Source organism: Beta vulgaris, chromosome 7 (assembly GCF_026745355.1).
Source record: "Beta vulgaris subsp. vulgaris cultivar EL10 chromosome 7, EL10.2, whole genome shotgun sequence".
In the NCBI taxonomy this organism is placed as follows: Eukaryota; Viridiplantae; Streptophyta; class Magnoliopsida; order Caryophyllales; family Amaranthaceae; genus Beta; species Beta vulgaris.
The window spans coordinates 55,899,113-56,033,218 of NC_079208.1; the positions used below are offsets into that span (position 1 = coordinate 55,899,113).

The window sequence follows — 134,106 nt, forward strand, 5'->3', positions numbered from 1 at the left end:
CCTACCAGCGGCTAGTCAACAAGATGTTCGAGAAGCAGCTGGGGGACACGATGGAAGTCTATATAGATGACATGCTGGTCAAAACAAAGAAAGCAGAGGATCATGTGGACCACCTGCAAGAAACCTTTGAAGTCTTAAAGAAGTATGGGATGAAGCTCAATCCTAGCAAGTGTTCCTTGGTGTCCCAGCAGGCAAGTTTTTGGGCTACATAGTCACCCAGCGAGGAATAGAAGCCAATCCCAGCCAAGTGCAAGCACTAATCACATCCAGTCACCGCGAAACCTGAAAGAGGTCCAGAAGCTGACAGGAAGGGTAGCTGCACTGAACAGATTCATATCCAGATCATCCGACAAGTGCCACTTGTTTTACAACGTGCTAAAAAAGAATAAAGGATTCAACTGGACAGATGAGCATGAAGCTGCATTGCAGGATCTGAAGGCCTACCTGGCTCAACCTCCCCTATTATCAAAGCCATCCACAGGAGAGACTCTCCAGCTGTATCTAGCTGTTAGCAGCAAAGCGGTAAGTGCGGTACTAGCCAGGGAAGCTGAAAATCAACAACTCCCAGTTTATTACGTTAGCAAATCCTTGCTGGATGCTGAAACCAGGTACACATCACTTGAAAAGTTAGTGTTAGCTTTATATATGGCATCTCGTAAGTTGAGGCACTATTTTGAGTCTCACCCCATTCATGTTATGACTAATTACCCCATCAAAGCAGTATTACGAAAACCTGAGCATTCAGGGAGAATGGCCAAATGGGCCATATCCCTGAGTGCACATGACATTAGGTATCTACCCAGGACAGCTATAAAATCGCAAGCCCTAGCTGACTTTGTGGCAGACTTTAGCCCTGACTTAGCTGCTACCGCTGAGAAGAAGCGCGCCACGTTAACAAAGTAGGTAAATCAGGCTCATGGCAGCTGTATGTAGATGGATCTCAAACTTCAGAGGGCTGGTCTAGGTATAGTGCTAAAGTCGCCACAAGGGGACATGATAGTACGCGCTATCTGCTGCGATTTTAAAGCTACCAACAATGAAGCTGAATATGAGGCCTTAATAGCAGGTATGACACTAGCACATGATTTAAAAGCTAACAGTTTGCGTGTCTTCAGTGATTCGTTGCTAATAGTAAGCCAGGTAAATGGAGAGTACGCAGCTAAAGATTCTAAAATGGCCTCTTACCTAGAGCTAGCCAAAGACAAAGCCAAGTTATTCGAAGAGTTCAGCATAAAGCAGATCCCAAGGGACCAGAATACCAAGGCGAGCCCTAGCTAACCTCGGATCAGCACTCAGAAAATGCGATTTCAAATCAATACCTATAGCCCACCTAGCTGAGCCAGCTATCAGCAAAGAGGTAAACATGGTGCAATCAGATGACAACCAGGCAGGAAGACTAGCTGGACCCAGCCAATCATCGATTTTCTGGAGAGGGGCATCTTGCCAGAAGATAAGCTGGAAGCTAGGAAGCTGCGAATGAAAGCCACAAGATATCATGTTATTTCTGGCACTCTATTCAAAAGAGCTTGCGCCAGCTACGATCTATTACAAAGGTGCTTAGACAAAGACCAATGGGAGCCCACCCTCAAGGAGTTCCATGAAGGTGAATGCGGATCTCATGCAGCTGGAAGAAGCTTATCAAACAAAATCCTAGCATACGGGTATTATTGGCCAACCATGCGTGCTGATGCTAAGAAGTATGTGCAAAAATGCGAAAGCTGCCAAAAACACGCAGGCATGACACATCAGCCAGCTGAGATATTGCACCCCACCTTAACACCCTGGCCTTTCATGAGGTGGGGCATGGACATTGTGGGGAAATTGCCTGTAGCTCCAGGGCAAAAAGTTTTCATGTTAGCACTCACGGACTACTTCTCTAAATGGATCGAAGCTGGGGCATTCCAGCAGGTGAGAGATAAAGAAGTAATATCCTTTTTGCATACTAACATTATCTGCAGATTCGGGTACCCAGCGAAATCATTTGTGATAACGGATCACAATTCATAAGTGACAAGACAAGGCAATTCTGTCACGAATGGAACATCAGCTTGATAACTTCCACACCTAGATATCCGCAAGCTAACGGACAAGCTGAGTCCAGCAATAAAGTAATTATCAATGGCATCAAGAGGCGCCTAAAAGCTAAGAAGGGAAGATGGGTAGAAGAGCTACCTAAGGTGCTGTGGGCAAACAGAACAACACCAAGAGGCGCCACAGGAAGAACTCCTTTTTCACTTGTGTATGGATGCGAGGCGGTGCTACCTGCGGAAGTAGCTGTCCCTACAGCTAGATATGGATTGATGACTCCTGAAGCCAACGACAAAGAGCTTAGCTACGACCTAGATTCCATCGAAGAATTGCGAGATAATGCATTAGTACGAATGGCTGCACAACACAAATAGTGGCTCGTAGCTTCAACAAGAATGTCAAAGCTAAAGTATTCAAGGTAGGAGATTGGGTTCTAAGGAAAGTTTTCCAGAATACCCAAGAGGCCAATGCAGGTAAGTTAGGGATCAGCTGGGAAGGCCCCTATCTAATCGATCAAGTAGTTGGAAAAGGAGCTTATCGTCTAACTACTAAAGATGGAAAAGCATACCTAGAAGCTGGAACGCTTCCACCTTAAGCTATATCATTTCTAACCTGGGGCACCTACCAGGTTACATCAGGCCAAAGACGCCAGAACTTTAAAGGCAACCACTGCTTTGCACAAAGCATTGGTCCACCAGGTAAACGACCACTTAATTTGTCTAACAGCTTAAGTATTTTACGCTCTAGCAGCAAGCCATCTAAAGTCCACTTCATACGCAGGTAAACGCAAGGGGTTGCAACACCCAGGTGGGTAGCTGGAATTTCGAGATCCAGCTACAAGGTCGTAGCACCAGCATCAAGCAGCTAAGGGTTAGTTCACCCAAACTTAGCTGAGTGGTCGTAGCACCAAGGAAACGGGCCCAACCTAAGTTGAACAACCTTACCCCAGGTAAATATGTTGTTCTAATATCTAAGAACAAAAGCATGCATGTAACTTAAGTACTCATCAAAGTATCAATAGCTAAGATCAAAAGGCAAAGACATAAGTTCAAACGATTAAATTGCTGAAAGAAAATATGTTCTTACAAAAACACATTGCCCCATAGGCAATGGTAAAAGTATCCAAGCTAATTAAAACTAAATTGTTCCAAAAGAAAAGCTGATGAAAGTACTGAAGAAATTAAGAGATCACGCTGGCGTCATCGCCAGCAACCTTGTCCTTGTCACCAAGAACAACACCTTCTGGCTGGTTGAGAGAAGGAGGGGATTCAGCTGTAGACTTCTCCGAGTCATTTGTTTTGCCACCTGTAGCTAAAGCTTCCAGGGCGGTCATAGAATCCAGCTTGAGGAATCTGTCAATATAGAAATTGACACCCTTGTCATCTAGCTTCTTGAACTTAATCAGGAAAGCTAGCTTCGCAGTTTCGATAATTTTTGCTTCAGCTTGGATGTCAAAGCCCTCTCCTCAGCTTCTCTTACAGCTGCAGCCAGGCGTGCATTTTCCTCTCCGCCTCAGCTATCTTCTCATCTTTTTCCAGCCTCTCTTTCTCCATTAATTTTTGCTCAGCAGCTAACTTGCTCTCAGCATCCAGCCGAGACTGTTTCTCCCTCTCCAGCTTAGCTTGGTGGCTCAAATTGTCCTTTTGCAGACGAGCCACCTTATCCTAGGATAGCAACAGTCCGCAAGCTGTCCCTGGCAGCTATGCAACTCTGGGAAAGCTGGCGAAGCAATAAAAAATCATAAGTATAAGCGGCATTAATCATTTTCTTATCTTAAAGTAGGTCAAAAGATGTTACTAACCTGTAGGGATAGCTGGACAGCATGGTTCAGGATGACCTCAGGGTCCTGTCCCTTTAACCTCTTTTGTGCAGCTGGGAATACGAGCTTGTCAGCTGCAGGCCAGATCCCACCTTCTAGACCTTCTTCAGCTAGAAAGTCAGCAGGAAAGCTCACAAGGACCTCATCCCTAGGAGAATCAGTCGTGATGTCAATGGTGGTTGGGATGGAGGATGAGCGTAGGTTCTTGCGAGGAACTCTTTCAATCTGAGACTGCCCAGAAGAAGCAGCTGATCTCTTCCTATTCTTGAGCCTGTCCATTGCATCCTCGTCGGACAAGTTACTGGATCTTGCTGGAGCTGCATGAATGAGAAAAATTAGTTGGCCTAATATCTAAGAATTTGAGCAAAGTAAACTTGCACCAAAAATCAAAATTACCTGTCGACATCGAGTTAGTGCGAGAAGATGCTCTGGAATCTAAGGGTAGAACCTCGGTAGGAGCTGCGAAGGTGCGTTCCTCAACAGGAAACTTGAGCAAGTTCAGGTAATCTCTCAGCTTGTTCAGGGATCTGGGAGATAACGGGGCCAAGACCTGCAAGAAAAACAAGGTAAGAACCTAGTTAATTCATTTTTAGGAGCAAAACGCAAATTGAACAGATAAGTACCTTTATTAGACCAACCCCCAACTAGATGGTTCCCAGCTTCGCCCAGCGAATCCTTCACTACGAAGAAATACCTAGTCTTCCATAGAGAGTCAGAAGCGATTGTGCCTTCTATCAAGGGGGGAGGGGAGCCTTGCCCTAAAAGTTATGAAACCCTTGTTTGATTTCTAACACTATAGGCGGTCAAAAGCTCGTTTAAAGAAAAGGGTTGTGCCATGTTTTAGTTAGGTTTCTAAAGTCGAGCAAGTTTTCCAAAAAGCCGGCATCAGCTGGCCAGGGGATAGGTGTAAAACCTCCATAAAGGACCTAGTGAGGGGAGAAAACTCGTAATTATACCCTAGGTAGAAAGGGTGTTCATAATAGCAAATGTAGTCTTCCGGGCAGATTTCGGGTCTGCATGTAGGAGTAGGGAGTATGATCTGAGTACTTTCAGGGAAACCCCCTAAAACTTTGAGCATCTCTATATCTCGCTCAGTAACAGATGAAAGCAAATCATCACTATAGCTCTGCCCATCCAGAAAAAGCGAAAGATTTAAAAGAAAATTCTTGAGGAAATAAACGAAAGAGAGAAGGTTTACCTGAGGAGAAAAGGAATTCGCAGAGAAATAAAGTAAAAGTTCAAGAAGGGCTGAGAGGTCTTTAAATACTGATAGCTCAACGGTAGCCTAAGCTAACGGATAAGTATTTAATGTTGCTTAAAATTTATCTTTCTATTGTTGATAAGTAATCAATTATCTGATAGTTTTATCTTCTCCCAAGAAAATTATCTTTTCAAATGGCTAGATGAGTTTATCTTTTAAAATTTTTATCTACAAACGTTTTTCCTCGAAGAAAAAGATAAAAATCTTCTAAGATAGCACAAATTTATTTTTGAGCTTTTTGCTAACAAGTATTTTGTTTTGGTTGGTAACTTCGATTTTAACTCAGTTGCGCCTAGGTTGGCATCACAAGTTAGGGGCAATTGTTATGTCCTAAAAATTTTGCTAAGCTGAATCTGCAGATATACATCCGTCCTAGCTAGAAGTTATCAGGTAGCAGCTACAGCAAGCAGGAACGAAGGGAGTTGAATAAATTTGATTCAAAGAGCATTGGATACTGATCAAGATCAAGTCAAATAATGCTGTTGCGCCTACAAAATAGGGTTGACAAAGTCATTAAGCAGAAGTGGAGATACTCCTTGATATTAGGAGATCATGGCATCATATTAGGAGATTAGTTATGCAACGTAAACATGTAAAGCAACGTTATAATAAATGTATGGATATAAATAGGAGTGGAAGTATTGGGGAAAAGGTAGTTCATTAACATTGCTTACATTAGAACACTTCCATTTACTTTCACAAATATTTACAAGTGTATTTAGTATAAGCTACAAGCTGCTAGCTGCTAGCTATAAGTTGTAATCTTCCTACATAGTGGATTGGTGGACTCAATTCCACCCGCGGTTTTTACCCTCTTCTTGGGGTTTTCCGCGTCACCATTTCTTGGTGTCTCTGTCTTCTCTTTGCATCCTCTTTTAATTTCGTAGCTAGCATCCCTTGTTATTGCATCTCCATTAGCTGTAGATCCTCAGCTAAGTTCTGCCTGATCAGAATTTGGCATAAACATATATGTATATATATATATATATGTATATATATATATATATATATATATATGTATATATATATATATATATATATATGTGTGTATATATATATATATATGTGTATATATATATATATGTGTGTATATATATATATATATATATATATATATATATATATAATATAAGAATTTAAAATTTATCGAGCAACTCACGAGTTTATCGAGTCGAGTTTAGGGGTCTGTTCTCCCCAACTTATTTTCAGTTCACCTCTTGGCAATACTTTTACTCTCACATATCACTATTCATTTCAGTTCAATTCAATTCAATTCAGTTCAATTCAATTCGGTTCAATTCAATTCAGTCCAGTTCAGTTCGGTTCAGTTCAACTGTTTTATGCCGAACAAAACATGCCCTAAATCAACTCAACTCAACTCAATAATGTATTGAGTTGAGTTCGAACTTAAGTGGAATTCGAGTTATCGTTGAACTCAATTAGCACCTCCAAGAATGACACACCCGGCAAGGAGTAAGGCTAAGTGAAGTGTAGAGACATAGTAGCAAAGTTTGTTGTGTACCCATGCCCTTTCAAAAGGACACATTACTTTGTGAGACCCATCTTACATAAAACTAATCGTAGGTAAACTAGTGGAAAGGTTTCTAATTTCAAAGCATGGTTACATAAAAAAGGTGATAATTTGACTTTACTTATAAGATTAAACATGTCTAACAGGTTAGACGGACGAGTTTCAAATTCGATAAATACGGGTTGAATGCATTTTCGTGTTGGATTATATACATGTCGAGTTATACATGTTGTTGGTCGGGTTAGTTTTATACATGTTGTTTGTCGCGTTAGTTTCAATATACGAGTCAATTATGCCTTTTTATCAACAATTTTTCTCTTCTATTTTTCATATGAATTATAAAACAAGTATTTTTCATTAGTAAAACTATTACTTCATCTTTAGAATGACACTAATATTATTTTAACAAGTTGAGATAAACCAAGAATAAACACAATTAATTCATCTTTAATAAGTTTCCATAAGTTTGATATCATTAAACCTAATTAGTTTAGTCATATTCTCAGTCAAATTAGTCGAGCCGGTTTCAACGTTAACTCAAAATTTAACTTCATTTTATGAGGTGTGCTTAAACTAATTTGAACTCAATCAAACTTATCTAAACTTATTAAATCCTAAAAAAAAATTTAAGCTGAAAAAAATGCACCATATAAGTGATTACATGCTAAAAATATAAAACTTATATTTATATATATATGGTCATTGGCTAAAATTAAAAATATTCTTGAAGAAAATAAAAGGAAAAATGGATCAAAAGACCCCCAACTTTGACTCGTCCACTTTTAATACCCCCAACTATGAGTTATTTTTAAATACCCCCAACTGTTGGGGAGGTCCGCCAAATAACGCACCCAGATGACTTGTAACCTGTTAACATGGTAATTTTTTTATATTTTATTTCTCTTTTATTTTTATTTTCAATTTCTACTACCCACCACTATTTCAGCCACCCTCTCCCCCATCCACCCATCCCCTCCTCCTCCCCTCCATTGCCGTAGCCCTCCTGCTAGCCCAACCCCCTCCCCCTTCCCCACCCCCACCACCGCAACAACCTCCTACTCCAACCATCCCCTAGCAACCCCCACCCCCACCCCACCCCTGCAGCGACCCTCCTCACTTCCACCCCAGCAAACCCCATTCCCCCACCCCCGCAGCAGCAACCCCCTCCTCTAACCCCCGTTGAAATCCCCCCCTCCCCCACGATTTTCGCGGCAAATGCCTCCCTCTCTAATTTCCGCCAGAATTGCTTCTTCTGTCCTTCAATCCCCTCCCCCCTAAACCAGTTGAATTATCTGTCCTCGATGTTAGCATGAAAAATCGTAAGGAATTGCTTCTTTTGTTGTTGCTTCTTCCGCTGGACTTTCGCTTCATTTATCGCAAGGTTTCCGACATCTTCCTTCATCGCCTCGCTGAATTCTCTCTCCTCGATGCTTTTTCAGTGGGGGCTACGGGAAATCGAGGGGGGGGGGTTGCATGTGGGTGGAGGGGGTTTCGAAAGGGGTTAAGGGAGGGGGGAATTCGACGGGGTGGTGGAGGGAGGGGGAAGCTGCTAGGGTGGTTGGGGGGTTGCTTGGGGTTGGGGAGGGGGCTGGGGGTGTGGGAACGGTAATAGTGGGGGTGAGGAAAGGTGACAGTGGGTGGTTGGGTGGTGGTGGTGGGATGAGCAGAGGAGAGAGATAAGCAGAGGAGGGTGGGGGTGGGAGTTTTGATTTTCCAATTCATCCGGTCATAACAGGTAAATAGAATATTTTTGGCGGATCTCCCAATAATTGAAAGTATTTAAAAACAACTCATAATCGGAGGTATTAAAAACGGATGGGCCAAAATTCAGAGTATTCCGATCCATTTTACCAAATTAAAAAGCAAACTCATGCTATACCATTTAAGACTTCCCACGGGCTCTATTCTTTGGGTAGCCCAATATACAAGTTTTTTCACGGGCCTTTATTTCAGAATTCAGAGCTCAATCACAAAACCCGCAACTTTTCCCAATCAAGAAAACCCTAGACTTTATAAAACCCTAATTTCACACAAAACTTCACTTCTTTCATATTAGGCAGCCGCTGGTTACAAATTTTCTCTCGATCTTTCTCTCTTCCCGAAACCCTCGCATCAATCGTCGTCGCCATGGTTTCCTCCAAGAAGACGGTAATTTTCTCTCTCCTCCAATTCTCTACTGTTTATTTGATCTGTAAATCGACGAATAAAAATGGCGTCAAATTGATTGAATCTTTGTTCTGATTTTTCTGTTTTTTTTTGCAGAAGAAGACTCATGAGAGTATCAACAATAGGTTGGCTCTTGTAATGAAGAGTGGAAAGTTCACTCTTGGTTACAAGACTGTCCTCAAAACCCTAAGAACTTCTAAAGGTTAACATTTTATAAACCCTAATTTTTCTTCATTTCCTAGCTATGCATTTTTAAGTTTTATTTACGATTTAGTATTTTTTTTTTGTGTTTTTGTTCTGGTGTAATATATGTGGTAATTTTAAACCTAGGTTTATTAATTAGACATTGGTTTTACTGATAGATTAAATTACTGGATTTGGGATTTAACTGTAGAATGATATTTTGTTTTATTGGTTGAATTGATAGAATTACTGAGTTTGGGATTGATTTGGTGATTAGTAGATATTGTTGGGTAAAAATGATAACTTTGTACTAAGATGATTGGAACGGCTGAAATAGGTGAGATTGATATAGTTGATTTTACATTAGTATTTTAGATTAAATGAATTCTGAGTTTGTATGGAGTTTTGTAACGATGTGATTCATATCAATTCTGAATATTGTTACTCTAGTTTGAGCTCTTCGGTGTGTCGCATTTCATGATTCTTTCGTCTGCGAATTAACCTGTTTTTAGGACTGGTGTTTGTCTGGGTGTTGGTTATGGTAGCATTTTAGTGTTTAAATGTGATTGCGGATTCTGATCACTTTGGCCACAAGGGTTTGATTGTTTGTATTGATATAGATAGTTACTCTCATTTTAGACATGCTATTTGCAATTTTCATCTTGCGTATTCAACTTGTGAAATTTGTTGGAGTACACATTTGTTTTGTGTTTGGTATCACGTGCTTTTCGGTAAAGCTTATTGTCTCATCGTTTTTATTTTGCTTCTTGTGTTGTGTGTTTATTAATGCTAATATATCCACAATTTCTCAATTTCAGCCAAGTTGATCATCATCTCAAACAATTGCCCACCTTTGAGGAAGTCTGAGATTGAGTATTACGCTATGTTGGCCAAGGTTGGAGTTCACCATTACAATGGAAGTAAGTATATCTTGCTAGCCTATGATATCTTTTTGTGTTGATGAACATCATCCATATGCCTAAATCTATTAGATTAAGGTCTGCAATTTTAACAGAAGCTAGCAAATATCTTTTACCAGCTTGCTTTGCGCCTTTTACACTAAAGCTGCCCGAGAAATATTTTGAGAGCCTTCAAACTTACACTTTAGAAAAACATGAAATTACAGAATATGAAGATAGATGATCATGTTTTCGACTTTGAGAGGCTTGACCGACTCTCAGAGTATATTCTACGTGATCTAATTTTGTTGGCGAGTCTTTCTTGATTCACCTCTAGTAAAATCATCTTCGATTGTCAACTATAGTCCACTTTTCTTCATTAAGCTACTTCTAACTGAATAATAATGCAACACCAATAGTACTATTTTCTCAGGCCTTCGTTATGGACACCAAGTCACCAACATCTTTCACGTAGAAGTTAATGTTGCTGGCTCATGTACTTTTTTGCCCTATAAGAGATTCTAATCTAGAAATGGCTACTCAAATTGCTTTGTCTCAGAGTGGTCAAGTATGGCTTAAACAATGGCTTCTGTTTTGAGCCAGCTGTTATTTAAATGTCCCTTAACTCTGCTGTTATATGTTTTTCAGACAATGTTGATCTTGGAACCGCTTGTGGGAAGTACTACAGGGTGTGCTGCCTCAGTATTATTGAACCCGGTGACTCGGACATCATTAAGAGCATGCCTGGAGACCACTAAATTCGCAGTGTTTAGGAGAATTTATTTGGTTTCCTTGCGGAAAGAAGTTTTGAGTGTCATTATTCATAGGATCCTTTTTACTGTTTCAATCTTTTGGACGTGTTTCTTTGTAGACATATTTTGGTGATTTCATCACTTTAATGAGCTTGTGACTTCTATGAATGAATTCTTGTATCTTTTAAAACTTAAGATGCAAATGAATGCCTTTCCTCTTGTGATTTCCGGTTAGTAGTAGTTCATAGTTATGAGCAGTATCAATATCTAATGTAGTGGATTTTCTCTATATTACCACTGCACCAATTTCCCCATTTCAAGATTTCCCACATTTTGCTTGTTCTTTAGAAAGTGGTGGAGAAATGTAGTTATGATGCTAGATCTGACTTGCTCAACATTATGTGGAACTATCCCTTTGATGATGTGAGAGTTGATCATCGCTAACCGAGCTAATGCGTAGATAGTTGATCAGGACTAGCCTGAGCTAATGCGTGCATTGTGATTCCAGTAGCAGATGAGAAATGTGCTCCCATAATATAAAATAAAACATTTACGAATACGAAAAATGAACATTTCATTATTGGAGTGGGATATTACAAAAATTCTTACGAAAACGGATATTTTATTGTTGAAATGAAATATTATCATAATTCATTTACGAAAAAGAACATTTTACTGTTGAAGTGGAACATTAATATTATTCAATTACGAAAATGAACATTTTATTGTTGAAGCGAAACATTACTAGAATTCAATATATTTAAATAGAACATATGCTTATGGAATTAAGAACATAATTTTAGGGAAAATAGAACATTTAAAATAACATTTTTAAAATAGAACATTTGCTTATCGAAAATGGAACAATTTTCACGAAAAATTGAACATAATTTTCTACCGAAAAATAAGCTTAAAACGAACATTTGTTGAAATAGAACATTTGCTTATTGAAGATAGAACAATTTTTACGAAAAATAGAACATATTTTTTTGTTGAAAAATATGCTTAAAATGAACCTTTGTTGAAATAGAAAATGAAACAAATTTACTGGGTGCATGGTGTACCCGTGCTCCTGAGAGCACAATAGAATTTTCATGCGTTAGAGCTGATTATGACTTGTCTGGCTGCGCTTAGCTGATTTGATCTGCGTGTGGGCGTTTCCCGGAGGGTAGGCCAAGTAATTAAGTCTTTGGCCTGAATTGCCATGATTGCGATCCCAATACAGCTCTTGATGCAGCAAAATTCATTTGAAACCATAACTAGTATAGTGTCACTTTAATATTATTTTCGTGCATCTAAAAAAAGTTATGTTGTAGCAAATTATTTTATCTTCACGATCAAAACTATGTTTATAAATACTTTATATTGATTCGAACTATCAAAAAACTTGTAAGTAAAGCTGTTAATTAAGTCGTGTTGTGTCTATTTCGTATTTGGGTCATGTATTAATCGTGTCAAAAAATATCGACACTAATTCAACTTGTTTAATTAATCATATCGAAACTCCTTGACACTAACTCAGTCTGTTTAGTTACGTGGCTCCTTCAAATCAATTATAGTCGCTGCAAAAAAGATAGAATGCGGCTTCAATAATAGAAAGGTTGATAGCCTAATATGTAGGGCTCAGATACCAGAATGATGCAAGAATTATCAAGGAAACAAATAAAAGTGGGAAATGGGAATTGCAATCTTAAAAACAAAACAAAGAAAATTTCAGCACACCTTCATTTGTGTAGCAATAAGCGGAAATTTGCACATTTTTCTGATGAATATTTTTAAAGAATTAGCATGATTCTACTGTTAAGTGCCAACTATAGGCTAAGAGCTAGTGAAGGAAAAGGAGAGACAACGAATATGTGTCGCTCTCTATATATATTAGTTTCTAACTTTCTATACACGCCATGTGTACGTAGATTATTTTGGTGATTATTCTTAAATTTATCTAAATGTAATTTTAAAAGAGGTAATTTATAATCACCATTAGTACTCAATAATTAATTATTATGTTGTATAAATACAAGATATGAAAATTACTTGATGAAGAAGTTTTTTCGATAGGAAAGCAAAGAAAAAAGATTGTCTTTAGTGTTCAGAAATAGAGATGCCGATTTAGGTGTAAAGTTCTATTTGTCAAATCAAAATTTGTAAAAGATTTTTCTATTGTTTGATTGATTATTTTGTTATTTATTTATATCAAAATTTCTTCGAAGTTTTTACGTTAATTTGTTTTGTTGTTGCTTAATTTGTGAGAAATTTTCCGTAACTTATTTTTTGATTGCATATTACTAGACGATGGATTAAAAAAATCACATAGGATAGGATGCAATGGTGTAAGCCGTGTAACTTCCGCTTTCACGGCCTGCCTCTCAGTACATGAAAGAGTGTAACTTCCATATTGAATTGAACAAGTAGCATGTTTAGTTTAAGTAAATCGCTAAACATCGGCCTCCTACTAATATCGTCGATATAATTGGAATTAACTTCTTTTGGGTCAACCCATTTAACTTATTTATTTCAAATCTCTATAACAATAAATTGATTTTTTATGTTTAATATTTATCGATGCATGTTTATCTAGGTAATAACTTGTTAGTATATTAAAAAGATTTAAAGAATTTATTAATGTTATTGCCAACTTATACCCTAAATGGTGCTAAATGATGAATTTTCCTATATGTTTAAGTTAAACTTGTAAAATCATGTTACTTCCGAGTTAAAAATATAACACTAACCCACTCATTTATAAACGGAAAAATACATGTTGACCAGTTTATATCACCAATAACCCATTTTTTCGTATTCAGTTTGTGTCGTGTTATTGTATCATGTCAACTTTTAGTTATTTGCTCTTTTAGGTCTAAGATTAGCAGTAGGAGGGGGAGTGATACTCGATATTTTAATTAATAGTTTATAAAAAAGTAATACAATATTTAAGAAGCATCAAAAGATAATTACTCGTATTAAGTAGAACTAAAGCCACATTCTTTTGGACACTGCGAAACTGAACTGAAACGAAATAAACGGAAAATAAGTCGAAAAGAACGGGGCCTAACACCATCATACACACATTTGATAGCGGCTAAAACAAGGCAAGGAAAGTGAAAGGAAACAGAGGAGAAAAGGAAGAGGATACCTTGATATACCATCACTTATATAAACCATGTGATTCTTCTAGTCCGAACAATATATAGTTCGTGAATTTTACGAACAAATACACACAAAGTTTCACAGTACCAAAAAAATTAAAGATGAAGGATCTTTCTGGACAGTTGCTCGGCGGCCCCATCATGATCATGGTGATGACCATGATCATGGAAAATGAGCGTTAAGAATCCTACCACACAGAGAACAGAACCAACAAGAAGCTTGTCATATCGCTCCACCCAGTGAAACTTCAGCTGACTTGCACCGTAGAAGGATAGAGCTACCAAAGATGTCATCACGGTAATAGTGCTGCATAAAACATGATCAGCAAATAACCACCATCTTCAGATGTATATTCGCGGGAAACAAAGATGGGAAATTAATAGATTGTTTACGTCTTCTTGATACAAGACTCTGACAGTGTATTATAAGCATTTGCAGAGGGAGGAGAGGAGAGGGAGGGAAAGAGAAGGAATAGAGAGAAGAAAATTTGGGTTTTCCACAGATTTATTGACCCGAAACCATATTTAACCTAGCACGTAAACAAGCAGCCCATACAAAACCATCGCAACAAAACATTTCTGACATACACCAAAATAACACATCTAAGCAGAGTACTCCATTTGTTTGGTTTCTTAGGTTTTCCCATTTCAGGGTGCCACAAATTAATCAAGGATAGGCATCGTACCTGAATAACAACACTATGATGGCCAGGACCATCATCGAGGATGAATTGCCGACAGCCAGAAACACTGGAAGTGTCGTTGCACAAGGTGATAGTGCGGGTACTAGGACTAGTCCAGCGACAGCCATTTTCTCCATGGGTTGATGGTGAGAATGGCTATGACCACCCTTTCCACATAGAAATAACAAGATATAACTTCCACCAAGAAACACAAGTAGCAGAGAAGCAAGCTTATGCACAGTTTCTTCCCCGGCAATGGTATTTGCCATGGTTACAGCTGTTATGCCAAGAAGTGCAGTAGATATCACATGCAAACATGCTCCAAAGACAGCTGCGCGAAGAGAAAGTCGACTGTAGTGAGTTTCTAGTTATCAAAGGCACATATAATTTTCTAGAAAGTTAAATCCGACTTGTCTAGATGATAAAGTTGTAGCATATATTAGGATGATAAATAAAATAAGACCCAATTCACAAAAATGAGGTGCATACACCAAAAGTAATGTGCAGTTGTGCTTGTGCACTTCATAAAATGACATCCTTTCAGATGATGCAGCCTTCAGAATAAGATAGGATTTATGGGACATGTCGAATGGAAGCCTAAGCATGATCATTTGAAGAATTGAAGGTCAAAGACTGATAAATCATCTGCAAATCCTCAAACAGCACAGTGAGGGAGAAAATGTCAACTGAGCAGACAATGAAAACTTTCCTCCTGGCAGTACTTTTATTTTTTTCTAATGACATTTCAAGGTCCTTTATCTTTATAAGGGTGTTGTTTATCTGGATTCAAGTGAAAGGTTTTGAGAGGCACTTGACGTTTCTAGATTTCATATAAAAGTTCTCATATGATGGCTCAGTAAAACTAGGAATGCTATCAAAATCATGGAACCAAGTCTTCTTTACGAAGATATAACATGACTAGGAAGGCTTTACTTTTACTTCAATGTTGGATAATGACCTCTTCACTGGCAAAAAAATCCTTTTATCATTAAATGGAACATAACTATTCCTTATATAGTCTAAATCAGAAGACAACCAGCACTCTTCCATTCATCAAATTCGTTTGTATGACAAACTTTCACGTTTGCCATTAAAGATGAAAAAAGCCTTCCTTGTCGTGCTCTAAACAGTAATCTCTGGTGAAGAGGAACCCCACCAATTCCAAAATTCAAGCGAAGGTAACGCATAACTTAGATCCCGATGATTAGCCAAGTGGGCTCTTTGTCCTAGCAACTTTACTCAAATACCCATATTGTCTTTCTGCTCAAGTCTTGACACATTATTGGAAACCCAGATCAAAAGGCCTGTCAAGTCCGATGACATGCCCAGGATAGAATAACTCATTCGTACAACAGCTAACTACTCCTCCATTCCATATTAATCGATACACTTCCTATTTTCACCCGTCGTGCATTAATTGATAAACTTCGTAATTTGGCATGGTTCCACCAATTTAATATTATTTCTCCCTTATGAGAAATTCATCAATAATAATAGAAAACTTCACCCACACTCCTAGAGTCCTACTTCAAAAAGTTGATGCCCCACAATCCAATAACTACAATGAAAAATAAAGAAGTCAAATAAAGTTCCTAAAAGTCAGTGCCGATCAAACTATATCGATTAATATGGGACATAAGGAGTATTTTCTAACAATCATTTGATAGAAGCATCTATTGAAAATCAGTCAACATCAGTAGAAAGTCGTAGCCACAGATTTGCATCATGCCAAATTTCCAATTTCAGTGACAGCAAAAGATAAAAAGCAACCACAAAGGAAGTTTAATACTAAATACCATACTGATATACTAGAGGACCTAGGGTGTGCAGATTTGTTGAAAACGAAAGAATAGGTAAGCAGTTGCCAGAAAAAAAAAGTTCTTTGCTGACTGGATTCTACTTCTGCTCCGTGCCAAGTACACAAACGCCTAGAACTCTCCCTATTTTCTTTCCAAACTTTCTCTGGCAGAGAAGCCTTGACCGTAAGTTCAAAACCTACTTGGGGAGAATATAGACTCATTTCTTTCAGCTAGTGACCCCTGTCCTACAGCAGCAGAAGCATCAAGAGGATACTAAGTCTTCAAGCAATAGTGAAAATTGTAAACTATACATTCATCGTCAAAAGGAATCAGTACTTTGTCGGCAAGGTAGCACAAAGAATAGTTTTGCTCAAAATAACCAAGACGCCAACCACCTACACTGCCTATCCAGCAAATCAGTACCAGCAGCTTCTTCAACAATATATCATGGTTCCAGTCATTTTTAGCCTATAGGTTTCTGTAAAAGTTGTTCAAGTTAGAGGCTCTTGAACAATGATCTCCCTTATAGATCCATCGAATAAGCTTTCTTCATCAGTAGCAGTCATTGCCACTTCAGTATAAAGGGCATGTGCTCTCTTCCAACATTCAACATTTCACATCAGCAATCTTCCACTACTTTGTTCAAACTCATGGTTGATAAAGAAAGGCTCTTGTCAACCTTCTACTTCTCTACTAGAAGCAATGTAGAAGAAAGGTTATTCCTGATAACCCATCGAGCAGCTTGGATACAAGCAAGGTTCTGTGCACAAAGAGAAGAAGAGCAGATACCTCCGCCCGAAAACGGCCATTTTACTCCTGCATAACACCTGACCTTCTTCTAAGCTCCATCATACTAGATAAGCAGATAGGGTCCTACCGATAAAACGGAATCTGGTGAGCCAGCCAAAGGAAACAACGATCAACTTCTTCTCTCATGTCCATATATTTCCAAACTTACATTTTTCAGTCAAGTCATGTTGGCTCATCAACATAACAATCATTTAAAGGATTGCCTCTGGATTCTACTCGTACACTCATTTCTTCCCAACCACGTGCTCCACAAAGTATAAAAGAAGTAATTTTCCTAATAGATCTTGGTTCTTGATAAGCAGGACAACTAAATGCACAAAGTCCTTGAATTCTCCATATCAACATTAGAATCCATTCAAAATCTTAAACTACCAAAAACCCTAATTCTTTGACACATTAAACACTCCCTGAAGTCCGAAAAATAACCCAGGAATCTCCTCTTCATTGAGATAAGGACAACTTTTTTCTGTTGGAAAAACTCTTTGTCAGTTCCAATACTTGCCAATAATCAGGACCTCCTATCCTAAATTTTCCACATAGAATAATTAAGTAGCCAAACCCCTCAAAAAATAGAGCTGAAGATCATCAAAATTAGATAATAGATTCGCAAATACATATACTCATTTTTCCCCACTTCCACCATCATTGATCATGATCATCCTCCCTATAGAAAGGGAGTCATACGCTTTAGGAACATGATCATTAATAACCTCATTCCTCACAAACAACTTCTTCTCCCATTACCTTCCCTAATAGACTTATTTCAGGAATCACTACTCTTAGGAAGATAGGCTTTCCCGCCGTGGAAGCCGTGAGAGAATATTGTCCACAAGTAAATGGAAGTCTTCACTAACATACCAAGATACCTCCTAAAATTATCCAAAATCGGAAATCTAATATAACCCTCATCATTTGTAAAACCCAACCCACTTACTCCCAAATATTGAGAAATGCAACTTCTTAAAGAACTCCCACAATCAAAGCACACATAAATAAGCATTAAGCTTTTATATTACTCCCTCCGTCCAAAAATATAGTTGTCATTTCCATTCTAGGTATCCCAAAATATAGTTCTCGTTTCTATATTTAATTCCACATTTTTTCGTAATTTGTCTAGAAAAACCGTTACCCCATCATTTATTTGCTTTTTGAATTTTGTTTTTTGCTTTGTTTATTCAACCCAAGTGTTACAATTAATGCTCTCTCACTAATTATTCTTCATTCTCTCTCCTAAAATCATCTTTTCCCATACAATATTTATTTAAAAGGATAGGGTTGCATATAAGATATAAATACATTGCTTAAAGTGGAAATGAGTTGTAAATTTATAACAAAAGTTTGCATTAATCTATGTAATAAATGATTAGTTAATGCTTGTTTTTTCTATTTTTAGCTTCTTATATGCCCTTAAGGCTGCATTAAAGTTTTCGTACTAAAATAAACAAAAAAATCTTTACTTCTACTTATCTTAATTCCCGTGAAAAAATAGAATCGAGAACTATATTTTGACGGAGGGAGTACCAAATAAACTCCTAATCCAGTAAAAGTTGCATCAAACGGCATGTCAATGAAACATGGAACAAATCCCAAACTTTCACAATTACCAAATTCAACCATGAGTAACAAGTGTAGATCCACATCAATCAAGCAATTAATACAAAAATTTAAGCCTAAACATGAGAGTAAACAACATTAGATGATCAAATTAGCTGAAAACAAAGAAACCCATTAACCAAAATCACAGATTAATCGCAAAATCAAAGGTGAAAAAGCTTACTAACTAAAAGGGTACGAGAAAGAGTCCACTTTTGGGCACGACCAACAATGGAAAAGGGTAACCAATGAGTTGGAATGAAGGAATGAAGAAGAGAAACAGTGGCGATCCCTCCAATTGTTGATAAATCTTCAGCTCCTATGCCTTCCATTATCATTTTTAAGATCACCCAACAAAATTCTTGCCCTAAAAAATTGAAAAGTTTCAAACTTTCTTTTCACACCCAAAATCTCTCTCTATCTTTAAAGTGTAAAGTGTTGCTCGATGCTCACTGTATCGACATTTTAATGTAATTTGTTCATCTGCTTTAAACCCATTTCATGGTTTTTGATTGCATGATTATAACTTAAGTATGAATTTATGTTTATTGGCTTAAAGTTGCAGTAAAAACAGAAAAAAAAAGTTGTTAATCTACCTGAAAGTGTGTTTCTTTTTGATGATAAATTTTCATAACGAAAATAACAAACCGAACTGGGCCGTAGTGTTTATTTTAGTAGGTTGGGCCTTGTTCCCTTTGTACAAAAATGAAAAATCTTTACTTTTTCCACCCCAAACTTTAACAGGCTGAGAATCTATACAAATATATTAACAGACGTGTGAAAGAAAGTCTATGTATCACGTGACACTCTCTTCAAATTTCTAATGCAAATGCTTTATGTTTATGTATACTCCTCACTTTAAAAAAATGTGTAAGTGCAAGGTATCGAACACGTGACCTTTAAAATGAAAATTAAGAGCTTAACCATCAATACATTATAACTATGTTGTCTAATGTTTTATGATAAAGTCTTGTAATAATTATACATAACTAAAAAGACTTAAACAAGTATATATATTTATAACACAGTTATTCGTAACTTATAAGAGAATATTGATGTCATGTTCTCTTATTACAATTCCTTTTAAGGTATTGTTTTCAAACTCAAGCCATTCAATTTGTTATTTATCACATCATGACGTGAATTTTTCAATTTATTAATTGATCAAAAATACGATAAATAGCAAAATAAATTATGAAATTTAAAAATAATAATGTATTTGTTTATTGTAACTGACCCGAGACATCGTCCTGGAAAGAAAACTAGTTACAAAGAATTTAATGCTAATCAGTATGGAGATAATTAGCGAGTGATTTCATGGTGGAAATGATATTAACTATTAGGCTTTTGATATCTAAAGAGAAATGAGTACTAGTAAGTGTTTTTTTTTTTTTTTTTTTTTTTTTTTTTTTTTTTTGTCGACAAGAACAAACATACATAGAAAATCTTAGGAGAAGCTAAAGGACCCAGACATTTCGCTGACAACAGTTGTCAGTTCATGGGCACCCTTAACCTGACTATCAACATACATCATCTCACGAGCTACATTATTAGAAGCACTGCAAATTTGACAAAGAGAACCAATATTAGCATAGCTATTATCCGATCCAAAACCAGTAATACAGTGGCGCCTTTTGCTTGGAGGGTTGCAGAAACATGAGGAAGGGGGTATCCGATCTTTCCTTTTCCTACCAACGCTTAACCTGCATTCAGAGGAACAATTAGATATTGAATAAGAAATGTCCTTACCCTTTGTGCGTATCTTCCTTAAACCACTTCTCACTGTCTTCATTCTTTTTGTTGTAGGAGAAAACCTTCTCTTCCCACTTGAACCTCGTGACAGACTGGAAAATGATCCAACCTCAGACATGAGTGTGTCCTTATGATACTTGTTATCTTTAACACTTTTTTTAGCTTCATTATCTTCCGCTTCCTCTTTGTACTCATCTCCCTTTTGCGACTCGACGGGAATCTGAGTTACACTCCATGTCGTTTGATCTTCCAACTCCATAATGGTATCTCCTATTACACCAATGCGATTTGGTTGACCAGAATCGGAAGATGCAACCATAATCTCTTCTTGACATACATCCTTTCTCTTTATACCTTCTTTTGTACCCATCACTACTCTTACAATCATCAAATAACCCAGCTTCATGCACTGAATAGATTTTCCCGTAGATAGCAGATTATAATCTTTCTTCGAAATGGACATCAAGGAGCCCGACCTTCGTCGGTTAGCAAACCGATACTTGGGCTCCATCAGATTAGATTTCTTAACTTCATTCTTTCCGTTCACCGTCTTCTTTATCTCGTTTAGAGTCTTTTCACCCTTTAAACTTGAACATCCTTTTGCCTGAGTCCACTATGCTAGCTAGGCCATCATGATTGCGCTTATCAGTCGCACCTGAAGAAGAAACCTTCCTTTGCATATCTTTGTGTTCAATTCCAGCCTCCTGCTTTAGACTCCCTTTTGTATTCTTTCGTGGAGGAGAAAGGCTTGATCCTAAACCTAATGGGACAACACTTTGTGAGCGTTTTATTGATTCTTCCTTGCGCAAAGAGCTTTTAACCTCTTCAAGCTTAGAGGCAACCTCTCGATTGTTAGGGTCAACCTCGACTGCCAATAACAAATCCCAATATGCCCAAATGCTCCTCCCTAACTCTAAAGCAGCCAATGCTCTTATAAATAAAGCTTTTAGGTTACTTGGTTCAAATTCCAATATAATTGAACAAATCCGGCCTACATTCTCAAATTCATTCTTCTTACCAAAACACGCTGCAGAATTTAATAGAACACAAATAGCCAACTCAAAACACGCACCCATGTTTGATTTTTCCACAAATTCATATCGGGCAAGAACTAGTCCTGCATATCCATATTTTTCCAATGCATCCTCAAATTTCCTTTGCTTGTACAATACATTCCCCTCTTCTTTTAAAACTCTTACAAGTTCCAGAACATCTTTTGAATCATTAGAACACGAGATCAAATCAAGCAGAAATTCATCATCATCCATCAGATTTTCCCCTTCAGTGAGGAGGCGATGAATCTCCTCCCTAAGTCTCTTATAATCCTCCATAGAAACCATTGAAAAACCCACCAAAAACTTAGACCACTAAACAGAAGAGATCCACAAACCAAATCAAGAATCCCAACTAGCAATAGCATAAAAGCATCTGACCAAACTAAAGACGAATTATACAGACAACTGAACCGGAAAATTAAAAGCTAACCTAAATTACCGACGGAAATTGAGACCACCTAAGTCGAGAAAACTCGCAAGAAGATCTGTAGATCGTCAATCCTGGCCTCCACCGCCGTAAAAGCGACCGGCTTGAATATAGATTAACTAGCTCCCAATCAGTGAAACAGAGTAGATGTAGTTCTCCTAGCTTGATCAAAATCCAGATATAGAAACTGGAAATAAGACCCAAAACTGTAGTAAAAGAAGAGAAATATAAAAAAGAAAGAAGGAATGGAGTTAATCGGAAGCTCGCCGGCGACCGGATGGGCAGGGCCACCGGCGAGCACTGGCTTTTAGCCGATCAAATTGTTACTTCGAAGGCTGGGTATTTTACTCGAAGAGAGAGAAGGCTGGGTATTTTAATTCATAAAATGACGAATTTGTTTAAATGTACCCTATGACTAATAGAATGAAGTTTTGAATTAAAGGTTAACAAAACTATAACGTTTTGAAATTCATAAAATATGAAAAGGTTATAATAAGACGTTTATATTCAGAAGTCGTGAATTATAGCTTAGACGCTAAGTTGTTAGGTGGAAAGGGCGCCTACGACCTTTTATCAACCACCAAAGACGTTAATATATATAACTCCTAAAATGGACACATGACGGAAATGGATCAGTAAACTCAGAATTCCGAATAAAATATTAATAAATCTTTTATTGATCCGTGAATTGATTATTAGATTAAAAAGGAAGAGATATTACAACGCCTTTCCCTACGATCAAGGTTGTTAAGCAGGATTCCAGGTAACGTCTACTGCTAACACCCGCACTCCCCTTCCAACTATGTTTTATAGTGCTTTTATATAATGTTTTATGATATGTTTTATATGGTGTGCGGGATATGAAATTTTGGCTATGTAAATGATTTGATGACGTAATGCAATGACTTTATTATGATTTCTGAAAATTACTCGAAAGAAACGAAACATGATAAATGAAAGTGAAAGATGGTGAATGGCAGTACTATGTTCTCTGGGCCGTGCACGTGTCATTCTGTTATCTGGCGGCAACGCCACCTTCTGATGGGGGATGAATATCCTCGGTGGCTTTGCCTTCTGTTACGATGTATGGCATTATATGCCACCTTCTGATGGGGATGAATATCCTCGGTGGCTTTGCCTTCTGTAATGATGTCTGGCATTATATGCCACCTTCTGAGGGGATGAATATCCTCGGTGGCTTTGCCTTCTGTAACGATGTCTGGCATTATATGCCACCTTCTGATGGGGGATGAATATCCTCGGTGGCTTTGCCTTCTGTTATGATGTCTGGCATTATATGCCACCTTCTGATAGGGGATGATTATCCTCGGTGGCTTTGCCTTCTGTTATGATCTATGATGTTATATGTCACCTTCTGATGGGGGATGAATATCCTCGGTGGCTATGCCTTCTCTGTACTCGCCAAAGTAACCAAAGAAAGTTTTCTGATAATGAGATGTGATAATGGAGATAATATGAACGAAAATGACTTTTAAATTCCTGATTCGAAGTGTATGTTTACGAAATGATTTTTACTATATTCTCTTCTCCCTGTTTGCAAATAAAATGAATTGAAATGAATTTACTTGTTAGAGTAGTACGTTACTGAGCCTCGGCTCATGACGTTTGTTTTTCTGTTTTAGGTATGCATATGAAGATGGGATGACGTAGCAGTGAGGATTAAATTACGTTAATTCATGCGACTATGACGGTTATGTAATCCAAGTTTATGATCACTAGATTTCGTAACATTAGCTATGCTTAAGCTATCTATATATTTCTAGAATTACTACCACTATTATAGAGGTTTAATTATATGAAAGAATGTTGCCTTGTACTTTCCTGTGTGGAGAGTACGGCAGTGACGCACCGACTAAGCTAAGAAGGTCTTCCGCTGCTAATCCTTGCAATTAATTAACCTAATAGTGATGCTTAAAAGTCGGGGCGTTGCATTGGAACGAAAACAGAGGAGAGAGAAAGTTGCGAAAACAGAGGAATTTGAGGGTGGTTTGGGTGGCGGTTTTCCGACGAAAACTCAAATGGTTTGAGTGAATGGTTTGAGGAGATGAACATGGCTACTTATAGCCATGGTTGAGTTTCAATTTCTGCCCAAATGAATTGATGGAATTGAATTACCAAAAATGGGTTATTGGGTGATTTTGGTTGAGAAATGAATTTATATGAATATGAGTTTGATTGAGCAAGAATAATCTATTTTAGAGTTAGAAATTCATGGGTGGGTTGTTTGAGAAAAGAAAACTGAAATGGGTCGAAGGAGAAGAAAATGTTTTTCTGTTTCTTTCAATTTCTTCTTTTTCTTTTCCTTTTTTTTTTTTCTTTTTTCTTTTCTTTTCTCTTTTTTTTTTCTTTTCCTTTTTATGTCATGAATTTCTTTAGCAATTAATTTGTTATTTATTTGTAACTCTTAACCATACATAATGTATACATATTTTTAACGAACTAATTATCTATTGGACATAAAATAACGAAATTCGATTATAACTAATTATTAAATGAAAAAAATTTAGCCACTAATGATTATTATTTAATTTAAGCAAGTTTAAATTTTTCGGGATATTACATCCTTACCCCCTTAGAAAAAGTTTCGTCCTCGAAACTTGAGAAAAATCGGTACCACGTTTCACGGAAATAGTTTCACATTTTATTTAGATTGTTAACACATAAACGCGTCTTAAAACTATACTTAATAATATCATAATACGTAGCAATAGCGTCATATAATATGAGTTCGTCAATTTGCGCACAATGATTTAAGCATCGGGAGTAGAGAAGGTTTCATTATCGTTATTTTCATGTTTATCAGCTCCAGTTGATTGCATCACGTATACTCTTCCAACTTGCGAAGATCCTCGTGCAGGGTTTCTGTTAACGTTGGTGTTACTTGTGGTGCCCTTATATCCGGAAATTTGTCCGCTTCCTTGAGTTCGTCTAGGATCGTAGTGGTTCGCGCTTTGGTTTCGAGAATCTGGCATGGAACAATCTCTGACCAAGCACTAGTAGAAAAAGAACGATTTGCGTCCCCTGATTTGCGTCGCACAGACACGGAAGTGACGCAAAAAACCTATTTGCGTCGCATGCCAAAGAGCATTTGACGCAAAAACGAGCAATATGCGTCGTATCCTCAGTATGTGCGACGCATATTGTAGTTGTGCGTCGCATTCTGCTTTGGTGCGACGCACATCTTAGTTGGGCCATGCGCGTCTCATTATCTCCCATCTCCCTCTCCTAAAAGTCATTATCTCAAGCCAGCCAGCGCGTATCTCTCTCTCTCCTAAAACTCCCCAACTCCCCAACTCCCCATCTCCCCATCTCCCTCTATCCTAAAACTTCTCTCTGAAGAACGTTGCTTCTCTCTCTCTCTCCCCCCCTCTCTCTCTCTCTCCCTCCCTCTCTCTCTCTCCCTCGAATCGATCTTCGAAAAACCCCTTCTAAGATCTGACGAAAAAAGCTTCGAAAAACTCCTTCTAAGATCTGACGAAAAAAGCTTCGAAAAACCCCTTCGAAGATCTGACGAAAAAAGCTTCGAAAAACCCCTTCGAAGATCTGACGAAAAAAGCTTGGTGAAGATCTGAAATAATTTCACTTTTTTCGACGTTCTCCATCTCTAATTTTTGTCTGATAAGAAACGCAAAATCAGAGAAGCTCTTGAAGGTTTTTTTGTTTGTTTTTTTTAATTTTTTTTTTTTTTTTTTTTGTTTTTCTGGATTGAAATTGATTGACTTATCTTTAATTAATTTAACAGAGGGGAAGCCAATTCCAACGGAGTTGAGAAATGAAGAAGCATCGCTCCGCCATGAAATCGACCTCGACGAAGATTATTTTTCATCTCAGGATCTGAAAGTGACCGAAATTCTTTGGCTTTCTTTGCCATTCTCCATCTCCAACAGGTTCGAATTTTTTAAATTTTTTATATCTGATTTTTTTTGTTTACACTACTAGATCTGAAAGATAATGGCGTTTTTTTATTTTTTATATTTGATTTTTAACAGAAGAGTGCGGCTAGTGCGACTATTGACGATGAAGATTGAAGAATGTTTTTTATTTTTTTGGATCTATGTAAAAGTTGTAATAAATTGTAAAATTAATTTTTTTGGTTTCAAATTATATAATAATAATGTTCCTTAATCGTTCTTCTCTTATTTTTTTTTCTTTTGGCCTATGTTTGGATGTTCAATCTGGAATTTTAGTATCCTAGATCCAAAAATAATTTTTTTTTTATTAAAACAGTAATTTGCGTCGCACATTGCCCTAGGTGCGACGCAAATCATTAATGTGCGTCGCACCCTAGGCAATGTGCGACGCACATTCCCTTTGTGAACCTCTGGTTTTCTCTGAATTGGGCTGGGATAGACATATGCGTCGCACCATATATGAGGTGCGACGCAAATAGGTGAAAATGTGCGTCGGATCTGCATTCGACGCAAACCATTGATAGTCATCTGCGTCGAGGCCTCTGGCGTCGGACCCATGTCCGACGCAAATAGGCGCCTCACATCCGACGCAAATCGCCTATTCTGTACTAGTGAAGTGATCTCGTTTACCGCATCGGAAACATTGACCTGTCCCTTGTCGACAATCTTTTTCCAAATGCCCTTGCTTACCGCACTTATTACATTGGAGAGACGGTCTTTGATAATGATTTTCTCCGAGAATCCCATGTTCAGCCTCTTGTTGGAATCGTTGATGGATCGACCATCCTGGGGTTTTTCCCTCCTTTTACCATTTTCGTATATCTATTTTCGAAGCTTCATTTTCCGCTCGACGTTGATAGCTCTATCATACAATTCTTGGTAGGACTGACTCATGTGTGCAGCAAGCTTTTCTTGAAGTTCTAAGTTCAACCCTCCTTCGAAACGATTCATTCTCTGACGATCGGTGGTTACCAGGTCGGGAGCAAATCGAGCAAGCTCGTTAAACTTCACAGCATATTAGACAGGAGGCATGTTCCTTTGCTTCAGCTGGATGAACTCAGATTCCATCTGGAGCTGCAGAGATTGAGGGTAGAATTGGCTTCTCATAACCTCCTTCAGTTTGTCCCATCCGAACCCAGGCTGACTTTGCAGGCCCTTGGCGGTTTTCCACCAAAGATCAGCTTCCTTTCAAATAAAATACTGCAAAGTTAACTCTCCATTTTTCGGGACACTGAATGACATCGAATAACTTATCCATGTTGTTTAGCCATTCTTCGAATTCGGTAGGGTCTGGCTTGCCGTCATAAGTTGGCGGATTATGCGCAAAGAATCTTTTAAATGTATTCGAGCATTCTTCTTGCTCCGTCTTGGCCCTTTGTCGATTCCCGTGTAGTAGTTCCATCACCACGAGCCTCATCAAATCCATTCGATTATCGTTTGCAACGTCTCCCGTGGCATCTCCGAATACGGGGTCATTTCGTAAAACGTCAAGTCTTGCCCTTATTTCATCTAGTGAAACATCAGGCTCTTGGTTCCCATTTTCGCCATTAGTAGGATCGCTTTCACTTGAAGCCATTTCTAAACATTAATTGTATTAGAATCATCACATATTCATGCACAAACATCGTAGATAAATAGTATAAAATATTGTTCCCGTCCCGTTCCTAGCACTCACGCTCATATCGTTTTTATTTACCATTTTCATAATCATATAGATCTCCTTCTTAAAACCATTTTATAACTTTATAACCTAATTTTTTATTTCTTTTTATATCCTATTTCTCATTTTAACTTTCTTTTCCCTAAAAACTCGTTGGCATGAAAACCCGAGTTTCACTAATGGTCCTCAGAACCTTTGCTCTGATACCACTCTGCAACGCCCCGACTTTTAAGCATCACTATTAGGTTAATTAATTGCAAGGATTAGCAGCGGAAGACCTTCTTAGCTTAGTCGGTGCGTCACTGCCGTACTCTCCACACAGGAAAGTACAAGGCAACATTCTTTCATAAATTAACCTCTATAATAGTGGTAGTAATTCTAGAAATATATAGATAGCTTAAGCATAGCTAATGTTACGAAATCTAGTGATCATAAACTTGGATTACATAACTGTCATAGTCGCATGAATTAACGTAATTTAATCCTCACTGCTACGTCATCCCATCTTCATATGCATACCTAAAACAGAAAAACAAAACGTCATGAGCCGAGGCTCAGTAACGTACTACTCTAACAACGTAAATTCATTTCAATTCATTTTATTTGCAAACAGGGAGAAGAGAATATAGTAAAAATCATTTCGTAAACATACACTTCGAATCACTCTCATTATCAGAAAACTTTCTTTGGTTACTTTGGCGAGTACAGAGAAGGCATAGCCACCGAGGATATTCATCCCCCATCAGAAGGTGGCATATAATGCCAGACATCATTACAGAAGGCAAAGCCACCGAGAATATTCATCCCCCATCAGAAGGTGGCATATAATGCCAGACATCATTACAGAAGGCAAAGCCACCGAGGATATTCATCCCCTATCAGAAGGTGGCGTTGCCGCCAGATAACAGAATGACACGTGCACGGCCCAGAGAACATAGTACTGCCATTCACCATCTTTCACTTTCATTTATCATGTTTCGTTTCTTTCGAGTAATTTTCAGAAATCATAATAAAGTCATTGCATTACGTCATCAAATCATTTACATAGCCAAACATTTCATATCCCGCACACCATATAAAACATATCATAAAACATTATATAAAAGCACTATAAAACATAGTTGGAAGGGAGTGCGGGTGTTAGCAGTAGACGTTACCTGGAATCCTGCTTAACAACCTTGATCGTAGGGAAAGGCGTTGTAATATCTCTTCCTTTTTAATCTAATAATCAATTCACGGATCAATAAAAGATTTATTAATATTTTATTCGGAATTCTGAGTTTACTGATCCATTTCCGTCATGTGTCCATTAGTTAGAGTACTAGTAAGTGTTATTACTACAATATGTAACACTTATTTAATGTTATTGTGCTTGCTGAGTTGTTAGTCGTGTCCAGACTACTTTCAAGGATGGGAAAACATTGCACGACATGACATGACATGACAAGACACGAGTTATAAATTACCAAACACAAAAGCATGATAAAATCACAAGTTTCAAACTTAACATAAGCACGAGATAACCCAACACGATGAGCCCGTGAGTCGTGTCATACTCGAGGTTAATTTAGGTTATACCAAATTAAAATGACACAACCATAATTATGTTATATTTTACTAGAATTATGTGTTGGATAGCACAAACCCGATCCAAATGCCATCTCCATTCCTTTCCTACCACTTCAATAAAAGCCATATAAGCTTCCAAAGGAATTAACAAAACAAAAACCTTCTAAAACGGAAGCACTGCATTTGCTAGCAATATATAGGTATTTGGCGCCAAAAGAAACTTTAAGAATTAGGGAAACAAAGAAAACGCCCTAAAATTAGGGCTTTTTTCCATCACATTTCACTTTTCCTTCACTCCATTTCACTCCTTGTCGCAAATTAGGGTTCCGGTAGCTTCGAAATCGCCTGAAAATGCCGGAATTGAACTGGAAATCCCACACTCTAATTCAGTCTCTACTTTCTCGCGGACCTCTTAAATCAGATGAATTTCACAAAATCTTCGAGGGCGTAACTGGAAGAAAGCCAGGTTTTTTTCTTCTTTCCGTCAATTTTTGCAGTTGTAGTAAATTGCGAACCCTAATTTCTCTGTAATTGTTAGTAATTTCTTACCATTTTACAGGTGTTAACGATAAGTTGTTTAATGATTATCTATTGAAGATAAACAAAGAACTTTCCTTTGTTCAATTTGAGTTGCGAGCTTGTAGAAACCAGTACGATGGTGTCGTTTATTATGGTGTTGTTAACAATGTTGAGGATGAACAATCGAAACTCGGCTCTAAATACTCTGTTCCTCAAATTGCCTTTTACAAGGGAATTGTAAGCGTCATTTCTTCATTTAATTTAGTTCTTTATGCTATTTTATGTATATGAGACTAGTTAAAATTTTGAATTGTTTGAATTTATGTTTTTATTTGGAGGGAGAATAGTTTTGAGGTGGAATTTTGGTGTTGAATTTCTTTCAAGGTAATGCTCAAGTTTTCAGAAAATGTTAGTTATGACATTGCACTGGCTATTTGGATGGAAAGATTGTAACAAATTTTCTCTTAAGTGAAATTATGGAATGACCTAAGTTAGTTGAGTGGTCAGGTCAATGGAGAGAATTGTGAAAGTAGAGTTTCTCAAAAGAAATTTGGTGGTGAGTTTTTATGATTTTCATCAAAGTTATGTATCGAAAGCGTGGGGTGCCTTATATTTGGAAAAGAAGGAGTAGTGGGATGTCAATTTTATGTTATAGCGTGAGTTTTTTTTTATCGGTTTTCTTCTTGTTGAATGTGAAATGTTGCTTTTGAGCTAGAAGTTGTTGATTCCACAACATTATATCGATGGTTTGGTTTGGAATTGGTTGTTAGGTGCCAGAGATTATTTGGGTTGCTTGGTTGTTTTGACTTGTGAGATTTATAATGGAAACTGAGAAATTACTCCAAATCATATGTTCATTGCTGGATATTTTACTTTCAATGTCAAATGACAGATAGAAGCAATTGTACAAGATGCTGCTGGCCAGGGTTTCATCACCAATATTGATGCCCTCCATACAAGATTGGACACTCAGGTTCGTCAACTACTCTGGAATGACTTTGGAATTTTGGGAAATTTAACTACTGATAACTATTAAAGCATCTTGTCATTAATCTTATTACATTTATTTTGTTTTTCTTGATGATTTACTATTGCTTTATAGTCATTTGGTCCCACAATATTCTTTCTCTTTTCTTGGGAGGGAAAAGGTGTCTTTGGGCCTTACGGGGATGAAACTATGAAAGAGATAGAGACAGGTCAAAAGGGCAATGAGATCTGTTCATGGGTCAATTTGTTATATATGGACTTGTTATCAAGAGCATAATGTGATTGCAGAATGCACAGGCTTAACTGCAACTATGTTAGATACCTATGATAGCCTTGCAGTAATCTTGCTCATGGGTCAAATCATTATCTAGTGACATGTAATTCTCCTCTTGCTTGATCAAATAAGTAGGTTTTACTGTGGCTTCTTTCTTATGCTAGTCCACATTCTTAGGCACTTATTCTGGTGGTTGATAGTTGTTATGGCGAAAAAACAGGTTCCAAGTGGTTCACAATCAGAATCACAGTTCCAGGATGTGCCTGCTGCACTGAGGAATTTCTCAATGTCTCAGAAAGAAAAAGCTCTTGAGGAGCTTGTTCGTGATGGATGGCTCTCCAATCTAGATGGTAATATTGGATTTGGTATTAGATCGTTCCTTGATCTTCGAAGTTGGTTCCGCCTTAATGAGATCCCTTCATGTGATGTTTGCAATGAGGCTAGTGTGAAGGTGAGTTGATCTTTTTACTAAAGTTTATTTCATCTCCTTAATCCTCCCCTTTTTCTCTCTAGTTGGAGTGAATTTTCTCCCTTTTAAATTTCTTCTTTAGAACTGACTATATGTTCATGAGAAGCTGTATTATAAAAAAATATTTTTTGCAATTCTGTATTGTGTCTTCTCGCCTTTGTGAATATACTTTTGTTTTAACTGGTGAACTATTATATAGATCAATGGAAATGCAAATGAGTTTCTGCCTTCTCTTAATTTGGTGCTCTAGATTTCATTTGATATTACTATCGCAATATAATTAAGCTATCATCGATTGACTATTTCTTTATGTCAGAACTGAAGAGCTTGCATTTGTTCTACTTCTAGTAGACTGTTTCCCCCTTCAATCTAACATACCTGGCTGCATTGTTGCTAACAGGCAGATTCATGCCCGAATGAAGGTTGTTCCATCCGAATTCACAAGTACTGTCTCATTAAGAAGTTTTCTCAAAGAACGGTAACACATTAGACTTCACGAGGCCTTATTTTCCAGGCAGAGGCTTTTTTTTTTTTTTGTTTAATAAGCTGTTCAAATGTATCATTTTCAGGTCGAAAAAGTTTGTCCTGGTTGTCACAAACCTTGGCCATATACCGTTACCAAAGAAGAATTGGTCGATAACGAGGATGAGTTAAACGAGCAAACAGAGAGCCAACCTTCTAATAGATCTTCTCAGAGGAAGAGAACAAGGAACTGTCAGTCCCAGACTCAGGATCCAGATAATGTAGGATCTGGTTCCTCTCAGAGAACTAGATTGAGGAGATCTGCCCGTATTGGCTGACGTGTTAATGTTAACTGTAAGGAGCTTTTGGATTTGATGTTTTTATGCATAGGTTTATGTCGTAAATATCTAGCTGTGACTTCCGAAGACATTGTCATTGTAAAAACTGAAATGGTGCTGCAAGGTAGCAAACTTAGCTGAAGCTTCTACTATGGGGAATCGGTGGCTTCATCTTGGCAAGAATTTCTAGGATGGTAGTGTATTGTAGTTACTACTTCCATCTATCCAAGCATTTCTATCCTTTTGTACAAATCTTTGACTTGAAAGAGTGTCATGCTTTATCATATTTATCTGCTGGTTATGTCTTCAAATCTTTTTTAAGCTACATCTTTATTTTTACTCTTTTTTTTTTCTTTTATATATTTCTTCTGTTTTTTAGTTGCAACAAATTTCTAGGATAGTGGTATAACTATATGTACTAGTTTGCTACTTCCATGTCCATAGCTTTAACTAATACTGCATACTTTTGAAAGTTGAAGTCATTAAAAGACAGACGAATTCTGCCCTTGCCTACATATGATATAAACGATTGGATTATATTTTATCATCTACTTGCAACAACTTAGAGGAGGTACTCCTATTGTTATATAAGAAGCAACAACGCTGCCCTTTAGATATGCCTTGAATTCTACTATCATTTGAGCATTAAACACCATGAAAATTACATTCCATTTCCACCATGCAGCAGTGAAGATTGACTCGTATATACATACCACTCACAACAATAATTAGCTTGTTTGTAAGGAGAGCAAAATACCAACTTAGGTGTATCAATTGTCATACACCACATACACTTAGTAATATTTTCTTGATTATTAGCTTGTTTTAAGGCTCCAAATCAGTAAGTTCATATTAGTTTGAATAAGCTAAAACAGTTACTCATAGTCTCATACTGTTGATATATGTAGGAGTAACTATAGAAAAATGAGATTAGAGAGAATGACGGAATATATAGATTAAGGATAATTGAGAATGAATTTTGTTTATATATCAATACAACTAATTAACTGTTGCATAAGTTTTCAAACCAGCTGAACAAGACATAAGATTTGTGGCTATCAAAGTCATATATTATAAAGTTGCTTACTTGAAAACATATCTAGGCACAAAACATAACACAAATACAGAATGTTATTGCTTCTTAAAAATTTTGAATGAAACAGAAAACATAAAAAATCTAACGTGCTAAATCAAAAGAATTACGTGAAACTATCAAAATGATATGACTACCAAAATTCCCCTAAAAAAAAAATCACTACGAAATTTCATTCTCCTGCGTGCTGAGTTTGTTGGTATTCTCTGATCAAATCATCTTGCTCTTCCTCAGTGATCAATAATGAATGTACAAATATATCTCCTTCTTTACGTACTTTACGGCATTGAACTTCATAATCAAATAGTTGGTCTATCCTCACGTTACTACTACCATTGACATCTTCCAAGTTATTGTTAAGAATAATAATCTGATCACTTTGACTTTGTTGTTGGTTCTTCCATGATACTTCTTCATCCTCTTGTTCAGCAATAACAACATAATCCGTCATCATATTCAAGTTACAACCATTCACATTGCTGCTACCAACAATAGTACTATCTTCCGAGTTATTAACAATTATATGATCACTTGATTGTTGGTTCTTCCCTGATAATATTTCTTCCTCTTCTTCAGTAGTAAAGATTTTATCTGTTGTTATCATATTCATGTAACTACCATTGACATTATTGCTACCAACAATAGTACTATCATCCGTGTTATTAATAATAATCTGATCACTTGGTTGTTGTTTATTCCATGATGGTTCTTCATCTTGTTGATCAATAAAGACATAATCCGTCATCATATTCATGTCACTACCATTGACGACATTGCTACCAACAATAGTATTATCTTCCAAGTTATTAACAATAATATGATCACTTGATTGTTGGTTCTTCCACGATAGTTCTTCCTCTTGTTGATCAATAAAGACATAATTCGTCATCATATTCATGTCACTACCATTATTGACGACATTGCTACCAACAATAGTACTATCTTCCGAGTGATTAACAATAATCTGATCATGATCACGTCATTATTATTATTACTACTACCATGACAAGAACAAGGTTGTGCTTGTGCACATCTCAAACGAATCAACACTCTATTTTTGTTTTTGACTATGCGATTAGCCTTCACTATCTTGACAATCTTACATACCACTAAATTCTTCTTCTTTTCATCAATATACTCTGGTATAAGCTCTTGTTTTAAAGAATACTCATGCATATTCCATTCCTCCGTCTTATTATCATCCTTTGTTTCTGATACAAACTTGAAATATTTATCATACCCTATAACTTCACCATGATCATCAAGAATTGTCTTGGTATACTCATTATGCCACTTTCCAATTTTTTCAATATTTCTTACGTAGTTTCTTCCATTCTTACTATCTTTGTCACTAACTTTCTTCAATGTAGTGTAAAAATAACGTTCGATTTTATATTCGTCATCGTTGTGTTGCAAGTCTTGAAATAACTCAGATGGATGACAACTATAGATATCAGCTTCACGTATATTATTATTGCTTGCAAGTAGATTTTCTAAATCACCAAAAACTATAGGTTTAAGATGTGTGATAAGAATTATTTGACTTGTGGGTCGGAACTTGTAGCCGGGCGGAACAGTAAAAGTGTTCATCGTTATGTTGTCGGCGCGATGCGGTCGTGGTTAGACTAGTGGTGGTAGTCTTGGTGGTGGTGTTAATGGTGCGTGGTTCTTGAGGTTGTGGTGTAGCGGTGATGCTAGATGAAAGAGAGAGATTAGAGAGTCAAAAACTTTGGACAATAAGCTAATAAAATGTTTAAGGTGTAGCTGGTGCTTTATATAGTGCAACAAAATTAATCCTACAACAATCTGAATAGGAATACTCCAGTTGGCGTAACGGCCAATAGGATTAGATATGTTCAAAGCCAAGATATTAACATTTAACATGATAATTCCATAAATTTGTCTAAACAGCAATCGAATCTTCTAGAGTTCTAAGAGAATTCTACTTGTTGAGTTAGGGCATGTTCTCTAACATAAAACAGCTGAACTGATATTGAATTGAATTGAATTAATTGGAATATAATAAATATATAAATAATATTGAAACAATAATAATATGAATATTAAATAATAATTATAATGATGAGTAATAATAAGGAATAATCAATAATGAATAATAATAATAGTATTTTGGATATTTTTAGATTTAAATGATAGTTATAAATAAATAATATTAGTAATCATAAATTAATAATAATAATAATTAATGATAATAATGATAATCAATAATAATTATTTTATGTTTTTTGTATTAATTATACAACAAATCGGAATAGGAGTAAAACTTTTGGACAATAACTAAGCTAATAAAAAGTTTTAAGGTGTACGTAGCTGGTGCTTTAGATAGTGCAACAATACTCTAACTTGGGCGTAACTGCTAATAGGATAAGATATGTTAAAAGATATATATTATCATGATGATTCAATAATTTTGTCAAAGTCTGAATGTTTTAAGAGAATTCTACTTATAGAATTAGCTTAATCTAACCATCTTGTAGAGTTCTCGTATAACTCTAGAGAATCCGGACTTCCTGCTGCTGGTGGTAATGGAGGTACTTGTTCATCCGAGTTGACAAGTATTGTCTCATTAAGAAGTTGTCTCAAAGAATGGTAACACATTAGACTTCACGAGGCTTTATTTCCCAAGCAGAGGCTTGTATTTCTTTTGTTCAATAAGCAGTTCATATGTATCTTCTATACACTAATTAATTTGCTACTCCTCCTTTTCATTTTAATTGTTACACTTTGATATTTTACAGTATTGACAAATTTCACTTTGACCATCATTTGTGATTTTTATACGCGGATGAAAATATAGTCATGTGAGATCTTGTTAGATTCATCATAATATGTATTTTATTAATATGTATTTTTTATAATTTTTACAAATACAAAAATAAAGATATATGTTCTTAAAGTTTTGTATTGACATGCATGAAAAGTGTAAGTGTGTAGATTAAAATAAAATGAAGAGAGTACTTCTTAACGGAAAATGCATAGTTTTTTTTTTTTTTTTTCTAATGAACAATGATAGAAAATTGTACATTTGAAACTTGGAGTCTTTAAAACAAGACTCAAAACGACATTAATTTGTCTTTGTCTTTGCGTACATGGTATAAATTTAAAACTAGTTATTATGCCCCGGGTAAGAAAAAAAATCATTTATTAATATAATACTTTATGATAATAAAATAAATATAACTTAGCCTAGTGGTTAAGACTGTAGTAGATGTAGCGGTCAAACTGCTCTTCAAATGGTATCATGCATACATAATTAATTTAATGAACATGCAAATTTATTTATTTTTAAGGATGTAAGGGATATGTTTAATAACATTAACTAATTACAACACATATTTTTTAATTTTGTGGAAACATGGATCATTAAGAAATGTTAGATGAGATGGTGATTCTTTGAAAACCTTACGTAAGGTCAGAGGTTCAAGCCCAGGCTTCAGCATATTTATTTTTTAAATAATGACCACTTGACTTTGTTGGTTAACAGGCACATGGCAAAATTCTAGTAGCAGGAGGAGAGTGCCACGTGGCGCATCGACGTTGTTACGCACGCCTTTTAATATATATGTATAGATACGGTTGAGAATTTTTTTATATAAAATGTAACTGATTGGATCATATATTATCATCTATTTGCAACAACTTAAGAGATATTGTTGTATAAGAAGCAACAATGCTACCCTAAAGCCTGCCTTGAATTCTACTATCATTTTAGCATGAAATCACACTCACTATTCATGGCAACGATTAGGGGTGGCAATGAGCCAAGCCTGCTCGCAAACTATTCGAGTTCGACTCGGTCAAAACTCGACTCGAGTTCGGGATCGGCTCAGTATATAAACGAGCCAAACCCAAGCCGTCTATGGCTCGACTTGGAAGCTCGTGAGGATGCTCGAAAACTTCTTACTTACGTAATATTTATGCAAATTATTAAGTGCCCTACATCATTTCAAAGACAAACAACACCCTTATTTTCCCTTACTTATTGTTTGACATGTCTAACTTTTCTTGATGAAGGTTATTTATACTTTGAAAATATTGACAATTTATAGGTTGCACAAATCTTATAAGCTTCTAACATATAACTTAAATACTATCTAATTATTATGTAATATAAAACTATTACGATCCACTAAGGTAGCTGAAAAGTTTGTTTTGGAATGGGTGGTGGGAATATTTTACAAACTGAAGTAGTTCAAATCATTTATGCCAAGGCTTGTAGCTGGATGATTTTGCTTTTTAACTTTCATATGTCCCACATCGAGGGAATAAAAAGTGTGTTGGGAATTCAACACTATAAATATGAGTGTACCTACATATGTTTAGATAGTTTTAGATGTTGGATCTAGCTTAGTTGTTGGGATTGACTCTTCAACATCTAAATCTTTAATGAATAAATATTTGAGTTGACAAGATTAAGTTGGGCTGTAAAATTTCAAAGCCTGATTTTCTAAGTTCAACCAAGTCAGTTTCGAGTCGACCCTTAAACAAGCTCAAGCCAAACCTCACATTCAAAGACACGAGCTCGAGCCGAGCTTCGTTTTTGAGGCTCGACGAGCCACGAGCTTGAGTTGAGCCTTGTTTTCGAAGCTCGAGCTCAATTCAAGCCTAACATTATTCGGGCTCGGCTCATTAAAAGGTTTATATCAAGTGATGATATTACTAACATAACATCATATTTTGTATTTTACTAGGGAGATAAAACCGATATAACGCAATAATATATTTAATTGGTTATGCTATATGCACTTTATAGAGTTGCATATATAATGTAAATACACTACCTTAAATGGAAATAAATGAAGAATTTATGAAAATATTATGCATGCACCGGTGCAATAAATTAAATGATCAATTAATACATATTTTTTTTTCCATTTTAAGTATCTTTAGATACCGTCTTAAGATTACTTTTTTTTTTACAGGATGATACAACCAATAATTACAGCATATTACTAACATCTGCCTTTCTTTTCCTTCATTTGCACTCACATTAATGACACCTAAAGTTAGCCGAAAAAAAAAATTGCTCGAGAATCTCCTACTTGTCTTTTTTTTTTTTTTTTTTTACATGTGAAAGTTTGTGTCATAAACTCGGAAACTGTAAGGCAAAATGCCCCTCATAGGAATTTTTTTTGACATGTTGATGAGGTTGTATGTGTAATTCTCTTATCTTTTCTTCTTTTTTGAAAGATGTAATTCCCTTATTCGTGTGTTAGAGCATGGCCAATGGATGATCCAAATTTGGGATCATCATTACTTTATTAATTTCTCACTCTTCCACCTCATTTATGATCCACAATTGATTTAATGATCTCTTCACCCCTAATGGATGATCTATAATTTTAGATCTTCACCTTCTCTTTCCTACTTTTTACTATACTCCACCATATATTCTTCTCTCTCCTCAATCTCCTTTCCATCCCATCTGCTTTTTTATTTATTATGGATTATTTAAGAATCAATTAATGATTATTGAATGTTAAATAATTTTTATGTTTGTGATTAAAAACTATTAGTAAAAATTAATTTCGTTAATATTGTACATAATTAGATACGGTAATTAACTCAATCAGAAAATATATAATAATAAAATATTGCATTAAACAATAGAAATAACACATACATATAGAATTACATAACATATAATAATAATAAAAACGTAGCAGCTTAATTAACCCCTATGTTGCCCGAATTTTAGCCAATATTTTCTAGGAGATAATTTATTTTTGTGGGGTAGATAAATAAAAAAAGGAAACAAATATGACTTCTAATAACAAATAAGCTCAAAAATAAGATGTGTAAAAATAGTTCAATATTGGTCTCTATTTATAGAACAAAAAAAAAAGTTGTTTAAACTGACAATATGTCCGTTGCAAAAATTTGCAACGTTAACAATTCAAATAATCCTAGCCATTAGATTGGAGAAATGAGGGGCGTTGGATGTCTGCCATGCAGCAGCAGTGAGTGGCCCGCTCCATTTTTTTCTTCCTCTCCCCTGCACCATGTGGCGATGAACTCTTGTTTGCCAAGATCGTTCCAACGATCTGACCATGGCTCTCTTTCCTCCTTTTTTTTTTCTCTCTCCTATCTATTTATTCCTCTTTAATGCCTCTCTCCTCATTGATCAATTTGGGATCAACCATTGACTCTCCTCCTAATGTATATGACGATGTATTCTCCTATCTAAATTTTAATAATTTTGAATTGTTGGAATTTTTGAAATTATCGCTCATCTTTTTAGCTTTAAGTCAATTTATTAATTGATCTCTTCAACTCTTATTTAAACTTATTTATCTTTATCAACCCTAATTGAAACTTATTTTTTCTGAAGTGAATGAAAATGGACCGGGTTGAGAATCAGGCCCGGTCCTGGGGGTTGTTTTGAGAGCAACCGCCCAGGGCCCATCAATATAGGGTCCCAATTTTGATTTAAAGCTTGTAATAAAGGAAAGAAACAACAATTATAATAAACAAAATGAAGTTTGGCTTGGTGGTTTGCTTTACACTTGCTAGTGTAGAAGACATGGGTTCAATCCCATAAGGATAGAAAGTTTGTTTTTCTATTTTTTTGGCAATGGTTTGCTTTTCTATATTCAACTTCTTTTGATATATTTTTTATCTACAATTTTTCTTTTTATACCCTCTATCACACAATACTTTCTACACTTTTTCATTTTTATTAGTCGTACTTACCCTTTGCAATTTTATTTTTTGGATACAACCCATAGTTATTTTAATCTTTTCTTTTTGCTCAACAAACATGAACCACCACTCTCTCTCCTCCAAGTAAAATAACCACTTTATACTCCTCGTGTTATATCTATTTTTTTTTTATAAAATAACAATTGATACTAATCTTTAAAGTATGTATATTAATAGGTGGAAGAAGTGATTTTAGACGAAGGAAGTAATTCATTTTAAAAGTTCCCATTATTCATTTAAACATATTTTCAGTTTGACTTTAATGCTATTTAGATATATACATGACCTTCACTATTTATTTTGATGTGTGTTTAAGAAAAACATAGTGTACTTATTTTGCTATCAAATGAAGTACTAATGAGTGGTGAAAATTTTGTTTTGCCACCATATATAAAGGCCCCTGAGATTTAGTTTCGTCCCGGGCCTATAAAATGTTAGGACGGTCCTGTTGAGAATAACATGGCTAGTCTATATGATAATCATACAATGATACAAATATAACAACTAATGGCGCTTTAATATTATAAGATCACCTCATAAATTAGCAGTAACCTAACAAATTCATCCTAGAGTATGGTTATAAAAGATTGATTCTTATTTCTCAAGTACTTCTAAGTTCTAACACTAAAATATCTAATTGATTCCTCAATCAGAGAAATGTTCCTAAATGACAATTATATAACTCAACTTCTATTTATCGCCCTCAAAATTACTTAAAATCGCCCAAAAATCATTTTTAAGACAAATTTACCCTTCCTTCTTTTTTCACACCACCCACCCACCATTCCCACCACCACCTGCGACCCCCGGCTAGCCCCTGCCATCCCGACCACCCCTGCCATCTCCTACCTCCCCAACACCACCACCTTCACGTCACCCCACCACCAACACATTTTCAGAAAGGGCGAACGTCCGGCCAGGACGTTCCGACCATGGGTGGATCGTCCTGGCCGGACGTTCGCCCTTTCTAAAAAAAATTTCTGTTTTTCGTATTGTTTAACCTCTTCATTGCACCATTGTTTGGTTTTCTTGACAATTCCTTGGTTGTTTGTTGAATTTCCAATTTTGAGGGAACAAATCGGGGGATTTGAGTTTGATTTTGTGATATTTGGGACTAATTCTGTGATTGCATTTTGGTTGAATTTGGCTGTTTTTCTTCATGTTGGGAAGACATCTGCGTGCATTAATTATGAATGTTGCTGGTGTTGTTAAAGATTGGTTATTGATTGCATTTTCTTGGGAGGAGGTGAAGGGTGGTGGTGGTGGTGGTGGTGGTGATTTAGGGAAAAAGGAGATGAGAGAGTGAATGAGTGAGGGAGGAGATGAGAGAGAAGAGGGTAAAAAATCAGAAAATATAAGTAAGGGTATTATGGTATATTCATGTGAGAGTTTGAGCGATTTTAAGTATTTTATGGGCGATGTTTAACAATCCTCTTCTCATGCTTACCATGCTTTATATTAACTAGCTTTATTTTCCTTGGAAATTTAGAAGAAATAGACTATGATTAACCAAGAAGCAAGAAACATAAGTAATTAATTAACTTTAATGATCCATGTGTGATTCCAATATTTTTGTTTATGGATAGCAGTAGCATGTGGATGTAGACTTGCACGTGCCATGGTTCAAGTGATAAGCTCGCACACAATAGTCGATGCACGTGTTTTCGTCACACGTTACAGGATCAATTACACATGTAAATTTGCTCATCACTTGAGTGGGCTTGATAGTGAGGTTGTTCATTGGAGGAATCCAATTATCTTGCTAGTGTACCTGTTTTTGTATAGGATTATATATGAGAAATTGTAAATGTTAAAAATAGAAGGATTACACAGTATAATCGTTTATACATTCGTTGGATCGATATAATTGACGTATATCCTTATTTATATTGTGTTTTTTATAGAATGAAGTAATTTTGATCATAAACATAAAATTAGCGAGATATTAAGTAAAAAATAAGTTTCCCGTCAAAGAAAAGAAAGTAAACCATAAGAATTTTTATAGTGCTATAATTGATAAACAAAAAATCATTAATAATTTTCCTTTAAAGTAATTGTTACTCCCTTCATTTCACAATATAAGGCACGACCAATATTCGAGGTCGAACTTTGACCGTTAATTACTCTCTATTTATGTTGATAGAAATTTTTTAAAAATAATATTATTATATTATTTTCAAGACGAATCCAACTGTATAATTTTTATTTATCGTATTTGAGAGATATATTTGTGGTCAAAGCAAATTTTTCGTAGAGCGTGAATGCCTAATATTTTGAAACGGAGAGTAATAGTCAATGTTGGTTTGGTTGAACATGAAAGTTATAACAAATGCCTTATATATTATGATTTTTATGTAAGGAAAAATATTGTCATGTGGGGTCTTGTTAGATTCATCTCGATATAATTTGAGAATATCAATTTTGTATAATTTTACTAAAAAGTAATTAAAGATATTAATAGTTAAAATAATGCATTGGCAAACGTGAAAACTCAATTGTTCCAGTAAAAAAAGAACGGAGGTTGTATAACATAGTCATAAGCAAAGCCAACAACACCTTAAGACGAACTTTGGAATTCCATATTTTCTCCACACTTTCGATACAATTAAACCGCTAATAACTTATGTATGGGAATTCTTTGAAAAATTAATAAAGTGATGACATGATTTAATATAATATACCAATTTTGGTGTAGCCCCACAAAGCCATCATCTAAGGGTTGAGATGACAAAGGTAAATTAATGATCTCAACTGCTTCAAAAAGGTCTTATCCCATGTAACCATTTAGGGGTCAATTGTCTTAGAAACCCTCTCCACATTACAATCTTCATTTTTTACTCGAAATGGCCTTAAAGTGTTAGACTTCCCATGTTCTTTCTCATAAATTAGTACTATTAGGCAATTTTTACCATATGGGGTACATAAAATTAGCCATGACTAAGAGGTGGTCTCGGGAGATACAAACCTACCATGTGATAGGGATTGCCCTTGACTTTCAACACAACGCCGAAAAAACTGTCTTTTCTGCAACATCATAAAAAATTTTGTTCCAACTGACGGAATAAGTACCATATGGGGTTTAAATACCTTATTCCATATTGCTACCTGAAATTACCACAATTTCGATGATATATTGTATCATACCTTATTCCTCGTTCCATCTAACGTAATGAGTATCATACGGGGTTTCCCACTTTACTTTTTTGCCTAAATACCTTATTCCCCATTGCTACTTGAAATAATCCTTACTTGAAACAATTTTATCTCTATTATATAAGGGAAGGGGGAGCAATGGTGTCCTCTTTTGAAACGCCTATTTTGCCCCCCTTCCCTTTCTAAATTACAAAAGGAATGTAAGTTAAACTAAACAGAGGAAGTATCAAGTAGATACGCTCAAATATATGCCCATCTATTTCTACATTATATGGCGAAGACTTCAGAATAAACCTCTAAGCTATGATAAATCATCTATTAATCTCGCACTACAGTGAGTAAATAAAAAATAAAAGAATGTACATTGTAGGAAGGAAGCAATAAGTAGGGTAAGACCGTAACAGATACGGAAAGGTCCATATGACTTCTTATGCAAATTGAATTTTGGACCCAACTAATTTGCTGAATAAGAGCTTCAAACAAATAGTAATAAGTTCGTATGATACAAAAAGGAAATCATATATCTCTATTATATAAGGGAAGGGGGGAGCAATGGTGTCCTCTTTTGAAACGCCTATTTTGCCCCCCTTCCCTTTCTAAATTACAAAAGGAATGTAAGTTAAACTAAACAGAGGAAGTATCAAGTAGATACGCTCAAATATATGCCCATCTATTTCTACATTATATAGCGAAGACTTCAGTAACCTTCTAAGCTATGATAAATCATCTATTAATCTCGCACTACAGTGAGTAAATAAAAAATAAAAGAATGTACATTGTAGGAAGGAAGCAATAAGTAGGGTAATTGTAGGAAGGAAGCAATAAGTAGGGTAAGACCGTAAGAGATACAAAAAGGTCCATATGACTTCTTATGCAAATTGAATTTTGGACCCAACTAATTTGCTGAATAAGAGCTTCAAACAAATAGTAATAAGTTCGTATGATACAAAAAGGAAATCATATATCTCTATTTGTAACACCCCCACGACTCCTCCTTTTATAAACTAGGAGAAATTGCGGGAGTTGTTATGCCACGCATGATAATACGTAAGGCTAATCAGATAATACAGCGGAAGTCTTTAAAAATAAAATGAAAATACTTTAATACAACGGAAATAAGAAAGTATGTAAATGAATTACAAACTCCGAGACTATCCCATACTAGTCCCATCTTCAAAAGTCAAACCTTGACCCCATTGGTCGAGTAAAGTCAAATATAAATCCAAGATAACTTAAATAAGAAAGTACTCGTGTACTAAAACTCCCATCCGGATGCTTATGATTTCCATGCACATCAAGAACTTGTACCTGCAACTTCTTCTCTAAACTCTGCTCACCAAATGGATCATCACAGGGTTGTTGAGGAAAAACAACAACCAAAAGAAACAAGAAACACATACATCAGCAACGCTGAGTACATAACACAACAAACTAATGCGAATAATAATGCATGCAATCCTCAATCACTTCGGCTTGCTCTTCTTATGACTCTACATGCAACAAGCATATAACTGTACTTACTAAATACTTTCTTTTAATATTATTTGGCAATGAACGGGCACCGTCCTCCTCTTGGAGTCATACGGGCTACTATTTCTTGTGTAAGAGATCCCACACCTCTTACTAAAGTTCCATGAACTTTAAATAACTTGACTCGAGAAATTTAAGCTTGTTAGTAATGAAGGAGGGTGAGAGTGAGCCTCTAGACTCAACATCTCAGAGATAAAGAGTACGAGTGACGCCTAGTCCACTCACAAATCTTGATAATTGGAATTCCATAAACTTGCTTGATAAAATAAAAGCATTAACATCGTCATGCTAAGCTGTATGCAGGAGTATAGTTTCACACTAACTCCCCCCTTATGTTCAATACTCATGGGGGATCCATCCCAAGAGTTTTATTGCCAAAGCCCATTATATGAGACACATTCACAATAATACATCTAGCAAATAAATTAATTTCTTATCTTTCTTTAACAAGTGAATGCAACAAACACCATAGTTAACTCAATTCTAAATTCTTTGAGACCTTGCTCATCTTATTACTTTAATGACTCCATGAGTCCTTTTTCTTACTTTCTTAAGGATCCATGATCCAATCAATTGAGTCCTTGCTCAATGATTAAACTACTTGTGAGACCTTGCTCAATAACTTTAACTTATGAGACCTTGCTCAATAACTTTAACTTATGAGACCTTGCTCAATAACTTGATAACTTGTGAGACCTTGCTCAATAATATATAGACTTCTAATGAGACTGCTAAAAATATATAACTTCAAAGAGACATGCTCAATAAATATATAACCTCAATTGAGACCATGCTCAATAAAATATATACCTCAATGAGACCATGCTCAATAAAATATATAACCTCAATTGAGACCATGCTCAATAAAATATTCTCAGGCAAGCCCTAGCTTCAAGAATAACTTTAATAACTTTAATCGTGCTCAAAAGCAATACTCATCAATCACATGCTTTTCAAATATAGGAATAACTTAAAAGTTCCATTCCTAATCTCCTTTCTAAGTTCTCAACATATGCTCAAACAATTTCAAGGCATAAGCCTCTCCTTACTCCTCATGCTCAATCTATATATAATATATCATATCCTTTGAAACTACTAAAGTCAAGGTCAAAGTGTATGTACCTTGATTACACAAAAATCAACAGTCAAAAGTTTGACTGGCTTTAATTATTCTTGAAACCTACCAACAATAAAGTACTATCAATTAGTACTTTCCAACAACAATTCAAAGCTACTTAATAATTAAAATCGCATTTTAAATATACTAATAAAGCTGATTTTTCTTACAAATGCTTTAAAAACTATTTTTAAAGTCATAACTTGAAAACCTTTACTAGTAGGCAAAACCCACTACAAACTAATACTTAAAACTTCATAAAAATACTAATTTACTTAATAAATTACTGCTGTAAATTATTAAAATAATAATAACAATTTCTTTTTTTTTTTTTCAAGTGGTTCAAAAACCACAAATCTGAAAAACCAAACCACTGGCGCCACCACGAGCACCACACCACCACCAGCTGCGCGCAGTGGCAGGCGGCGCCGTGCCCAGTCGGCTGCACACTGCTGTCCGACAATGGTCTCGTCGGACCTGTCGATCTCGCCGGCGAACCACCCTTGTGGTGGCCGGAAATCGTGAACAAAGAGGAGAGAGAAAATAAGGAAGAAAAACCCAAAATTCAGAAAAATCATTACCTCTTTGCTTCCCTTTGATAATTGCAAGATCTTCCTATAAATTTCAAAAACAAAACTAGATTAGAAGCTAGAATTATTGAAGAGGATTACTTGAAAAACTTACTTGGGAAGAACAAAGGTTTGAGAGGAAAAACCCACTTACTCCTTTTTGAGAAATGGTGGCTAGTGAAGAAGATGGAAAAAGATGGGAAACTTTAGGTTTTCCCCCTTTTTATAGTGGTAGTCATTTTGTGTAAAAGACTAAAATACCCTTACTCATCAAATTGCCAAAATAAATTTGATGATCAATTTTCAAAATAATCTTCCTACTAATATTAATAAAATACTTTCTTGAAAATACTAAAATACTTCTTTGTGGAAATACTCAAATACTATTTTGATAAAATGACCAAAATACCCTTCTGCTCTTAAATACTGAAATTAAATAGCTTTAATAATTAAAAATGATTAAAACTATTTAATTTAATATCTTAAAAATATGGGGGATTACACTATTATATAAGGGAAGGGGGGAGCAATGGTGTCCTCTTTTGAAACGCCTATTTTGCCCCCCTTCCCTTTCTAAATTACAAAAGGAATGTAAGTTAAACTAAACAGAGGAAGTATCAAGTAGATACGCTCAAATATATGCCCATCTATTTCTACATTATATGGCGAAGACTTCAGTAACCTTCTAAGCTATGATAAATCATCTATTAATCTCGCACTACAGTGAGTAAATAAAAAATAAAAGAATGTACATTGTAGGAAGGAAGCAATAAGTAGGGTAAGACCGTAAGAGATACGGAAAGGTCCATATGACTTCTTATGCAAATTGAATTTTGGACCCAACTAATTTGCTGAATAAGAGCTTCAAACAAATAGTAATAAGTTCGTATGATACAAAAAGGAAATCATATATCTCTATTACATAAGGGAAGGGGGAGCAACGGTGTCCTCTTTTGAACTGACTATTTTGCCCCCTTCCCTTTCTAAATTACAAAAGGAATCTCAATACCAAAATGGGGGTCAAACAAAGCCATCAGAAATTAATTTTCAACAATCACTCAGAAATCACTTATATGAGGAAACTTTACAAATCACTAAGAGAATTGATAAAATCACATTGTAAAAATCACGCAAACCATTCAAATGATCAGGAAACTTTACAAAAACTAAAAATTAACTTACAAACTAAACTAATATACTATGACGTCGATACATACAAAAACATTCACAAAATTCATTTATAAATCATTGTTCTTAATAACCATTCACAATTACATACTCACAAAAATTACCTATAAACACACATTTGAGAAAAACATCAGATTTGGACAGTGATATCACACATTCGTCCATCGGCGATTCGCGAACTTTCAAATAGGTACATAATTCTTTTAATCTTCAAAGTTATTTCACATTAGTCGACTGTTATGCAGTTGAAAAATGGAGATAATAGCAATTAGTTGAAAAGGGCTTTTATATAATTAGACTTAAATTTGATTCATTTTCATATAATTAAAATCAGAAAACAAGATGTGTATGAAATTTGATTCATATATGACACTGACGAAAAAGTTACAAATTTAGTTCTTTTTTTTAAATTCCAATATAAAATTTTTGCCCAAAACTTTTGCAGAATATCTATGTTCAAAAATAAATTTTGAAAAACAAAACAATATCAAACCTTTTTGTGAACAACTTTCGCAAAAAAAATCATTTTTAGGAAAAAAAATCATTTTTAGGAAAAAAAATTTACATTAATTTGCGAAAACCATTTCATGCAAAATCAGATTGTGCATGAAAATTTTGAAATTTCATTTCACCTATAATTGAAACTCAAAGTGTTCAAATTTAGAAAAGGAGAAAAATTAAACATGACAATTTCATGCGAAATCAAATTGTGTATGAAAATTTTAAAATTCCTTTCAAATATTATTGAAACTGAAAGTGTGAACATTTAGAAAAGGAGAAAAAATAAAAATGATGAAAATTCTTAAATATCAATTTGTGAAATCAGAATTTAGAAGTAAGACAAGGAAAAAAAACTGAAATTGTATTATACTTTTCGGTTACAATTTTGGGATCATAGAGAAAATACTGAAATCCATATCAAAAACTATTATGAATTACAAAAATGAATAAAACCAAAAAAAAGAACATGGTCATATTTAGTAAAGAACATCATACTTATTATAAAAGAACATGCGCATATAAGACTTGAGAAACAAAAAACTATTCAAAATCACAAAAATGAATAACAACATAAAAAGAACATAGAAGAATTTTATTCACAAAATGGAGGTGAACATAAATACTAACTTACATTTTCAGTTTATTTACTACTTATTATTAGGCCTAAAAATATCATCGCACGCATCGCGTGCACAAAAGACTAGTAATATATTAAGCCACCACAATTTCAATATTAAGAATAATTTAGAATATGATAATTTTGTATAGTAAACAAATATAAATACACAGTACTTGTATAATGTATGTGTGTTTTATGAGTTCTCCATATAATTTACATTTCAATATGATCTTTTACATCAAAGAAAAAAGAATCTGTAAAAACAAAGTGCATAGACAAATTAACAACTTTTCTAATTCGATAACTTCTGATCTTTCAACAACAGTTTTACTCTCTTATAGACCAACTAAAATTGAATACTTATAAATCCCTCTTTTGATATATAAGCTTGATATATAATTAACTCATTTTGTTGATTCACCTTCACAATTAGTGTCTCGAAACTCATTAAAGAAAGCTATATTTTATAATTTAAGCACATGGGCCATGTTTCACTCTCTATGCTAATCTTTTATTTTAGAATTTTTATATAGAATGGGCCAAATTCAAAGTGTACATTTTTCTTTAGAAATTATATTAATATCAAGCGTAAGTTCGTAAGTGGATGTGTTTATATTCTTTGTTTCATTTTAATGTAAGAGTGTGGGAAATTTTTGAATGATCCTAAGGTTAACCCTCTTAGACACAATAAAATAATAATATTAATATGTATATACAATAAATTGGAGAGAGAACAATCATAAAATTAATGTCCGAATGTACTATTGGTCAAGGAAATTTCAATAATTAGAGGGTTGACAACCCGTTGGATCACCTAATCATCTAAATTTTTTCGAATTTATATCGTCATAGTTTTGTCAAAATAAGTTGAAGTGGACCGACCCTTATATGTTGGTTTTCACTTTTTTTACCTTATTTCATTTCTTGTTTCATATATTGTCTTTTGTCTTACTTCTCTCACTTTAAGAGACTGTTCTCCCCAACTTATTTTCAGTTCAGTTCAATTCTTAAATTATTATCATTATTATTAGTTATAATTTAATCCAGTTTAATTGTTTTATGCTAAAGAGAACAGGTCCTAACTCTGTTTTTTTTTTTAAAAAAAAAAATTAGTATGTATTGGTCGTGGATATGATTTGTTATGATGATTCATATTAGCGCGCCTTAGACCACTTTGGGACTAAAGATTGAGTTGTTATTGTTTTTATTGTTTTTGTTATATGTAACCTCTAATAATAGTCATGGTGTGACATATTTTTTTTTTGAACAAAACATCTGTTTATTTCTTATTTGGTAATAAAATAAATTTGCATGACTATTATTATTGCATTTGCATTTCCTCGTGAACGGGCTGGCATCTCATTATATCCATTACCAAAAGTGAATTAAGAAAGAAGAAAATTAATTAGCTGGCTAACATATTATCAAGATATCATATACTACTTCACATTTGCAATTTTTTCATTCAACCCATCAGGCCATCACCCATGAGTTGTTCTATACTTCTTTCGTAAAGTATGATATATAATAGGATGATTATGTCATATATGAACACTGCGAAAAAGGTAAAAGAGTAAACAAAGAAAGGAATGTGTGTATATTCTTTGCACGAATTTATAATACAGTCATTAAATTGTGTGTAACTAAATTTTCTTAAACAATTTCAGTATCATATCTAAAACCATCCTGCAAATATTTTTCAACATCAAAAAGAGTAGCTGAATGGAATATTTGACTGGAAAGTAAAAACCTTGGAAGATTTGCTTAAGTGGAGATTTCCTTCCAGTGAGGAATCTTTCTTTTACGGCCCAAAATCATGGATATATCTTCAACTTAACAAAATTGGATGTTTTCCTAAAGCATTTAATGATTGATTTTTAGAATTTTTGGAAACTAATAATATCATAATCAAACAAAATCATTTTAATGGGATGTGACATGTGGAATCTGTTTCATTGCTCTATGAATGCGGGGTGAATTGTAAGAGCAGAATTTGTATGAGGCTGCCACGTAGGCTAATTTTTTCTTGCTTTAATATCATATATATGATGATTATGACTTATGTATGAATTTATGTTTATTGGCTTGAACTTGCAGTAAAATCAGAAAAAAAAAAGTTGTTAATCTACCTGAAAATGTTTTTCTTTTTGATGAAAAATTTTCATAATGAAAATAACAAACCGAACTGGGCCGTAGTGTTTATTTTAGTAGGTTGGGCCTTGTTCCCTTGTACAAAAATCTTTTAAGTTTTTCCACCACAAATTTGTTTTTCCCTAACACAAACTTTAACAAGCTGAAAATTACAAAGAATCTAGTGCTAAATAATCAATCAGTATACAGATAATTAGGGAGTGATTTCATGGTGAAAATAATATTTGACTGTTTGGTAAAAGAGAATTTTAGAGAGTTTTAGAATGAAAACTCTCAAAATGATTAGGAGCTTTTTCTTTAGAGGATTATGTAGAAATATGTTTAATGACTTTTTTGCCCCTAATAATAATAGTATACATATGTATTCAGATGTCTATAAATGTTATTCTACACAAACAAATGGCAATAAGCTTTTAGTAATTAGTTAATTATGACCAAACACATTTATATAAAAAGTTGTCAAATCAGTAGTCAAATTTGCAGAACAAAAAGTTAAAACTCTAACAACAAACCCTAAACTCTATTTGTCAAACAGGGTCAATTAACTATTAGGCTTTTGATATTTAAAGACAAATTAGTACTAGTAAGTGTTATTACTACAACATGTAACACTTATTTAATGTTATTGTGCTGTTGGGTTGTTCATCGTGTCCAGACTACTCTCTAGGATGGAAAAATATTGCACGACATGACATAACATGACATGACATGACACGAATTATAAATTGCTAAACACAAAAGCATGATAAAATCACGAGTTTCAAACTTAAGAGTGAGCACGAGACAACCCAACACGATGAGCATGTGAGCCGTGTCATACCTGAGCTTTAATTTAAATACCAATTTAAAATGGCAATTTACTCTTTATTTGTCTTCACACGCATTCCAAGCATAGGGACAAAACAAAAACCTTCTAAAACGGAAGCATTGCATTTGCTAGCAATTAGGGATGGCAATGGGGCGGGTCTGGGTCGGGTCCACCTAGACCCAGACTCGTTTATTTTTCACAGACCCAGACCCGCCCCAGATCCGTTGGGTCTAGATTTTTCAGACCCAGACCCAGATCCGCTGGGTCTAGCGGGTCCATGGGTCCTTACTGGGTCCTAAATGGGTCCTTCTTAGTTTTAAGTTTTCATCACATTTTTGAATATATGTAATTAAAAATTTTCACCCTAATATATATATGTTTTTGTATCCATGGTTAAAGCTTCTCTAAATAAAATTTTAAGAACTAACTTATAAAATATTAAAATGTTACAACTTATAAAGTTACATGTCCTAGTACTGGAATTACAACACTAACGAGTTCACAAAATCAAAATTCATAAAATTTTAGAGTTTAGGTAAAAAAAAATTTCTAATATATAAATGGGTCCGTGGGATGGTCTGGGTCTAGCATATGTGGACCCAGACCCAGACCCGATCCATGCTCTTTGGGACCCAGACCCGACCCAGACCCATTGGGTCTAAAATTTCTGGACCCAAACCCTTATAAATGGGTCGGGTCCAAGCGGGTCTGGGTCGGGTCCAGGACCCATTGCCATCCCTACTAGCAATACATAGGTATTTGGCGCCAAAAGAAACTTTAAGAATTAGGGAAAACAAAGAAAAGGCCCTAAAATTAGGGATTTTTCCATCACATTTCACTTTCCCTTCACTCCTTGTCGCAAATTAGGGTTCAGGTAGCTTCAAATTCGCCCTAAAATTAGGGAAATCCCACACTTTAATTCAGTCTCTACTTTCTCGCGGACCTCTTAAATCAGATGAATTTCACAAAATCTTCGAGGGCGTAACTGGAAGAAAACCAGGTTTTTTTTCTTCTTCTTTCCGTCAATTTTTGCAGTTGTAGTAAATTGCGAGCACTAATTTCTCTGTAATTATTAGTAATTTCTTACAATTATACAGGTGTTAACGGTAAGTTGTTTAATGATTATCTATTGAAGATAAACAAAGAACTTTCCTTTGTTCAATTTGAGTTGCGAGCTTGTAGAAACTAGAAACCAGTACGATGGTGTTGTTTATTATGGTGTTGTTAACAATGTTGAGGATGAACAATCGAAACTCGGCTCTAAATACTCTGTTCCTCAAATTGTCTTTTACAAGGGAATTGTAAGCTTCATTTCTTCATTTAATTTAGTTCTTTATGCTATTTTATGTATATGAGACTAGTTTAAATTTTGAATTGTTTGAATTTATATGTTTTTATTTGGAGGGAGAATAGTTTTGAGGTGGAATTTCTTTCAAGGTAATGCTCAAGAATTCAGAAAATGTTAGTTATGACATTGCATTGGCAATTTGGATGGAAAGTTGTAACACATTTTATCTTAAGTGAAATTTTGGAATGACCTAAGTTAGTTGAGTGGTCGCATCAATGGAGAGAATTGTGGAAGTAGGACCTCAAAAGAAATTTGGTGGTGAGTTTTTATGAATTTCATCAAAGATATGTATCGAAATCGTGGGGTGCCTTATATTTGGAAAAGAAGGGGTAGTGGGTATGTGTGAATTTTAGGTTATAACGTGAATTTTTTTGATCGGTTTTCTTCTCGTTGAATGTGAAATGTATGCTTTTGAGCTAAAAGTTGTTGATTCCACAACATTATGTCGATGGTTTGGTTGGGAATTGGTTGTTAGGTGCCAGAGATGATTTGGGTTGCTTGGTTGTTTTGACTTGTGAGATTTATGATGGAAACTGAGAAATTACTCCAAATCATAGTTCATTGCTCGATATTTTACTTTCAATGTCAAATGACAGATAGAAGCAATTGTACAAGATGCTGCTGGCCAGGGTTTCATCACTAATATTGATGCCTTCCATACAAGATTGGACAGTCAGGTTCGTCAATTACTCTGGAATGACTTTAGAATTTTGGAAAATTTAACTACTGATAACTATTAAAGCATCTTGTCATTAATCTTATTACATTTATTTTGTTTTTGTTGATGATTTACTATTGCTTTCCAGTCATTTGGTCCCACAATATTCTTTCTCTTTTCTTGGGAGGGAAAAGGTGTCTTAGGGACTTTCGGGGATGAAACTATGAAAGAGATAGAGACAGGTCAAAAGGGCAATGAGATCTGTTCATGGGTCAATTTGTTATCTATGGACTTGTTATCAAGACTCAAGAGCATAATGTGATTGCAGAATGCAGAGGCTTAATTGCAAACTATGTTAGATACTTGTGATAGCCTTGCAGTAATCTTGCTCATGGGTGAAATTGTTATCTAGTGACTTGTATTTCTCCTTTTGCTTGATCAAATATATAGGTTTTACAGTGGCTTCTTTCTTATGCTAGTCCACATTCTTGGGCACTTATTCTGGTGGTTGATAGTTATTATGGCGAAAAAAACAGGTTCCAAGTGTTTCACAATCAGAATCACAGTTCCAGGATGTGCCTGCTGCATTGAGGAATTTCTCAATGTCTCAGAAGGAAAAAGCTCTTGAGGATCTTGTTCGTGATTGATGGCTCTCCAATCTAGATGGTAATATTGGATTTGGTATTAGATCATTCCTTGATCTTCGAAGTTGGTTCCGCCTTAATGAGATCCCTTCATGTGATGTTTGCAATGAGGCTGGTGTGAAGGTGAGTTGATCTTTTTACTAAAGTTTATTTCATCTCCTTAATCCTCTCCTTTTTCTCTCTAGTTGGAGTAAATTTTCTCCCTTTTAAATTTCTTCTTATAGAACTGACTATATGTTCATGAGAAGCTGTATTATAAAAATGGATAGTTTGCAATTCTGTATTGTGTCTTCTCGCCTTTGTGACTATACTTTTTTTTTTAACAGGTGAACTATTATATAGTTCAATGGAAATGCAAATGATTTCTGCTTTCTCTTAATTTGGTGCTCTAGATTTCATTTGATATTACTATCCCAATATAATTAAGCTATCATTCTGATTGACTATTTCTTTATGTCAGAACTGAAGAGCTTGCATTTCTTCTACTTCTAGTGGACTGTTTCCCCCTTCAATCTAACATACCTGGCTGCTTTGTTGCTAACAGGCAGATTCATGCCGGAATGAAGGTTGTTCCATCCGAAATTCCGAATTCACAAGTACCGTCTCATCAAGAAGTTTTCTCAAAGAACGGTAACACATTAGACTTTACGAGGCCTTATTTTCCAGGCAGAGGCTTTTTTGTTTTGTTTAATAAGCTGTTCAAATGTATCATTTTTAGGTCGAAAACGTTTGTCCTGGTTGTCACAAACCTTGGCCATATACGGTTACCAAAGAAGAATTGGTCGATAACGAGGATGAGTTAAACGAGCAAACAGAGAGCCAACCTTCTAATAGATCTTCTCAGAGGAAGAGAACAAGGAACTGTCAGTCCCAGACTCAGGATCCAGATAATGTAGGATCTGGTTCCTCTCAGAGAACTAGATTGAGGAGATCTGCCCGTATTGGCTGACGTGTTAATGTTAACTGTAAGGAGCTTTTGGATTTGATGTTTTTATGCATAGGTTTATGTCGTAAATATCTAGCTGTGACTTCCGAAGACATTGTCATTTTAAAAACTGAAATGGTGCTGCAAGGTAGCAAACTTAGCTGAAGCTTCTACTATGGGGAATCGGTGGCTTCATCTTGGCAAGAATTTCTAGGATAGTAGTGTATTGTAGTTACTACTTCCATCTATCCTAGCATTTCTATCCTTTTGTACAAATCACTCATTGTTGCATTTCATGACTTGAAAGAGTGTCATGCTTTATCATATTTATCTGCTGCGCTGGTTATGTCTTCAATTCTTTTTTAAGCTACATCTTTATTTTTACTCTTGCAAACTTGTACCAACTTATACAGAAATCATGCATGGTGGATGTGGAAAAAGAGGCCGGAGTAAAGCTACAAAGAGTTGAGAAAGATTAGGGCCGGGGAGAGTTTAAAGCTAAGAGTATGATTCATCATATGTAATTACATGTAATGGTGCATCAGGCTAATTCATGGGAAAATTGCACTTGACTCAAAAATAATTACTGCTAATTAAACCAACCATACATTTTGATATCACTATCATTATTCTCTCATTATGTACATACATCAAACACGATACCACTTCTTACGGGTGCTCTATTTTTGTACACGCACTCTACTCTATAATCTATATTAAGCTTGCATAATTGCACCTTTAAAATGCTTTAAAATGCTAATAATCTATCTACTTTTTCAATATCTCGATCTTTTTGCAATAGATTAAGGATAATTGAGAATGAATTTTGTTTATATTAATACAACTAATTAACTGTTGCATACATTTTAAAACTAGCTGAACAAGACATAAGATTTGTGGCTATCAAAGTCATATATTATAAAGTTGCTTACTTGAAAACATATCTAGGCACGAAACATAACACAAATACAGAATGTTATTGCTTCTTAAAAATTTTGAATCAAACAGAAAACATAAAAAATCTAACGTGCTAAATCAAAAGAATTATGTGAAACTATCAAAATGATATCACTACCAAAATTCCCCTAAAAAAAAAATCACTACCAAATTTCATTCTCCTGCGTGCTGAGTTTGTTGGTATTCTCTGATCAAATCATCTTGCTCTTCCTCAGTGATCAATAATGAATGTACAAATATATCTCCATTGACAATATTGCTACCAACAATAGTACTATCATCCGTGTTATTAATAATAATCTGATCACTTGGTTGTTGTTTATTCCATGATGGTTCTTCATCTTGTTGATCAATAAAGACATAATCCATCATCATATTCATGTCACTACCATTGACGACATTATCTTCCAAGTTGTTAAGAATAATCTCATCACTTCCTTGTTGGCTCATCCACGAAGACGACCATGATGGTAGTTCCTCTTGTTCACCAGTAACAATGACATAATCCGTCATCATATTCATGTCACTACCATTGACGACATTGCTACCAACAATAGTACTATCTTCCGAGTGATGATTAACAATAATCTGATCACTTGGTTGTTGTTGTTGTTGTTGTTGTTGTTGTTCCGCATAATTCGCTATCATAATCACGTCATTATTATTATTACTACTACCATGACAAGAACAAGGTTGTGCTTGTGCACATCTCAAACGAATCAACACTCTATTTTTGTTTTTGACTATGCGATTAGCCTTCACTATCTTGACAATCTTACATACCACTAAATTCTTCTTCTTTTCATCAATAATACTCTGGTATAAGCTCTTGTTTTAAAGAATACTCATGCATATTCCATTCCTCCGTCTTATTATCATCTTTTGTTTCTGATACAAACTTGAAATATTTATCATACCCTATAACTTCACCATGATCATCAAGAATTGTCTTGGTATACTCACCATGCCACTTTCCAATTTTTTCAATATATCTTACGTAGTTTCTTCCATTCTTACTATCTTTGTCACAACTTTCTTCAATGTAGTGTAAAAATAACGTTCGATTTTATATTCGTCATCGTTGTGTTGCAAGTCTTGAAATAACTCAGATGGATGACAACTATAGATATCAGCTTCACGTATATTATTATTGCTTGTAAGTAGATTTTCTAAATCATCAAAAACTATAGGTTTAAGATGTGTGATAAGAATTATTTGACTTGTGGGTCGGAACTTGTAGCCGGTTGGAACAGTAAAAGTGTTCATCGTTATGTTGTCGGCGCGATGCGGTCGTGGTTAGACTAGTGGTGGTAGTCTTGGTGGTGGTGTTAATGGTGCGTGGTTCTTGAGGTTGTGTGTAGGCGGTGATGCTAGATGAAAGAGAGAGATTAGAGAGTCAAAAACTTTTGGACAATAAGCTAATAAAATGTTTAAGGTGTAGCTGGTGCTTTATATAGTGCAACAAAATTAATCCTACAACAAATCTGAATAGGAATACTCCCAGTTGGGCGTAACGGCCAATAGGATTAGATATGTTAAAAGATATTAACATTTAACATGATAATTCCATAATTTTGTCTAAACAGCAAATCCGAATCTTCTAGAGTTCTAAGAGAATTCTACTTGTTGAGTTAGGGCATGTTCTCTTCAACATAAAACAGCTGAACTGAATTGAATTAAATTGAATATAATAAATATATAAATAATATTGAAACAATAATAATATGAATATTAAATAATAATTATAATGATGAGTAATAATTAGGAATAATCAATAATGAATAATAATGATAGTATTTTGGATATTTTTAGATTTAAATGATAGTTATAAATAAATAATATTAGTAATCATAAATTAATAATAATAATAATTAATGTAATAATGATAATCAATAATAATTATTTTATGTTTTTTGTATTAATTATACAACAAATCGGAATAGGAGTAAAACTTTTGGACAATAACTAAGCTAATAAAAAGTTTTAAGGTGTACGTAGGTGGTGCTTTAGATAGTGCAACAATACTCTAACTTGGGCGTAACGGCTAATAGGATAAGATATGTTAAAAAGATATATATTATCATGATGATTCAATAATTTTGTCAAAGTCTGAATGTTTTAAGAGAATTCAACTTATAGAATTAGCTTAATCTCAACCATTCTTGTAGAGTTCTCGTATAACTCTAGAGAATCCGGACTTCCTGCTGCTGGTGGAATAATGGAGGTACTTGTTTCATCCGAGTTGACAAGTATTGTCTCATTAAGAAGTTGTCTCAAAGAATGGTAACACATTAGACTTCACGAGGCTTTATTTCCCAAGCAGAGGCTTGTATTTCTTTTGTTCAATAAGCAGTTCATATGTATCTTCTATACACTAATTAATTTGCTACTCCCTCCTTTTTATTTTAATTGTTACACTTTGATATTTTACAGTATTGACAAATTTCACTTTGACCATCATTTGTAATTTTTATACGCGGATGAAAATATAGTCATGTGAGATCTTGTTAGATTCATCATAATATGTATTTTTTATAATTTTTACAAATACAAAAATAAAGATATATTCTCTTAAAGTTTTGTATTGACATGCATGAAAAGTGTAAGTGTGTAGATTAAAGTGAAATGAAGAGAGTACTTCTTAACGGAAAATGCATAGTTTTGTTTTTGTTTTTTTCCTAATGAACAATGATAGAAAATTGTACATTTGGAAACTTGGAGTCTTTAAAACAAGACTCAAAACGACATTAATTTGTCTTTGTCTTTGTCTTTGCGTACATGGTATAAATTTAAAACTAGTTATTATGCCCGGGCTATGCCCCGGGTAAGAAAAAAAATCATTTATTAATATAATACTTTATGATAATAACAATAAATATAACTTAGCCTAGTGGTTAAGACTGTAGTTATGTAGCGGTCAACACTGCTCTTCAAATGGTATCATGCATACATAATTAATTAAAGAACATGCAAATTTATTTATTTTTAAGGATGTAAGGGATATGTTTAATAACATTAACTAATTACAACACATATTTTTAATTTTGTGGAAACATGGATCATTAAGAAATGTTAGATGAGATGGTGATTCTTTGAAAACCCTTACGTAAGGTCAGAGGTTCGAGCCCAGGCTTCAGCATATCTATACATATATAATGACCACTTGACTTTGTTGGTTAACAGGCACATGGCAAAATTCTAGTAGCAGGAGGAGAGTGCCACGTGGCGCATCGACGTTGTTACACACGCCTTTTAATATATATGTTAGATACGGCAGAGAATTTTTTTATATAAAATGTAACTGATTGGATCATATATTATCATCTATTTGCAACAATTTAAGAGATATTGTTGTATAAGAAGCAACAATGCTACCCTAAATCCCTGCCTTGAATTCTACTATCATTTTAGCATGAAATCACACTCACTATTCATGGCAACGATTAGGGGTGGGAATGAGCCAAGCCTGCTCGCAAATTATTTGAGTTCGACTCGGTCAAAACTCGACTCGAGCGGGCTCGACTCGAGTTCGGGATCGACACAGTATATAAACGAGCCAAACCCAAGCCGTCTATGGCTCGACTTGGATGCTCGTGAGGATGCTCGAAAACTTCTTACTTACGTAATATTTATGCAAATTATTAAGTGCCCTACATCATTTCAAAGACAAACAACACCCTTATTTCCCCTTACTTATTGTTTGACATGTCTAACTTTTCTTGATGAAGGTTATTTATACTTTGAAAATATTTGACAATTTATAGGTTGCACAAATCTTATAAGCTTCTAACATATAACTTAAATACTATCTAATTATTATGTAATATAAAACTATTACGATCCACTAAGGTAGCTGAAAAGTTTGTTTTGGAATGGGTGGTGGGGATATTTTACAAACTGAAGTAGTTCAAATCATCTATGCCAAGGCTTGTAGCTGGATGATTTTGCTTTTTAACTTTCATATGTCCCACATCGAGGGAATAAAAAGTGTGTTGGGAATTCAACACTATAAATATGAGTGTACCTACATATGTTTAGATAGTTTTAGATGTTGGATCTAGCTTAGTTGTTGGGATTGACTCTTCAACATCTAAATCTTTAATGAATAAAAGATTTGAGTTGACAAGATTAAGTTGGGCTGTAAAATTTCAAAGCCTGATTTTCTAAGTTCAACCAAGTCAGTTTCGAGTCGACCCTTAAACAAGCTCGAGCCAAACCTCACATTCAAAGACACGAGCTCGAGCCGAGCTTCGTTTTTGAGGCTCGACGAGCCACGAGCTTGAGTTGAGCCTTGTTTTCGAAGCTCGAGCTCAATTCAAGCCTAACATTATTCAGGCTCGGCTCATTAAAAGGTTTATATCAAGTGATGATATTACTAACATAACATCATATTTTGTATTTTACTAGGGATATAAACCGATACAACCAATAATATATTTAATTGGTTATGCTATATGCACTTTATGAGTTGCATATATAATGTAAATACACTACCTTAAATGGAAATAAATGAAGAATTTATGAAAATATTATGCATGCACCGGTGCAATAAATTAAATGATCAGTTAATAAAAAGTTTTAAGGTGTACGTAGCTGGTGCTTTAGATAGTGCAACAACAAGACACTCTAACTTGGGCGTAACGGCTAATAGGATAAGATATGTTAAAAAGATATATATTATCATGATGATTCAATAATTTTGTCAAAGTCTGAATGTTTTAAGAGAATTCTACTTATAGAATTAGCTTAATCTCAACCATTCTTGTAGAGTTCTCGTATAACTCTAGAGAATCCGGACTTCTAAATAATTAAGGAAGGTGCGTGATCGATCTCATATACAAATAAATTTCCTAAAAAATTGACTTATTTTTAATGTCGAAGAGCTTGCATTTACCTGAATGGAGGTACTTGTTTCATCCGAGTTGAAAAGTATTGTCTCATTAAGAAGTTGTCTCAAAGAATGGTAACACATTAGACTTCACGAGGCTTTATTTTCTAGGCAGAGGCTTGTATTTTTTTTGTTCAATAAATATGTATCTTGTATACTATACACTAGTTTGCTAGTAATTCGTAATGGAAAATGCATAGTCTTGTTCTTTTTTTTTTTTTCTAATGAACAATAATGAAGTATTTAAAACTTGGAGTCTTTAAAAGAAGACTCAAAACGACATTAATTTGTCTTTGTCTTTGTTTACATGGTATAAATTTAAAAATGCGGCTGAGTTTTTTTATATATAGAATGTAATTGATTGGATTATATATATATATATATATTATCATCGATTTACAACAACTTAAGATATATTGTTGTATAAGAAGCAACAAGGCTTCCCTAAAGCTATGCCTTGAATTCTACTATCATTTGAGCATGAAATCACACTCACTATTCATTGCAAAGATATTAAAAGGTTTATATCAAGTGATGATATTACTAAACATAACATCATATTTTGTATTTTATTAGGGAGATCAACCGATGTTAATCAATACTATTTTTTTTAAAAAATTGGGTTATGTTAAATGCATCCTATGGGTTGAATATAAAACGTAAATATACTACCTTAAATGGAAATAAGTTAGGAATTTATGGAAAAATTATGCATCAACCGATGCAATAAATGATCAATTAATACATTTTTTTTTCCATTTTTAGCTTCTTATACAAACCCTTAAAACTGCATATTTTTTTACACGATGATACAACCAATAATTACAGCATATTACTAACATCTCCCTTTCTTTTCCTTCATTTGCACTCACATTTATGACACCTAAAGTTAGCAAAAAGAATAATATTGCTCGAGAGTCTCCTACTTGTTTTTTTTTTTTTACATGTCGAAGTTTGTGTCATAAAGTCAGGAAACTATAAGGCAAAATGGCCCTCATAGGTTTTTTTTTTTGACATGTTAATGAGGTTGTATGTGTAATTTCCTTTTTTTTTTTTTTTGAAAGATGTAATTGTTCCCTTATCTTGTGTTAATGTATACGAGGATGTATTCTCCTATCTAAATTTTAATAATTTTGAATTGTTGGAATTTTTTGAAATTATCGCTCATCTTTTTAGCTTTAACTCAATTTAATTATTAACTGATTTCTTCAGCTCTTATTTAAACTTATTCATCTTTATTAACCCTAATTGAAATTTATTTTTCTAAAGTAAATGAAAATGGATCGGGTTCAGAATGACGTAGCCTAGTCTATATGATAATCATACAATGATACAAATATAACAACTAATGGCGCTTTAATATTATAAGACCACCTCATAAATTAACAGTAACCTAACAAATTCACTTCAAAGTATGACTATAAAGATTGATTCTCAATTCTCAAGTACCTCTAACATTAGAATATCTAATTGATTCCTCAATCAGAGTAATGTTCATAAATGACAATTATATAACATGAGAATTTTTGCTTACCATACTTTTTATTGAATAGCTTTATTTTCCTTGGAAATTTAGAAGAAATAGACTATATTAACCATATATAAAATCAAGAAGCATAGGTGTAATAGCCTGAATTATTAAGCTAATATTAGAATCAATAATCCGCAATTAATTAAGTTAATGACGGTTAAGTTAAGTTGTAATCGATACGCTCCGAATTTTAAAAGTGTAAATAAATGTTATATGAATTTGTTGCTAACGTGTATATTTTGTGTTATTAGTTAACTAATAACATGAGCTATGTGATAATTAAGTAATTTATGAGTTATGCTAGGAACATTGAATATGGCCTCGGAATCATAGGATTTGTATAGTAGTTGATATCGATGTGTTAGCCGAGGAAGTGAGATTAAGGAGTTGATTAGGTTAGGATACCTTCATTAAGATATGTGATATACTTTGGAGGAATTTAGCTAAGAATAATTAAGGATTTGGTAGGAATTAAGGAGGAAAATCCAAGTTGAAGCTTTAAAAAAATCTGATTAGTGCATAAGCAAGTGAAAGGACGATTTTACCCCTATTACTAAACCGAAAATGACAAGATTGCCCTTACCCATTTTGCATATATGAGAGGGGAAGCTCCTCATTCAGTATCATCAAATCATTCCACATACAAACACAAAAAACACATCTTTTCCTTTCTCTCTCTCCTCACGCCATTTCTGGCGTCCTGCAAGGAGCTGTTTGGCAGCTTGTTTCTTTGGTTCTTTGCTCTGATTTTTCACATGCAAACTCTTCCATAGATTCTTCAAGGTGTCCTTAACACTGGGTAGGCGTTGGTTTTAAGGTTCATCACTGTAAACATAAGGAAAAGCTAAGGAAGTTCTTAGGAGATTGCTGGAGGAGTAGTACGAGTTTCTAAGCAAGGTTTAATTTCCTAAAACACCAAATTAAGGTACACAAGAACCACCGTTAAAGCTTAGCTTCTTCATTTTGTCATAATACTTGTTTATGGAAATTTTTGAGCTACGAATGTGTTTTTATGTGGAGAACTTACTGTATTGGTAATGAGTTATAAGTAAGTGATTTCAATATGTTAATTATACTTTATGATTGATGATTTCGAATCAAAAATCATTGCATGTCAAGTTCCTCTTAAAAACCGATTAAACCGTGTTTCTATTTCGATTGTGTTACGGCATTAAGTGCTTCCGTTGTTGTTACCCTTACAGGATAACCTACTGTAAATACAATTATATTGCTGCTTAATGACCTTGCAACATATCTTTTTCGTAGATTAAATCTAACCTCTTTTGAGAAGAAAACTACACCTAAAAACTCAACTATTCGCGTAACAACTTTTGGACTTGTAAACCTTTGTGCTTTCAACCCTTTCGATGTGTTTCTCTTGATGAATCCCTACTGTATGTACCTATATATGAAGTGAAAATCCTAAACCTTGGTTAAACTCAAGAAGTCCTATTTATTCATCGCCTAGAACCTTTGTTAATAACACCAAACCGAGAACCATCTTAATGGACCTGTGTTCTATCGATATGAAGTGATCTTTCATATGATAAATCCCTTTATAAACCTTTCACCTACTGCCATATCTTGATACACCATCTTCTAATCACCTTGTTTAACTATCATATCCTTTCGATTCATGGTTGTTAAGTCATCATCATTCCAAATATAGCGGAACTTGACATAGCAAGTGTGTTTCGAAACTGATTTTGATAATTAAGTTAAGTTGATTATTAAGTTAGTGCATTGAGAATTGGAAAGGAAAGTTTTGGATATAATTAAGTATAAAGTAAAGATTATTTCTTTTAAGAAAAGGGAAGTAGCTGCATTAGCGGTGATGAAACACAATTGTAGAGCGGGTTTGCTCTTAAAGTCACTAGAGCGGGTATTGCTCCGGAGCGGGTATTGCTCTGTTATATAGGGTCATGACCTAGGAAGTCTTGCAAGCAGAAGTTAAGAAAAGTAGGGAGACGTCCCTCAAGAGTTCCATTTGTGTTCCTTCCCAACTTAAAAGTATTTTGAGTTTTATAACAGTGTATTTAAGTGAGTTTTGGAAAAGTACAAGTATTGTTCTTGGAAAGCTATTTGTTAAGTTGTATGGATGCTATTATGCGATCTAACTACGAAAGAGGAGTATTATTATATTTTATAACAAAGAAATATTAAGATTTATGGATTATGATACTATTTGAACATTAAAGTCTATTTTCCGCCACCTTAATACTAGTAAACTAGTGGGACTTGTGTACCAGCATAAGCTGACTGTTTTTGTTCCTTTGAACCTGTCCTGGTGGGGGCAGATTCAGTTGTTTTGCAGGAGTAAGCTGAAGGTCAAAGATAAACTTAGTTGGGAAGTTCGTGATATGTGTTTTGCTGCTGCGTGATGTTCTGTATAAATTAATTATAGGATGTAACTTATATTTTGAACTCAACTTTTAACTACTTAGACTACGATGTAATAATTAAGTATATTAAGTGGATTTTCATAAACTATGCTCAGATATATGCAGGTTCTTAACCCTCCAAGGGCAAGGGGGTTAGGAATCTGTACTAACAGCATCTCTAATTAGTAGCTTATTCATTTAATTAATTAGAGTTAGTTATAAGTAAGCTGCTAACTAGGGAGGGCTGTTACAATAGGTAATTAATTAACTTTAATGATCCACGTTGATTCCAATCCTTTTGTTTATGGATAGCAGCAGCATGTAAATGTAGACTTGCACGTGCCATGGTCCACGTGATAAGCTCGCACACAATAGTCACTGCATGTGTCTTGGTCACACGTGACAGGATCAGTTATACATGTAAATTGCTCATCAGTTGAGTGGGCTTGATAGTGATGTTGTTCATTGGAGGAATCCAATTGTCTTGTTAGTGTACCTGTTTTTGTATAGGATTATATATGAGAAATTGTAAATGTTAAAAATAGTTGGGTTAATCTACAATTAAATTTTTTACACTGTAAATCTAAATATAGTTGGGTTGATTTACAATGAAATTTCTTACGTTCACAAAGAAAAACTAAATATATTAAGGATTAAATAGTATAATTGTTTATACATTCGTTAAATCGATATCCTTATTTATATTGTGTTTTTTATAGAATGAAGTAATTTTGATCATAAACATAAAATTAGCGAGATGTTAAGTAAAAATTAAGTTTCCCGTCAAAGAAAAGAAAATAAACCATAAGAATTTTTATAGTGCTATAATTGATAAACAAAAAATCATTAATAATTTTCCTTTACAAGTAATTCTTACTCCCTTTGTTTCACAATATAAGGCACGAACAATATTCGAGGTCGAACTTTGACCGTGAATTACTCTCAATTTATGTTGATAGAAAATTTTTAAAAATAATTTATTATTGTATTTTTCAAGACGAATTCGACGGTATAATTTTTATTTATCGTATTTGAGAGATATTTGTGGTCAAAGCAAATTTTCGTAAAGTGTGAATGCCTTATATTTTGAAACAGAAGGAGTAATAATCAATGTTGGTTTGGTTGAACATGGAATTTATAACAAATGGTAAATCTCATTCTCTAAGAAGTATCAAAAGTTATTTGATGGTATTACAAAAAATGTGCAACTTACCTAATTACTAGAAGGACGATGTATATTTTTGTCAATTGGTACTTTAATAATTTTTCAAGTTTATTTTCTTAATACCTCTTTTTATTCTTATTTTTAAACCAATAAGCTCATGCAAACAAAAACCAATATTCTTTTCTTTGTTAAAAGTATCTTCATTGTAAGAGAGTGTGTGATGAAAGACGTAATAATTATAATACTAGAATTTATATTTATAAAACTATTACCTTGCACACACAATTACCAATATGACCAAACTATGATTTTAAAAAGAAATGAATTGAAATGATGAGTAAATATTACCTGAAGAACTCACAAGAATGACTAGAATCGATATAAGAGTGACATATCCTAATGATTTCATCGTAGGACTAGATTTATGTATGTAATATGTCAATTATTTTTCATGAAATTGCTGTAAAAGGGCTGAACATAACGGCCATATGTGCTCCTTTTATACTTGCATGTTATGCCTAAGATTCTTGACATCAACTACTTTCACCAAAAATCAATTTGATATGCAGGATCATAGAATGACATTAAATTTGCATTCATTGCCTTTATTATCTTATAGATATCAATCCATTTTCGTTTTTTACAAATGTTAGATGAATAATATTTAATTTGATATATATTTTCCTTTGGAAAACCACTGTTTTAGGGGAAAAGTGATGACTATAAAGCAGACACTATTGTTTTAAATTACGTTTGATTTATCTTTTAATATGAATCAGTTTTTTAAGCAAGGATCCAGATCCGTTTTTTAAGCAAGGATCCAGATCTTACCCGGATCCATTGCGTAATCAGAATGAGGATCCAGATCTAGATCCGTATGGATCCTACGGATCCGGGTCCTAAATGAATCCGAAACGGATCCTTGCCTTTTTTGTTCAACCTACCCTAATTTTAACAATAATAAAAGATTTTAAACAATAAAGTCATCTAATATCAACCAAAAATTACATTTAATTTCTGACAAATAACCATTGCAACCATTTTCATGAACTACTTAATTATCAAACTGTAAATTAATCAACTATTTCTCGATGATTAACAACTATCAATCGATTTTTAAAATCAATAATCCAGTAAATTCGCACATTAATTCAAAATTTAAGCAAAAATTCGTTATTACTTGCAATAACTAATATTACAATATTAAATTATAATAGTAATATTATAAGAATGGGTAAACGGATCTGGGTAATAGTTTATTATCCGGCCCAAATCCGTTTTTTCCAAAGAGGATCCAGATCCTACCTGGATCCATAAGGTTCAAAATTGAGGGTCCAGATCCGTAAAAAATTGATATGGATCCAGGTAGAGTCCATTACCCACTGCCATCTCTAGGTGTGTCATATAAAAGGTTGACTCCAACAATTTTTTAGTATCATATTTTAACGGTTCAGTATATTCTAAAATATTTTAATATGAACAATGTCAGATGTTCACAAAAATAACCACATTTAGGGCATGTTCTCTTTGGCATAAAACAGGTGAATTGAACTGAACTGATATGATTGGAGCTGAACTGAACTGAAACGAACTGAACTAAGCCGAACTGAACTAAACTGAATTGAAATGAATTAAATTGAATGTAATAAATATATAAATAATATTTAAACAATAATAATATGAATATTAAATAATAATTATAATGATAAGTAATACTAATGAATAATAATAATAGTATTTTGGATATTTTTAAATGATAGTTATAAATAAATAATATTAATAATCATTAATTAATAGTAATAATAATTAATGATAATAATGATAATTATAATAATTATTTTATATTATTTGTATTAATATATTAATACTTGATGATGATTATATAATAACGATAATATCTAAGAAGAAAATTAATATTATTATTTTAATATATAATTAGATTTAATAATATAATAATATTTATTAATAAAAATAATGATTGGATCGGACCGCGAAAATTGCATCATAAACCATTTTGACGCGATTTGATTGGTTTATAGGGTAAAAAACGTGGGTTTATTTGTGTTTTGACCTAAACCATTTTCCTCCTAATAAGAATAGTAATAATAATAATGAGTAAAGCCATAATAAACAAAATAATATATAGAAACAATAATAATAATAATAATAATAATAATAATAATAATAATACTTAATAGTAATGATATAAAAATAAATAAATTATACCAACATAATAATAATATTTAACAAAATGGTTATAAAAGAATGGAGTTGAGCTGAACTGAACTGAAAATAAGATGGGGAGAACAGGCCCTATTTGTATTAGTAACACATCCGTTCATAAGATCTAGTAAATTGATTGATATATTCTTTTGTCATATAACCCCTTTAATTGTTAAGAGTAACCTCATCCGCTTAGGTAACCAGATTTATTCATACGAGTAACACATTCAACTATATGATGACGTCAACCCCAATCAATAATACTAGTAACCCCAATAGTTAACGAAAGTAACCTCATTCATTCGTACGAGTAACCTTGATCATTCGTTCATAAGAGTAAACTAGTTCATGTCCCCCTTTTTGTTATAAAATTAAACTAACCGCTTTTTATTATTTATAAGAATAACGCCTTTTTTTATTGTTAAGAGTCGTCAGTACAACGATATGTATTCCTACGAGTAACTTTATTTGTTCACAAAAGTAATCCTTTTATTCATTAATATATTAGCTATCTTTTAAAATCTTCTAATGCACCCTTTTGCATGTTTTCATGCTTTAGGTGTTGCCTCCAAGGTCATCATCTTATACACCCAAGCATGGAAATGTTCATCTGGGCAAAATACGATGTTCTGGGAGGGTTTGTGCACGAGGTAAGAGTTTTTGCATAAGGATCAATTTCAAATGGATATTTTTCACAATAAGCTCAACATAGTGGAAGATTATTGAAGTTAGAGATGAAAATTTGGCTCGAAAATAATTTTCCTACACCTCATCAAAAGCTTAATACATACTCCCTCTGTTTTTTTTATCTTTCTCACTTGGAATCTTGACACTATTCATGTATAGGGAGAATCTTCTCAAATGTTCACAATTTATAAGAAAAAACATAGTCATGTGGGGTCTTATTTGATTCGTCTCAATTAGTACTTTATTAATATTCAATCGTTATAATTTTTACTAATATATAATGAAAGATATTTAAGTTTTAAAACGTGCATTGGAAGACGCGCACAGAAAAGTAGGAATGATAAAAAAAAAACAGAGGGAGTATCTATTAAGAACAAGTAAGATATGACCTTTTAAAGATGAGATAACAGAGATGTTGCGCGTGCAGCTAGGGGTGTAAGTTCGGTTTTTGGTTTGGTTTAAGGTCAAAACCAAACCAAACCAAAATTAATTCGGTTTTGAAATTTCCAAACCAAATCCAAACCGAAATTCGACTCAATCCAAACCAAAATATGAAATCAAAAACCAAACCAAACCGGATTTTTTTTATCTTTCAAAATCCAAACCAAAAGAAACCAATTTTTTTTTCATATTCCAAAATCCAAACCAAACCGAAATGAAATTAAATCAAACCAAGATAAAAACCAAACCGAATTTAAACCAAATTTTTTGATAATTTGTATTTCACGTGACAATATTTTTGTATTTTTGTAATTAATATTAAAAAAAAGAAACACAAAAAAATAATAGACAAAATTCGTATGTTAAGTGACAATAATTCGGTTTTTTTCGGTTTTTTCGGTTTTCCAAAACCAATCCAAACCGAAAAACCGAAAAAATAATTTTTTTGAATCCAAACCAAACCGAATTTCAAAAAAAAACCAAACCAAATTACTAATTCGGTTTGGTTTGGTTTGGTTTTCGGTTTTTAACCAAATAACTTACACCCCTACGCACAGCCACATAGAAAACGCAGTGATCTAAGTTATACATATATACACTTCTTCCGTTTCAAAATTAATACTTGACACGGTGTCTGCTTTTCTCAATATATACACACTCTCTTTTGATGATGCTTTGTGATTTTCACGTTAAGAAAAATACAGTCATGTCAAATTTTGTTAAATTTGTCTCGACAAATACTTTTGAATTATAATTTTTGTAACTTTTACTTATAGGAAATTAGGATTATTATTGGTTAAAAAAATACATTGAAAATGTGTAAAAAGAAATATGTCAAGTATATAAAATAGATGAAGTATTATTAAGGTTTATAAGTGTAGCAATCTCTCGTCCTTGTTATTGGTTTGTCCAGACCCTTGCATTTTTTTGTTCTATCAAATTTGACAATAAGATAAAGATAAATCAAAATTGGTTGAACTAAACACACCACAAATTATACACATATTTTCTGCAATAATGAGCATAATTAGAAAAATGATACTCCCTCTGTTTTTTTTATCTTTCTCACTTGGAATCTTGGCACTATTCATACTTGGAGAGAATCTTCTCAATTTTTTTCAATTTATAAGAAAAAATATAGTCATGTGGGGTCTTGTTTGATTCGTCTCAATTAGTACATTATTAATATTCAATCGTTATAATTTTTACTAATATATAATGAAAGATATTTAAGTTCAAAGAAGTGCATTGGGAGATGTGCACAGGAAAGTGAGAATGTTAAAAAAAAACAGAGGGAGTACTAAATAGCATCATAAAATCGTATAAATTGATCTTGATATCAAATTCTCTAAATAATCATGGATCATGGTTATAGAGAAAGGCATGGAAGCCACACATTTTTTGGTGCAAAATAATCGAATGTAATAAATGTTTAGATATTAAAGATTTCATCTGTTATGCTACCTCCGTTTCATATTATTTGCAACGATTTGACATAAAGCGTGAATAGAAAACGTCTAATCGTTGCAAATAATAAGAAACGGAGGTAGTATTTATCAATTTATACTTTTCTTTCTCGCTTGCATAAAACAGGAAAATATGAAATAATATGTTGAGCCAATATTTTGAGATTATTTCTTGGTTTATGAATAAGAATACTCGCTTCACCAACACGAGGTAGTCTCACGGTTCTTGCAGGACCTTGGTGCCCGGTAAAGTATTTGTTGTATTAGTAAAAGAAAAAAAAAACTGAACAATATTTAAATTTACCTTCAAATAAAGCTACACAAAAAAATGTTGCTACTTCAAAAGTTGAACTTTAATGTTTGCAAAACACTATTCCTCAATCGCGAGATAACTATTTTTCGCCTTTAATAGAGTTTTGACTAAACGTTACTTGAAAAATTATTTCCCAATACGTCATAAAATATAGTATTAAACAAATATTAACAATAATAATAATAATAATAATAATAACAATACCTATCATGTTTATTCCAATTTGGATAGATTAGAAAGCCATTAGCGAACAATTAGCTGAAACATGATGATATGCATGGAACAATTAGCACGAATCATGTGTCCAAGAACTGATGATGGAATAGTAAGGTCATTATACTAGAGGACCTAGGATGTGCAGATTTGTCGAAAACGAAAGAATAGTGAAAATTGTAAACTATACATTCATCGTCAAAGGAATCAAGTACTTTGTCGGCAAGGTAGCACAAAGAATAGTTTTGCTCAAAATAACCAAGAGGCCAACCACATACACTGCCTATATATCCAGCAAATCAGTACCAGCAGCTTCTGGCTACAACATGTAACACTTATTTAATGTTATTGTGCTTGTTGGGTTGTTCATCGTAATCAGACTACTCTCTAGGATGGGAAAACATTGCACGGTACGACATGACATGACACCACACGAGTTATAAATTGCTAAACACAAAAGGATGATAAAATCACGAGTTTCAAACTTAAGAGTGATCACGAGACAACCCAACACGATGAGTCTGTGAGTCGTGTCATACCCGAGCTTTAATTTAGATTATACCAATTTAAAATGGCACAACCATAATCATGTTATATCTTACTAGAATTATGTATTAGATAGCACGAACACAATCAATGCCATCTCCATTCCTTTCCTACCACTTCAATAAAAGCCATATAAGCTTCCAATGGATTCTCTATTATATAAAGGAAGAGGAGGGAGACATCAAAAATGGTAAATCTTTTTATACCTTTAAGTAATAAAATACAAATTCACCATCTTTTACCATTATATCCTCAATTAACAAAATATTTACATCATTAATTGGTTTTCAAAAAACAGAAGAAAAATATACATAAATTTTATGAATAATTTTTCGTATATATTATTACGCAATTTACTCTTTATTTATTTTCGCACGCATTCCATGCATAGAAACAAAACAAAAACCTTCTAAAACGGAAGCATTGCATTTGCTAGCAATACATAGGTATTTGGCGCCAAAAGAAACTTTAAGAATTAGGGAAAACAAAGAAAACGCCCTAAAATTAGGGATTTTTCCTCCACATTTCAGTTTCCCTTCACTCCATTTCACTCCTTGTCGCAAATTAGGGTTCCGGTAGCTTCAAATTCGCCTGAAAATGCCGGAATTGAACTGGAAATCCCACACTCTAATTCAGTCTCTACTTTCTCGCGGACCTCTTTTGCATACATTTTAAAACCAGCTGAACAAGACATAAGATTTGTGGCTATCAAAGTCATATCATATATTATAAAGTTGCTTACTTGAAAACATATCTAGGCACGAAACATAACACAAATACAGAATGTTATTGCTTCTTAAAATTTTTGAATGAAACAGAAAACATAAAAAATCTAACGTGCTAAATCAAAAGAATTACGTGAAACTATCAAAATGATATCACTACCAAAATTCCCCTAAAAAAAAAATCACTACCAAATTTCATTCTCCTGCGTGCTGAGTTTGTTGGTATTCTCTGATCAAATCATCTTGCTCTTCCTCAGTGATCAATAATGAATGTACAAATATATCTCCTTCTTTACGTACTTTACGGCATTGAACTTCATAATCAAATAGTTGGTCTATCCTCACGTTACTACCATTGACATCTTCCAAGTTGTTAAGAATAATAATCTGATCACTTTGACTTTGTTGTTGGTTCTTCCATGATACTTCTTCATCCTCTTGTTCAGCAATAACAACATAATCCGTCATCATATTCAAGTTACAACCATTCACATTGCTGCTACCAACAATAGTATTATCTTCCAAGTTATTAATAATAATCTGATCACTTGGTTGTTGTTTATTCCATGATGGTTCTTCATCTTGTTGATCAATAAAGACATAATCCGTCATCATATTCATGTCACTACCATTGACGACATTGCTACCAACAATAGTATTATCTTCCAAGTTATTAACAATAATATGATCACTTGATTGTTGGTTCTTCCACGATAGTTCTTCCTCTTGCTGATCAATAAAGACATAATTCGTCATCATATTCATGTCACTACCATTATTGACGACATTGCTACCAACAATAGTACTATCTTCCGAGTGATTAACAATAATCTGATCATGATCACTTGGTTGTTGTTGTTGTTGTTGTTGTTGTTGTTCCGCATAATTCGCTATCATAATCACGTCATTATTATTATTACTACTACCATGACAAGAACAAGGTTGTGCTTGTGCACATCTCAAACGAATCAACACTCTATTTTTGTTTTTGACTATGCGATTAGCCTTCACTATCTTGACAATCTTACATACCACTAAATTCTTCTTCTTTTCATCAATATACTCTGGTATAAGCTCTTGTTTTAAAGAATACTCATGCATATTCCATTCCTCCGTCTTATTATCATCTTTTGTTTCTGATACAAACTTGAAATATTTATCATACCCTATAACTTCACCATGATCATCAAGAATTGTCTTGGTATACTCACCATGCCACTTTCCAATTTTTTCAATATTTCTTAGGTAGTTTCTTCCATTCTTACCATCTTTGTCACTAACTTTCTTCAATGTAGTGTAAAAATAACGTTCAATTTTATATTCGTCATCGTTGTGTTGCAAGTCTTGAAATAACTCAGATGGATGACAACTATAGATATCAGCTTCACGTATATTATTATTGCTTGTAAGTAGATTTTCTAAATCACCAAAAACTATAGGTTTAAGATGTGTGATAAGAATTATTTGACTTGTGGGTCGGAACTTGTAGCCGGGCGGAACAGTAAAAGTGTTCATCGTTATGTTGTCGGCGCGATGCGGTCGTGGTTAGACTAGTGGTGGTAGTCTTGGTGGTGGTGTTAATGGTGCGTGGTTCTTGAGGTTGTGTGTAGGCGGTGATGCTAGATGAAAGAGAGAGATTAGAGAGTCAAAAACTTTTGGACAATAAGCTAATAAAATGTTTAAGGTGTAGCTGGTGCTTTATATAGTGCAACAAAATTAATCCTACAACAAATCTGAATAGGAATACTCCCAGTTGGGCGTAACGGCCAATAGGATTAGATATGTTCAAAGTCCAAAGATATTAACATTTAACATGATAATTCCATAAATTTGTCTAAACAGCAAATCCGAATCTTCTAGAGTTCTAAGAGAATTCTACTTGTTGAGTTAGGGCATGTTCTCTTCAACATAAAACAGCTGAACTGAATTGAATTGAATTGAATTAAATTGAATATAATAAATATATAAATAATATTGAAACAATAATAATATGAATATTAAATAATAATTATAATGATGAGTAATAATAAGGAATAATCAATAATGTAATAATAATAGTATTTTGGATATTTTTAGATTTAAATGATAGTTATAAATAAATAATATTAGTAATCATAAATTAATAATAATAATAATTAATGATAATAATGATAATCAATAATAATTATTTTATGTTTTTTGTATTAATTATACAACAAATCGGAATAGGAGTAAAACTTTTGGACAATAACTAAGCTAATAAAAAGTTTTAAGGTGTACGTAGCTGGTGCTTTAGATAGTGCAACAATACTCTAACTTGGGCGTAACTGCTAATAGGATAAGATATGTTAAAAAGATATATATTATCATGATGATTCAATAATTTTGTCAAAGTCTGAATGTTTTAAGAGAATTCTACTTATAGAATTAGCTTAATCTCAACCATTCTTGTAGAGTTCTCGTATAACTCTAGAGAATCCGGACTTCCTGCTGCTGGTGGGATAATGGAGGTACTTGTTTCATCCGAGTTGACAAGTATTGTCTCATTAAGAAGTTGTCTCAAAGAATGGTAACACATTAGACTTCACGAGGCTTTATTTCCCAAGCAGAGGCTTGTATTTCTTTTGTTCAATAAGCAGTTCATATGTATCTTCTATACACTAATTAATTTGCTACTCCCTCCTTTTCATTTTAATTGTTACACTTTGATATTTTACAGTATTGACAAATTTCACTTTGACCATCATTTGTGATTTTTATACGCGGATGAAAATATAGTCATGTGAGATCTTGTTAGATTCATCATAATATGTATTTTATTAATATGTATTTTTTATAATTTTTACAAATACAAAAATAAAGATATATGTTCTTAAAGTTTTGTATTGACATGCATGAAAAGTGTAAGTGTGTAGATTAAAATGAAATGAAGAGAGTACTACTTCGTAACGGAAAATGCATAGTTTTTTTTTTTTTTTTTTTCTAATGAACAATGATAGAAAATTGTACATTTGAAACTTGGAGTCTTTAAAACAAGACTCAAAACGACATTAATTTGTCTTTGTCTTTGCGTACATGGTATAAATTTAAAACTAGTTATTATACCCGGGCTATGCCCCGGGTAAGAAAAAAAATTATTTATTAATATAATACTTTATGATAATAACAATAAATATAACTTAGCCTAGTGGTTAAGACTGTAGTAGATGTAGCGGTCAACACTGCTCTTCAAATAGTATCATGCATACATAATTAATTCTAATGAACATGCAAATTTATTTATTTTTAAGGATGTAAGGGATATGTTTAATAACATTAACTAATTACAACACATATTTTTAATTTTGTGGAAACATGGATCATTAAGAAATGTTAGATGAGATGGTGATTCTTTGAAAACCCTTACGTAAGGTCAGAGGTTCGAGTCCAGGCTTCAGCATATTTATTTTTTAAATAATGACCACTTGACTTTGTTGGTTAACAGGCACATGGCAAAATTCTAGTAGCAGGAGGAGAGTGCCACGTGGCGCATCGACGTTGTTACGCACGCCTTTTAATATATATGTTAGATACGGCTGAGAATTTTTTTATATAAAATGTAACTGATTGGATCATATATTATCATCTATTTGCAACAACTTAAGAGATATTGTTGTATAAGAAGCAACAATGCTACCCTAAAGCCCTGCCTTGAATTCTACTATCATTTTAGCATGAAATCACACTCACTATTCATGGCAACGATTAGGGGTGGGAATGAGCCAAGCCTGCTCGCAAACTATTCGAGTTCGACTCGGTCAAAACTCGACTCGAGCGGGCTCGACTCGAGTTCGGGTTCGACTCAGTATATAAACGAGCCAAACCCAAGCCGTCTATGGCTCGGCTTGGAAGCTCGTGAGCATGCTCGAAAACTTCTTACTTATGTAATATTTATGCAAATTATTAAGTGTCCTACATCATTTCAAAGACAAACAACACCCTTATTTTCCCTTACTTATTGTTTGACATGTCTAACTTTTCTTGATGAAGGTTATTTATACTTTGAAAATATTTGACAATTTATAGGTTGCACAAATCTTATAACTTAAATACTATCTAATTATTATGTAATTAATATAAAACTATTACGATCCACTAAGGTAGTTGAAAAGTTTGTTTTGGAATGGGTGGTGGGGATATTTTACAAACTGAAGTAGTTCAAATCATCTATGCCAAGGCTTGTAGCTGGATGATTTTGCTTTTTAACTTCCATATGTCCCACATCGAGGGAATAACAAGTGTGTTAGGAATTCAACATTATAAATATGAGTGTACCTACATATGTTTAGATAGTTTTAGATGTTAGATCTAGCTTAGTTGTTGGGATTGATTCTTCAACATCTAAATCTTTAATGAATAAAAGATTTGAGTTAACAAGATTAAGTTGGGCTGTAAAATTTCAAAGCCTGATTTTCTAAGTTCAACCAAGTCAGTTTCGAGTTGACCCTTAAACAAGCTCGAGCCGAACCTCACATTCAAAGACACGAGCTCGAGCCGAGCTCCGTTTTTGAGGCTCGACGAGCCACGAGCTTGAGTTGGGCCTTGTTTTCGAAGCTCGAGCTCAATTCAAGCCTAACATTATTCGGGCTCGGCTCATTAAAAGGTTTATATCAAGTGATGATATTACTAACATAACATCATATTTTGTATTTTACTAGGGAGATAAACCGATAAACCAATAATATTTAATTGGTTATGCTATATGCATTTTATGAGTTGCATATATAATGTAAATACACTGCCTTAAATGGAAATAAATGAAGAATTTATGAAAATATTATGCATGCACCGGTGCAATAAATTAAATGATCAATTAATACATTTTTTTTTCCATTTTATGTATCTTATATATCGTCCTTAAGATTACATTTTTTTTATAGGATGATACAACCAATAATTACAGCATATTACTAACATCTGCCTTTCTTTTCCTTCATTTGCACTCACATTTATGACACCTAAAGTTAGGAAAAAAAAATTGCTCGAGAATCTCCTACTTGTCTTTTTTTTTTTTACATGTGAAAGTATGTGTCATAAACTCGGAAACTGTAAGGCAAAATTCCCCTCATAGGATTTTTTTTGACATGTTGATGAGGTTGTATGTGTAATTCTCTTATCTTTTCTTCTTTTTTGAAAGATGTAATTCCCTTATCGTGTGTTAGAGCATGGCCAATGGATGATCCCAAATTGGGGGTCATCAATTACTTTATTAATTTCTCACTCTTCCACCTCATTTATGATCCACAATTGATTTTAATGATCTCTTCACCCCTAATGGATGATCTATAATTTTAGATCTTCACCTTCTATTTCCTACTTTTTACTATACTCCACCGTATATTCTCTCTCCTCAATCTCCTTTCCATCCCATCTTTTTTATTTATTATGGATTATTTAAGAATCAATTAATGATTATTGAATGTAAATAATTTTTATGTTTGTGATTAAAAACTATTAGTAAAAATTAATTTCGTTAATATTGTACATAATTAGATACGGTAATTAACTCAATCAGAAAAATATAATAATAATAAAATATTGCATTAAACAATAGAAATAACACATACATATAGAATTACATAATAATATAATAATAATAAAAACGTAGCAGCTTAATTAACCCCTATGTTGCCCGAATTTTAGCCAAATATTTTCTAGGAGATAATTTATTTTTGTGGGGTAGATAAATAAAGAAAGGAAACAAATATGACTTCTAATAACAAAATAAGCTCAAAAATAAGATGTGTAACAATAGTTCAATATTGGTCTCTATTTATAGACAAAAAAAAATATAGCTGTTTAAACTGACAATACGTCTGTTGCAAAAATTTGCAACGTTAACAATTACAAATAATCCTAGCCTTTAGATTGGAGAAATGAGGGGCGTTAGATGTCTGCCATGCAGCAGCAGTGAGGCTTGCTCCATTTTTTTCTTCCTCTCCCCTTCCGCCATGTGGCGATGAACTCTTGTTTGCCAAGATCGTTCCAACGATCTGACCATGGCTCTCTTTCCTCCTTTTTATCTCTCTCCTATCTCTTTATTCCTCTTTAATGCCTCTCGCCTCATGATCCAAATTTGGGATCAACTATTGGCTCTCCTCCTAATGTATGTGATGATGTATTCTTCTATCTAAATCTTAATAATTTTGAATTGTTGGAATTTTTTGAAATTCTCGCTCATCTTTTTAGCTTTAAGTCAATTTATTAAACGATCTCTTCAACTCTTATTTAAACTTATTTATCTTTATCAACCCTAATTGAAACTTATTTTTTCTGAAGTGAATGAAAATGGATCGGGTTGAGAATGAGGCCCGGCCCTGGGGGTTGTTTTGAGGGGCAACCAATATAGGATCCCAGTTTTGATTTAAAGTTTGTAATAAAGGAAAGAAACAACAATTATAATAAACAAAATGAAGTTTGGCTTGGTGGTTTGCTTTACACTTGCTAGTGTAGAGGACATGGGTTCAAATCCCATAAGGATAGAAAGTTTGTTTTTCTATTTTTTTGGCAATGGTTTGCTTTTCTATATTCAACTTCTTTTCATATATTTTTTATCTACAATTTTTCTTTTTATACCCTCTATCACACAATACTTTCTACACTTTTTATTTTTATTAGTCGTACTTACCCTTTGCAATTTTATTTTTTGGATACAACCATAGTTATTTTAATCTTTTATTTTTTGCTCAACAAACATGAACCACCACTCTCTCTCCTCCAAGTAAAATAACTACTTTACTACCTCATGTCTTATCTATTTTTTTTTTTAATAAAATAACAATTGATACTAATCCTTTAAAGTTATATATAAAATGATTCAAAATGACATTAGTTTGTCTTTTCCTTTGCCTACATGGTATAATTTTAAAAATACGGCTGAGATTTTTTTTTATATAAAATGTAACTGATTGGATTATATATTATCATCTATTTGCAACAACTTAAGAGATATTGTTGTATAAGAAGCAACAATGCTTCCCTGAAGCTATGCCTTGAATTCGACTATCATTTGAGCATGAAATCACACTCACTATTCATGGCAAAGATATTAAAAGGTTTATATCAAGTGATGATATTAACTAACATAACATTATATTTTGTATCTTATTAGGACGATAAACCGATGCAATCAATAATATTTTTTTTCCGATTATGCTATATGCTTTCTATGGATTGCATATAAGACGTGAATACACTACCTTAAATGAAAATAAGTTAGGAATTTGTGGAAAGATTATGCATCAACCGGTGCAATAAATGATCAATTTAATACATTTTTTTTGGGATATTCCCACTGTTATACCCGAGTTTTGGCGAAATCTCACTGGTATACTTGAGTTTAACCTATTATCCCAATTGTAACTAAAACATCCCTTAAACCTTAGTTTAAACCTTAATTTAAATTTTAACCTTAAACTAAATATTAAACCTTAAACTAAACATTAAAAAAAATTAAAAAGGAAAAACAGAAAAAAAAATTAAAAAAATGAAATTAATTAAGGGGAGGGGTGGGCGGGTGTGGCTGTGATGGTGTGGGGGGTGGTCGGAAGGCGAGGATGAGGTGGGAGTGGTCAGATTGGGGTGGGGGTGGTCGAAATGGGCTGGGTTGGGGGTGGTTGGGCAGCCGGTAGGGTGGGAGGGTGGTTGGGCAGCCGGTGGGGTGGCTAGGCAGGGGAGGCGGCTGGGCAGGGGTGGGGGTTCGGCGGTAGGGGTTTAAGGGTGGGGGTGGTTGGGCAGCCGATGGGGTGGGAGGTTGGTTGGGCAGCCGGTGGGGTGGATGTGCAGGGGTGGGGGGGTCGGCGGTAGGGGTTTAAGGGGTGGGGGGTGGTTGGGCAGCCAGTGGGGTGGGAGGGTGATTGGGCAGCTGGTGGGGTGGCTGGGCAGGGGAGGTGGCTGTGTACGGGTGGGGGTTCGGCGGTAGGGGTTTAAGGGGTGGGGGTGGTTGGGTAGTTGGGTAGCTGGTGGGGTGGCTGGGTAGGGGGCGGCTGGGTAGGGTGGCTGGGTAGTTTAAAGGTTTTTTTAATTAAGGTTTAAGGTTTAAATTAAGGTTTAGATTTATATCTCTATTATATAAGCCAAGGGAGGAGGTGTGGTGTCCTTTTTTGAAGTGACCAAAATACCCTTAATGCTCTAATTAATGGAATGAAAAAAATTACAAAAGCAAATCATTTAAAAATTCTCATTCCAACTTGCTATTTAAAACAAGTTTAAAATGGTATATGCATCAAATACTTCAATCAAAAATTAAATGGACAAAATATTTATACCTTATAAAAATAGATGGCATACATAACGTGCACATGAAAAGTTTGAACATTCACTACCTTTGATACTCTTTAATACTTAGTAATAATGATATAAAAATAAATAATAATAACAATAATAATAAGAGTAATTAGTAAAATGAATTAGACCAACATAATAATAATATTTAACAAAATGGTTATAAAAGAATGGAACTGAACTGAACTGAAAATAAGCTGAAAATAAGCTGGGGAAAACAGGCCCTTAGCTCAATCTCAACCATCCTTTTAGAGTTCTCGTAAAACTTTAGAAAATCCAGATTCCTGACTTTTAAATATGGAAGGTACATGATCAATCTCATTTACATATAAATTTCCTAAAAAGTCACTCTCGCGGCCCATAATAGAAAAAAGAAGAGTTTGTAATGTTAAATAATTTATACCCATAAATATTTTACATAACATAGATAATGAATAAATAGGACTTAAAATCATTCCAATTGCCATTCCAAAAGTAATTAGTATTTTTTGACTTATTTTTAATGTCGAAGAGCTTGCATTTACCTAAATGAAGCTCCTTGTTCCATCCAAATTGACAAGTATTGTCTCATTAAGAAAGTTGTCCCAAAGAATGGTAACACATAAGACTTCACGAGGCTTTATTTTCCAGGCAGAGGCTTGTATTTTTTTTTTGTTCAATAAGCAGTTTATATGTATCTTGTATACACTAGTTTGCTAGTACTTCGTAACGGAAAATGCATAGTTTTGCTCTTTTTTTTTTTTTTCCTAATGAACAAGAATGATGGTAAAATGTATATTTAAAACTTGGAGTCTTTAAAGAAAGACTCAAAACGACATTAATTTGTCTTTGTCTTTGTCTTTGTCTACATGGTATAAATCTAAAGAGTTCGTATTGTGTCGGACGAGTCCGACACAATATTCTCGTCGGACCACTTCATTTGAGTTTCAGGTAGTCTTCATTTTTTTTTCAGGTAGTCTTCATTTTTTTCAGTTAGTCTTCATTCTTTTTCAGTTAGTCTTAGTTCGTTTTTAGTTAGTCTTCATTTTTTTCAGTTAGTCTAAATGAAAGTAAGGTAACTAAAAATTAAAGTAACTTAGGTCTAACTGAAAGTAACTTAGGTCTAACTGAAAGTAACTTAGGTCTAACTGAAAGTAACTTAGGTCTAAATGAAAGTAAGTTACCTTTAAATAATGAAAGTAACTTAGGTCTAAATGAAAGTAACTTAGGTCTAACTGAAAATAACTTAAGTCTAACTGAAAGTAACTGAAAGAAAAAAAGAACTAACTGAAAGAATAAAAAACACCAACTGAAAGAAAAAAAAAACTAACAGAAAGAATAAAAAACACCAACTGAAAGAAAAAAAGAACTAAAAACACCAACTGAAAGAAAAAAAAAACTAACTGAAAGAATAAAAAACACCAACTGAAAGAAAAAAAGAACTAACTGAAAAAATAAAAAACACTAAAACTGAAAGAAAAAAAGAACTAACTGAAAGAATAAAAAATATCAAGTGAAAGAATAAATGGGAAGAAGATGCCAATGAAACCAAACAACAGCAGCGGGTTATTTCTCTTTCAGGTGGACATGGGTTTGTCTCTGCAATTATGATTAATGTTATTGTTTGTTATAATTGAGTAATTTTGAAATAGTTGATCACATCACACCACTCAAGAACTGCAAAGCCGATGAACTTTGTGTTTGTACGTGGAGTTGTTCTTAGTTCTTACCATTAACAAAGCCGATGAACTTTGTGTTTGTGGAGTTGTTATTATTGCCATTAACGTGCGCTTTCGTTAAGACAAATTCGCCTGCTCCGAGTTTGCTACCTTTTTCGGTGAAAGTAGTTGCAGAATTTTTGAAGATGGTGAGGATGAATAGAGAGAGAGAAAGAGGGCAATTGCAGAACCTGTGAAGTTCAGGACGGAGGAAGTGAAAGTGGAGATTTTTGGGTTTTAAATTTGTTTCAACAAATTCAAAGTACTGGGCTCAGCCCGTCTAACAATATGCATTGGGTCAGACGGTCTGACCCAATCCTTTCACAAATCTAAAATGTGTCTGAGATTTTTTTTATATAGAATGTAATAACTGATTGGATCATATATTATCATCGATTTGCAACAACCTAAGAGATATTGTTGTATAAGAAGCAACAATGCTTACCGATACATTTGAGCATGAAATCACACTCACTATTCATGGCAAAGATAAAAGGTTTATATCAAGTGATGATATTACTAAACATAACATCATATTATGTATTTTATTAGGTAGATCAACCGATACAATCAATACTATTTTTTAAAAAATTGGGTTATGCTATATACACCCGTGGGTTTCATATAAGACGTAAATACACTATCTTAAATGGAAATAAGTTAAGAATTTATGGAAAAATTATGCATCAACCGATACAATAAATGATCAATTAATACATTTTTTTTCCATTTTTAGCTTCTTATATAAACCCTTAAAATTGCATATACTTTTTTTTTACACGATGATATTGTTAAACGTCGCCCCAAAAGTACTTAAAATCACCCAAAATTCATTTTTATAGACTACTTTACCCTTCCTTTTTTCCACACCACCCCTGCAACCACCCGCCATCACCTACCTCCCACTACCACCCGCCACCTCCTCCACCACCCACCTGAAAGCAGTGAAAATTTTTTAATGCGATGGGCGAACGTCTGGGCAAGAAAGTTCGCCCATCACCCTAAAAAAATTTGCTAATGGTGGTGGAGGTGGTGGTGGTTTAGGGAAAAAGAAGGAAAACGTTAGAGATGTAATTTCAACTTTTTTTTGGGAGATTTTAAATAATTTTAGGGCAATGAATAGAAGTTCAGCCAATAATTACAGCATATTACTAACATCTCCCTTTCTTTTCCTTCATTTGCACTCACATTTATGACACCTAAAGTTAGCAAAAAAAAAATTATTGCTCGAGAATCTCCTACTTGTCTTTTTTTTTTTTACATGTCAAAGTTTGTGTCACAAAGTCAGGAAACTGTAAGGCAAAATGGCCCTTATAGGATTTTTTTATTGACATGTTAATGAGATTGTATGTGTAATTCCCTTTTTTTTTTTGAAAGATGTAATTGTTCCATTATTTTGTGTTAATGTATATGAGGATGTATTCTCCTATCTAAATTTTAATAATGTTGAATTGTTGGAATTTTTTGAAATTATCGCTCATCTTTTAGCTTTGACTCAATTTATTAACTGATCTCTTCAACTCTTATTTAAACTTATTCATCTTTATTAACCCTAATTGAAATTTATTTTTTCTGAAGTGAATGAAAATGGATCGAGTTGAGAATAACGTAGCCTACTCGATATGATAATCATACAATTATACAAATACTAGCTTTTAACCCGTGCAAAAATGCACGGGAAGTTTATTTTTTGAGATAATTGTGTACATCAAATGTAATATCTGTAAATATTGTTGCAACATATTTTGAAGCACTTAAAGTTCGCATGCAAAATCATGAAAATCTGAGGTAAAAAAAATACATATCAACAAAGTGGATGAAAATAAAAATTAATTATTGAGTAACATTAATAATAAGAGTATTTAACCAACATTCTGAAATACTTCTTTGTACACTACGTTCGTGGTAACATTTGATGTTCCACGTTCTTTATCAACTATTAAAATTTTCAAACCCTTCTTGCTAGTAACTCTTGATACGGCCACATAAAATTGTCTGTAGCTGAAAACAGACCGAGGAAGATATAGGCCAACATGTGAAAGTGATTGTCCTTGACTTTTATTGATTGTCATTAAGCACACAACCAAAGGGAATTGTCTCCGTTGGAACTTGATGGGAAATTTTGTTGAGTCTGACGAAGTCAGCGTCATTCGTGGAATAAAGACCTTATTGCCCAAATTACTACCAGATACCACAATAGCCTTTATAATGCGATCGCCTAAGTGCTTAACGACCAATCTTGTGCCACTACATAGCCCAGAACTTTGATCAATATTCCTTATGAGCATCACTGGTGCTCCAACCTTCAGTCGTATACTATGGTTTGGTAATCCTCCGCATTTAATTGTATTTAGGAACTCTGTTGAATACATCTCATGAATTCCAAAATTTCCTTCCTCCACTGAAATTGCATCTGAACTCAAGTAAGTTCTTTCTTCACCTGGCAATTGAGATAACACGTGATCGTTAACCGTCTCAGCAATTTCATTGGTTGGAGCAAGAATAGCTCTTTCTTGAAAATAACTTGATTCCCAAATGTGATCCGGTATGTCAGGATATGTGCTTTCTACTATTGTCGCAATAGGGTCATGTCCCCCATCTACCAACATTTCATAGGGTATTTCAATACCGGCCTCACCATCATTTGGCCCTCCAACTTAGCCATCTCCAACATTGAGTATCCATTATGAAAATTCTCTAATTTCATTATTTTAATTACTTGAACCTGTTGTGAGGCGCATGTTCTTTGTCAGCCTAAGTACTCGGCAAAAGTCCCATAAGTAAGAACTATTTATTGCTGAGAAGACAATGTCTTGTCTGCTTCCTTTAGGCACCACGGGTAATATTTTTCTTAAATCACCAACAAAAACTACAACCTTGCCACCAAATGTGATATCTTGATTTGCAGGATTCACAAACTGCATAACATCCTTTAAACTCCTATCTAGAGCTTCAAAGCAGTATTTATGCATCATGGGAGCTTCATCCCATATGATTAACTTTGTCTTGCCTGTTCCTCCGTATCCATATACAAAGAACACCCCTCCTTTTCCTCGTGATACAACTGACATAATTTCATTGTAAATTCCACGTTGCTCAGTTGTTAATCCTTGAAACAGTCGCTGGAACTCCTCTTCTAACTTCCCTCGGTCATAGGAAAGCTCGTCCATTATCATTTTGTTTTGCCCGTCTTCTATGATCAGATCATTAGGATATGGCATTTCGCTGAATTTACGTAATGTGTTGCCATTTTGTAGCTTAGCTTCAATGTCTGCTAGCGCAAAGTTTTGCAGTTTTTTTTCCACATCATCAAACTTTACAATCTATATTACTCAGATATTATATCTATTTTTTTATATAGTGACTTTTTTTTTAATAAATAACATGAATTAGCATAGATCCATACGATTTTAGTGTAGGCCAAGTCCATATAATTTTTTTACACATTTGAATATCTGAAGTGGTAAGTTCTTTCCTTTAGTGAAAAAGAGTGAAATGGAAGCTAGTAAAATAGTGTTTATTTAAAGATTAACTTTGATTGTAAAAGTTATATTTTCTTATATTTGGACACAATCAAAATGGCTCAAATTTTGTATTCTCCATAAATGAGCATACCACTTTACTATAATGATGCTTCAAACAATTTGGCCCTTGGTTATAAAATAATGCTCCAAGTCCACTATGTGTTCTAACTTAATAAAAAATATCATACAATCTCTCTTATTACAACTACATACATCATCTTCTCCATAAATTGATTCTAAATCTCTCTCTACAACCAAACCTATCTTATTACCGATTATTGCATACAACTTATCTACGTTTTTTTAGCAAATCTCTCTTAGCTACATTTTTTTTATACTTTAAAGCTACAAATTATCCATCAAAATTATACTCCAAGTCATCGATTTTTGCATCAACAACAAATATAAAACTCATGCATGTGGGTTTTATGAAGAAATTAAGCCTTTGATCTCCATGTTCTTTGCATTTGAAGCATGGTTACTATAATTCCTTGATACAACCAAGGTGTAGAATCATTCGATCTACAAAGTGAAGAAGATTTAAAGACCGCATGCAAAACCGCAAATATATGGAGTTGGATTTTTTTTTTTTGAGGGGAATATATGGAGTTGGATTGATATGGAGTTTGAAGAAATTTTCTAAATGGGTCAATATAGGTTGAAATTATTTGGTAAGTTCATTTAAAATTTTTTTGATTTTGACTAATTATGATGAAATTGAACTGATTTTATGTTTCCATGTAGTTTATATATATATATATTATATATATATATTATATAATATATATATATATAAAATGAGTCATATAATTCTTAAAATTGATAATAGTGAGTGAGAAAAATCAATAATATAAGCTAAGGTTGGAATGAAATAGTCAATATGCCAATGTATTGAAAATTTTGTAATTTATTACAGTTAGTGAGTGAGAAATTTATTGAAAAAATTAAGATTCTAAGTTTTAACAGTTAGTGAAAATTAATTCAATATATTAGTAGTATAACTGTCAATTAGGAATTTAAAAATTACCCATCGAATAAAAAAAATTTAGAATTAAGATTATTGAAATAAGGATGATTTCTACCGGTGAGTGACACAATAATTTTAAAGTTAGTAAAAAATAAATAGACAATATAAGTTTGTTCCATTGTTAAATATTTAGGGTTTTATGAATTTAAATTTTTTGTAGTAAACTTCATCTTTTTTGTTTTTGTTTACGGTAACGCCATTTTGTTTTTGTGCTAACATGGTAGTTTTATTTTTTTTATTTGAGATTCATTTGAATTTTTTTTATTTTTCGTGTAAAGAAAGAAGTGGAAGAAAATCAGTTTATATTAGGGTGTGATTACATGAACATCTTATATAATAACATTTATTTTTTTGATAAGTTACATAAATGGTAATGTAAAATAGTAAGTTTTATCAATATTAATATTGTTTACTATTAGTTAGCAACTGTGCCGTAAATAATATGATTGTAAAGCAATTTCATTTGTTGAGTTAAACTTACCAAATTTATAAGATTGTAATTGATCCATTGTACACGTGGCACTAAAAGAATAAGAATAAGTATAGTGATGACATGTGGCAAAATGAGCATTAGCTTGACACATAAGCCAATTGAACCTTGTTTTATATATATATATATAGATAACAACTAATGGCGCTTTAATATTATAAAACCACCTCATAAATTAACAATGACCTAACAAATTCACTTTAGAGTATGGCTAATAAAAGATTGATTCTCATTTCTCAAGTACCTCTAACATTAAAATATCTAATTGATTCCTCAATCAAAAAAATATTCCTAAATGACAATTATATAACATGAGAATTCTTGCTTACCATACTTTTTCTTGAATAGCTTTATTTTCCTTGGAAATTTAGAAGAAATAGACTATGATTAACCATAAAATCAAGAAGCATGGGTAATAAATTAACTTTAATGATCCACGTGTGATTCCAATCTTTTTGTTTATGGATAGCAGCAGCATGTGAATGTAGACTTGCACGTGCCATGGTCCAAGTGATAAGCTCGCACACAATAGTCACTGCACGTGTCTTGGTCACACGTGGTAGGATCAGTTACACAGGTAATAAATTGCTCATCAGTTGAGTAGGCTTGATAGTGAAGTTGTTCATTGGAGGAATCCAATTGTCTTGTTAGTGTACCTGTTTTTGTATAGGATTATATATGAGAAATTGTAAATGCTAAAGATAGTTGGGTTGATCTACAATGAAATTTCTTACATTTACAAAGAAAAACTTAAAACATTAAGGATTAAATAGTATAATCATTTATACATTCGTTGAATCGATAAAGTTGACTTATATCCTTATTTATATTGTGTTTTTATAAAATGAAGTAATTTTGATCATAAACATAAAATTAGGGAGATGTTAAGTAAAAAATAAGTTTCCCGTCAAAGAAAAGAAAGTAAAACATAAGAATTTTTATACCCTATAATTGATAAACAAAAAAATCATCAATAATTTCCCTGTAAAAGTAATTGTTGATAATCAATGTTGGTTTGGTTGAGCATGGAAGGTTTAACAAATGGTAAATCTCATTTTCTAAGAAGTATGAAAAGTTATTTGATGGTATTGTGCAACTTACCTAAATATTAGGACGGTGTATATTTTTGTCAATTAGTACCTTTATAAATTTTCAAGTTTCTTTTATTACTTCCTCTTTTTATTCTTATATTTAAACCAATAAGGTCAACCAAACAAAAATCAATATTCTTTTCTTTGTTAAAAATATCTTCCTAGGGTGATGAAAGATGTAATAATCATAATAAGTAGAATTTATATTTATAAAACTATTACCTTGCACACACAAATACTAATATGACCAAGCTATGATTTTAAAAAGAAATGAATTGAAATGATGAGTAAATATTACCTGAAGAACTCACAAGAATGACTAGAATCGATATAAGAGTGACATATCCTAATGATTTCATCGTAGGACTAGATTTATGTATGTAATATGTCAATTATTTTTCATGAAATTGCTGTAAAAGGACTGAACATAACGGCCATATGTGCTCCTTTTATACTTGCATGTTATGCCTAAGATTCTTGACATCAACTACTTTCACCAAAAATCAATTTGATATGCAGGATCATAGAATGACATTAAATTTGCATTCATTGCCTTTATTATCTTATAGATATCAATCCATTTTCGTTTTTTACAAATGTTAGATGAATAATATTTTGATATATATTTTCCTTTGGAAAACCACTGTTTTAGGGGAGAAGGGCCTGTTCTCCCCAGCTTATTTTCAGTTCAGTTCAGTTCAGTTCAGCTCTAATAAGTTCAGTTCAGTTCAGTTCAGCTCCAATAAGTTCAGTTCAGTTCAGTTCAGCTCCAATAAGTTCAGTTCAGTTCAGTTCAGTTCAGTTCAGTTCAGTTCAGATCAGTTCAGTTCAGTTCAGTTCAGCTCTATTCTTTTATAACCATTTTGTTAAATATTATTATTATTATGTTGGTATAATTTATTTTACTAATTACTATTATTATTATTATTTATTTAAATATATATCATTACTATTAAGTATTATTATTTATTATTATTGTTTCTATTTATTTTTTATTGTAGCTTTACTAATTATTATTACTATTATTATTAGGAGGAACATGGTTTAGGTCAAAGCACAAATAAACCCACTTTTTTTAGCCCATAAACCAATCAAATCGCGTCAAGACGGTTTATGTATAATTTTCGCGGTCCAACCAATCATTATTTTTATTACTAAATATTTTTAAATTATTAAATTAATTATTAAAATAGTAATATTAATTTACTTCTTAGATATTATTGTTATTATATATCATCGTCAAGTATTAATATATTAATACAAATAATATAAAATAATTATTATTAATTATCATTACTATCATTAATTATTATTATTATTAATTTATGATTATTAATATTATTTATTTATAACTATCATTTAAAAATATTCAAAATACAACTATTATTATTATTCATTATTATTACTTATCATTATAATTATTATTTAATATTCATATTATTATTGTTTAAAATATTATTTATATATTTATTACATTCAATTTATTTCAATGTAATATAATTCAATTCAATTCAATTCAATTCAGTTCAGTTCAGTTCAGTTCAGTTCAGTTCAGTTCAGTTCAGTTCAGCTCTGATAAGTTCAGTTCAGTTCAGTTCAGCTCCGATAAGTTCAGTTCAGTTCAGTTCAGCTTTGATAAGTTCAGTTCAGTTCAGTTCAGTTCAGTTCAGCTGTTTTATGCCGAAGAGAACAGGCCCGAAGTGATGACTATAAAGCAGACACTATTGTTTTAAATTACGTTTGATTTATCTTTTAATATGAATCCGTTTTTTAAGCAAGGATCCAGATCTTACCCGGATCCATTGCGTAATTAGAATGAGGATCCAGATCTAGATCCGTATGGATCCTACGGATCCGGGTCCTAAATGAATCCGAAACGGATCCTTGCCTTTTTTGTTCAACCTACCCTAATTTTAACAATAATAAAAGATTTTAAACAATAAAGTCATCTAATATGAACCAAAAATTACATTTAATTTCTGACAAATAACCATTGCAACCATTTTCATGAACTACTTAATTATCAAACTGTAAATTAATCAACTATTTCTGGATGATTAATAACTATCAATCGATTTTTAAAATCAATAATCCAGTAAATTCGCACATTAATTCAAAATTTAAGCAAAAATTCGTTATTACTTGCAATAACTAATATTACAATATTAAATTATAATAGTAATATTATAAGAATGGGTAAACGGATCTGGGTAATAGTTTATTATCCGGCCCAAATCCGTTTTTTCCAAAGAGGATCCAGATCCTACCCGGATCCATAAGGTTCAAAATTGAGGGTCCAGATCCGTAAAAAATTGATATGGATCCAGGTAGGGTCCATTACCCACTGCCATCTCTAGGTGTGTCATATAAAAGGTTGACTCCAACAATCTTTTAGTATCATATTTTAACGGTTTAGTATATTTTAAAATATTTTAATATGAACAATGTCAGATGTTCACAAAAATAACCACATTTAGGGCATGTTCTCTTTGGCATAAAACAGGTGAATTGAACTGAACTGAAACGAACTGAACTAAGCTGAACTGAACTAAACTGAATTGAATTGAATTAAATTGAATGTAATAAATATATAAATAATATTTAAACAATAAGAATATGAATATTAAATAATAATTATAATGATAAGTAATACTAATGAATAATAATAATAATAATAGTATTTAGGATATTTTAAAATGATAGTTATAAATAAATAATATTAATAATCATTAATTAATAGTAATAATAATGATAATTATAATAATTATTTTATATTATTTGTATTAATATTTTAATACTTGATGATGATTATATAATAACGATAATATCTAAGAAGAAAATTAATATTACTATTTTAATATATAATTAGATTTAATAATATAATAATATTTATTAATAAAAATAATGATTGGATCGGACCGCGAAAATTACATCATAAACCGTTTTGACGCGATTTGATTGGTTTATGGGCTAAAAATCGTGCGTTTATTTATGTTTTGACCTAAACCTTGTTCCTCCTCCTAATAATAGTAATAATAATGAGTAAAACTATAATAAACAAAATAATATATAGAAACAACAATAATAATAATAATAATAATAATAATAATAATACTTAACAGTAATTATATAAAAATAAATAATAATAATAATAATAATAATAAGAGTAATTAGTAAAATAAATTATATCAACATAATAATAACACATCCGTTCATAAGATCTAGTAAACTGATTACTATATTCTTTTATCATATAACCCCTTTAATTGTTAAGAGTAACCTCATCCGCTTAGGTAACCAGATTTATTCATACGAGTAACACATTCAACTATATATATGACGATGTCGACCCCAATCAATAATACGAGTAACCTCAATAGTTAACGAAAGTAACGTCATTCATTCGTACAAGTAACCTTGATCATTCGTCATAAGAGTAAACTAGTTAATGTCCCCCTTTTTTTATAAAATTAAACTAACCACTTTTTATTTATAAGAATAACGCCTTTTTTTATTATTAAGAGTCGTCAGTACAACGATATTTATTCCTACGAGTAACTTTATTTGTTCACATATTCATTAATATATTAGCTATCTTTTAAAAACTTACTAATGCACCCTTTTGCATGTTTTTATGCTTTAGGTGGTGCCTCCAAGGTCATCATCCTATACACCCAGGCATGGAAAGGTTCATCTGGGCAAAAAACGATGTTCTGGGAGGGTTTGTGCACGAGGTAAGGTTTTTGCATAAGGATCAATTTCAAATGGATATTTTTCACAACACGCTCAACATAGTGGAAGATTATTCAAGTTAGATGAAAATTTGGCTCGAAATTTTTTTTCCTACACCTGATCAAAAACTTAATACCTATCTATTAAGAACAAGTAAGATATGACCTTTTAAAGATGAGATAACAGAGATCTTGCGCGCGCAACCACATAGAAAACGCACTGATCTAAGTTATACATATATACACTTCTTCCGTTTCAAAATTAATACTTGACACGGTATCTGCTTTTCTCAATATATACACACTCTCTTTTGATGATGCTTTGTGATTTTCACGTTAAGAAAAATACAATTATGTGAAATTTTGTTAAATTTGTCTCGACAAATACTTTTGAAATATCAAATTTTTGTAACTTTTACTTATAGGAAATTAGGATTATTATTGGTTAAAAAAATACATTGAAAATGTGTAAAAAGATTTATGTCAAGTATATAAAATAGATGAAGTATTATTAAGGTTTATAAGTGCACCAATCTCTCATCCTCGTTATTGATTTGTCAGACCCTTGCATTTTTTTTTTGTTCTATCAAATTTGACAATAAGATAAAGATAAATCAAAATTGGTTGAACTAAACACACCTTAAATTATACACATATTTTCTGCAATAATGAGCATAATCAGAAAAATGACACTAAATAGCATCATAGAATCGTATAAATTGATCTTGATATCAAATTCTCTAAATAATCATGGATCATGGTTATGGAGAAAGGCATGGAAGCCACAAATTTTTTGGTGCAAAATAATCAAATGTAATAAATGTTCAGATATTTGCTAGCAATATATAGATATTTGGCGCCAAAAGAAACTTTAAGAATTAGGGTTTTCCATCACATTTCACTTTCCCTTTTCTCCATTTCACTCCTTGTCGCAAATTAGGGTTCAGGTAGCTTCGAATTCGCCTGAAAATGCCGGAATTGAACTGGAAATCCCACACTCTAGTTCAGTCTCTACTTTCTCGCGGACCTCTTAAATCAGATGAATTTCACAAAATCTTCGAGGGCGTAACTGGAAGAAAGCCAGGTTTTTTTTTCTTCTTCCCGTCAATTTTTGCAGTTGTAGTAAATTGCGAACACTAATTTCTCTGTAATTATTAGTAATTTCTTACAATTTTACAGGTGTTAACGATAAGTTGTTTAATGATTATCTATTGAAGATAAACAAAGAACTTTCCTTTGTTCAATTTGAGTTGCGAGCTTGTAGAAACTAGAAACCAGTACGATGGTGTTGTTTATTATGGTGTTGTTAACAATGTTGAGGTGAACAATCGAAACTCGGCTCTAAATACTCTGTTCCTCAAACTGCCTTTTACAAGGGAATTGTAAGCTTCATTTCTTCATTTAATTTAGTTCTTTATGCTATTTTATGTATATGAGACTAGTTTAAATTTTGAATTGTTTGAATTTATATGTTTTAATTTGGGGGAGAATAGTTTTGAGGTGGAATTTCTTTCAAGGTAATGCTCAAGTTTTCAGAAAATGTTAGTTATGACATTGCATTGGCAATTTGGATGGAAAGATTGTAACACATTTTATCTTAAGTGAAATTATGGAATGACCTAAGTTAGTTGAGTGGTCGCATCAATGGAGAGAATTGTGGAAGTAGGACCTCAAAAGAAATTTGGTGGTGAGTTTTTATGAATTTCATCAAAGATATGTATCGAAATCGTGGGGTGCCTTATATTTGGAAAGAAGGGGTAGTGGGTATGTGTGAATTTTAGGTTATAACGTGAATTTTTTTGATCGGTTTTCTTCTCGTTGAATGTGAAATGTATGCTTTTGAGCTAAAAGTTGTTGATTCCACAACATTATGTCGATGGTTTGGTTGGGAATTGGTTGTTAGGTGCCAGAGATGATTTGGGTTGCTTGGTTGTTTTGACTTGTGAGATTTATGATGGAAACTGACAAATTACTCCAAATCATAGTTCATTGCTGGATATTTTACTTTCAATGTCAAATGACAGATAGAAGCAATTGTACAAGATGCTGCTGGCCAGGGTTTCATCACTAATATTGATGCCTTCCATACAAGATTGGACAGTCAGGTTCGTCAATTACTCTGGAATGACTTTGGAATTTTGGAAAATTTAACTACTGATAACTATTAAAGCATCTTGTCATTAATCTTATTACATTTATTTTCTCTTTATGATTTACTATTGCTTTCTAGTCATTTGGTCTCACAATATTCTCTCTTTTCTTGGGAGGGAAAAGGTGTCTTAGGGCCTTACGGGGATGAAACTATGAAAGAGATAGAGACAGGTCAAAAGGCAATGAGATCTGTTCATGGGTCAATTTGTTATCTATGGACTTGTTATCAAGAGCATAATGTGATTGCAAAATACAGAGGCTTAACTGCAAACTATGTTAGATACTTATGATAGCCTTGCAGTAATCTTGCTCATGGGTCAAATCGTTAACTAGTGACTTGTAATTCTCCTTTTGCTTGATCAAATAGATAGGTTTTACAGTGGCTTCTTTCTTATGCTAGTCCACATTCTTAGGCACTTATTCTGGTGGTTGATAGTTGTTATGGCGAAAAAACAGGTTCCAAGTGGTTCACAATCAGAATCACAGTTCCAGGATGTGCCTGCTGCACTGAGGAATTTCTCAATGTCTCAGAAAGAAAAAGCTCTTGAGGAGCTTGTTCGTGATGGATGGTTTCCAATCTAGATGGTAATATTGGATTTGGTATTAGATCGTTCCTTGATCTTCGAAGTTGGTTCCGCCTTAATGAGATCCCTTCATGTGATGTTTGCAATGAGGCTGGTGTGAAGGTGAGTTGATCTTTTTACTAAAGTTTATTTCATCTCCTAATCTTCCCTTTTTCTCTCTAGTTGGAGTAAATTTTCTCCCTTTTAAATTTCTTCTTATAGAACTGACTATATGTTCATGAGAAGCTGTATTATAAAAATGGATAGTTTCCAATTCTGTATTGTGTCTTCTTGCCTTTGTGACTATACTTTTTTTTAACAGGTGAACTATTATATAGATCAATGGAAATGCAAATGAGTTTCTGCTTTCTCTTAATTTTGTGCTCTAGATTTCATTTGATATTACTGTCGAATATAATTAAGCTATCATTGTGATTGACTATTTCTTTATGTCAGAACTGAAGAGCTTGCATTTGTTCTACTTCTAGTAGACTGTTTCCCCCTTCAATCTAACATACCTGGCTGCATTGTTGCCAACAGGCAGATTCATCCCCGAATGAAGGTTGTTCCATCCGAATTCACAAGTATTGTCTCATTAAGAAGTTTTCTCAAAGAAAGGTAACACATTAGACTTCACGAGGCCTTATTTTCCAGGCAGAGGCTATTTTTTTTGTTTAATAAGCTGTTCAAATGTATCATTTTCAGGTCGAAAAAGTTTTTTCCTGGTTGTCACAAACCTTGGCCATATACCGTTACCAAAGAAGAATTGGTCGATAACGAGGATGAGTTGAATGAGCAAACAGAGAGCCAACCTTCTAATAGATCTTCTCAGAGGAAGAGAACAAGGAACTGTCAGTCCCAGACTCAGGATCCAGATAATGTAGGATCTAGTTCGTCTCAGAGAACTAGATTGAGGAGATCTGCCCGTATTGGCTGACATGTTAATGTTAACTGTAAGGAGCTTTTGGATTTGATGTTTTTATGCATAGGTTTATGTCGTAAATATCTAGCTGTGACTTCCGAAGACATTGTCATTGTAAAAACTGAAATGGTGCTGCAAGGTAGCAAACTTAGCTGAAGCTTCTACTATGGGGAATTGATGGCTTCATCTTGGCAAGAATTTCTAGGATAGTAGTGTATTGTAGTTACTACTTCCATCTATCCAAGCATTTCTATCCTTTTGTACAAATCACTAATTGTTGCGTTTCATGACTTGAAAGATGTCATGCTTTATCATATTTATTTGCTGGGTATGTCTTCAATTCTTTTCTAAGCTACATCATTACTTTTACTCTTTTTTTTATTTTGAACTTTTATATATTTCCTCTGTTTTTTTAGTTGCAACAAATGACTTTTTGGTGAGTGCATTAATATAATCAAATGTTGCAACTAAAAACCGAGATGGTATAAGTTTGCTACTTCCATATCCATACTTTCAACTAATATTGCATACTTTTGAAACTTGAAGTCATTAAAAGACAGAAGAACTCTGCCATTGCCTACATATGATATAAATTTTAAAAATATGGCTGTGAATTTTTTATAGAATGTAAACGATTGTATTGTATTTGATCATCTATGTGCAACAACTTAGAAGTACCCCTATTGTTGTATAAGAAGCAACAACTTAGAAGAGGTATTTAAGCATGAAACACTATTAATAGACCACCTTTCCACCACCATGAAAATTACATTCCATTTCCACCATGCAGCAGTGAAGATTGCACTCGTATATACATAATACATACCACTCACAACCAATAATTAGACTCTGTATCAATTGTCATACACCACATACACTTAGTAGTATTTTCTTGATTATTAGTTTGTTTGTAAGGCTCCAAATCAGTAAGTTCATATTAGTTTGAATAAGCTATAAACATAAGTTCCAAACAATTTCAAGTAGCGAGATAAAATACCAACTTATAAGCTACAAGAGTTACTCATAGCCTCATACTATTGATATATGTAGGAGTAACTATAGAAAAATGAGGTTGAGAGAATGGCGGTATATATAAGAGTGACTTTTCTAGCTTATAACATATTTCAAACTAATAGTTCGAAGTTACTATTGCAAACTTGTACCAACTTATACAGAAATCATGCATGGTGGATGTGGAAAAAGAGGCCGGAGTAAAGCTACAAAGAGTTGAGAAAGATTAGGGCCGGGGAGAGTTTAAAGCTAAGAGTATGTTTCATCATATGTAATTACATGTAATGGTGCATCAGGCTAATTCATGGAAAAATTGCACTTGACTTAAAAATAGTTACTGCTAATTAAACCAGCCATACATTTTGATATCACTATCATTATTCTCTCATTATGTACATACATCAAACACGATACCACTTCTTACGGGTGCTCTATTTTTGTACACGCACTCTTCTTTATAATCTATATTAAGCTTGCATAATTGCACCTTTAAAATGCTTTAAAATGCTAATAATCTATCTACTTTTTCAATATCTCGATCTTTTTGCAATAGATTAAGGATAATTGAGAATGAATTTTGTTTATATATTAATACAACTAATTAACTTTTGCATACATTTTAAAACCAGCTGAACAAGACATAAGATTTGTGGCTATCAAAGTCATATATTATAAAGTTGCTTACTTGAAAACATATCTAGGCACGAAACATAACACAAATACCAAATTTTATTGCTTCTCAAAGATTTTGAATGAAACAGAAAACATAAAAAATCTAACGTGCTAAATCAAAAGAATTACGTGAAACTATCAAAATGATATGACTACCAAAATTCCCCTAAAAAAAAAATCACTACGAAATTTCATTCTCCTGCGTGCTGAGTTTGTTGGTATTCTCTGATCAAATCATCTTGCTCTTCCTCAGTGATCAATAATGAATGTACAAATATATCTCCTTCTTTACGTACTTTACGGCATTGAACTTCATAATCAAATAGTTGGTCTATCCTCACGTTACTACCATTGACATCTTCCAAGTTATTGTTAAGAATAATAATCTGATCACTTTGACTTTGTTGTTGGTTCTTCCATGATACTTCTTCATCCTCTTGTTCAGCAATAACAACATAATCCGTCATCATATTCAAGTTACAACCATTCACATTGCTGCTACCAACAATAGTACTATCTTCCGAGTTATTAACAATTATATGATCACTTGATTGTTGGTTCTTCCCTGATAATATTTCTTCCTCTTCTTCAGTAGTAAAGATTTTATCTGTTGTTATCATATCATATTCATGTAACTACCATTGACATTATTGCTACCAACAATAGTACTATCATCCGTGTTATTAATAATAATCTGATCACTTGGTTGTTGTTTATTCCATGATGGTTCTTCATCTTGTTGATCAATAAAGACATAATCCGTCATCATATTCATGTCACTACCATTGACGACATTGCTACCAACAATAGTATTATCTTCCAAGTTATTAACAATAATATGATCACTTGATTGTTGGTTCTTCCACGATAGTTCTTCCTCTTGTTGATCAATAAAGACATAATTCGTCTCATCATATTCATGTCACTACCATTATTGACGACATTGCTACCAACAATAGTACTATCTTCCGAGTGATTAACAATAATCTGATCATGATCACTTGGTTGTTGTTGTTGTTGTTGTTCCGCATAATTCGCTATCATAATCACGTCATTATTATTATTACTACTACCATGACAAGAACAAGGTTGTGCTTGTGCACATCTCAAACGAATCAACACTCTATTTTTGTTTTTGACTATGCGATTAGCCTTCACTATCTTGACAATCTTACATACCACTAAATTCTTCTTCTTTTCATCAATATACTCTGGTATAAGCTCTTGTTTTAAAGAATACTCATGCATATTCCATTCCTCCGTCTTTTATCATCTTTTGTTTCTGATACAAACTTGAAATATTTATCATACCCTATAACTTCACCATGATCATCAAGAATTGTCTTGGTATACTCACCATGCCACTTTCCAATTTTTTCAATATTTCTTACGTAGTTTCTTCCATTCTTACTATCTTTGTCACCAACTTTCTTCAATGTAGTGTAAAAATAACGTTCGATTTTATATTCGTCATCGTTGTGTTGCAAGTCTTGAAATAAACTCAGATGGATGACAACTATAGATATCAGCTTCACGTATATTATTATTGCTTGTAAGTAATTTTCTAAATCATCAAAAACTATAGGTTTAAGATGTGTGATAAGAATTATTTGACTTGTGGGTCGGAACTTGTAGCCGGTTGGAACAGTAAAAGTGTTCATCGTTATGTTGTCGGCGCGATGCGGTCGTGGTTAGACTAGTGGTGGTAGTCTTGGTGGTGGTGTTAATGGTGCGTGGTTCTTGAGGTTGTGTGTAGGCGGTGATGCTAGATGAAAGAGAGAGATTAGAGAGTCAAAAACTTTTGGACAATAAGCTAATAAAATGTTTTTTTTTTGAATAGTATAAGCTAATAAAATGTTCAAGGTGTACGTAGTTGGTGCTTTATATAGTGCAATAAAAATAATCCTACAACAAATCCGAATAGGAATACTCCCAGTTGGGAGTAACGGCCAATAGGATTAGATATATTAAAAGATATTAACATTTAACATGATAATTCCATAATTTTGTCTAAACAGCAAATCCGAATCTTCTAGAGTTCTAAGAGAATTCTACTTGTTGAGTTAGGGCATGTTCTCTTCAATATAAAACAGTTGAACTGAATTGAATTGAATTAAATTGAATATCATAAATATATAAATAATATTGAAACAATAATAATATGAATATTAAATAATAATTATAATGATGAGTAATAATAAGGAATAATCAATAATAAATAATAATGATAGTATTTTGGATATTTTTAGATTTAAATGATAATTATAAATAAATAATATTAGTAATCATAAATTAATAATAATAATAATTAATAAATAATGATAATCAATAATAATTATTTTATGTTTTTGTATTAATTATACAACAAATCGGAATAGGAGAAAACTTTTGGACAATAACTAAGCTAATAAAAAGTTTTAAGGTTACGTAGTGGTGCTTTAGATAGTGCAACAATACTCTAACTTGGGCGTAACGGCTAATAGGATAAGATATGTTAAAAAGATATATATTATCATGATGATTCAATAATTTTGTCAAAGTCTGAATGTTTTAAGAGAATTCTACTTATAGAATTAGCTTAATCTCAACCATTCTTGTAGAGTTCTCGTATAACTCTAGAGAATCCGGACTTCCTGCTGCGGTGGATAATGGAGGTACTTGTTTCATCCGAGTTGACAAGTATTGTCTCATTAAGAAGTTGTCTCAAAGAATGGTAACACATTAGACTTCACGAGGCTTATTTCCCAAGCAGAGGCTTGTATTTCTTTTGTTCAATAAGCAGTTCATATGTATCTTCTATACACTAATTAATTTGCACTCCCTCCTTTTCATTTTAATTGTTACCTTTGATATTTTACAGTATTGACAAATTTCACTTTGACCATCATTGTGATTTTTATACGCGGATAAAATATAGTCATGTGAGATCTTGTTAGATTCATCATAATATGTATTTTATTAATATGTATTTTTTATAATTTTTACAAATACAAAAATAAAGATATATGTTCTTAAAGTTTTGTATTGACATGCATGAAAAGTGTAAGTGTGTAGATTAAAATGAAATGAAGAGAGTACTTCTTAACGGAAAATGCATAGTTTTTTTTTTTTTTTTTCTAATGAACAATGATAGAAAATTGTACATTTGAAACTTGGAGTCTTTAAAACAAGACTCAAAACGACATTAATTTGTCTTTGTCTTTGCGTACATGGTATAAATTTAAAACTAGTTATTATGTCCGGGCTATGCCCCGGGTAAGAAAAAAAATCATTTATTAATATAATACTTTATGATAATAACAATAAATATAACTTAGCCTAGTGGTTAAGACTGTAGTAGATGTAGCGGTCAACACTGCTCTTCAAATGGTATCATGCATACATAATTAATTCTAATGAACATGCAAATTTATTTATTTTTAAGGATGTAAGGGATATGTTTAATAACATTAACTAATTACAACACATATTTTTAATTTTGTGGAAACATGGATCATTAAGAAATGTTAGATGAGATGGTGATTCTTTGAAAACCCTTACGTAAGGTCAGAGGTTCGAGCCCAGGCTTCAGCATATTTATTTTTTAAATAATGACCACTTGACTTTGTTGGTTAACAGGCACATGGCAAAATTCTAGTAGCAGGAGGAGAGTGCCACGTGGCGCATCGACGTTGTTACGCACGCCTTTTAATATATATGTTAGATACGGCTGAGAATTTTTTTATATAAAATGTAACTGATTGGATCATATATTATCATCTATTTGCAACAACTTAAGAGATATTGTTGTATAAGAAGCAACAATGCTACCCTAAAGCCCTGCCTTGAATTCTACTATCATTTTAGCATGAAATCACACTCACTATTCATGGCAACGATTAGGGGTGGGAATGAGCCAAGCCTGCTCGCAAACTATTCGAGTTCGACTCGGTCAAAACTCGACTCGAGCGGGCTCGACTCGAGTTCGGGATCGGCTCAGTATATAAACGAGCCAAACCCAAGCCGTCTATGGCTCGACTTGGATGCTCGTGAGGATGCTCGAAAACTTCTTACTTACGTAATATTTATGCAAATTATTAAGTGCCCTACATCATTTCAAAGACAAACAACACCCTTATTTTCCCTTACTTATTGTTTGACATGTCTAACTTTTCTTGATGAAGGTTATTTATACTTTGAAAATATTTGACAATTTATAGGTTGCACAAATCTTATAAGCTTCTAACATATAACTTAAATACTATCTAATTATTATGTAATAAAACTATTAGGATCCACTAAGGTAGCTGAAAAGTTTGTTTTGGAATGGGTGGTGGGGATATTTTACAAACTGAAGTAGTTCAAATCATCTATGCCAAGGCTTGTAGCTGGATGATTTTGCTTTTTAACTTTCATATGTCCCACATCGAGGGAATAAAAAGTGTGTTGGGAATTCAACACTATAAATATGAGTGTACCTACATATGTTTAGATAGTTTTAGATGTTGGATCTAGCTTAGTTGTTGGGATTGACTCTTCAACATCTAAATCTTTAATGAATAAAAGATTTGAGTTGACAAGATTAAGTTGGGCTGTAAAATTTCAAAGCCTGATTTTCTAAGTTCAACCAAGTCAGTTTCGAGTCGACCCTTAAACAAGCTCGAGCCAAACCTCACATTCAAAGACACGAGCTCGAGCCGAGCTTCGTTTTTGAGGCTCGACGAGCCACGAGCTTGAGTTGAGCCTTGTTTTCGAAGCTCGAGCTCAATTCAAGCCTAACATTATTCGGGCTCGGCTCATTAAAAGGTTTATATCAAGTGATGATATTACTAACATAACATCATATTTTGTATTTTACTAGGGAGATAAACCGATACAACCAATAATATATTTAATTGGTTATGCTATATGCACTTTATGAATTGCATATATAATGTAAATACACTACCTTAAATGGAAATAAATGAAGAATTTATGAAAATATTATGCATGCACCGGTGCAATAAATTAAATGATCAATTAATACATTTTTTTTTTCCATTTTAAGTATCTTATAAACCGTCCTTAAGATTACATATTTTTTTTTACAGGATGATACAACCAATAATTACAGCATATTACTAACATCTGCCTTTCTTTTCCTTCATTTGCACTCACATTAATGACACCTAAAGTTAGCCAAAAAAAAAAAATTGCTCGAGAATCTCCTACTTGTCTTTTTTTTTTTTTACATGTGAAAGTTTGTGTCATAAACTCGGAAACTATAAGGCAAAATGCCCCTCATAGGAATTTTTTTTGACATGTTGATGAGGTTGTATGTGTAATTCTCTTATCTTTTCTTCTTTTTTGAAAGATGTAATTCCCTTATCGTGTGTTAGAGCATGGCCAATGGATGATCCCAAATTTGGGATCATCAATTACTTTATTAATTTCTCACTCTTCCACCTCATTTATGATCCACAATTGATTTTAATGATCTCTTCACCCCTAATGGATGATCTATAATTTTAGATCTTCACCTTCTCTTTCCTACTTTTTACTATACTCCACCATATATTCTCTCTCCTCAATCTCCTTTCCATCCCATCTGCTTTTTTATTTATTATGGATTATTTAAGAATCAATTAATGATTATTGAATGTAAATAATTTTTATGTTTGTGATTAAAAACTATTAGTAAAAATTAATTTCGTTAATATTGTACATAATTAGATACGGTAATTAACTCAATCAGAAAAATATAATAATAAATTTGATGTTTGTGCTATACTGGAGACTCGAATCAAGAAAGAGAAGTTTGCTAAAATTTCTCAGAAAATTTTTAGGCATTGGCCTGTGATGCATAATTATGAGTCTGCAACGAATGGGAGAATCTGGATTAGTTGGAATCCCAGAGTTGTAGACGTGGATAAAGTGGAGGAGAATGCACAAGGTATTTGGTGTCATCTTGTAGATAAGTTGACGGGTATTACTATGGATTTTGTGGCTGTTTATGGTCTTAATTCTAATGAATTAAGAAGGGATTTGTGGAGTTTCATCTCTCATGTTATTTCACATAATGGTTCGGTGGTGCTAGGTGGGGATTTCAACGCCATTCTATCTGTTGAAGATAGACTTCATGGGCAACCGGTAACAGAGGTTGAGATAAAAGATTTCACTGAATGTATGGAACAGAATGCCTTGCATTCTATTCGCACAGTTGGTAACCACTTTACTTGGTGCAATAACCAAGAAGGTGAACATAGAATCCATACTAGAATTGACCATTTTCTCGGGAATGAGGTGTGGTTTGCTGAGCATCCTGGTATTGTTGTTGAGGTGCTTGAGAAAGGAGTGTCTAATCACTGTCCTCTTCTTTTGGACTTCCATTTAGCAAATACAAGAAAGACTCCCTTCAGATTTCTTAACGTTCTTTCTGACCATGAGGAGTTTTTTCCTATTATTCATCAGGGGTGGATTCAAAGGAAGCACCATAATCCCTTGTTGAATATATGGTATAAACTGAAAGCTCTAAAGCCGGCTTTTAAAAATTTGAATTCCACTCAATTCTTGAAGATTTCGGAAAAGGTTGAAGGACTCAGAGCTGAGCTTCTCAATGTTCAGCATAGGATGTCGGTAGATGGAAATAATATTGATTTACTTGCTGTTGAGAAACAGGTGTTGCTTGACCTGGAAAAATGGAGCAATATTGAAGAGAAAATATGGCAGCAGAAATCTAGAGCTTTATGGATTAATTTGGGTGATGCGAACACCAAGTTTTTCCATGCTTACACTAAAATGAGACATAGTCAAAATGCTATCAAGGTACTCTTTTCTGAAGATGGTACCCGATGTCAGACTCAAGATAGTATCAAAGCTGAAGTTGTAAGCTTCTATCAAGCTCTTATGGGTAGTAATGCTGCAAGTCTTCCTATGATTGATAAAGAAGTAGTCCAAAGAGGTCCTGTTTTATCTTCCTCTCAGCAGCAACTTCTGTGTCAACCTTTCACTGGTGAGGAAATTAAACATGCTTTATTCTCTATGGATTCCAGTAAGGCTCCAGGTATTGATGGTTTCAATGTCCACTTTTATAAGTCTTCTTGGCATATTATTGGTGAGGACATTATTCATGCTGTGAATTATTTTTATGATTCTAGCATAATTCCTAGCCAAATCAATTGTGCTTATGTTTGCTTGATTCCTAAATGTGACAATGCTTGCTCTGTCAAGAATTTTAGACCAATAGCTTGTTGTAGTGTGTTATACAAGATTATTTCTAAAGTCTTGAGTAACAGAATGCAAGGTGTATTGGATTTTATCATTGGAGGGAGTCAATCTGCATTTGTGAAAGGGAGAGTTATTTTGATAATGTGATTCTTAGCCATGAGCTTATTAAGGGGTATGGAAGGAAGCATCTTTCTCCTAGGTGTATGATTAAAATTGATCTCCAAAAGGCCTACGATTCTGTAGAATGGCCTTTTGTGAAATATTTGATGTTGGAACTGCGCTTCCCTAATATGTTTGTAAACTGGATTATGGCTTGTTTATGTTCAGTTTCTTATACTTTCAATGTAAATGGAGAACTCACTATGCCTATTGATGCCAAGAAGGGTCTGCGACAGGGGGATCCCATTTCCCCTTATCTTTTTGTATTGTGTATGGAGTACCTGAACAGATGCATGTTGGGTTTACAATACAATAGGGCATTTCATTTCCATCCTAAGTGCAAAAGGCTAAACATTACTCATGTTTGCTTTGCTGACGACCTACTGTTATTTGCACGAGGGGATCTCTTATCTGTGCAGCAACTTTATGAAGCGTTTCAAAATTTTTCTATGGTGTCTGGTTTGGTTGCTAACCCTTCTAAAAGCTCAATTTATTTTGGTGGAGTTAGTAATGACATCCAAAATCAGATTTTGGGCAAATTTGGGTGGAATAAAGGAGAATTGCCTTTTAAATATCTAGGTGTGCCTCTTTCTTCTAGAAAGCTCACCATTATTCAGTGCCAACCCCTGATCAAGAAGATTCTACACAAGATTGATTGTTGGTCTTCTAAATTATTATCTTATGCTGGTAGAATCCAGTTAATTAAATCAGTCTTGCTTGGGGTTCAGATTTATTGGTGCCAAGTTTTTGTGATTCCTCAGAAGGTGTTGAAGCTTATTCAAGCGGCTTGCAGAGCTTTTTTGTGGACTGGTAGATCAGGAGCTACTAAAAGGGCATTAGTAGCTTGGGAAACACTTTGTCCCCCAAAGTTGCAGGAGGCTGGAATATAGTCAACATAAAACTCTGGAATATTGCAGCTATTGCTAAGCTCTTCTGGAATATTGCGCAAAAGAAAGATAGAGCTTGGGTCCTCTGGATACATGGTTATTATATCAAATCTCGAAATCCTACAACCATGGATGCTCCTAGCCAGGCATCATGGGTTGTTAGGAAAATTTTTGGAGTTGTCCAGCATTGTTCTCGGGTTCATGGTGGAGTTGAGCTTCTTCAACAACCAAATTTCTCAATCAAGAAGATGTATGCGCTGTTAAGAGGTACACATGATAGAGTACCTTGGAAGAAAATGATCTGTAATAATCCTTCCCCTCCAAAATGTGTGTTTATCATGTGGCTTGCTCTTCATAAAAGGTTGTTGACATGTGATTATTTGCAAAAAATTGGTTTTTACTGTGATCAGAGATGTATTTTGTGTTCTGGTGATGACGAGACTTTGGAGCACTTGTTCTTCATATGTCCTTTCTCCAGGCAGATTTGGAGTGCAATGTTGAAATGGATGGGATTTCATAGATATGTCAGGAATTGGAGCGAGGAGCTTTCATTGTGTATCTGACAATTTAATGGGAACTCCACTCTTCATAAGGAGTACAGAATGAGTTTCTCTGTTACTGTATACTTGTTGTGGCAGGAACGTAATGTTCGAGATTTCAAAACAAGCATCAACAACCGATGGAGATTCTTAGAAAGATTATGTATTGGTGTGTTTGAAACAAGAGAAATTACGTTAGTTTTCTCTTTGTTTGTTTTTGTTTGTGTGTTTTGTTGGTTGTAAGCTTGGTTCTTCCTTGTATTTTCTACTTTGGTAATAAAATTTACTTATTTACCAAAAAAAAAAAAAAATAATAATAAAATATTGCATTAAACAATAGAAATAACACATACATATAGAATTACATAACATATAATAATAATAAAAACGTAGCAGCTTAATTAACCCCTATGTTGCCCGAATTTTAGCCAAATATTTTCTAGGAGATAATTTATTTTTGTGGGGTAGATAAATAAAAAAATGAAACAAATATGACTTCTAATAACAAAATAAGCTCAAAAATAAGATGTGTAAAAACAATATTGGTCTCTATTTATAGACCAAAAAAAAAAGTTGTTTAAACTGACAATATGTCCCATGCAAAAATTTGCAACGTTAACAATTACAAATAATCCTAGCCATTAGATTGGAGAAATGAGGGGCGTTGGATGTCTGCCATGCAGCAGCAGTGGGGCCCGCTCCATTTTTTTCTTCCTCTCCCCTTCCACCATGTGGCGATGAACTCTTGTTTGCCAAGATCGTTCCAACGATCTGACCATGGCTCTCTTTCCTCCTTTTTTTTTCTCTCTCCTATCTCTTTATTCCTCTTTAATGCCCCTCTCCTCATGATCCAAATTTGGGATCAACCATTGACTCTCCTCCTAATGTATATGATGTATTCTCCTATCTAAATTTTAATAATTTTGAATTGTTGGAATTTTTTGAAATTATCGCTCATCTTTTTAGCTTTAAGTCAATTTATTAACTGATCTCTTCAACTCTTATTTAAACTTATTTATCTTTATCAACCCTAATTGAAACTTATTTTTTCTGAAGTGAATGAAAATGGACCGGGTTGAGAATCAGGCCCGGCCCTGGGGGTTGTTTTGAGGGGCAACCGCCCAGGGCCCATCAATATAGGGTCCCAATTTTGATTTAAAGCTTGTAATAAAGGAAAGAAACAACAATTATAATAAACAAAATGAAGTTTGGCTTGGTGGTTTGCTTTACACTTGCTAGTGTAGAAGATATGGGTTCAATCCCATAAGGATAGAAAGTTTGTTTTTCTATTTTTTTGGCAATGGTTTGCTTTTCTATATTCAACTTCTTTTGATATATTTTTTATCTACAATTTTTCTTTTTATACCCTCTATCACACAATACTTTCTACACTTTTTTATTTTTATTAGTCGTACTTACCCTTTGCAATTTTATTTTTTGGATACAACCCATAGTTATTTTAATCTTTTCTTTTTTGCTCAACAAACATGAACCACCACTCTCTCTCCTCCAAGTAAAATAACCACTTTGCTACCTCGTGTTATATCTACTTTTTTTTTTAATAAAATAACAATTGATACTAATCCTTTAAAGTTATGTATATTAATAGGTGGAAGAAGTGATTTTAGACGAAGGAAGTAATTCATTTTAAAAGTTCCCATTATTCATTTAAACATATTTTCAGTTTGACTTTAATGCTATTTAGATATATACATGACTTTCACTATTTATTTTGATGTGTGTTTAAGAAAAACATAGTGTACTTATTTTGCTATCAAATGAAGTACTAATGAGTGGTGAAAATTTTGTTTTGCCACCATATATAAAGGCCCCTGAGATTTAGTTTCGTCCCGGGCCTATAAAATGTCAGGACGGTCCTGTTGAGAATAACATGGCCTAGTCTATATGATAATCATACAATGATACAAATATAACAACTAATGGCGCTTTAATATTATAAGATCACCTCATAAATTAGCAGTAACCTAACAAATTCATCCTAGAGTATGGTTATAAAAGATTGATTCTTATTTCTCAAGTACTTCTAAGTTCTAACACTAAAATATCTAATTGATTCCTCAATCCGAGAAATGTTCCTAAATGACAATTATATAACATGAGAATTCTTGCTTACCATGCTTTATATTAACTAGCTTTATTTTCCTTGGAAATTCAGAAGAAATAGACTATGATTAACCAAGAAGCAAGAAACATAAGTAATTAATTAACTTTAATGATCCATGTGTGATTCCAATATCTTTGTTTATGGATAGCATTAGCATGTGGATGTAGACTTGCACGTGCCATGGTTCAAGTGATAAGCTCGCACACAATAGTCGATGCACGTGTTTTCGTCACACGTTACAGGATCAATTACACATGTAAATTTGCTCATCACTTGAGTGGGCTTGATAGTGACTAGTGAGGTTGTTCATTGGAGGAATCCAATTATCTTGCTGGTGTACCTGTTTTTGTATAGGATTATATATGAGAAATTGTAAATGTTAAAAATAGAAGGATTACACAGTATAATCGTTTATACATTCGTTGGATCGATATAATTGACGTATATCCTTATTTATATTGTGTTTTTTATAGAATGAAGTAATTTTGATCATAAACATAAAATTAGCGAGATATTAAGTAAAAAATAAGTTTCCCGTCAAAGAAAAAAAGAAAGTAAACCATAAGAATTTTTATAGTGCTATAATTGATAAACAAAAAATCATTAATAATTTTCTTTTAAAGTAATTGTTACTCCCTTCATTTCACAATATAAGGCACGACCAATATTCGAGGTCGAACTTTGACCGTTAATTACTCTCTATTTATGTTGATAGAAATTTTTTAAAAATAATATTATTATATTATTTTTCAAGACGAATCCAACTGTATAATTTTTATTTATCGTATTTGAGAGATATATTTGTGGTCAAAGCAAATTTTCGTAGAGCGTGAATGCCTAATATTTTGAAACAGGGGGAGTAATTGTCAATGTTGGTTTGGTTGAACATGGAAGTTATAACAAATGCCTTATATATTATGATTTTTATGTATGGAAAAATATTGTCATGTGGGGTCTTGTTAGATTCATCTCGATATATATTTTGAGAATATCAATTTTGTATAATTTTACTAAAAAGTAATTAAAGATATTAATAGTTAAAATAGTGCATTGGCAAACGTGAAAACTCAATTGTTGCAGTAAAAAAAGAACGGAGGTTGTATAACATAGTCATAAGCAAAGCCAACAACACCTTAAGAGGAACTTTGGAATTCCATATTTTCTCCACACTTTCGATACAATTAAACCGCTAATAACTTATGTATGGGAATTCTTTGAAAAATTAATAAAGTGATCACATGATTTAATATAATATACCAATTTTGGTGTAGCCCCACAAAGCCATCATCTAAGGGTTGAGATGACAAAGGTAAATTAATGATCTCAACTGCTTCAAAAAGGTCTTATCCCAGTAACCATTTAGGGGTCAATTGTCTTAGAAACCCTCTCCACATTACAATCTTCATTTTTTACTCGAAATGGCCTTAAAGTGTTAGACTTCCCATGTTCTTTCTCATAATATAAATTAGTACTATTAGGCAATTTTTACCATATGGGGTACATAAAATTAGCCATGACTAAGAGGTGGTCTCGGGAGATACAAACCTACCATGTGATAGGGATTGCCCTTGACTTTCAACACATGGCCGAAAAAACTGTCTTTTATGCAACATCATAAGAAATTTTGTTCCAACTGACGGAATAAGTACCATATGGGGTATATTACCTTATTCCCTATTGCTACCTGAAATTACCACAATTTCGATGATATATTGTATCATACCTTATTCCCCGTTCCATCTAACGTAATGAGTATCATACGGGGTTTCCCACTTTACTTTTTTTGCCTAAATACCTTATTCCCCATTGCTACTTGAAATAATCCTTACTTGAAACAATTTTATAATATATTAAGCCACCACAATTTCAATATTAATTTAGAATATGATAATTTTGTATAGTAAACAAATATAAACATACAGGGCCTGTTCTCTTCGGCATAAAACAGCTGAACTGAACTGATGAACTGAATTGAACTGAGCTGAACTGAATTGAACTGAACTGAACTGAATTGAACTGAACTGATCTGAACTGAATTGAACTGGACTGAAATGAATAGTGATATGTGAGAGTAGAAGTATTGTCAAGAGCTGAACTGAACTGAACTGGTCTGAACTGAACTGAACTGAATTGAACTGAACTGAACTGAATTGAACTGAACTGAACTGAAAATAAGCTGGGGAGAACAGGCCCACAGTACTTGTATAATGTATGTGTGTTTTATGAGTTCTCCATATAATTTACATTTCAATATGATCTTTTACATCAAAGAAAAAAGAATTTGTCAAAACAAAGTGCATGGACAAATTAACAACTTTTCTAATTCGATAACTTCTGATCTTTCAACAACAGTTTTACTCTCTTATAGACCAACTAAAATTGAATACTTATAAATCCTCTTTTGATATATAAGCTTGATATGTAATTAACTCATTTTGTTGATTCACCTTCAATTAGTGTCTCGAAACTATTAAAGAAAGCTATATTTATAATTTAAGCACATGGCCATGTTTCATCTCTATGCTAATTTTTATTTTAGAATTTTTATATAGAATGGGCCAAATTCAAAGTGTACATTTTTTAAAATTAATATAATATCAAGCGTAAGTTCTAAGTGGATGTGTATATATTTTTGTTTTTTTAATGTAAGAGTGTGGGAAATTTTTGAATGATCCTAAGGTTAACCCTCTTAGACACAATAAAATAATAATATTAATATATATATACAATAAATTGGAGAGAGAACAATCATAAAATTAATGTCTGAATGTACTATTGGTCAAGGAAATTTCAATAATTAGAGGGTTGACAACCCGTTGGATCACCTAATCATCTAAATTTTTTCGAATTATATCGTCATAGTTTTGTCAAAATAAGTTGAAGTGAACCGACCCTTATATGTTGGTTTTCACTTTTTTTACCTTATTTATTTCTTGTTTCATATATTGTCTTTGTCTTACTTCTCTCACTTTAAGAGACTGTTCCCCAACTTATTTTCAGTTCAGTTCAATTCTAAATTATTATCATTATTATTAGTTATAATTTAATCCTGTTTAATTGTTTTATGCTAAAGAGAACAGGTCCTAACTCTGTTTTTTTTTTAAAAAAAATTAGTATGTATTGGTCGTGGATATGATTTGTTATGATGATTCATATTAGCGCCTTAGACCACTTTGGGACTAAAGATGGAGTTGTTATTGTTTTTATTGTTTTTGTTATATGTAACCTCTGATAATAGTCATGGTGTGACATTTTTTTTTTGAACAAAACATCTGTTTATTTCTTATTTGGTAATAAAATAAATTTGCATGACTATTATTATTGCATTTGCATTTCCTCTGAACGGGCTAGCATCTCATTATATCATTACCAAAAGTGAATTAAGAAAAAGAAAATTAATTAGCTGGCTAACATATTATCAATATCATATACTACTTCACATTTGCAATTTTTTCATTCAACCCATCAGCCATCACCATGAGTTGTTTATACTTCTTTCGTAAAGTATGATATATAATAGGATGATTATGTCATATATGAACACTGCGAAAAAGGTAAAAGAGTAAACAAAGAAGGAATGTGTGTATATTCTTGCACGAATTTATAATACAGTCATTAATTGTGTGTAACTAAATTTTCTTAAACAATTTCAGTATCAATCTAAAACCATCCTGCAAATATTTTTCAACATCAAAAAGATAGCTGAATGGAATATTTGACTGGAAAGTAAAAACCTTGGAAGATTTGCTTAAGTGGAGATTTCCTTCCAGTGAGGAATCTTTCTTTTACGCGCCAAAATCATGGATATATCTTCAACTTAACAAATTGGATGTTTTCCTAAAGCATTTAATGATTGATTTTTGAATTTTTGGAAACTAATAATATCATAATCAAACAAAATCATTTTAATGGGACGTGACATGTGGAATCTGTTTCATTGCTCTATGAATGCGGGGTGAATTGTAAGAGCAGAATTTGTATGAGGCTGCCACGTAGGCTAATTTTTTCTTGCTTTAATATCATATATATGATGATTATGACTTAAGTATGAATTTATGTTTATTGGCTTGAACTTGCAGTAAAATCAGAAAAAAAAAAAACAGTTGTTAATCTACCTGAAAATGTTTTTCTTTTTGATGAAAAATTTTCATAATGAAAATAACAAACCGAACTGGGCCGTAGTGTTTATTTTAGTAGGTTGGGCCTTGTTCCCTTGTACAAAAATCTTTTAACTTTTTCCACCACAAATTTGTTTTTCCCTAACACAAACTTTAACAAGCTGAAAATTACAAAGAATCTAGTGCTAAATAATCAATCAGTATACAGATAATTAGGGAGTGATTTCATGGTGAAATAATATTTGACTGTTTGGTAAAAGAGAATTTTAGAGAGTTTTAGCATGAAAACTCTCAAAATGATTAGGAGCTTTTTCTTTAGAGGATTATGTAGAAATATGTTTAATGACTTTTTTGCCCCTAATAATAATAGTATACATATGTATTAAGATGTCTATAAATGTCATTCTACACAAACAAATGGCAATAAGCTTTTAGTAATTAGTTAATTATGACCAAACACATTTATATAAAAAGTTGTCAAATCAGTAGTCAAATTTGCAGAACAAAAAGTTAAAACTCTAACAACAAACCCTAAACTCTAACAGCTAAACTCTATTTGTCAAACAGGGTCAATTAACTATTAGGCTTTTGATATTTAAAGACAAATTAGTACTAGTAAGTGTTATTACTACAACATGTAACACTTATTTAATGTTATTGTGCTGTTGGGTTGTTCATCGTGTCCAGACTACTCTCTAGGATGGAAAAATATTGCACGACATGACATAACATGACATGACATGACACGAATTATAAATTGCTAAACACAAAAGCATGATAAAATCACGAGTTTCAAACTTAAGAGTGAGCACGAGACAACCCAACACGATGAGCCTGTGAGTCGTGTCATACCTGAGCTTTAATTTAAATACCAATTTAAAATGGCAATTTACTCTTTATTTGTCTTCACACGCATTCCAAGCATAGGGACAAAACAAAAACCTTCTAAAACGGAAGCATTGCATTTGCTAGCAATACATAGGTATTTGGCGCCAAAAGAAACTTTAAGAATTAGGGAAAACAAAGAAAAGGCCCTAAAATTAGGGATTTTTCCATCACATTTCAGTTTCCCTTCACTCCTTGTCGCAAATTAGGGTTCAGGTAGCTTCAAATTCGCCCTAAAATTCAGTCTCTACTTTCTCGCGGACCTCTTAAATCAGATGAATTTCACAAAATCTTCGAGGGCGTAACTGGAAGAAAACCAGGTTTTTTTTCTTCTTCTTTCCGTCAATTTTTGCAGTTGTAGTAAATTGCGAGCACTAATTTCTCTGTAATTATTAGTAATTTCTTACAATTATACAGGTGTTAACGGTAAGTTGTTTAATGATTATCTATTGAAGATAAACAAAGAACTTTCCTTTGTTCAATTTGAGTTGCGAGCTTGTAGAAACTAGAAACCAGTACGATGGTGTTGTTTATTATGGTGTTGTTAACAATGTTGAGGATGAACAATCGAAACTCGGCTCTAAATACTCTGTTCCTCAAATTGTCTTTTACAAGGGAATTGTAAGCTTCATTTCTTCATTTAATTTAGTTCTTTATGCTATTTTATGTATATGAGACTAGTTTAAATTTTGAATTGTTTGAATTTATATGTTTTTTATTGGAGGGAGAATAGTTTTGAGGTGGAATTTCTTTCAAGGTAATGCTCAAGTTTTCAGAAAATGTTAGTTATGACATTGCATTGGCAATTTGGATGGAAAGATTGTAACACATTTTATCTTAAGTGAAATTTTGGAATGACCTAAGTTAGTTGAGTGGTCGCATCAATGGAGAGAATTGTGGAAGTAGGACCTCAAAAGAAATTTGGTGGTGAGTTTTTATGAATTTCATCAAAGATATGTATCGAAATCGTGGGGTGCCTTATATTTGGAAAAGAAGGGGTAGTGGGTATGTGTGAATTTTAGGTTATAACGTGAATTTTTTTGATCGGTTTTCTTCTCGTTGAATGTGAAATGTATGCTTTTGAGCTAAAAGTTGTTGATTCCACAACATTATGTCGATGGTTTGGTTGGGAATTGGTTGTTAGGTGCCAGAGATGATTTGGGTTGCTTGGTTGTTTTGACTTGTGAGATTTATGATGGAAACTGAGAAATTACTCCAAATCATAGTTCATTGCTGGATATTTTACTTTCAATTTCAAATGACAGATAGAAGCAATTGTACAAGATGCTGCTGGCCAGGGTTTCATCACTAATATTGATGCCTTCCATACAAGATTGGACAGTCAGGTTCGTCAATTACTCTGGAATGACTTTGGAATTTAGGAAAATTTAACTACTGATAACTATTAAAGCATCTTGTCATTAATCTTATTACATTTATTTTGTTTTTGTTGATGATTTACTATTGCTTTCCAGTCATTTGGTCCCACAATATTCTTCTCTTTTCTTGGGAGGGAAAAGGTGTCTTAGGGCCTTTCGGGATGAAACTATGAAAGAGATAGAGACAGGTCAAAAGGGCAATGAGATCTGTTCATGGGTCAATTTGTTATCTATGGACTTGTTATCAAGACTCAAGAGCATAATGTGATTGCAGAATGCAGAGGCTTAATTGCAAACTATGTTAGATACTTGTGATAGCCTTGCAGTAATCTTGCTCATGGGTGAAATTGTTATCTAGTGACTTGTATTTCTCCTTTTGCTTGATCAAATATATAGGTTTTACAGTGGCTTCTTTCTTATGCTAGTCCACATTCTTAGGCACTTATTCTGGTGGTTGATAGTTATATGGCGAAAAAAACAGGTTCCAAGTGTTTCACAATCAGAATCACAGTTCCAGGATGTGCCTGCTGCATTGAGGAATTTCTCAATGTCTCAGAAGGAAAAAGCTCTTGAGGATCTTGTTCGTGATTGATGGCTCTCCAATCTAGATGGTAATATTGGATTTGGTATTAGATCATTCCTTGATCTTCGAAGTTGGCTCCGCCTTAATGAGATCCCTTCATGTGATGTTTGCAATGAGGCTGGTGTGAAGGTGAGTTGATCTTTTTACTAAAGTTTATTTGATCTCCTTAATCTTCTCCTTTTTCTCTCTAGTTGGAGTAAATTTTCTCCCTTTTAAATTTCTTCTTATAGAACTGACTATATGTTCATGAGAAGCTGTATTATAAAAATGGATAGTTTGCAATTCTGTATTGTGTCTTCTCGCCTTTGTGACTATACTTTTTTCTAACAGGTTAACTATTATATAGTTCAATGGAAATGCAAATGAGTTTCTGCTTTCTCTTAATTTGGTGCTCTAGATTTCTTTGATATTACTATCCCAATTTAATTAAGCTATCATTCTGATTGACTATTTCTTTATGTCAGAACTGAAGAGCTTGCATTTCTTCTACTTCTAGTGGACTGTTTCCCCCTTCAATCTAACATACCTGGCTGCTTTGTTGCTAACAGGCAGATTCATGCCGGAATGAAGGTTGTTCCATCCGAAATTCCGAATTCACAAGTACCGTCTCATCAAGAAGTTTTCTCAAAGAACGGTAACACATTAGACTTTACGAGGCCTTATTTTCCAGGCAGAGGCTTTTTTGTTTTGTTTAATAAGCTGTTCAAATGTATCATTTTTAGGTCGAAAACGTTTGTCCTGGTTGTCACAAACCTTGGCCATATACGGTTACCAAAGAAGAATTGGTCGATAACGAGGATGAGTTAAACGAGCAAACAGAGAGCCAACCTTCTAATAGATCTTCTCAGAGGAAGAGAACAAGGAACTGTCAGTCCCAGACTCAGGATCCAGATAATGTAGGATCTGGTTCCTCTCAGAGAACTAGATTGAGGAGATCTGCCCGTATTGGCTGACGTGTTAATGTTAACTGTAAGGAGCTTTTGGATTTGATGTTTTTATGCATAGGTTTATGTCGTAAATATCTAGCTGTGACTTCCGAAGACATTGTCATTTTAAAAACTGAAAATGGTGCTGCAAGGTAGCAAACTTAGCTGAAGCTTCACTATGGGGAATCGGTGGCTTCATCTTGGCAAGAATTTCTAGATAGTAGTGTATTGTAGTTACTACTTCCATCTATCCAAGCATTTCTATCCTTTTGTACAAATCACTCATTGTTGCATTTCATGACTTGAAAGAGTGTCATGCTTTATCATATTTATCTGCTGCGCTGGTTATGTCTTCAATTCTTTTTTAAGCTACATCTTTATTTTTACTCTTGCTTCTTAAAATACACAATGTTATTGCTTCTTAAAGATTTTGAATCAAACAGAAAACATAAAAAATCTAACTTGCTAAATCAAAATAATTACATGAAAGTATCAAAAAATTTAAGAAATTACAAAATGATATTATATGTTCCATCCAATATGACTACCAAAATTCCCCTAAAAAAAAATCAATCACTACCAAATTTCATTCTACATAAAGTATTTGTTTTACACTCTTAAGTCTTCTTCTTTACGTACTTTACGGCATTGAACTTCATAATCAAATATCCGGTGCCGGTGGATTATTCAAGTCAAAGTTATTACTATTACTACCATGACAAGAACGAGGTTCTTGTTTTAAACGAATCAACACTCTATTTTTGTTTTTGACTATGCGATTAGCCTTCACTATCTTGACAATCTTACATACCACTAAATTCTTCTTTACTTCATCAACACACTCTGGTATAAGTTCTTGTTTTAAAGAATACTCATGCATATTCCATTCTTCCGTCTTATTATCATCTTTTGTTTCTGATACAAACTTGAAATATTTATCATACCCTATAACTTCACCATGATCATCAAGAATTGTCTTGGTATACTCACCATGCCACTTTCCAATTTTTTCAACAATTCTTGCGTAATTTCTTCCATTCTTGCTATCTTTCTCACTAACTTTCTTCAATGTAGTATAAAAATAACGTTCGATTTTATATTCGTTATCGTTGTGTTGCAAGTCTTGAAATAACTCCGATGGATGACAACTATAGATATCCACTTCACGTATATTATTGCTTGGAGGTAGTTTATCTAAATCACCAAAAACGATAGGTTTAAGATATTTGATAAGAATTGCTTGACTTGTGGGTCGGAACTTGACGCCGGGCGGAACAGTTAATGTGTTCATCGTTACGCTGTCGGCGCGACACGGTCGTGGTTAGACTAGAGGTGGTAGTATTGGTGGTGTTATTGGTAGTTCTTGAGGTTTTGTGTAGGCGGTGATGCTAGATGAAAGAGAGAGATCAGAGACAAAATATTTTGGACAATAAGCTAATGAAAAGTTTAAGGTGTAGCTGGTGCTTTATATAGTGCAACAAAATGACTCAAAACAACATTAGTTTGTCTTTTCCTTTGCCTACGTGGTATAATTTTAAAAATACGGCTCACATTTTTTTTATATAAATTGTAACTGATTGGATTATATATTATCATCTATTTGCAAGAACTTAAGAGATATTATTGTATAAGAAGCAACAATGCTTCCCTGAAGCTATGCCTTGAATTCTACTATCATTTGAGCATGAAATCACACTCACTATTCATGGCAAAGATATTAAAAGGTTTATATCAAGTGATGATATTATATTACTAAACATAACATCATATTTTGTATTTTATTAGGACGATAAACCGATGCAATCAATAATTTTTTTTTTCCGGTTATGCTATATGCTTCCTATGAAATGCATATAAAACGTGAATACACTATCTTAAATGGAAATAAGTTAAGAATTTGTGGAAAGATTATTATGCATCAACAGGTGCAATAAATGATCAATTTAATACGTTTTTTTGGGGATATTTTCACTGGTATACCCGAGTTTTGGCGAAATTCCGCTGTGATGGTGTGCGGGGTGCTCGGAAGGCGGGGATGAGGTGGGAGTGGTCAGATTGGGGTGGGATGGGAGGGTGGTTGGGTGGTTGGGCAGCCGATGGGGTGGCTAGGCAGGGGAGGCGGCTGGGCAGTGGTGGGGGGTTCGGCTGTAGGGGTTTAAGGGTGGGGGGTGGTTGGGCAGCCGATGGGGTGGCAGGGGGGTTAAGCAGCCGGTGGGGTGGATGGGCAGGGGTGGGGGGTTCGGCGGTAGGGGTTTAAGCCTTTAAGGGGTGGGGTGGTTGGGCAGCCGGTGGGGTGGATGTGCACGGGTGGGGGGTTCGGCGATAGGGGTTTTAAGGGGTGGGGGTGGTTGGGTAGCCGGTGGGGTGGCTGGGTAGGGGTGGGGGGTTCGGCGGTAGGGGTTTAAGGGGTGGGGGTGGTTGGGTAGCCGGTGGGCCGGGGGTGGCTGGGTAGGGGGGCGGTTGGGTAGTTTAAGGGTTTTTTTTAATTAAGGTTTAGATTTATATTAAGGTTTAAGGAATGTTTTAGTTGTAATTGAGATATTAGGTTAAACTCAAGTATACTAGTGGGGAGAAAAAAAACTCAGGTATATTAGTGGGATTTCGCCAGAACTCGGGTATGCCAATGGAAATATTCATTTTTTTTTTCATTTTGAGCATCTTATATACCGTCCTTAGGGCTGTATATTGCTTTTTTTTTACAGGATGATACAACCGATAATTACAGCATATTACTAATATCTCCCTTTCTTTTCCTATTCAAAAAAACATCTCCCTTTCTTTTCCTACATTTGCACTCACATTTATGACACGTAAAGTTAGCAAAAAAAAGAAGTTGCTCGCGAATCTCCTACTTTTTTTTTTTTTATATGTGAAAGTTTGTGTCATAAACTCGAAAACTGTAAGGCAAAAGGCCCCTCATAGGATTTTTTTTGACATGCTGATGAGTGATGAGGTTGTATGTGTAATTCCCTTTTTTTTTTTTTTTTTTTTGAAAGATGTAATTCCCTTATCTTGTGTTATGTATATGAAGATGTATTCTCCTATCTAAATTTTAATAATTTTGAATTGTTGGAATTTTTTAAAATTATCGCTCATCTTTTTAGCTTTAACTCAATTTATTAACTGATCTCTTCAAGTACTCTTATTTAAACTTATCCATCTTTATTAACCCTAAGTGAAATTTCTTTTTTCTGAAGTGAATGAAAATTAATCGAGTTAAGAATAACGTACCCTACTCTATATGATAATCATACTATTATACAAATATAACAACTAATGGCGCTTTAATATTATAGACCACCTCATAAATTAACAGTGACCTAACAAATTCACTTTAGAGTATGGCTAATAAAAGATTGATTCTCATTTCTCAAGTACCTCTAACATTAGAATATCTAATTGATTCCTCAATCTTAGCTGAAGCTTCTACTATGGGGAATCAGTGGCTTCATCTTGGCAAGAATTTCTAGGATAGTAGTGTATTGTAGTTACTACTTCCATCTATCCAAGCATTTCTATCCTTTTGTACAAATCACTCATTGTTGCGTTTCATGACTTGAAAGATGTCATGCTTTATCATATTTATTTGCTGGGTATGTCTTCAATTCTTTTCTAAGCTACATCATTACTTTTAAAATGCTTGCATAATTGCACCTTTAAAATGCTTTAAAATGCTAATAATCTATCTACTTTTTCAATATCTCGATCTTTTTGCAATAGATTAAGGATAATTGAGAATGAATTTTGTTTATATATTAATACAACTAATTAACTTTTGCATACATTTTAAAACCAGCTGAACAAGACATAAGATTTGTGGCTATCAAAGTCATATATTATAAAGTTGCTTACTTGAAAACATATCTAGGCACGAAACATAACACAAATACAGAATGTTATTGCTTCTTAAAAATTTTGAATCAAACAAAAACATAAAAAATCTAACGTGCTAAATCAAAAGAATTACGTGAAACTATCAAAATGATATCACTACAAAATTCCCCAAAAAAAAAATCACTACCAAATTTCATTCTCCTGCGTGCTGAGTTTGTTGGTATTCTCTGATCAAATCATCTTGCTCTTCCTCAGTGATCAATAATGAATGTACAAATATATCTCCTTCTTTACGTACTTTACGGCATTGAATTCATAATTAAATAGTTGGTCTATCCTCACGTTACTACCATTGACATCTTCCAAGTTGTTAAAATAATAATCTGATCACTTTGACTTTGTTGTTGGTTCTTCCATGATACTTCTTCATCCTCTTGTTCAGCAATAACAACATAATCCGTCATCATATTCAAGTTACAACCATTCACATTGCTGCTACCAACAATAGTACTATCATCCGTGTTATTAATAATAATCTGATCACTTGGTTGTTGTTTATTCCATGATGGTTCTTCATCTTGTTGATCAATAAAGACATAATCATCATCATATTATGTCACTACCATTGACGACATTATCTTCCAAGTTGTTAAGAATAATCTCATCACTTCCTTGTTGGCTCATCCACGAAGACGACCGTGATGGTAGTTCCTCTTGTTCACCAGTAACAATGACATAATCCGTCATCATATTCATGTCACTACCATTGACGACATTGCTACCAACAATAGTATTATCTTCCAAGTTATTAACAATAATATGATCACTTGATTGTTGGTTCTTCCACGATAGTTCTTCCTCTTGTTGATCAAATAAAGACATAATTCGTCATCATATTCATGTCACTACCATTATTGACGACATTGCTACCAACAATAGTACTATCTTCCGAGTGATTAACAATAATCTGATCATGATCACTTGGTTGTTAGTTGTTGTTGTTGTTGTTGTTGTTCCGCATAATTCGCTATCATAATCACGTCATTATTATTTTACTACTACCATGAAAGAACAAGGTTGTGCTTGTGCACATCTCAAACGAATCAACACTCTATTTTGTTTTTGACTATGCGATTAGCCTTCACTATCTTGACATCTTACATACCACTAAATTCTTCTTCTTTTCATCAATATACTCCGTATAAGCTCTTGTTTTAAAGAATACTCATGATATCCATTCCTCCGTCTTATTATCATCTTTTGTTTCTGATACAAACTTGAAATATTTATCATACCCTATAACTTCACCATGATCATCAAGAATTGTCTTGGTAATACTCACCATGCCACTTTCCAATTTTTTCAATATTTCTACGTAGTTTCTTCCATTCTTACTATCTTTGTCACTAACTTTCTTCAATGTAGTGTAAAATAACGTCCGATTTTATATTCGTCATCGTTGTGTTGCAAGTCTTGAAATAACTCAGATGGATGACAACTATAGATATCAGCTTCACGTATATTATTATTGCTTGTAAGTAATTTTCTAAATCACCAAAAACTATAGGTTTAAGATGTGTGATAAGAATTATTTGACTTGTGGGTCGGAACTTGTAGCCGGGCGGAGCAGTAAAAGTGTTCATCTTATGTTGTCGGCGCGATGCGGTCGTGGTTAGACTAGTGGTGGTAGTCTTGGTGGTGGTTTAATGTGCGTGTTCTTGAGGTTGTGTGTAGGCGGTGATTGCTAGATGAAAGAGAGAGATTAGAGAGTCAAAAACTTTTGGACTAACTAATAAAATGTTTAAGGTGTAGCTGGTGCTTTATATAGTGCAACAAAATTAATCCTACAACAAATCCGAATAGGAATACTCCCAGTTGGGAATAACGGCCAATAGGATTAGATATGTTAAAAGATATTAACATTTAACATGATAATTCCATAATTTTGTCTAAATAGCAAGTCTGAATCTTCTAGAGTTCTAAGAGAATTCTACTTGTTGAGTTAGGGCATGTTTTCTTCAACATAAAATAGCTGAACTGAATTGAACTGAATTGAATTAAACTGAATTGAATTAAATTGAATGAAATCAATATATAAATAATATTTAAATAATAATAATATGAATATTAAATAATAATTCTCATCCGTTCTAAAGATCTTCCCTCTTTCCGTTTAAGGGTGTTTCCCAAAGATCTTCCCTCTTTTGCTTTATTCCTTATTTGGCAAAACAAATTTCCCTATTTACCCTCTCATGTCACTATCATATGGTCCACCATTACATTATTAATTCAATTTTACTCTATTTCTTTCTCCTACTTTAACCCCTTTTTATTTGTTTATTTATCTTATTCCCTTTCTCTCTCCTACTTACTCACACCATGCCCCACACAACTTGATTTTCCTTGGTATCTGTAGGAACAGTAAGTGGGAAGATCTTTAGGAAACGGAGGGAGTATAATGATAAGTATTAATAATGAATAATTAATAATGAATAATAATAATAGTATTTTAGATATTTTTAAATTTAAATGATAGTTATAAATAAATAATATTAATAATCATAAATTAATAATAATAATTAATGATAATAATGATAATTAATAATAATAATTTTATATTATTTGTATTAATATATTAATACTTGATGATGATTATATAATAACAATAATATCTAAAAAGTAAATTAATATTACTATTTTAACAATTAGATTTAATAATATAATAATTATTTAGTAGTAAAAATAATGATTGGGTCTGACCGCGCAAAATTGCATCATAAAGTATTTTGACGCAATTTGATTGGTTTATGGGCTAAAAACTTGGGTTTATTTGTGCTTTATACCTAAATCATGTTCTTCCTAACAATAATAATAGTAATAATGAGTAAAGCTATAATAAATATAGAAAAATAATACTTAATAATAATGATATAAATATAAATAATAATAAGAGTAATTAGTAAAATAAATTAGACCAACATAATAATAATATTTAACAAAATTAATGGTTATAAAAGAATGGAACTGAACTGAACTGAAAATAAGTTGGGGAAAATAGGCCCTTAGCTCAATCTCAACCATCCTTTTAGAGTTCTCGTAAAACTTTATTAGAAGATCCAGATTCCTGACTTTTAAATATGGAAGGTACATGATCAATCTCATTTACATATAAATTTCCTAAAAAGTTTCCCGCGGCCCAGAATAGAAAAAAGAAGAGTTTGTAATGTTAAATAATCTATACCCGTAAAATATTTTACGTAACATAGATAATGAATAAATAGGACTTAAAATCATTCCAATTGCCATTTCAAAAATAATTAGTAGTTTTTGACTTATTTTTAATGTCGAAAAACTTGCATTTACCTCAATGAAGGTACTTGTTCCATGTGTTTGGATCCTCTAGAGTTGTAAAATAACTCTACAAGGTAGAGTTTGAGCAATATCGACCATTCAATAAAAAATCAATGGCTCATATAATCTCTTTCCAAAACTCCCCCTATTTTATCTCATCAAAATCTACCCCTAAATCTTTCCCTTCCATCAATATGAGCCTTGATTTTTTGATGTATGGCTCAGATACAAGTCTACCTTGTAGAGTTTCACTAAAACTCTAGAGGATCCGGACTCCTTGTTCCATCCGAATTGACAAGTATTGTCTCAATAAGAAGTTGTCCCAAAGAATGGTAACACATTAGACTTTAATTACGAGGCTTTATTTCCAGGCAGAGGCTTGTATTTTTTTTGTTCAAAAAATATGTATCTTGTATACACTAGTTTGCTAGTAATTCGTAACGGAAAATGCATAGTCTTGTTCTTCTTTTTTTTTTTCTAATGAACAATAATGATGGTAAAATCTATACAAATATATTAAAAGGCGTGCGAAAATAAGAAACTATGCCACGTGGCGCTCTCCCTAGGGAGTTTTAGTTCATGTAATCCATGTACAATAAAAAAATTAAGAAACTGCATAGTATAAGGTTTAATCTAGAGACCTCAAGTACATGTACTAAAGTTTTAACCACTAGGCTAGGTTGTATTTAGTGTTATTATCATAAAGTATTATATTAATAAATGAATTTTTGTCTTACCCGGAGCATAGCCCGGGCCTAATAACTAGTTGTATATTTAAAACTTGGAGTCTTTAAAAGAAGACTCAAAACAACATTAATTTGTCTTTATCTTTGTCTACATGGTATAAATTTAAAAATGCGGCTGAGATTTTTTTTATATAGAATGTAACTGATTGGATTATATATTATCATTGATTTGCAACAACTTAAGATATATTGTTGTATAAGAAGCAACAATGCTTCCCTGAAGCTATGCCTTGAATTCACTATCATTTGAGCATGAAATCACTCTCACTATTAGGGGTGTAAGTGGGTTGGATTGGATTGGACTTTGTCAAATCCAAATCCAGTCCAAAGTTTTTTGGGCGAGCAATTGAGTCCAAGTCCGATCCAATTTTTTTTTGAGTCCAGTCCAATCCAGTCCGATAATTTTTTCTTGAGTCCGAATCCAGTACAGTCCGATTATTATATCTTTTTCCCCGATTTAGATTCAATGATTCACAATGTTTTTTGAGATTCTTGAGCATTTGACATCATTTCAATTATCAATATCCACAAATTAGATTGAAAGCTTAAATCAAAGTAAAATACTATGAATAAAAAGCTGAATTAGATGCTTACATTGATCTAAGTTGAGATGAAGCAGAGAAACTGAGAATCAATCTGAGGGAGAAATAGAGAATGCGAGAGTCGAGATAGTGAGGTTGAAAAAAATTAAGAGGAAGTGAGTAGTAAGGACTGAGGAGTGAATTGAGATAGAATTAGTCGGCTACTAACCTACTACTGCAGTAATGCTAGTATAATTTACTTATCTAACAAATGGAGCTAAGTGCAATAGTCTGGAGTCAGTTGAAATATTTAGAGAGGGAAGGTTGAAAACTCCAAAATTTTAAAAATAGTATCAATTTTTTTAATATATACATTATATATGTATTAAATATATATTATATATAAAAATATATTTGGATTGGACTGGACTTATTGGACTCTGAAGGGATGAGTCCAAATCCAGTCCAAAAATATTTTGACTCGAAAATTTGAGTCCGAGTCCAGTCCGAAAAATTTTCAGTCCAGTCCAGTCCGACAAATTTGGACTGGACTGGATTGGATTCTGGACTTTTCGTAGTCCGCTTACACCCCTACTCACTATTCATGGCAAAGATATTAAAAGGTTTATATCAAGTGATGATATTACTAAACATAACATCATATTTTGTATTTTATTAGGGAGATCAACCGATACAATCAATACTATTTTTTTAAAAATTGGGTTATGTTATATGCACCCTATGGGTTGACGTAAATACACTACCTTAAATGGAAATAAGTTATGAATTTATGGAAAAATTATGCATCAACCGGTGGAATAAATGATCAATTAATACATTTTTTTTTCCATTTTTAGCTTCTTATATAAACCCTTAAAACTGTATTTTTTTTTTTTTGCACGATGATACAACCAATAATTACAGCATATTACTAACATCTCCCTTTCTTTTCCTTCATTTGCACCCACATTTATGACACCTAAAGTTAGCAAAAAGAATAATATTGCTCGAGAATCTCCTACTTGTCTTTTTTTTTTTTTTACATGTCAAAGTTTGTGTCAAAGTCAGGAAACTGTACGGCAAAATGGCTCTCATAGGATTTTTTTTTTTTGACATGTTAATGAGGTTGTATGTGTAATTTCCTTTTTTTTTTTTAAAGATGTAATTGTTCCCTTATCTTGTGTTAATGTATATGAGGATGTATTCTCCTATCTAAATTTTAATAGTTTTGAATTGTTGGAATTTTTTTGAAATTATCGCTCATCTTCTTAGCTTTAACTCAATTTATTAACTGATTTCTTCAGCTCTTATTTAAACTTATTCATCTTTATTAACCCTAATTGAAATTTATTTTTTCTGAAGTAAATGAAAATGGATCGGGTTGAGAATGACGTAGCCTAGTCTATATGATAATCATACAATGATACAATATAACAACTAATGACGCTTTAATATTATAAGACCACCTCATAAATTAACAGTAACCTAACAAATTCACTTTAGAATATGACTAATAAAGATTGATTCTCATTTCTCAAGTACCTCTAACATTAAAATATCTAATTGATTCCTCAATCAGAGAAATATTCCTAAATGACAATTATATAACATGAGAATTCTTGCTTACCACACTTTTTCTTGAATATAGTTGGGTTGATTTACAATGAAATTTCTTACGTTCACAAAGAAAAACTAAAAATATTAAGGATTAGATAGTATAATCGTTGAATCGATATCCTTATTTATATTTTTTTTTTTTATAGAATGAAGTAATTTTGATCATAAACATAAAATTAGCGAGATGTTGAGTAAAAACTAAGTTTCCTGTCAAAGAAAAGAAAGTAAACCATAAGAATTTTTATAGTGCTATAATTGATAAACAAAAAATCATTAATAATTTTCCTTTAAAAGTAATTCTTACTCCCTTCGTTTCACAATATAAGGCACGAACAATATTCGAGGTCGAACTTTAACCGTTAATTACTCTCAATTTATGTTGATATAAAGTTTTAAAAAATAATATTATTATAGTATTTTTCAAGATGAATTCGACGATATAATTTTTTTAATTTTTATTTATCGTATTAAGAGATATTTGTGGTCAAAGCAAATTTTCGTAAAGTGTGAACGCCTTATATTTTGAAACAAAAGGAGTAATAGTCAATGTTGGTTTGGTTGAACATGGAAGTTATAACAAATGGTAAATCTCATTTTCTAAGAAGTATGAAAAGTTATCTGATGGTATTACAAAAAATGTGCAACTTACCTAAATATTAGAAGGACGATGTATATTTTTGTCAATTGGTACCTTAATAATTTTTCAAGTTTCTTTTCTTTCTACCTCTTTTTATTCTTATTTTTAAACCAATAAGCTCATGCAAACAAAAAGCAATATTCTTTTCTTTGTTAAAAGTATCTTCATTGTAAGAGAGTGCGTGATGAAAGACGCAATAATTATAATACTAGAATTTATATTTATAAAACTATTACCTTGCACACACAATTACTTAATATGACCAAACTATGATTTTAAAAAGAAATGAATTGAAATGATGAGTAAATATTACCTGAAGAACTCACAAGAATGACTAAAATCGATATAAGAGTGACATATCCTAATGATTTCATCGTAGGACTAGATTTATGTATGTATAGAATATGTCAATTTTTTTTCATGAAATTGCTGTAAAAGTACTCAACATAACGGCCATATGTGCTCCTTTTATACTTGCATGTTATGCCTAAGATTCTTGACATCAACTACTTTCACCAAAAATCAATTTGATATACAGGATCATAGAATGACATTAAATCTGCATTCATTGCCTTTATTATCTTATAGATATCAATCCATTTTCGTTTTTTACAAATGTTAGATGAATAATATTTTGATATATATTTTCCTTTGGAAAACCACTGTTTTAGGGGAGAAGTGATGACTATAAAGCATACACTATTGTTTTAAATTACGTTTGATTTATCTTTTAATATGAATCCGTTTTTAAAGCAAGGATACAGATCTTACCCGGATCCATTGGGTAATAAGAATGAGGATCCAGATCTAGATCCGTATGGATCCTACGGATCCGGGTCCTAAATGAATCCGAAACGGATCCTTGCCTATTTTGTTCAACCTACCCTAATTTTAACAATAATAAAAGATTTTAAACAATAAAGTCATCTAATATCAACCAAAAATTACATTTAATATCTGAAAAATAACCATTGCAACCATTTTCAACTACTTAATTATCAAACTGTAAATTAATCAACTATTTCTGGATGATTAACAATTATCAATCGATTTTTGAACTCAATAATCCAGTTTATTCGCACATTAATTCAAAATTTAAGCAAAAATTCGTTATTACTTGCAATAACTAATATTACAATATTAAATTATAATAATAATATTATAAGAATGGGTAAACGAATCTGGGTAATAGTTTATTATCCGGCCCAGATCAGTTTTTTCCAAAGAGGATCCAGATCCTACCCGGATCCAAAAGGTCCAAAACTGAGGGTCCAGATCCGTAAAAAATTGATCTGGATCCAGGGATCCAGGTAAGGTCCATTACCCACTGCCATCTCTAGGTGTGTCATATAAAAGGTTGACTCCAGCAATTTTTTAGTATCATATTTTAACGGTTTAGTATATTTTAAAATTTTTAATATGAACAATGTCAGATGTTCACAAAATAACCACATTTAGGGCATGTTCTCTTTGGCATAAATCAGGTGAACTGAACTGATCTGATTGGAGCTGAACTGAACCGAATCGAACTGAACTAAGCTGAACTGAACTAATCTGAATTGAATTGAATTGAATTGAATGTAATAAATATGTAAATAATATTTAAACAATAATAATATGAATATTAAATAATAATTATAATGATTAGTAATAATAATAATAATAATAATAGTATTTTTGATATTTTTAAATGATAGTTATAAATAAATAATATTAATAATGAATAATAATTAATGATAATAATGATAATTATAATAATTATTTTATATAATTTGTATTAATATATTAATACTTGATGATGATTATATAATAACAATAATATCTAAGAACTAAATTAATATTACTATTTTAATAATTAGATTTGATAATATAATAATATTTATTAATAAAAATAATTATTGGATCGGACCGCGAAAATTGCATCATAAACCGTTTTGACGCGATTTGATTGGTTTATGGGCTAAAAAACGTGGGTTTATTTGTGTTTTGACCTAAATCATTTTCCTCCTAATAAGAATAGTAATAATAATGAGTAAAGCTATAATAAACAAAATAATATATAGAAACAATAATAATAATAATAATAATAATAATAATAATAATACTTAATAGTAATGATATAAAAATAAATAAATTATTTCAACATAATAATAATAATATTTAACAAAATGGTTATAAAAGAATGGAGCTGAGCTGAACTGAACTGAAAATAAGCTAGGGAGAACATGCCCTATTTGTATTAGTAACACATCAGTTCATAAGATCTAGTAAATTGATTACTATATTGTTTTGTCATATAACCCCTTTAATTGTTAAGAGTAACCTCATCCGCTTAGGCAACCAGATTTATTCATACGAGTAACACATTCAACTATATGATGACGTCAACCCCAATCAATAATGCGAGTAACCCCAATAGTCAACGAAAGTAACCTCATTCATTCGTACGAGTAACTAGTTAATGTCCCCCTTTTTGTTATAAAATTAAACTAACCGCTTTTTATTATTTATAAGAATAACGCCTTTTTTTATTGTTAAGAGTCGTCAGTACAACGATATTTATTCCTACGAGTAACTTTATTTGTTCACAAAAGTAATCCTTTTATTCATTAATATATTAGCTATCTTTTAAAAACTTACTAATGCACCCTTTTGCATGTTTTTATGCTTTAGGTGTTGCCTCCAAGGTCATCATCCTATACACCCAAGCATGAAAAGGTTCATCTGGGCAAAATACGATGTTCTGGGAGGGTTTGTGCACGAGGTAAGAGTTTTTGCATAAGGATCAATTTACTCTTTATTTGTTATATATTATTACGCAATTTACTCTTTGTTTGTTTTTGCACGCATTGCATGCATAGAGACAAAACAAAAACCTTCTAAAACGGAAGCATTGCATTTGCTAGCAAGAGAGTTGATATTCCCATAACAGCTATTGGGCAGCAGTTGCCCATAACCAGGGCATTTAGGTAATTTTGGCCTTGCAAATATAAAAATAAGCAGAAATGCTTACAGATGCGGCAATGGCAGAGTAATTAACATAAAGACCAGAGAGTGAGAAGAAAAGAGTAAGAACAACCACGCCTCGCCATTGATGAGCTCTCCGGCACCGGTGAAACCAACAGCGACTTATTCCAGGATCTGGAAATTCATCATCTGGGTTCTCATAATTACTCAAAACCCTCCCAAAGTCGAGATTCAAAGGGTCCGTTTGTGCAATTTGTTTGTATGAATTTGGTTTATGGGAGGGGTGGTTTACTGGTTTGAGGTTTTAGGGAAGAGTATTGCATCGTGGATTCGTGGTATTTTTTTTTTTTTTTTTTTAATGATGGTATTGAATGATGGTATTTTTTTTATATAGGAATAATGTTCAGTATTGTTGTTTCAATTGTTGACAAAAAAAATTGCTCCTTTTGAGCTGTAATTCAGACGAAGGAGGAAGAGAGGAGGGAAGAAGATGAGAAACGTTTCATCTTCTTTCTTTTCTTTTTCTTTTTCTTTTCTCTTTTTTATTTGTTTTGTTTTAGCTTTTCTTTTTGGTAAAAGACACATGGACTTGGGCTAATATTTGGGTTTGGGTTACTAATGGATAGACAACATGGACAAAAGTATCCATAAACCAATTTATGAAATTTGATAAATTAGAAATAATAAAATGAATAATAAAATGATTTAATTGAAACTTGTTAAATAAATCAAAATAAATAAAATCATTATTTTAATAAACATAGTTATCAAATAAAATCGCATTATTATAAAATAAATTATAAGTGGAAATAATATAAACTTTAATAAATAATAAAATAATCGTTTGAAAATTCGGGGTATACTGATAACTTGTGTTACACAAATAACTTATGTTCGGCATAAAACAAATGAATTTAACTGAAATGAACCTCTTGCAACTGAACTCAACTAAATTACACTTAAACCTATGATTAGTAATGATAATATGATCAGTGTCATAGTTGCATTATATCTTACTACAATATTTATGTCAATTATATCCCATGTGTAGGTAAACATCACTACTACAAAAAAAGGCCAAAGAGACCATTTATGAGAGACCGGTTGGAGTTACTAACCCATTTTCTAGACATATGAAACCATTGATTATCCGGAACTAGTCTCTTAAGTTTAACTATTGGACTTAATGATAAAGTTGTTGTGAAATAGGAGACTACTTATAAGTAAAACCGGTTTCCTTGAAATATATAAATTTTTAATTCAATTTATTTTCGAAATGAGATACGTGCTAGAAACAACAACAATAATACTTAATAGTAATGATATATATTTAAATAATAATAATAATCATCATAATAATAATGATAATAATAATAATAATAAGAGTAATTAGTAAAATATATATATACCAACATAATAATAATATATAACAAAATGGTTATAAAAGAATGGAGCTGAACTGAACTGAACTGAACTGAACTGATCTGAACAGAACTTATTGGAGTTGAACTGAACTAAACTGAACTTATTGGAGCCGAACTGAACTGAACTGAAAATAAGCTGGGGGAACAGACCCTTAGTATATAATCGTAATGTTATGATATGATTACCTACATATTGTATATGATTCACATAAACACTAATATGATTACCTATATATGAGATATGATTCATATAACCTCTGATATGCTTACCTACACATGGGATATAATTGACATAACTATTGTACTAAGATATAATGTAACTATGACACTAATCTTATTATCATTACTAATAATATTTTTTGGTTTAAATGTAATTTAGTTGAGTTTAGTTGCAAGAGGTTCATTTCAGTTAAATTCATTTGTTTTATGCCGAACATAAGTTATTTGTGTAACACAAGTTATCTGTAGTATAACAAACAAGTTATTCAATATAAGTCATATAAAGAACTATAACTTTATAGTGTAAGTATAACACAAGTATGTCGTAAGTAATATATAATGTAACTATGACACTATTATTGTTATATATTAGTACATAAGTATAACTAAGTTGTCAAAAGAAGTATTATTGTTGTTATCAGGTTGTGTCAACTTTTTTGCCAGTCCTAGTATGGAGGACTATATTTCTATTATAACCAGTCCATAAGTATATAAGATTTTATTATTTCCTAAATCATGTTAATTAGAAATCATATTATATGTTCTCATATCATATCGAAAATTCATGCTATCATATCGGTGTAGTTCTATATCATATCTTGCAGGTTCTATATCATATCAATTAAATGCTATATGTTATTGACAATTATGCATGTCATATAATTTAAATATATTCCTATTCCCTTTATACGCTATTAACGTAAATAATGTAATGAAAGTCATATACTTAAACTTTTGTTATAATTTAGTCATCAAGTGGACTATATATGACTGTTCTGTTATATAACAAGTACATAAGTGTAATGTAAGGACAATTACGAATAGAAAGTTGTTAGAACTATGCCTGTTATGTAACGAGTACATAATTTAAAGTAAGTATAAGTAAGTCATAAGAAGGACTACATTTATAAGTAAGTTGTAAGGAGGACTATATTTCTATTATAACCAGTCCATAAGTATATAAGATTTTATTATTTCCTAAATCATGTTAGAAATCATATTATATGTTCTCATATCATATCGAAAATTCATGATATCATATCTATGTAGTTCTATATCATATCTTGCAGGAATTATATCATATTAATTAAATGCTATATGTTATTGACAAACTATATCATATAATTTAAATATATTCCCAAAGTTATTAACATCGCGATTCAAATCTTCAAATCTTACGATTTTACGATTCAAAATATGGTAGACGATTCGATTCACGATTCTAGATGATTCTATACATTTCTATTGACTAGCGAAAGCCTCACAAATTTAAATCATGCTAACAAAGCAAATAATAAATATATATATTGTTAGTTATTGCCAATATAGTGGGTAAACAACTATTTTTCCACTTTTTAGGTCTTATAACTTATATTTTAGCATATTCAATGAAGATTGAGTGCAATATCTTGATTATACGTGTTTGTAGAATCTTACGATTCTACGATTCGATTCTAAAGGTGGTTTCCGATTCAAACTAGAACCTCGATTTTAAAAACTTTGTATATTCCTATTCAGTCATGAAAGGCAAATACTTGAACTTTTTTTATAATTCAGTCATCAAGTGGATTAAGACTACTGTTATGTTATATAACGAGTACATAAGTGTAATATAAGGAAAACTACGAATAGAAAGTTGTTAGAACTATGACTGCTATGTAACGAGTACATAATTTAAGGTAAGTATAAGTAAATCATAAGGACTACCTTTGTATAAGTAAGTCGTAAGGAGGACTATATTTCTATTATTTCCAGTCCATAAGTATAAGTTAGTAGTTATAAGATTTTATTATTTCCTAAATCATGTTAGAAATTAATTTGTTATTGACATGATATGATTCATAGTCTCCTTAATCGAGTTTTTTTTACTCGATTGATTCAGTATACAACTTATATGATTCACTATAAAATTGATAAGCACGGGAACATAACGGACTATAAATACATTAACACTTTAAAAGCATATAGAAAATTCATTAATACTTTCAAATAAAGGGTACTACATTACTTATGAGTTACATATACTAATTGGACCTTCACATAACCAATTATGCTGATTCCGGAAATAAAACATAATCCATATAAAAATCTTGCACCTTACATTTAGTAAATGGACCTTATCTTAATAACTACGTAGTTGACGTCCC

General features: G+C 33.1%; 9 protein-coding genes, 2 long non-coding RNA genes and 3 pseudogenes across 11 annotated transcripts; 6 read left to right on the forward strand and 8 right to left on the reverse strand.

The window, feature by feature from the left end:
- Positions 1 to 3,687: 3,687 nt before the first annotated feature.
- On the reverse strand, positions 3,688 to 6,654 carry LOC125491670 (uncharacterized). Its single transcript, XM_057390883.1, has 5 exons — positions 6,631 to 6,654; positions 4,917 to 4,973; positions 4,244 to 4,397; positions 3,830 to 4,164; positions 3,688 to 3,747 (listed from the first exon to the last, which is right to left on the reverse strand). The coding sequence occupies exons 1-5, from the start codon at positions 6,652 to 6,654 to the stop codon at positions 3,688 to 3,690; spliced, it is 630 nt and encodes a 209-aa protein (XP_057246866.1).
- A 1,973-nt stretch (positions 6,655 to 8,627) lies between these two features.
- Positions 8,628 to 10,863, forward strand: LOC104899926 (60S ribosomal protein L30). Its single transcript, XM_010687216.4, has 4 exons — positions 8,628 to 8,787; positions 8,902 to 9,007; positions 9,807 to 9,908; positions 10,536 to 10,863. Exons 1-4 carry the CDS (start codon positions 8,767 to 8,769, stop codon positions 10,643 to 10,645), a joined length of 339 nt encoding a protein of 112 aa, XP_010685518.1. The 5' UTR covers positions 8,628 to 8,766; the 3' UTR covers positions 10,646 to 10,863.
- Positions 10,864 to 13,755: 2,892 nt separating this feature from the next.
- On the reverse strand, positions 13,756 to 19,248 carry LOC104899927 (hypothetical protein). Its single transcript, XM_010687218.4, has 3 exons — positions 18,855 to 19,248; positions 14,472 to 14,799; positions 13,756 to 14,092 (listed from the first exon to the last, which is right to left on the reverse strand). Exons 1-3 carry the CDS (start codon positions 19,006 to 19,008, stop codon positions 13,882 to 13,884), a joined length of 693 nt encoding a protein of 230 aa, XP_010685520.1. The 5' UTR covers positions 19,009 to 19,248; the 3' UTR covers positions 13,756 to 13,881.
- A 1,749-nt stretch (positions 19,249 to 20,997) lies between these two features.
- LOC125499448 (peptidyl-prolyl cis-trans isomerase FKBP62-like) lies at positions 20,998 to 21,762 on the reverse strand. The gene has a single exon (XM_048648265.2). The coding sequence runs from the start codon at positions 21,760 to 21,762 to the stop codon at positions 20,998 to 21,000; it is 765 nt and encodes a 254-aa protein (XP_048504222.1).
- Positions 21,763 to 25,316: 3,554 nt separating this feature from the next.
- LOC130592206 (uncharacterized) lies at positions 25,317 to 26,063 on the forward strand. The gene is made up of 2 exons (XR_008970457.1): positions 25,317 to 25,576; positions 25,668 to 26,063. It is a non-coding gene; the product is annotated as an uncharacterized LOC130592206 (long non-coding RNA).
- A 3,142-nt stretch (positions 26,064 to 29,205) lies between these two features.
- On the forward strand, positions 29,206 to 32,425 carry LOC104899928 (hypothetical protein). The gene is made up of 6 exons (XM_048648536.2): positions 29,206 to 29,531; positions 29,625 to 29,821; positions 30,477 to 30,557; positions 31,066 to 31,296; positions 31,715 to 31,792; positions 31,884 to 32,425. The coding sequence occupies exons 1-6, from the start codon at positions 29,417 to 29,419 to the stop codon at positions 32,112 to 32,114; spliced, it is 933 nt and encodes a 310-aa protein (XP_048504493.1). The 5' UTR covers positions 29,206 to 29,416; the 3' UTR covers positions 32,115 to 32,425.
- A 954-nt stretch (positions 32,426 to 33,379) lies between these two features.
- On the reverse strand, positions 33,380 to 34,797 carry LOC125499447 (NAC domain-containing protein 101-like). The gene is made up of 2 exons (XM_048648264.2): positions 34,315 to 34,797; positions 33,380 to 34,171 (listed from the first exon to the last, which is right to left on the reverse strand). Exons 1-2 carry the CDS (start codon positions 34,795 to 34,797, stop codon positions 33,380 to 33,382), a joined length of 1,275 nt encoding a protein of 424 aa, XP_048504221.2.
- Positions 34,798 to 44,161: 9,364 nt separating this feature from the next.
- Positions 44,162 to 46,623, reverse strand: LOC130589596 (uncharacterized). Its single transcript, XR_008967138.1, has 4 exons — positions 46,454 to 46,623; positions 46,312 to 46,345; positions 45,736 to 45,793; positions 44,162 to 44,412 (listed from the first exon to the last, which is right to left on the reverse strand). It is a non-coding gene; the product is annotated as an uncharacterized LOC130589596 (long non-coding RNA).
- Positions 46,624 to 51,607: 4,984 nt separating this feature from the next.
- Positions 51,608 to 55,496, forward strand: LOC125499445 (uncharacterized; annotated as a pseudogene).
- Positions 55,497 to 72,872: 17,376 nt separating this feature from the next.
- LOC130589577 (NAC domain-containing protein 72-like) lies at positions 72,873 to 74,192 on the reverse strand. The gene has a single exon (XM_057390884.1). The coding sequence runs from the start codon at positions 74,190 to 74,192 to the stop codon at positions 72,873 to 72,875; it is 1,320 nt and encodes a 439-aa protein (XP_057246867.1).
- A 10,345-nt stretch (positions 74,193 to 84,537) lies between these two features.
- LOC130589578 (uncharacterized) lies at positions 84,538 to 85,896 on the reverse strand. Its single transcript, XM_057390885.1, has 2 exons — positions 85,395 to 85,896; positions 84,538 to 85,274 (listed from the first exon to the last, which is right to left on the reverse strand). The coding sequence occupies exons 1-2, from the start codon at positions 85,894 to 85,896 to the stop codon at positions 84,538 to 84,540; spliced, it is 1,239 nt and encodes a 412-aa protein (XP_057246868.1).
- Positions 85,897 to 93,295: 7,399 nt separating this feature from the next.
- On the forward strand, positions 93,296 to 96,514 carry LOC125492056 (uncharacterized; annotated as a pseudogene).
- A 9,702-nt stretch (positions 96,515 to 106,216) lies between these two features.
- LOC104901866 (uncharacterized) lies at positions 106,217 to 116,777 on the forward strand (annotated as a pseudogene).
- A 527-nt stretch (positions 116,778 to 117,304) lies between these two features.
- On the reverse strand, positions 117,305 to 117,934 carry LOC125499443 (NAC domain-containing protein 26-like). The gene has a single exon (XM_048648260.1). The coding sequence runs from the start codon at positions 117,932 to 117,934 to the stop codon at positions 117,305 to 117,307; it is 630 nt and encodes a 209-aa protein (XP_048504217.1).
- Between the last annotated feature and the right edge of the window lie 16,172 nt (positions 117,935 to 134,106).

Coding starts and splice junctions, on each gene's coding strand:
- LOC125491670 (XM_057390883.1), bottom strand. CDS start 6,654: ATGTGTCCTTTTGAAAGGGCATGG. Junction 4,398..4,916: donor GAGATATAGAGATGCTCAAA/GTTTTAGGGGGT, acceptor TTTTTCTTGCAG/GTCTTGGCCCCGTTATCTCC. Junction 3,748..3,829: donor CTGTCCAGCTATCCCTACAG/GTTAGTAACATC, acceptor TTGCTTCGCCAG/CTTTCCCAGAGTTGCATAGC.
- LOC104899926 (XM_010687216.4), top strand. CDS start 8,767: ATGGTTTCCTCCAAGAAGACG. Junction 9,008..9,806: donor AACCCTAAGAACTTCTAAAG/GTTAACATTTTA, acceptor TCTCAATTTCAG/CCAAGTTGATCATCATCTCA. Junction 9,909..10,535: donor AGTTCACCATTACAATGGAA/GTAAGTATATCT, acceptor TATGTTTTTCAG/ACAATGTTGATCTTGGAACC.
- LOC104899927 (XM_010687218.4), bottom strand. CDS start 19,008: ATGATAATGGAAGGCATAGGAGCTGAAGATTTATCAACAATTGGAGGG. Junction 14,800..18,854: donor TTCTCGTACCCTTTTAGTTA/GTAAGCTTTTTC, acceptor CTCTTCGCGCAG/CTGTCTTTGGAGCATGTTTG. Junction 14,093..14,471: donor ATCATAGTGTTGTTATTCAG/GTACGATGCCTA, acceptor TGTTTTATGCAG/CACTATTACCGTGATGACAT.
- LOC125499448 (XM_048648265.2), bottom strand. CDS start 21,762: ATGGTTTCTATGGAGGATTATAAGAGACTTAGGGAGGAGATTCATCGC.
- LOC104899928 (XM_048648536.2), top strand. CDS start 29,417: ATGCCGGAATTGAACTGGAAATCCCACACTCTAATTCAGTCTCTACTT. Junction 30,558..31,065: donor ATACAAGATTGGACACTCAG/GTTCGTCAACTA, acceptor GCGAAAAAACAG/GTTCCAAGTGGTTCACAATC. Junction 31,793..31,883: donor AGAAGTTTTCTCAAAGAACG/GTAACACATTAG, acceptor TATCATTTTCAG/GTCGAAAAAGTTTGTCCTGG.
- LOC125499447 (XM_048648264.2), bottom strand. CDS start 34,797: ATGAACACTTTTACTGTTCCGCCCGGCTACAAGTTCCGACCCACAAGT. Junction 34,172..34,314: donor AAAAGAAGAAGAATTTAGTG/GTATGTAAGATT, acceptor GATCATGATCAG/ATTATTGTTAATCACTCGGA.
- LOC130589577 (XM_057390884.1), bottom strand. CDS start 74,192: ATGAACACTTTTACTGTTCCGCCCGGCTACAAGTTCCGACCCACAAGT.
- LOC130589578 (XM_057390885.1), bottom strand. CDS start 85,896: ATGCCATATCCTAATGATCTGATCATAGAAGACGGGCAAAACAAAATG. Junction 85,275..85,394: donor GCGCCTCACAACAGGTTCAA/GTAATTAAAATA, acceptor AAATGTTGGTAG/ATGGGGGACATGACCCTATT.
- LOC125499443 (XM_048648260.1), bottom strand. CDS start 117,934: ATGAACACATTAACTGTTCCGCCCGGCGTCAAGTTCCGACCCACAAGT.